This window comes from Mytilus edulis, chromosome 2, assembly GCF_963676685.1.
Source record: "Mytilus edulis chromosome 2, xbMytEdul2.2, whole genome shotgun sequence".
In the NCBI taxonomy this organism is placed as follows: domain Eukaryota; kingdom Metazoa; phylum Mollusca; class Bivalvia; order Mytilida; family Mytilidae; genus Mytilus; species Mytilus edulis.
The window spans coordinates 7309468-7431363 of record NC_092345.1 but is presented as its reverse complement, the minus strand read 5'-3'; the positions used below and the strand labels follow the sequence as shown (position 1 = coordinate 7431363).

Below are 121896 nucleotides of genomic sequence, written 5' to 3'. Positions count from 1 at the left end.
ATTTGGTTAGAAAAAATAAATAAAATAAAAAGCTGTATGGAAGTTTGGAAATCAAGAGATCTCACATTTACGGGAAAAGTCTTAATTATTAAATCCTTTGTACTGTCCGTCATTGGATACGAAATTGAAATGAGAGGTATCCCGGATATATACGAAAAACAAATAAATAATATTATATGGTCCTTTATATGGGATGGGAAAACAAACCAAGTCGCTAGAACAGTGTGCTGTTTACCGAAAGAAAAAGGGGGGATAGGAATGATAAACTTAAGGGACTTTATTAAATCAAAACAAGTGAAAAGTATGTACAGTATTGTCAACTCAAAAACACAAAAATGGAATGCAATAGGAAAATACTGGTTAACGTCACTAGACGAAAAATATGATACAGACTTTTTTATATGTTCTTGTTCGGACACTACATGTTTTAAGCAAATACAAATGTCCAAATATTATAAAGAACTTTTAATTTCCTGGACTGACTTACAGAAAATCCAAAAATCGGTCACGAAAGAGGACCTTTTAGAAGAAAATATTTTCGGCAATTGTAAATTGAAGTTCAAGGGACATGCATTATATTATGCAAATGTTGCCTCCAGTGGAATAAAAAAAATTAAAGATATATGGGACTTAAACAATAAATCCTTTAAAACATCCCTTGATATTTTTAACAGTCTTAAAGATAAAAGGAATTGGATTGCACAATATAGCCGCATTAAATCTTCGTTAACACCTCAACAAATTGACGTTTTAAAAACAGACTCTAGTATACATAGTCATTCTGATGGACCTATAAGAATAATAAATTCTTGTCAATTTATAAAAAATGGAGTTGTCGTTGATGCCAAAAAATTATGCCTTAAAGATATTAGATACTTTTATGAGAATAAAACAGCTCCAAATAGTCAGTTGAAGTGGAATTTATATTTTGGGAATGAACTACCATGGGATTACATTTGGGAAACTTTGAATAAGAATTTAGCTAACAGGAAAATTAAACAATTTCAATGGAAGTTACTACATAATATAATTTACACTGAAGAAAAGTTACAAAAAATGAATCGCTCAAACGGGAAGTGTCACTTTTGCAATGAAAAAGAATCACTATTTCATCTTTTTATTTATTGTAAACTGGTGGAAGACGTTTGGCGGGAAATTTTTGAGAAAATAAGGGAATTTTGTTCAAAATTAAATATCCAAAAATTACAAAAATCGGAAACAAGTATAATTTTTGGGGTCATTAATGCAGATGCATCTTATACCCAAATTTTAGATACGGTTCTTTTAATCACGAAATGGGTTATCTGGAAAACTAGAAATATCGCAAAATATCAAAAGAAAGGGATAAGTAAATTGGTGATTTTAAATATGATAAAACATGAAATGCAATTTCTGCTCAAATATTTTAAACCGAATACGAAAATCGAAGCCTATTCTACTATGTGTGACATTTTTTGTATATAAATATATATTTTGCATGGTCAGGTCAGTTCAATGACCTCTTTGATACTGATTGAATAATAATATGTACACTGCTCGCAACTCCCTACATGTAATTTCTGTTGTGTATATATTCATGTATATCATCTAATTGTAACAAGACATGTTGTATCAACAGGTTCATATTATAAACAAATATTTACTCACCATATCTTTGATATTAATCCTTATTGGGAATCAAAATCATTAATCCATTTTTTTTTATGAATGAACTACACATCCCTTTAACAAATCGCACGTGGTAAATGATCACTCGACCAGAAATTTAATGTAATCGAAATTAACATAACAAAAGACTTGATGTACGATAAAATTGAAACTGTTTAATAAATACAGGTAGCCTTTGTGAGAAATAAATGAAGATAAAAAACAAACTTTATTCAAATAATTATATATGGTGAGATGTATAGATATATAGATCGATATTGATTGCAGGTACATGTACATTTGTACAAGGATAGATAATATTTATAAAGGTTGATGTTAATAATTTATAGTGGGAGTTTTTTTCTCATTTGGTTTTCCCCGACAAATGAGACTGTAAAAATTGGGGCCCCCTTAGTTGCTTCCCTGGGCAACTGAGGGTTGATGTAACAGGTGATTGTTAATAAAATATGTTTAATATTAAAAAAAAAAAAAAAAAAAAAAAAAAAAAAGTTCTGTGTCATTTTGGTCTTTTTTGGATAGTTGTCTCATTATGATAGTTATTACAAGCCCTGTATTTTTTGTTACCTGTTATTTTAATAGGTAGCTTAACATTTCACTCGTATGACAGTCGCAAAGTAATATATTAAGATTTTTTATCATGTATGAATAATTGTATACCTGACATTGTCCTTGTAAACCACCACTGTTTACCAATAGTTCACAGTACTGAAATAAACGTGTGTTTAAATTATAAGGCAAGTACATGTTTAAGTATGAAAAACATCCTAACAAAAAAATACAAATTATTGTGAAAAATAATTCATTCAACATTTGCAAATACCACGATGAAAAAATAAATTTGAAAAGAAAATAATTCCGATGTTAAAGATGAAATGTATATAACAACTATAGTTCACCTCACCATGACAACTGTCATATGGTTAAGTTAATATCATTTGCCTTTAACATGGTTCGTACTTACAAGGCTGCAGTTATCCCGCATACCAACAACAACAAAGTTAAGAAATCAACTAATTAAGTCCAATGAACTTTTAATCAATAATAACTTACCATGTGAGCTGCACAATGACGTGTCCCACAAGTGGTTACTGTTGCTTGAATAAAGATCACATTTGGCAGGAAACAAGCAATGCCTATAAAACATTTCATTCACATATAGTTTGATGTGTATGCCTCTAACATACGGACAAGGTCAAATAATATGTCGAAAGTGCAAAACAAATGAACATATATTCAATTGGAAACGTCTTTCAGTGTACAGTCAAATGTTGAAATAGGAATGTTGAAGAGTACTCGAAAACTCCTGTTTTATTTTGAAGAATTAAGTATTGAATACCAAATGATGCCCAATTTGTCGGTTTTCTGTAACGACATTGTCTCTTCCTTTTCATTGTATTTGTTTTCTTTTAAATACCACTCCGAAAATAGCTATCAATAAGTAAGGTAGATCTGGTGTCTTTTGTTACTTTTGGGGTCTAAATAAAGGCTACAGTATTAAGCCGGTGTTCAAAAGTCGAATGAGAGAAACAAATTCTGACTTACAAACTCAAACCGAGACATACACATCAAATATAAACGGCAAACAACAGAACAACAGAAACACTTAAGTTCTTTATCAGCAGAACACTATCAGTCTAAATCTTTCATGAAAGTGGTAAATTTCTAGAAAAGAACTACTTCATCGCAAAACTTTTCAATTGACAAAAAGATAGTGCTTCATCATACGTTTACGTTTACGACTGTTTCCAACTACAACAAAATATGTTTTGTTGGTTGATTTTAGTTTCCAAATTTCAGATAATGTTACTTTGAAAAAGGAATGTGTTTTGAATTTACCTCTTTTTGTTAAGAAAATATCCCAATGTTTCTATCTATTTTCTGAAAGCACATTATGAGTGTTATATTCTCGTATTTTATCGTAAAATTCTATCATTGAATTTTATTTTTTTTAATATTTACTCCTTTTTGCATATTATTAAAAAAATGATCGATTTGAATTTAGACCAATTATTATACCGGCGTCAAACATCAGCATATAGCTCCGACGTACGTTGGGCGTGTTACAAATTCATGTACGCTACCAATACACTCGTATTTTGGATGCATTCAACCTGTAAATCATATCTGTAACGTGTGCACAACGAGCTTTGAGCGTGTATGGGACGTACAAAAAGCGTACCTATGTGTTTATCGGGCGTTCAAGAAACGTATGATTGTGTATGCCTGGCGTTTGTCTTACGTAGATGGAATGCATGTTACGAAGGAAAGAAGTTTCTTGAACGTATTTGAGACGCGTCCCGGTCGTATCTTGGACGTTCTATTATGGGGTGTTTGTTACAAACATACCGCATACGTTTACGTTCAAGTCGAACGATCTCGAAGCGTATACAACGTGCCCTAAACGGGTCTGAAACTTATCTGTACCGCGCTAAAGGCGCTTGTAGCATATGCATACCGTGCGTGTAGCGTATAGGTATACGTTCATTGAGCTGGATGAAAATTTGTATGCTGCTTGTAGCGTTCACAAAGCATATACCTTTGTATTTCGACGTACTTCAAACTTATGCAACGAGCGTTTAATGATTGATTAGCGTTCCTCTGGATTTCAACTAACGTATACCAACTTTGTCAATTTTCTCTGTACGATTGGTACACGCCGGTCTAACAATCCTTGAAATAGTTTAGTGTGTTCATGCTTACTTTCAAACTTCCGAACATTTCGATCGAAAATAATTACAAAGTACCAAGATTCAACCTTTTAAGTGGGGCTTGTACGACTTCAACTTTCCTGCTGACATTCGTTGACAAAACCTTATTATTGACGTATGCCACCTGTTCAATTTGTTTTATAATTTTTAATCATGGTTATGCTCAGGAAAATATATATTTTGAGCACTGAAACTCAGAAATGACTGGGTTCTTTTTATTGTAAATTTATACTATCAAAGACGGGCTTCAAAGTTATTGTGAAACTGCCTATTCTAGAGGGGGCGTGAATCAGATGTGGATACTTAAAAATTCCAAAGATCTTTTAGAGTACATACAATCTAACTCTCTTTCATCTTGTAACAGTATTAAAACATTTGACTTTTCTACTCTGTACACTAGTATTCCACATTCCAAACTAAAAGACAAATTGAAAGAGTTGGTATTGCTTTGCTTCGTAAAAAAGAATGGCCAACGTAGATACAAGTATCTTGTCTTAGGGAGGGATAAATCCTACTTTGTAAAGGATCACTCTGATTCCAACAAAAAAATCTCTGAAACTGATATTATCAAGATGCTTGATTTCTTGATTGACAACATGTTTTTCAACAGACTGTCGGCATTCCAATGGGAACAAAATGTGCCCCTCTACTTGCCGACTTGTTTCTTTATTATTATGAGGCTGACTTCATGCAGGAACTTCTTAGGAAGAAAGATAAGAAGTTAGCACTATCCTTTAACTCTACGTTTCGCTATATAGTTGATGTTCTTTCACTAAATAATTCAAAATTTGGTGACTATGTGGAACGCATCTATCCAATCGAGCTAGAGATAAAGGATACTACAGATACAGTTAAGTCGGCCTCATATCTTGACTTACATCTAAAAATTGACAATGAGGGTCGGTTGAAAACAAAACTTTACGACAAAAGAGATGATTTCAGCTTTCCAATTGTGAACTTTCCATTTCTAAGTAGCAACATTCCAGCAGCACCTGCATACGGGGTATATATCTCCCAATTGATACGATATTCCCGTGCTTGCATTTCCTATCATGATTTTCTTGAAAGAGGGTTGCTGCTCACAAGGAAGCTATTAAACCAAGAGTTCCAAATGGTGAAGTTGAAATCATCCCTTCGTAAATTTTACGGACGCCATCACGAGTTGGTTGACCGTTATGGAATAACCGTATCACAAATGATATCGGATATGTTCCTTACGTCGTAACTACAATCCCCTTCCCTTTCCTGAATGTGACCTACCGAATTAGACTATTTACCGGATTTGTTATCACATAAGCAACACGACGGGTGCCACATGTGGAGCAGGATCTGCTTACCCTTCCGGAGCACCTGAGATCACCCCTAGTTTTTGGTGGGGTTCGTGTTGTTTATTCTTTAGTTTTCTATGTTGTGTCATGTGTACTATTGTTTTTCTGTTTGTCTTTTTCATTTTTAGCCATGGCGTTGTCAGTTTGTTTTAGATTTATGAGTTTGACTGTCCCTTTGGTATCTTTCGTCCCTCTTTTATACTACATGTGTTACACTTATTTGATATTTGCTATTTTATTTATATGGTTTTTTTTAATTTTCATATGTATATAATTATACTACATTTATGTTTCATTATAAAAAGCTATTTTAATCGGCCAACAGCAATCTCTCGTCATTCTGAATTAAATATTCATTACAAAATGAAATGTAACATTCATGATGACAAGAGATTCCACAATAAAGTACGGATAAATAAAAGAAAAACTTGAAATAAATCGTGTTTTCATGATTCTAGCAAATGAATGTATTTAAAAGTACGGGTTTAACAAACTTGTTTTACATACTTATTTTGTATGTAGTGGGGTCAACGCTTTTACACCCCAATATATTTACAAAAAGGAACATTGAATTATGTATTACTACTTTTGTCTACTTTGTTATTATCTTCTGTTTTTGTAATCTTTATTGAGAATATATAAATTATACCTATATGTTGTAAACAGTTGGTAAGTAAAGAATTGAATTGAATGTATTCAAGAAGTGTGTGAATTGTATTAGGTCTATATCGATAACATTATTACCAACATTTAGTATCATTCAACTGCAAATTGCAGTTCAAACATATTTTATATTTTTCCTTTGATTAATATGTCGATAATAGTTATTCGGCCGTTGAATTTGTCTATTATCTGCATTGCGTATCTATCTAAAACCCATTTGTGGTTAACCAGCTTATATTGAAATACAAACGAGGAAAAGCAATTAAATTTCAATTACATTAAAGAGCCTGTTCAATTCTGGAACCACAACAGGACAATTATTGATGCGTATATTTTACCAAATCGGTGTTGGGCATATCTGAAAAAGGTAAACTTTGTGTCCTTACTGCTCTTCAACTTTGTACTTGTTTGGTTTAATAACTATTTTGATCTGAGTGTCACCGATGCGTCTTCACGGCCGACACTCGGCTAACCGAGAGATAGGTCGGTTAATCTATATTGAGTATGCGGCTATATCGGCGGTTGGTCTGTTAATCGGGTTGGTTATACGTCTGTTAAGAGTAAAACGCACAATTTTAATATTAAAATCTATTTAATATACAGATTTTAGGTACATTATAAGAATCAAATCAAAAAAAAGAAAAGTGTCTGACAAAATGATATATATCATAGAATATTTTCCAACTGTAAAAGCATTTCATAGTCTGCGCAGTTTTCAGTAAAACTAAAAGGCGTCGCGCAAGTATGTAGTATTTATGCTTATACGCATAGCAATTTTTGTAATGAAAGGCGAAAAAACAATTTTAGATATCATTTAAAGGACACAAAATCGTACTTTGGTTCTAAAATATAAATTGAAATTAGTAAATATTTCATAATTGTAATATAACGTGAGTAATACCAAGTTTTAGTGAACATTATGGGAATAAAATCTGTTTATTGGTTGGACAATTGAAATTGTGTCAGTTAAGAGTTATTTAGCCACGACAATAGTTGTGCTACCTTTATATTTTCCCTTTGAAAAAGTTAAGAATGAGATGCTCTTGAGTAAAAAAAAATGACAATACGCTGCAACAGTATCCTTCTAGTGAGAACATTTTTATTTTGACTTCCTTTGCATTTTATTAAGGGGTGTGTCACTTCAATATATGGATATGGATTGCCTGCTGGAATATGCATGAATCTATTATTAACGTTTTCTTCAGCCTTAATTTTTGTGTCTGTTCAAAGTAGCACGTTCTCAAATCCGTCCGAAAGTGTCTTTCTAATACAACACAGGATACATATAACGTGTTGTCGTTCTCATATGCACATGATATTTGTCACTGGACGTTATCTTTTCTTCTATTACTGAATCATCTGTTGTTTACAAATCAGTCTAAAGAAGTAAATGGAAAGGAGCGAATGCAGCAACATTTGGTTATCTTAAGTTTTAATTCATTTTATTCCGTTTAGTTCCTTTCTACATAAGTGCAGAGGAGAACTGCAGTTGTCCGCATGTAAACTTTTAGCATTTATTACCAATATGAGTACATACCAATCCGTTACTGTTTCAAAAGCCAGGGGTGTTTCATGTCTTTATTCTCAAACAGTAATTATGTTTTTCTATCTTTTTTTATTAATGCATCACTTCCTACTGTCCTTATCTATTATTCTATATATTCTGTGTTTCCATCCAGATTCTCGTGTATACAATGAGGGTCCGGATTGGGGGTGTTATTTATTTCTATATTCTTTAATTTGTCTGTTACTTTTCTCTACATTTTATTTTATCTTACTCATTATTATTTCTTTATTCTTTATATATTCTAGCATCCCAATATATTTTACTTACTGATGTTTAGTTATATTACGACGTTTATCTCTGATTTATATACTGGTTATAATTAATACCAATTTAGATACAAATTAGTGTCATTCATGACAACCTAAACTGAATCCACATGATATATATATGCGACCATTCTTGGATGAAATCAATATGTATAGATTATAACATGCCCTTTTCTATATTAGCCCTGGTATCATCCCGAGACTCCCATATCGGCCTCGAGGCTTTAGCCGAGGGCCGATATGGGTCGAGGGATGATACCAGGGCAAATATGGAAAAACATGTTATAATCTTTAAGCTATTTATCACATATTTAAGTGTTGCAGAAAAGAGGGGAAAAAAGTTCAATTATAACAATTTAATGAAACATAACAGGTAAATCTTAAAAATTTATCCGTATCCGTAACAAATATGTGATAAGATATAAATAACACATAGCTGAGAGGGTGATAGAGCAGATTGGGTCCCGAGAAAACATTGTCAACCGCGGCGAAGCCAAGGTTGACAATGTTTTTTCGAGGGATACCGATCTGCTCTATCACCCTCTCAGCCATGTGATATTTGATTTATTATAATGAATGTCCTATCATCATTTTCTTTAACAGATGAGTTTTAGTATAAAGTATTTTCTATGTAGTCATGTACTTGACAGCGTAACGGGTATTTGAAAAATCATCACAAGTGAAGTAAATACCCTGCAGGCACACTTTGTTGAATCAACGTTGAATCTTTGTTGATTTTAGGTTATACATTGATCAACAAATATTCAACATTGATTCAACGTTGACAATGCAACGTTGAAATTAGTACATTGTTTCAATGTTGAATTGACATTGTGTTGAAATACCAACACCGAATCAACGTTGGCTAAGCAATATATAAAACCCAGTAGTTGTGGATACCAGAATTGTCAAAAAAGAAGTATTTGACACATCACAATTATTTTTAAATTGAAAACGATATTCACATTAAATAAAATATTTAGTAGATTTATCAGTAATTGTTGTGGTGATTATAGAATAACACATAAAACAATCGCAGTGTATATATAAGCATTACTAATTAATCATGAACTTCGCACCCCAAATATTGAAATAATAGAAAATTCAAAAATTTCACCCCACCCCAAAACATAATAAAAGAACCAGCGTGTATACAGGAACATACAGTAAATATAAAATTAAATATTTGTGAACAACTGCTTCCCCTTAAAAGATCCCTCCACCTTTTCCCTTGACTTCTGGTGTCAAATATCTTGTTTTCATTTCTTTTTTTTCTATTCTTTTTATTAATTCCAAGAGAAGGACGTATACACCAGTACATAAACAATGGTTGACAACTTGAAATATAAACAACGGATAGATCTATTTAAATAACGATTTAAATTTTCGCGGTATTGTAACATTTCTATTTTAAGACTTCAGGTATGCGCATGCGCAGTTGTTTTTGTTGCCAAGTTTGAATATCCGCCAACGAGACCACAAGTGATTTGTGCAGAGTTTTTATCAATATCTTTCCTCTATACAGCTTTTACATTTTTATCGTAAGTATTTATATTAATTGTTGTGATTACGTTATCGTATTTTAGAAATGTGAACATATCATGTTGTTATGAAACTGTACAGTACTGAAAAGTTGAAATTTTACACGTGAAAAAGGGGGATGTTTAGGACAATCTATGGATTGACCTTAGGATCAGGATCAGGATAGCATGTTACCATTCCCAAGATATCTTGCAACGTCTCATGAATTTGTATCATTGACTATTTGAAATCATATGATTGACTCAAAAGTGAAAAGAAATTTTAATCGCATAAAAAGGGGGGCTTGTTTACAACTTTGGGATGGAAAGGTCAGAAGCTATATATGACTCACCAAGTTGAACCTTTGATTTTACTGTCAAAATTGAGGTATAGTTTGGACAAGGTAATTAAACATAAAGGGTATATGAGGGTGGTAAAAAGTTATTTGCATTTACGGCCTTTTTTTTCACGTGTTTTAGCGTTTTATTTCTCGTAATTGGTTTCAACATGGATTATTTTTGTTTCCTCTTATTTATTTTCCGTGTTTCGTCTGGGTACTCTTTGATTTCTCGTGCTAGTCCAACATTCAAGATAAAAAAAAAAGTAAACCAGGACTAAATTCGAAGTCCAGTCGGGAGATTGTTTTAAATTATGTGTTCCCAGGATATTAATTGCGATCAAGTTATCTTTTCCACGATTCGGATGCAACAAGCGTAAGTGAAAAGGTGACTGCAGGGTCTTCGTGTCCATTATCATGACTGTGTGATCTCCAATAACGACTGAGTATTAACTTCTAGTACTTTTTTCCTTAATAATATTCATGATTTAATTTTTCGTGCTTCCTTTATCCAAATTTTTATTTTCAGTGCAGTGGGTTTTTTTAATTTTTATTTCACATGTTTCCGTGTTAAGAACCCCCTTTACCATCCTCGAATATGTCAATTAGTCAGATATCCATGCCGCAGCACAAGTAATACAGAAAAAGACATAAGTGGATAAACCTTCAATTTGTTCAAATTAAAATGTAGTAGTTAGGATTTTTTTGCAGATTATACCTAAGTCCTTCTAGTCTATTTAAAAGGAAATGTAGTTGAGACTTCAAAGGACAACTGTTATTTACTTTAGTTTTCACCGGTTCTTATGCTTTTTATTTATACTTTAAAGTAATATCATTATGAAGTTAAAATAGTTAAATGTGTTGAACAGAATACAACTTTACAATGTTATAACTTTTGATTTTGTAGATGTCATCATGAAGACCTAGATGGAATCACGGAACAGCAATTCAAGTGTCTGAAAAAACAATAAACTTTCTAAAACGGGCTCCAAAAAGACAAGGTGTGAGAAAAAAGAAGTTGAAGTTTCACTATTAATAAATAAAAAGTTTCAGTATTAATAAATAAATTTATTTTAATTTTATCGTATTGAATATTTCTCTATAATCAGTGGTTGGACATTAGAATACATAGGATAGGAAGTGTCCGAACAGCAAACTTTGTTTTATATTTTGACCACTCAGATATTTCAAATAGACATTGAGCAAAATTTGTGTATTAAGGGTTGTGCGCTTTCGAAATCAATAATTCTCTTGGATGATAATTTGTGTTGTTGTAAGCATGTTGTTAAATGTTAAAAAAATCTTGGTGGTTAAATTATGGTTCGTAGGATATCCCTCAACACCCATATTTGTAATTCAGTTGATTGGTTGTTATCATCATCATTGTCAAGCCATGCTCTCATCACACGAATGTGGTCACTCAGTTTTATTGTTGAAAATTACTGATATTTTACAAGTAATTGGCAGTCAATGGCATCTACATTGTATTAAAAGTTTTGTGCACCCAAACACTTTTTATTGTTGTACCTATTGTTAACAAGACAACCATCAACCAAAGAACATTATTTATATATCTTTGCGTTACCATACAGTCTTCAACAATGAACTAAAGAACACACCATGTCAAATATAACCAGACAATGACTTTATTTAAAGATAATCAATTTTGTTTTGAGATTATTTTTCAAACTTGGGTCTAATGGAGCAGTTATTGGATTAGGTTTCCTGAGGCAGAATGTTGCTATGGCGTTTTGCATATTAAGCGCCTAGAGAAGACAATAGCTTGAACATTGCTACAGTATAAAATTATGGACTGCAAGACAAAGAAAATACAGGATGAATGAAACATATTAGTTTAGGTGGAAACACAGTTGAACACAATCACTAACCAATTTTGATTCCGTGTTGAATACTAGTATTGTATTCACCCTGAATTCAATCTGAATTCAAATTAAGCTATTGGTTGAAACAATGTTGAAGCAACTTTTATTCTATATAGATTCAATGTTGAACATCAACGTTGATTCAACATAGGATTTCAACGTTGATACAAATTTGCAAAATCTAATAATAATTCAACATTGATTCAACATAGAAAATAAACATTGATTCAATGTTAAATCAACGTTGTGTGCCTGCTGGGTAGACAATAGTAGTGCATTGACTTGACATATAAACGATACAAGGATTAGGCCCGAAACGGGGAAAAAGCTCTGCTATCAAGAAAAAAAATATTTTCAATTGTTGTTATTTTGTTATTGTTATTTATTTTATTTAAATTTTGGGTAAATACCCCTTTCAAAGGCCTCATATCTGGCTGAGAAATATACATCACAATGAACATGATGAAATGTACATCAGCTGTTGAAACCCATCGATGGTGAACGAATGCGTTTAATATCAACAATAAGCATAACCCACAATGATTTATAGGTTTTAAAGTAAAAATATGAACGATGCTTGGTCCGTTTCTGTGTGTGTTACGTTTCGGTGTTATGTCGTTGTTCTCCTCTTATATTTAATGCGTTTCCCTCGGTTTTAGTTTGTTACCCCGATTTTGTTTTTTGTCCCTGGATTGATGAGTTTTGAACAGCGATATACTACTGTTGCCTTTATTTTTCCAACAATTGTAAAATAAATAAGTTTGAGTCGTTCCACGCTTCGTTGTATAGTAAATTAGAACTTTAAGCATTGTCTATAAAATAACTTGATGTAGATTCAATTCATTGTCGTTTAAACTGCCGATTTTTGATTGGTCTAGCCGAGAGGGTGACATTCCAAAAACAAGATCGATATAGTCATATTTTTCTATTTGAATGGATGTATGTTTGTTTGCTTGTATGTTTAAATGACACATTTGGCTGCCTGTATATTGAGACCATAGCATAGAGGAAAAGTTCCGAAGAAAAAAAAACATGTATGGAGACTAAGGTCAATTGGAATACAATATATTAACAGTAAACCAAATGTATAATTAACCTATTTGTAATACATGTAATAATATACCCAATAGTCACAGAAGAAGTTACAACATACCTATAATTAACAAAGCCATGTCCATGATCGTGTCCATAGTCTGAGCTTATCTTGTCAAATGATGGTTACTTTTAGTACATGTAAAGGTTAAGTATATATAGAATGATATAATATATAAATATATAAACATTTATATCGCGAAGAAAGTCCAAAGTGTGTCACCGAATGTCGAATACCATCAGAAAGATACATATGAATATTGTTATCTGTCTTGTTAATATGCGGTACACTGACATTCGTTTTAGTCTTGAGTACAAGTTTTTGGTGTGCACAGCTTGCCTTTGTCAATATTTAGACTGTAAGACTTTATATAACACATATGCAGTTTCACCATACTACAATCTTTTGATACCTATAGTTTGGCATTGCACAAGGTCATGTTTTTTTCTGACTGTTATGACGATTTTAATCTAAATCAATTGGTTGTTGGATGTGTATTGATTGATATGTTAGTAGTTGATACATGATTTTGTAAATTCAGCGAATTTTATTCTCAAAAGCGAGACATAGCGATCCTACGTTCCGTCGTCGTCGTCGGCGGCTTCCACAAAATTTACTCTGGGGTTATAGATTTCGAAATTATAATAACTTTCTTAAACTAACTTGGATTTCTACCAAACTTAGATAGAATAAAATTGAGAAAGGAAATGGTGAATATGTCAAAGCGACAACCACCCGACCATAGAGCAAACAACAGCCGAAGGCAACCAATGGGTCTTCAATGTAGCGAGAATTCCCGCACCCGTAGGTGTCCTTCAGCTGGCCCCTAAAATATGCATAATAGTACAGTGATAATGGACGTCATACTAAACTCCGAATTATACACAAGAAACTAAAATATAAAATCATACAAGACTAACAAAGGCCAGAGGCTCCTGACTTGGGACAGGCGCAAAATTGCGGCGGGGTTAAACATGTTGATGAGATCTCAACCCTCCCCCTATACCTCTAGCCAATGTAGAAAAGTAAAAGAATAACAATACGCACATTAAAATTCAGTTCAAGAGAAGTCCGAGTCTGATGTCAAAAGATGTAACAAAAGAAAATAAATAAAATGACAATAATACATAAATAACAACAGACTACTAGCAGTTAACTGACATGCCAGCTCCAGACCTCAATTAAACTGATTGAAAGATTATGTCTTCATCATATGAATATCAGGTACAAGAAGCTTGTTTATAATCATAAAATAGCATCCAGAAGTAAATTTTGTAAAAAATACAATTCCTCTGTTTCATTTCGCAGCTTTTCATAGCCGATCATACAGTATTGAGTTTTCTCGTTGTTACGGTTGGCTATTATTGCTTACGTCCACTTCATTTAAACTTTGTTGAACAGTTGTCTCATATGCAATTATACTACAACTCTTTCTTTTTATATAGCTTAACAATACTTGTGTTCAGACTATAAGTTTCTTTTCTTAAAGTTAGCAATCATTTTGTTGAAGGCTGGAATGTGATTTTATTTATTGTGCTACTATACGACATAATGTGTATACAGCCAAAACTATAGGTAAGACGTGTCACAGTACTTGTCTATCCCAAATTCATGTATTTGGTTTTGATGTTATATTTGTTATCTTCGTGGGATTTTGTCTGATGCTTGGTCCGTTTCTGTGTGTGTTAGTTACATTGTAGTGTTGTGTCGTTGTTTTCCTCTTATATTTATGCGTTTCCGTCAGTTTTAGTTTGTTACCCCGATTTTGTTTTTTGTCCATGGATTTATGAGTTTGAACAGCGGTATACTACTGTTGCCTTTATTTAATATTGTTTGCTATTATTGTTTTTCTTTTCATGGATTGTTCAAAAAACGAATCTTTATGTTTGACCAAGTTCGGATCTGACTTATGTTATAATTGGTAAGCGCTACTGATATAGACTCTATTTAATAAGGATTAAACTAGATAATTTGTCTTTTTCTTTATTTAGAAAAATACAATTCAATAACATAAAATAATGATAATCTCTCTTCACACCATTTTTCGATTTCACGTCTTAATATCTCTTAATAATACAAGATTCACATACATATCAACTGACCTTTATGTACTCAGGCATGCAATATATTTCTGATTATGGAAAAGAATCTAAAATACTAAATAGTTACTTAATGCATTGATGTCTTTGTTGTTGTTGCCTTTTGGCGTTGACATTGCAGTTTAACACAGTTTAATGTTTTACAAAAAGTCAGTTAACAAAATTTGTCTTTTAAAGATAACATCATATCAAGTTGTCTTCTGTAGTACATAATATTTTATTCAAATATGTTTATGAAATAGTTGTTAATATTTAAATTGTCATGTTTAAATTTAATTGATGTTGAGATAAAGGTTATGTTTCATACTCAGAACCCCAATATTTAACTTACTTTTTGTATAAAAAAGCAACAAAAAGACAAAAATGATCTAGTTAGGCACAACTTCACTATTTAACATTATATTGCACATCCATAAGTTTTATTACAAACAATGTCATTTGTTTTGCTTACATCTCAAATCATTTTCCCTCACACAAAAACCCCTCCCCCAAACAAAAATTCCAATATATTTAGGAAAATATTCGGTGCTGTTGTTAGAAAACTGTGTCAAAACATGTCAACATCATTATTTCTTTTAACTGAAAAGGTTATTTCATTTCCCTTTTATTCTTCTTGGAGAAGACACTTCTGAATCAACATACAAATCTAAATTAAGACTATTCTCAGTAATGTTTGATACCATGATATATGAAAGAGGACATTCTGTCCAATTATATCAAAACCTCACTTGAAAGTAAATTGTTTAATTTAATAAAACATCTGAATTAATTTACAAAAAGTCAAACTTTAATATCAATATGCTTATCTTAAAATGGAAATAATCTGTATTCATTCTTCTTTATTACATTGTAACATTTGTAAAATATGGGACCAGCCCAATATCTTTTTGGCATTAAATGAAATCTAAGAATTTACACTTGCAAATAAAATGCCCTGATAATAATGACAAAAAAAGTATGATTCAATACACATATATAATTAGAATACAGTCATTTGTTGATCACTATTTACATTAAATCAAATGGATTTCTTGTATATATTGTATAAGTATATGGAATATTTAAAACTTAATATTTTACAAAAAAAATATTTATGTCACACGTGATATTATATACAGTAAATGAACAAATGTAAAAATATATAACAAAACTAAAAGTAAGTGAAAGCCTTGAAATCAAATTTGATAACATTCCTCAAATTATTTTTAAATACAGCATTGCTCAATTGTTGTATAAATGTTAGAAAATTCTACGTCACTGAAATGTCATACCTACTAAAATGCCAATGAAATTTAGATTGGAAATTAGGAATGTATCAAAGAGACAACAACCTGATCAGAGAGCGGAATCCACTTATATTGAGAGCATATTCTGTACATCCCAGCATTCTATTTCGCGAGAGAAAAAAAACTAAAACTAGGCAATACTAATCAATATAGCGTAGCTCATTGCATGCAGCTTTTATTGAATATTTCAACAATAATCAAGATAGAAAAAGATAAAAAGCTTGGAGAATTTTGATATTATGTAAACAAGAGGACATAATTCTTTAGAAATAATAAATATTACAAAAAGATCATTATAACAAAATCATTAAACAAAGTGTCACGTTGCATTTCCCACTTTGTCAGATATATTAGAACATAAAGAGCCTGAGATTGATAAAGATGTGAAGTAAAAGTCCTAGACAAATGAAACTGTCCGAAAATAATTCATAAATAAACATAATCAAGGTCGGGTAACTGTTGTTTGAATGACATCTGTCAAATATATGCCATGTTTTTAGTTCGTTTATTAATTTTACTTTAAGGAATGTTGTTTGTTTTCTCTTTTGAGAGGTTTCCTTTTACAACTTATCATACTATGACCCTCAATTGTTTAATAATCCGCCTTAGTCATTGGTGGATATTCGACAAATTTTTCAATCATGCCACATCTTCTTATCGTAATAAAACATAAACATAGTTACGTTTGAAAAATGTGCTTGGACGGTATATGCTATGAAATTTTAAACTTGGTCCACTAATAAATATAATACAAAACAATATTTCACATCAACGCTTTGAATGTCTCTCCTAAGAACAACGGAGAAATACTTATAATCTGTATTTGTAACAACAGAGCGATTTACAATAATTCTGAACATATTGTTTCTCTTATCTTCATAAAAAGTGTAAGTATTTTTGAATGTACATAAGTTTATAAAAAAAAAACCACTGCATAAATAGGAATGAGGCCACTTAATCAAATGAATCACACGATTGAATCAATAACTATGTTCTTTGTAATACATTTTTACACATTGTTTCCATTAAAACTCTTCGGTTTGTATTAAAAGATATCATGTATTCACCGACAGGACTGACAAGCATATGATTTCTTGCAAAAATTCTACGTTTGTGTAGTACTTTGTAATGAATGTCGCATGTAAACAATGCACCACCATGTATATATTTTAAACTGTGATTTTTTTTATTAAACAACAAACCAATAATCATATTATGCTTCGCTGTTCGTACGAACACCATTTGCTGACGATGATTTTGCAACGTCTAAATTAACATCTTTTGGATCTGCTCCTTCATATGTTGGGTTAATTTCTGTGGTAACATAGCCTTCATCACGGAGATGACTAAAATTACCATAGTCCGGCTGGTTTGCTATAGGGTTTGAAAACCCAGTTATTCCTCCTTGTTCGACTGGTACATTAGTGTCATCGAATCGTTTAAATTTTAAGTTGGTATTATTCGAAACATATTGTCCTGCAGGTGTCCTTTTCCTAAAATTAAACAAAGTATATTTTTTGGACTTAAATAACCAATTTAAAATAACTCAATTTTTATGGAACGAAACTATTGTCCATATTTGATAATAAGTCTGTCTTGTCAAAAGATTGGCTGACAAAAAAGCTTCGTCCTTAAAATACCAAAAAAAAGTTTCAAATTATATAATGTTGTAAGTGTTGCTGTATTAAGGGAAGGACAAAAAAGAGACAAAACATACTGGACATTCAGACATACAAGTTGAAAACGAACTGACAATGTCATGGCATTAAACGATAATATGTCATACATGAAACTTCTTCGTTCAGTGTATGTTTAAATGTCTTTTGATCAAGTAAAGCCAATCAAATGTGACACTCGTCTTTTTTGGACCCTTTAAAGCTTGTTGTGCGCTGTGAGCCAAGGCTCCGTGTTGAAAGCCGTATTTGTTTTTATTATCTATTATTGTTAACTTTCTGTACGTTGTGTCTTAGATGGAGAGTGGTCTCATTGGCACTCATACCACATTATCGTATTAACATCTGACGTTAAGGAAAATAATCAGACATTACGAAGAACAGGATTACAGCGTAAACTAAGTAACGGACGGTTGATGGATCAACAAACAACCAGTGATGAATAAATGCGATGGCGCCTAGCTAATATTTGGCTTTTTGGCCAGTATAATTATTTTTTTACACCCATTTGTAACTTTCCAAATAATACCATTGATAACTTTTTAAAATAAAACAACCGATTCGAGGTAGAACATTAGATATAATTCTACCGAATTTTATAAACTTATTATATAGCTTTGTATATATATTTTTTGTTATTTGAATTATATTTACTAAAATATTCATCTTTTCTGCCAATACTCACTTGAATATGAAAAAGACGATGACAAGTACTACTATCACAGTTACAACAACCGCAGCAATGACTGCACCAACAACAGCACCCGAAGAGGCACCTTCTGAAACTTGTTTCTGAGGAGATATCACATTTCCGGTTTGTTCTGAAAATAGATGTTATCGAACAGTTTATAAATATTCTTCAATTTTCATTACATAGATGTGTTGTTGTATATACTTACAGATATCAATTGGGTGTTGATACGCTGTTTTAGATAAATAGATAAGATATTTGAAGACAACCTTGTCATTGATGCTGTTAAAGAGACGAAGAGAATTAAATTGACTCTTTCACATTAACGTAATTTATTCTTTTATGTATTTATTCCCGAAAGTAAACCGCGTTTGTTTTTTTTTGTCTTCTTATACCTTGGACTGGTTTTTTTTTACATTTATTCTTGACAACCTTATTGCGGAACATGAAACTTACAAATAGTAGCCAATATCGAACCGAGACATTTGTGTTCTCTAGATGTTTATAAAGGTAATTTGTCCCCCGTCTACCTTCGGCTAGCAACCATTTTATTCAATCAGTGATACGGGGTACATTTATTGTCAAAATAGATGTACCTTGTTTCAATTTGCTACTGATAATTAAATGCAAACACACGATAAATACATTTCCCATTCTTTATCGCTATCAAAATAGAAAAAAATGTATATCAATATACATAGATTAAAAAAAAATCATAAAAAGAGGGCGGAGATATCAAGGAGCCAATAAAAAAAAACGCAAGCTTAATACTATAAATACATAAATAATCATGACAATAAAAAGTAAAATCACAAAAAAAAACAGAACTCCGTGGAAAATTTAAAACGGAGAGTCCCTAATCAAATGGCATTATCAAAAGCTCAAACGTCAAACGAATTGTTAACAACTGTCATATCCCTGACTTGGTGCAGGCATTTTTTTTTCTTATGTAGAAAATGGTAGATTGAACCTTGTTTTATAGCTAGCTAAACCTCACTCTTGTAACAGATTATGTTATATATCTCCCAATTGATACGATATTCCCGTGCTTGCATTTCCTATCCTGATTTTCTTGAAAGAGGGTTACTGCTCATAGGGAAGCTATTAAACCAAGAGTTCCAAATGGTGAAGTTGAAATCATCCCTTCGTAAATTTTACGGACGCCATCACGAGTTGGTTGACCGTTATAGAATAATCGTTTAACAAATGATATCGGATATGTTCCTTACGTCGTAACTACAATCCCCTTCCCTGTCATGAATGTGACCTACCGAATTAGACTATTTACCGGATTTGTAATCACATAAGCAACACGACGGGTGCCACATGTGGAGCTGAATCTGCTTACCCTTCCGGAGCACCTGAGATCACCCCTAGTTTTTGGTGGGGTTCGTGTTGTTTATTGTTTAGTTGTCTATGTTGTGTCATGTGTACTATTGTTTTTCTGTTTGTCTTTTTCATTTTTAGCCATGGAGTTGTCAGTTTGTTTAAGATTTATGAGTTTGACTGTCCCTTTGGTATCTTTCGTCCCTCTTTTACATGAAATTCATAATTAAGAGGGATAAAATAATGTGTTCAACGGGTGAGTATGATTTTGGTCTACTAGCGAAAACTATCGGAGTTCTCTAGTTCATACTATTTTGATGATTTTTGTTTTCCAAACTTGTATTAAGAATACCTGGTTTATATTTGTTATGCAAGCTGATATCAATGCATTTCAATAATAAAGTGTTGGTTCAACATCACCAACACTCCTGTATTATTTTTAACTCTTGTCTATTTAAATGCAATAAAGACCTCGAAATTCGGCCATTTAAATGTTTTCAAAGACAGTGTGTTTCATTTTTACCCATCCACGGATATAACAAAAAATTGTAGCGATACATGTGGTGTATGTCAATTCAACCAAACCATTCCCGATATTTGCTCTTTTTGTAACACTTTACAATGTTAGCTATGCACAACTTTCAAATTCATTGCTAAATGACTGAGGTACCGGGTAAAATAATCTTTATCGATACAAGATGTTCATATTCTAATACAGCTGTATGCATCATACCATTGGCTGACTGTAAGTTGTCTTCCTTAAAATGATTTAACCACAAAGTTGTTAATGTTCGAGGGGCAGGGTTTGATAATAGCCATAGCAATGAGATGTGCCAATCCCTATGCAAGAGTTGCATCCATGACTTCTATCAATCCTGCAGATTGTTATCACCTAAGCACAAAAAACTTTCAATACAAATAAACAGCTGTACAATATAAAAGTCTAAACAGAAAGAAAAAAAAAAGGCCCCTTAATAAAATAAAAGTTATGTTTAAATGATTCTCTATATTTTTATAATAAAGCAATCTCGTATGAATTTTACACTGAAATAGCAACACTGCATTTCAACTTTGTGTGCATTTTTACCAGAAATATCTTATTTCCCTTATCAAACTTTATTTCATTGAAGGTAAGTATACCTACCAATGCACAACGAATTTCTATCTACCGCCCATTTACCATCATTACAGATGACATGTTGGACAATTGGTTGTTGGATGTATCCATTATCACAAACAAAGCCACATTTGGAATCATGTTTTCCAGAACAAGGTTCCAGAAAGTGTCCGTGCATGAACGTTTTCTCACATGAACTCATTGCTAAAAAGGAACATGCATGAAGTAATAACTCACACTCATTACAATAGATAACATGTTAGATGCATTCAGTGAGGAGTTTGTCAGGGTAGAATTAAGAAATGTGAGAGATAAAGGAACGAGTGAATTAAAGGATATAAGAAAGTAATAAAAGTTTGTTAAACCCTATGTTATATAGGTGGGATATTATTTATCCTTTGAAACAGTTCATTTATTAGTCTTTGTTTAAGTTATAAATTTATCCAAAAGCATTCCTATAAAAATATAAGGCACACATCTTTTCTACTTCAGGTAAAGAAATATTTAGCCGTATCTTTGCAAAACTGTCTGGTATGTGTTGTTTTTTAATGCTGTTAAATTTGTATTGATTTGGACTTCTAACTGGTTTTTGTTCAAGCGCCAGTGATGGGTCATATGTACACAAAACTCAGGTATGGCCTACCAAGTTATATACTAACCATTGAAAAGAATGTCGTACATATTGCAATTGTTTTCAAAGACCAGATCATCTTTTAATTTATTCCTCAGATGGGTGAACAGAGCATCACAATTGAAATCAACCTTAAAATTGAGTCTTGAAGAATACAAAACTTCTATTTGTTTGATACACAAACTATAACGAACATCTCCAATAATGTTATAAATTAAAAGGCAGATATGCTTTTTAGGTATTCCTATGTATATCAATATTGACGCTGTTTGGTTGTTCTCTAACTTATATAGTACTGGTAATTCATAGTGATTCTTCGTTTGTACTTTATTTACTTTAAGTGACTAGCGTTTGTTTTTATAATTATAGTTCAGGTTGTGTCATTTTCGGTTATGCAGTCTGTCTCTTTAAAATCACATTTATTTTATTCAATGCGAGTAAAACTACCAAAACCGAATATTCTATTATCATAACACAGTTCTTACCTGGTTTACATAAAGAGATCAAATTGAAATTCCAACTGCCAGTATCCATACACATTACTCGATCTACTAGTGGGTTTTTGTCAAATCCAGTATCACAAACATAAGGACATGAGGTCTTTACTTTGAAGGAACATGGATTGGCAAAAGCACCATTTTGTATAGTTGATGGACATCGAACTGTTGATTCTAATAAATAAAAAAAGATATAGAAAGCTGACGTTACTTTTGCGCATCAATATTACAAAATAATAGGCTTCCAGTTATCTTCAGACTGATATATCGTGAAATGGGTTTTTATTAACAGTATTTCCATAACATCAAAATATTGTTTCAAGTTTAAATCTCGTAAATCAACGGAGAAGACGAATCAAGGTTACAGACAACAAAGGATGAATCTCATGGTCCCCATAAGGAGCAGGACCCCGCTTGATGACATGATAAATAGATCATTCAGTATGCGTATCCACACTAAGTAAATCGGGATAGGGACAAAGTCGCTTAATGTAAAGATTCGTCGACTACTTATATTTTAGAGATTGAAGATCTGAAACTGCAAATAATGGCGAAAACATGTCGCTTTTGAATGGAGCTACACACATGTCGTATTGATAAAACCAATTCGTGAGCATACATGGTTCGATGATGCGTATGAAGTTTCTTTAAAACTATTTTGAGGGATTTGTTGTGAAAGAAAGCAATACTACCCTCACAATTGCATACCATTTTCAAAAACGTAGAGGTATGTAAACTCCTTACAATAGGACTACGGTTATGCTACTGCTGAGAAATGGTTAAAAAGTAAAACAAAAGTACCGAACTCCAAGATAAAATATCACGTAGGAATAACTAGATTCAACTCTATAGGACAACCCAAATAGATGTCAAGCTGGCTATTCAGGTACAATCTGCCCGTCAACCATAATGAAGATATTTATCAAATACATACCTGGCTTACATAACTCTCCCTGAATATTCCATTGTCCACTTCCAAGACAAACTAAAGCAGTTATATCGGCATTTTTCGTGTAGCCCTGATTACATGTGAAATCACATTGACTTCCTGATGAACGTGGACACGCCGAATCAAGCAGACCATTCCTAATAATATTCGGACAATAAGTGGCGGAAGCTAAAAAATAAAATTTCAGTGTTACAAAAAAAAGTTCCTTCAAATATAAGTTGAGTATACTAAAACAGAATGAAAAACTTATTTTTTTCCGCAATTTTAACTCTGATATAAGATAGGAGTCAATAAACATTACGATTCTAAATTGCCTGCAAGCTAAAGATTGAAGTGTTGGAATCTCTCATCACATTGGATTGCGAATAATTGCAAAATGTCGCTGCAGATTTTCATTAAAATTTAACCAATATCAAAGCAGAATTCCATTTTAAATTACAGCATAAACACTGTGTCATTTTTTTTACCTTGAGTTTAAAAGGTGGTGTTACGATGTTTATGTTTCGTTTTGATGCAACAATACTACTAATGATAAATACAACCACCAATTGAAACAGTTTATCGAATTCAAATGGGAACATAAATACAATTAATCACCTGTTCTGAAATACAGATTTCGTTTAAACTAATTCAAAATATTTAAAGTTTGAAAATACATCTACTCATCCAAACACCTAATGCATGCTTAAACTGACAGAAAGAAACAAACACATGTGCTAATGGTCATGTTGTGTGTCCGTTCTTAAATTAAATTTGGAATATGACCAGTTTATGTTTGTTTAGAACCTTTTCAAACATAGTAGGTCTTCATATTAGTGTCTTTTTATCTAAATTCTTCAGGTTAAAGGAAGAAATTGAAATGAAACAAAATGCAGGTTAAAAGACAACATTAAGAATGGGAATATTAAACCAAGTTATTATAGTTCAATCAGTTTCATGAATGTGTTTCTTGAAGGTTATTTTTAATCATGTGGATATCTCAAGATTATTTGTTTTATATTACCACTCTGTAACAACAAAAATACATATCTGATATATCAGCTTGTTTGTGTCTATTTAATAAATTCAAAACAAATAGAAACAAAATTGCACATCTTGGTTCATCTTGTGTTTTCCCTTTTAATTTTAGATGATTTAATATGTTCACATCATTTAGCCAAAATTTGAGCTAGACCTAGTAAATGAATTGCTTTATCCATTTATATATGCATTCCTGTTTAAATCACATTCTATATTGTCACATTGTGACATAATATTTTTTTTAGTTGAAATAAAATGAAACTGTCAATTAGCAACATATATATGAACAACACAAATGAAACTGATAAAAACTTTAACAACAAAAAGACAAATGGGAATTGGGTTAAAACTTTCTTACCTTGTTCTGGAGAAAAAAAAGAAACTTGTGTAATTCAAATTATACTATATAAATGATAAACATTGATAGCAACGACAAAAACATAGAAAGTGACACATATAGCGAAACATAAAAAAAAACACATTTCAATGATAATATATCTATTATTTACATGTTTTGATATTTCTACGTAAAAGTATTCCAAATTCTCAAAATATTTGTACAGTTAGTAAACTCTTTACTTTATTACGTTGAAATCAGCAAACTTGAATTATAACATTTCACTTCTTTTATACAAAAGCATTGATAAGTATGGTATATAGCAAATAGATACAAAATAAATATTTTCTAAGCAAGCAACAACCAATCAATTCATCAAAAGGATAACTTACCAACACAGAGGTCCCCTAAAGGTTTATCCCATGCTCCACTTGCTGTACATAATATAGTCAGATCTTTATCTTTCGGCACATATCCTGCATTACATACATATGAGCATGTTGTTCCGATCTTCTTATTACAAGATGGAGTGACATGTCCATAAGGAATAAAAGCTCTGCATGTACCAGTTAGACCTATTAGATACACGAAATGATTAAACACCTATACGTTTATACAATCAATTAGATCGATTCAGAAATGAATGTGCATAGGCAGTTTAACAACTTGAATAGAAAACATGCACCCTTTTTAACATCAGAAGCGGACCTGTCAACAGTTTTTTAGGCAGTCATAAAAATAGAAGAAAGATCAATTTTGCTTTTAATGATTATAACCAGTCAGGGTAGAAAATAGGTCACACGATAACTTTAACCTGACATAATGTCAGATCTTAGAATACAGGTTATGACAGCACCCAACTGTAATTATAAAAAATATGTAAGGTTTACTTTGACAAGCAGTATTGATGTGATGATTCCAGTTTCCTTTTTCATCGCAATCTAATGTTTCTACAGTTTTTTCGTATCCAGCTGCACATGTGAAATTACAACTACCAGTTGCATGTCCTATACATCTATCTTCAAGGATGGCATTTGGAACTTTCAAAGTACAGGTGATATCTGTAATAATACAAAAGTTAAAGTATCACAGATGGAGATTTAAATATGTAAGTTACTCGGTTAAATATAAATAAGAAGATATTGTATCAGTGGTAATGAGACTACTCTTCATCAAAGTCACAAAAAAAAGTTAACAATTATAGTTCAAAGTAAGAACATCAACTCGATGCCTTGGCTCATATCAAACATAAAGCTATAAAAGAGGGACGAAAGATACCAAAGGGACAGTCAGACTCATAAATCTAAAACAAACTGACAACGCCATGGCTAAAAATGAAAAAGACAAACACAAAAACAATAGTACACATGACACAACATAGAAAACTAAAGAATAAACAACACGAACCCCACCAAAAACTAGGGGTGATCTCAGGTGCTCCGGAAGGGTAAGCAGATCCTGCTCCACATGTGGCACCCGTCGTGTTGCTTATGTTATTACAAATCCGGTAAATAGTCTTATTCGGTAGGTCACATTCATGAAAGGGAAGGGGATTGTAGTTACGATGCAAGGAACTCCAAAATGACTAGTTTTACCTATGATAAGAAATTGTTAATTGGTAAAGCACTCTATCAGGTGTCTATTTCTAATCCTAGGTTAGATATTCTGCGAATTAGTACTTATTTTCATGATATCGTGGGAACCACCCGCCCATTAGCCTATGTATTAGCATTGGTATTTTAAAAAGAACACATTCAAGGTAGCACAATACAAAGATTTTTCCCTCCCAATCAGACAACTTTAAACTGATGTAATTCATTTCATCCTTCTTTATATTTTATAAATGAGGTACCAAAAGAAAGAAGAAAAATTAATCTTTCAAATTGTGATAATTTCATTATGACATAATTAATTATTATGTAATTAGTTGCTATATTGTGATGTCCACACTTGAATGAATTTAGCATCTTTGTTCTTCATAGCATCCCAAAATATTTTATTGATTCTTGTACAACACAGCTTGACCTCTAAAACCGTGTCTCAGATTTCCAAAAACATCAATAGAACACATTTTATATCCAATTGAATTTAGTGGTCTCTTATGAATTGATGTTGCAAACTTCATTGAAGATTTATGAAAAAATGCAATACAATAGGAAAAATCTGAGACATGGTTTTGGAGGTCAAACTGTGTTGAGCAAGAATCTATAAAATATTTTGAAATGCTATGAATGAAAAAGAAGCTAAATTCATTCAAATATGGACGTCACAATATAGCAACTAATTACATAACAATTAATTATGTAATAATTATGTCATAATGAAATTATCACAATTTGAAAGATTAAAACTTCTTCTTTCTTTTTGTACCTCATTTATAAAATTTAAAGAAAGATGAGTGGAATTACATCAGTTTAAAGATGTCTGATTGGGGATAAAAAAAAATGTATTGTGCTACCTTAAATAAATCTTGAAATTTTGATTTCAACCTCCTTTCTACCATTTTCTTAAGATCAAGCTACAGTAAATGGCAATATGTCATTTTCTTAAGATCAAGCTACAGTAAATGGCAATATGTCATTTTCTAACATTTTACATGTAACTTTTGCTCCTTAAACTATATAGTTACAGCAAAATTTAGGAAAAATCTGTGACATAGCCCATTTACTGTTACTTGACCTGAAATGAACCAAGGTATTTGCAAAACGTAATTGTTCAAATGAAAGTTTATTATGCTATATAAAGACGAAAACGCTAATGAAATGTAAATAACGTATAAATGATTTTTTTATCTCTAACTTACGTCCTGTGCATGTTTTGCCATCTGCATTGAGTGTTTGGCCGTCTTCACAAGCACATGTTCTTCCTGTTGCTGTTGGCAGGCAAAATAAAGCACATTCACCATTCTCATTCTTACACTGAGCATTCTCTGCAAGGTAAACGATGGAATGAAAAGGTTTTTATGTACTTTTGTTATATTTATATATATAAAGAACTTAAAACAAACCGTTCATGGGGTTATGTTTTGTGTGTAAATAGATTTGATTGCTATATATAATCTTTACTTTTTATTTGATTTATATGCTCTAGTTTTCTGATGGTCTAAAATGTGTTGTTATTAGATAAAGTCATTTCAAAACAAAAACATCCATTGTTTAAATAAAACTTATCATTTGCATTCGAACAGGTCCATTTCATAACAAAATCAAAACAGCAGTGACAAAACATTAAAAAAACATGAATTTATATATTCAAACCTGTGTGCAGATTAAAAGGAGTCACCATATGTCATAGGAATAGCAACCCCAAATTTGTTGATAATGATTCGAGAATTTTATGATTGCAAACCTTACAGATAATCTGACAAGTTAATGATATGTGCCTTATTGGAGTAAAATGATTATCTATATCTATTACATTTGAATATAGTTATCAAAGGTACCAGGCTTATAATTTGATACCACAGAGGCGCGTTTCGTCTACATAAGACTCATGAGTGACTCTCAAATCAAAATAGTTAGATAGCCAAACAAATATAAAGATGAAGAGCATCGAGAACCCAAAATAAGATCGATTTCAAAATAAAAGTTACATCAACTCTCGTTAACAAACTCTTTTTTATAATATATTTTAAAACCTTAGCTCAATACATAAACCAAATGTTTGTCCTGAAAATTGATACAGCTGAAATTATTTTTAACCATCAAACAAATTTTGATATAGCAATGTTGAGTGGTATACTACTGTTGGCTTTATTTATCTGTACTGACCTGGTTGTGCTTGTTCTGGGTATACTCGGACTGATTCTATTCTTCCAAGAGCATGTATATCATTCATGAATTGGATCTTAGTGTTCAACTTCACATCAAATTTTGAAATTGACCTGCGAATGAACAATATAATCACCAGTGATACTAGACACCATATATTTTGAAGTTCAATATATCAAATTCAAATATCAAATTAACAAAACCCGCAATGGATAAGGGAACAAAAGCCAGGAAAAATAGGCCTAAAATAGAATAACCTTACACTATAATAAAAGATGCATCCGTTAGGTCAATATTGTTTTCAATTATTTATATCATATGCCTGTACCAGGTCAAAAATATGAGAGTTCTTTGTCCATTCGTTTGATGTGTTTGAGCGTTTGATTTGCCATTTGATTAGGTTCTTTCCGTTCTGAATCTTTCTTTGAGTTCAGTAGTTATGTGATTTTACTATAGATCATTATATTACATATACTATTTATTATAGGGATCATGTTTACCGGTATTTTTTGTATTCGCGGTATATAGCCCACATCTTCGTTTTTCCAATGTGATATTTCTGATTGGCTCATTTTTACCCTCAAACTTGTATCTATATATCAAATAGATTTCTCTTCACATCCTGAACAAGTAACATTTTCATTGCAAATCTATTTTCATTGTTTTGTTATTATATTTCAACTAGACAAAATTGCTTGAGAAGAAGAACAAAATGAATTACAAGACTTGTACCAAGTATCGTTTATTAGTAAATTTTTGAAACATAATCATGATATTATTTATATTATTTAACTATCAAACAATAACTTACTGTTTGTTTCGTCCAACATAATAAAGATATGGTGGAGATATATCAACTCCAACCAGCATTGCTCCGGGTTCCTCTATAACTAATTTCCTATCTGTACCATCGAGTCTACAACTTGAGATTGTACTAAGATCAGCATCTGCCCAATACACTCTATCAGCTGCAATAACAAAACTATTGTCTTAGTAATATCAAACAAATTCGTCAAATGTTAATACTACGGATATAAATTGAAGAACTTATTGTACATGTCAAAAGGGGAATACCATCTAGAGGATTGTCTTAACAATTATGCAAAACAGAAAGTGAAAAATGAAAATGAAAATGAAAATGCACCTGCAGGTTGACTGTTTTTCACAATTATACAATTTTATGCATCTGTTTAACTAATAAAGGAAACAGGTTCTTCATGTGAACAATTTTGAATAAACACGAATAACTAGTATCAGGCAATGCTAGTAATACTGTAATTAAGGTTTAATTCTGTATCAAGGCATTTCAACTGAATTCAAATTATGATATATTCATCTGTCTGTATGTGTCTAAAATTACCTGTATAATCAATAACGATTCCATTAGGCGAGTTGACATTTGTATCAACAATCTTCTTCATCCCGGTACCATCCATAAATGCAGATCCAATATATGAATTTCTTGTAGGGTCTGTTGAAATATCAGTCCAGAACAGTATTCTATAGAGAACAGTAGATATTATTTCTATTATTATTGGAAGGCAATTTGGAATTCTAATTATCATTTTTGTAGTTGTGTGTATGTTGTTTTGTTCTTTTTCATTAGCATTTAACTCTGTTACATGTTTATTTGCTGTTTAGAATTAAGAGTATTTTGAGTAATGCAATTTTGAGCAACTCAACCATTATGCAAATTGTTTGCCCTAATAGTGTTCTCTCTTTTTTTTAATAGGCTTTTCGAATATTAAGAGTCTTCCAAACTACAAGTATGTATGTTAAACACTAGGCCTTCGAATACACGAAATTTTTTCAACATTTCATTTGGAATTCTTACCCTTTCGATGGATACAAGGCAATGTTCTTTGGTAAATCTAAATTTGAAATTATCTTGTGAACTTTTCCAACATGTGGATGAATACATCCTATAAAACTGGGATCCCAGTAATACTCTGTAGTGAAATATAACAATCCCGACGAATAATCAAATGCCAAACCAACTGGTAATGTCGACCCTGTAACGAAAATACATTATGGTTATTAATTAAAATAAAATCATTATTCAACATTACAAAACAATCGAAAACAATACATTTAATTTAAGTTGAGGACTTTATCATAAATTGATTGAACTGGAACTCTCTGGTCAAACATCTTTTCTTCATAAAAAAAAATAGAAAAATAATAGCCTATAGTTGCACCATTATGCTCAAAAATATAGTTTAGTACACGTTGCGTTGCGGAAGGAAAGATATGTCAACTGTCAAATCCCGGGTATCCGTAGCTATTTTTAAATACAAAAGAAATGAACAAATAATAAACTCGTCATAATGTAGATATAAGGATTAAAATTGTGTACGCCAAACATGTCAGACATGCGTTCCGTCTACAAAAGACCATCAGTGACGCTCGAATCAAACAAGTACCAAGTTAAATAGGCAAAATACAATACCACGTTGAAGTGCATTGAGGACCAAACATTCTAAAAGGTAGAAAGTCCTTAGTAGTTATCGTTATGTTAACAGTATATTAATGATAATGACTATACCAATGATAATATGTCAACACTGAAGTGCTGACTACTTTGCTGGATATGACCTTGAGGAGTAAACCTCAACTAGCAGTGGCATCAATCAAATGGTTGTAAATAAACTCATCATGGATAACAAAATTAAAACGGTGAACTCCAGACGCACGTTACGTCTTTCAAAGTCCCAAAAGTTAACTCGATAAAAAAAAGTTAAAAAGCCCAAATACAGAACGAAGTTGAAAAGCACTGAGGCCCAAACATTGTGAAAGATCTTGCCAAATAAAGCAACGGTAATTTTAATATCTAGAAAACGTTTATGGTAGTTTCACATTCGTGTAAATGACATTAAAGTTTGCGTTTCATGTCATATGATATTCGAAAGGACATTCTAAATTCTTTAATCGGACATCATTAGCTGTTATTGAAATGTTTGATACAACTGTATACTCTAGAACTTACAGGTATCATAAAGTATTTCTGATACGGCTGCCTTGAGAGGAGAGCTTCGGATTTCTGTCTTAATAGCATTTGTCCAGTACAGTTTCTTCGTTGGTTTATCATATATAATAGATACTGGAACGTCGATGTCTGGAATATCAAGTGCTCGCAGCTCCCCATTGGACAAGGATACTTGGTATATTTTGTCATGTGTTACATCGGGTAAGAGTGCAAATGAATCTTCAAAAGGAGCTAAAAGTATACAAATAAGGTAGGTTACAGTATCAAAAACATAAAGGTTTGATAAATGATTCAATTACATTCAAAAATAAACATTGTTGATGTCAAAGATGTACTGAAAAACATACAGGAAAATGAATGCATTTTTTTCTAAACAAAATTTAAACGACATAACACCACTCTGCATTACATATTGCATCAACTTTAGTGTATGCATTATATTTTCTCTCGATCTTTTTCTGCTTTAATACTGTATTGTATTTTATCCGTATTGTCGGACACATTTAAAGAATATAAATCATGGTTTCATCCCTTTTTCATGTAAAATCTTATCTTCTAAAAATAATCGACATGCTTACTACTGGAACAGGTCTTTCCATCAGCTTGTAATTGATATCCAAAATTACAATAGCATTGCATTCCAGTTGCTGTTGGCTGACAAATATGTTGACATCCTCCGTTGTAGTTTGAGCAGTTATCTGATAATAAAAAATAATAAAACATAGACATACGCCTGATTCAAACAATTTACTTAATGATGAGGTTGGATGTGGTAAGTATAAAAAAAGCTAAATTGGATAATACTAATAAAGGGATAAAATTACATGACGGATTCAAAGATAAAAAATGATACTGGAAATTTTCTTTAAAATCTATAGACTTGTGCTTTAAACAAATTATCTTTTACTCACTATATAAAACATAACTCATCCCAAAACTGTATAAACAAGAATGTGTCCCTAGTACACAAATGGCCCATCCGCACTATCATTTTCTATATTCAGTGGACCGTGAAAATGGGATAAAAGCTCTAATTTGGCATTAAAATTAGAAAGATCATATCATAGGGAACATGTTTATTAAGTTTATAGTTGATCGGACTTCAACTCCATCAAAAACTACCTCGACCAAAAACTTTAACCAAAACTTTAACATGAAACGGGACAGACGGACGAACAGACGAACTGACGGACGGACGCACAGACAGAAAACATAATGCCCATAAATGGGGCATAAAAAGTACATTTTGAGCAAACTCCACGTCCTGAAAGCCATAAACAGATAGTTTGTTCATCACTTGCTAAAACTGATTTTAAAAGCATTGCACTCGCCACATACTTGTAACTAAATTGTTATTACATTCAGGACATCTAAGCTTTAAACTTATTGATCTGCGGCTACAGGCCTTCATCGTAAAATTAACTATTGTGTAAATAATGGCAACAGAAGCAAACTGCTGTTCAAAAGTCATATATCCTAAACTTACTGATTTCCATTGGCTGCATGTCTACATCGTAGACTCCTAATCCTTTGATCATACTTAAATCTTCAGCATAGACTGTAGTATCTGGATAATACGAATCTAAATGGGCTATTTCCAGAGTGTCGTCACCAGTGGTCCAAAGTGTGTAATCCTATTTAGATTTAAAATAACAGATATCACCACATATGGTTTGTCTTTCATTTATCAATTAAAATTTATTGCGAATCCCAGAAGAAATTTAAAGGTCCCAGTGAATAAACTACTCAGAGAACAATAGCAATTGTATTTGTTAGATGGGACAATTGAACTTACAAAAGTTTAAATCGACAGGTAAGTTGCAGATGAAACTATTGAAAACTATCATTGGATTCGCAATAACAACTGTAATTATTATCAAACTTTTTATTTGGTAATAATCGATTTTATAATCATCATGAACTGCTTCACATGTCTATAACAAACTAAATAATGCGTTTACTCAATTTTTATGCTGTATTGAAAACTATTCAAATCTTTGATATATCATTTGTACACACAATGCCAAAACTGAATGATAACTGTAGATCTAATATGTATTTTCTAGTTTCATTTGATATGTCAATGTTATAGATCACATATCTACGAACTTTAAAATATAACAAATAATATGCAAGTATGACTTGGTTGGATTTTCACTAAATATAAAACATTATGTATCTACTATCAATAAAATTATCCTACTTTACAATATATTTAGAACTTCTTTTAATCTATTAGGTCTAACATAAAATATTCATATTTACCTGATATATTGCTATATGAGTTGCATAACCTACATATGCATGATATTTAGGCTCAGATCCATCGGGTTTCATACTGACTAGGTCACCATTGTTTATCCAATATAATCTATAGAAATATGGGAAGAAGATTGAAATATAGGTTATGAGGTTAAGGATCTCTGTTGAAAGAGACTACACATTTCTTTTCTTTTAAGGCACTAGAAATATCAGTTATATTGTATAAGACAGTATTGTTTTCGAAAAAGCAGTAGGTTATGTAAAAAATATAATTGCAAAGATCTCGCAATAAGGCTATCGTTTGACATTTCTGCAGTTTGACCTTAACTTTTAAATTTTCTGAAAGGACTCATGATGTTAGACACTTTAAATATATATGAATAATGGAATACTATTGCTCATCAAATATTTAAAAGCTGGTTTGATCGATAAAACTAAAACTTATTATATTCTAGGGAATAGAAAAAGTCCATACTTTTGTGCCGCTACATCCCAAAACAATGATTCTGGATAACTTATTTCTCCTTCAGCCAGAATTGTTTTTAATCCAGAGCCATCTAAATTTCCTTCTTCGAGAGTAGCTGTATATCCATAGCCTGTGATCCAATACATTTTTCTGAAAAGCAATTATAAAGCAAAATACAAACATTAACATATGAACCATTGTTCTTAAGGCGCCGATAGCTTAATATCCTTATTCTTACAACAATTGATAAGTTATATATGCAGAAACTTCAGTGAATATAAATTATAAACCAATAAACCAAATAATTATTTTTACAGACAGTCGGGTCTTAAAATAATCAGCACCAACAAGGGTATTATCGAAACATTGCAAACAAATACAACTGGTCTGGATACAACCGTAACATAGACGAAATACTACTACTACTTCGAATTACTTATTGTATGGATAATACGATAACAAATTTGCATGAAATACAAATGAACCCAGCTATGATTATTGTCGTTATATAGAAGGTAAAACACATATGTCTGGTTTGGTATGACGTATTGTAAAGTAAAATGCCCTGTACAAGACAAAATCAGAAATAAGGTCACATGGTAATGTTGATGATACAAACAAGGAGAAACGAAAACAAACAGTACACATCCCCTAAACCATTTAATTTACTTACTTCATGTGAGGGTCTACGGTGATGTAACTTGGACTATCTAACAAAGTTACTAAATCTGCCGTTGCAGATGTCAACACGGAATGAACAATAATCTTGCCTCCTCGGTAGTCAGTCCAGAATAAATTTTTCGTTGTCCAGTCAAATGCAAGTCCTAAAACGAAAATGAAACAACATGTACTTATTCATTTCAAAATTTCAAAAATACGATTTAAAATGTTGAAAAGTATACCACTGAAAACGTAAAGAAGTTATGTTTTATAATGGATTTGCATGGTCCTTACATTACATATGCAAATGTTGTTTTGTTTTATAGTTTTCATTAGAGATATGGAAAAAGGTGTCACTAGAACGTTTAAAAATATCTACTACATGTACTCTATTCATTATATTAACAAAAAATGTTTTGTTTCGTGAATTTGTTTTTCTTGCTAACTTATTGCAACTAAGCTCACTTGATTTTATTCAAAGTGTTATATAATATTTATCATTTGTAAATAAAAGTTACATTGTATGCAAGCATATTGTATGTCCACCGAGTATTTTTAAATTATATATAACGTGTGGTATACTTGTGGATTACGTTTTGAATTTTCATCGGAACTCGGTATTTTTTTGTTATTTTACTTTTAAGATACCTGAGAATGCCGTGGATCCTGTATATATCACCTTCTCGATATTACTAATCATATCAACTTGTTTTACCGACATGGATACCTCGTCGATGTAGTAAAACTGGCGCTCATGACTGTCAACAGCAAAATACATTAAGCCTGACATATTTGTTAGAAAGCAGTCAGAGGTAGGCTTAGCATTTGTGCTGATGTGAGCATCGTACATACAAGCATCAGTGGAATTAGCCATAATGATTGCTTTTCCAAACAAAAATCCATGTTCACCTGAAGGAAAAATCAAAACATTGTAACATAGTCAAATTTACATTCTGCTATATGCTTTACTATTCTCGATGTAGAATGGGTTTATGCGAGTGAAAAGACGGTCGGAATATGGACGTTTTATCACATGCTTCATGTAGGAAAAGTTACTCGCTCTCTCTCCGTTAAAGAACATATGCAACAACTATGTCAGGGGTATGAAGTAGGCATATTGCAATGCATAATGTAAGTCCTATCTACCAAACTCTGATTTTCTAGTAGCTTACTTTATCTTAAAGATTATACCTATTGTAATAACATTTGATTTGTTCTTGTCCCGAAGCAGCATTGCAAAGTTATCACTGGACATTAAGAAATCGATCAATAGTATTAAGATTATCCAATGGTGGTTAAATAAGGCCTAGGAATCCTTAAAGCTTATTTTTCGGTGTAAAATAATTTATAGATAAAATATCCTATTTCAAATCTGCAGGTTTGGAAGTCAAGCTCACAAACTTTAATGCATTAACACTATTGTCATTAGCATACATTAACAGGTTTTTCGTGAATTTGCTAATTCAAATCATTTAACAAAACACCCCAGGTCCATTTTAAACAAAGTGAGGATCCTGAAACATCTTTTTACTGTAACTGTCATGTATATCTAATGTAAAATGGTAGATAATCAGACGATAAATGTATTGATTTTTTTTAATAAAATAAGAAATAATAAATCAAATGTATTATTTTAATAAATTTATGATACAGGTAAAGATGCAGAGGAGTTTATATTGCGCCTTAAGCCATCCAGGTGTAAAATCGAAAATATATATACATGATACTAGTATGTATAAATGGAGATATTGTAATTCACAAAATAATGTTGAATACATGATTGAGTTTTCAGATGGAATTTTGTTAATAAGAATTCGATATAACTATTTTCCCTATTGTATTGTTTTCATGTTCCTATATGCCATGACTGCCTGTTTGTCTGAAAGCTTTGAAGTGTGCAGTTGTGTTCCCTTTAATTAATAGGAAGTATGTTATGTTTTAATACAACTATATGTACATAAAGTTTATACAAGGCACATTTATGTTTTCAGAAAAACGACCAATTCGATAAGTCGAGATAATCATACTGGTGTATGTACATTGATGTTGGTGTGTTGCTGTTTTTGTATCAATATGTCAAACCTCCGGTCATGTAATATAATACATATCAAATAATCCTTAATGGTTATCAAAAGTACCAGGGTTATAATTTAACACGCCAGACGCGCGTTTCGTCTACATAAGACTCATCAGTGACGCTCAAATCAAATAGTTATAAAGCCAAATAAGTAAAAAGTTGAAAAGCATTGAGAATCCAAAATTCCAAAAAATTGTGCCAAAAACGGCTTAGATAATCTATGCCTGGGATACAAAAATCCCTAGCTTTTAAAAAAAATCAAAGTTTTGTAAACAGGAAATTTATAAAAATTACCACATAATTGATATTCATGTCAACACCGAAGTGCTGACTACTTGGCTGGTGATATCCTCGGGGAAGAAACGTCCACCAGCAGTGGCATTGACCCCGTGGTGTAAATAGTTATCAAAGGTACCAGGATTATACTTTAGTACGCCAGACGCGCGTTTCGTCTACATAAGACTCATCAGTGACACTAGGAATTTACAAAGTCTAATGTAATTACTTACTCTCACACGACAATCCGTCAGATTTCAACTTGAATCCTTCCTTGCACATACATTTGGCATTTGATTGGTCAATGTTGATACATATGTGGGCACATTTTTTGTTCTGGCATGGATCTACAATGTTATTTGTCAACACTTAAAACATCATTTTAATAGCAGCTTGACACTTGAATTAAACATGTTAAATTATCAACATTTAAATCAACTTTAGTACCGTTAAAATATATTTTTGACTCAAACAACATGATTAAAATTGCTTTAAAAAAGTTGATTATCGTGTAATTATGTCAAAATTTTTTTTTTTGCATTTGCTTAAGAATCTTTATTTAAAAGTTTATTTAAGTATAATTATATATATAAAAAGTATGTTAAATAATGCAAGATGCTACTGTTGTAAATATACATACGAGTTGCTTTGGTTTGCATATCTTTGTCATATACAGCCACTGCCCATGGTTCTTTGTAGTAATAAGTAGTGAACCACGTGTTATTTCCCGTTATTTTATCATAGCACCTAACACTGAGATCTTTATAGTTACTTCCACATATAACATCCTAAAACCAGAAAAAATAAGATATCAATATATAACAATTAAGAAAGTTTTCTCCATTTTATGTATAGCAAGTTTATGAAGTTTTCTCCATTTTGCTACTTCACACTACGTACATCAAGCAGGTGAAGGTTTCTTTGCATGCTATACAGTTTAATGTGAGTTATTAAAAACATGGTTTTATTACCTCAGGAAATTGTACACATTGTAAATGACATTTCACTGAGAATATTACTGACATTGTTTTCCCCATTCATCTACAGGTGGTAAATAAAAAGAGGGATAAAATATCATTCTACATTAGAAAATGCCTGTACCAAGTCAGGAATATGACAGTTGTTATCCATTCGTGTGATGTGCTTGGACTTTTGATTTTGCCTTTTGATTCTTGATTTTCCTTTTTGAATTTTCCTCGGAGTTCAGTATTTTTGTGTTTTTACTTTTTATATACTTATATAAGTTATCAATTGGTAAAGCATCACATTTCAGTTTTTTCAAGAAGAGCATATTTACAATTTACATTAATACTAAAACTTCTTGTACTTTTAAATATGTTTACCTTAGCTAAAGATATTGCTATGAATGCAGATCCTAAAAGTTTTGCTAGAACTTTCCTGCTGGTCTTAGTCCCATCATAGTCAATAGTTTCAATCGTCTGCCGACCAATGTCTGCCCAGTATAATGTCTGTGTTGCAGTGTCTACAGCTAGAGATGATATCCATACTGGACTGTCACTCTGTACTATCACTACTCGACTGTCTTCATCCCCGGCCAAGTTTGATCTTTCTATTTTTGATGTAACACCTATGACATCGGACCAAAATAAGTATCTGGAAAACAATTGAAACTATAAATATTCACTCTTTATAGATTATGATGATCAAAATAATTATAAATAGTAGTAGTATTCTCATTATGGTTAGCTTTTGTTTTGTTTTGTTTTGTATGTGTGATGATTTTGTGTTTTAGGTAAGATAGTTCACCTTATTTACATTTCGGTAGAAGCCTTAGTTTATCATGTTTATACATTTATGTAAACTATAAACATATAAAATCGGATACAATGTATTTGACGAGTACACCTTGAGTCAGGTCAAATGTCAAAGGGTGGTCCAGTGGAAACTCTATAATTCAAGTAATAAGGCACTTTGGAAGAACACCCCTCCTGCAATATTGGTACGGCTACCATTGTGGTATATAAGCAGGAGCGAATCCTTGCTCTTTGTCATTTGTCTGAAGTCTTCGAAGACGATGGCAGTGATGCGTACGATATGTGATTATTAGAGAATTTTTAGATCATGGTCGCATTTTCAATTGAATTCGTATCTTCAAACGATTCAACCTCTTATCCCCGTTGTTTGTTGTTTACAGATTTGCACAGACAAGAATCAACAATAAATAGTCACACTATAGACAAAACAGTCTTTCTAAAACGTATCCATTTATTTCTGATTACAGACATGTATAATAATAAATTTATTCCTGTGTAGAAATCAGCAACTAGGAAAATCGAATGACAAACACGATCTAGATAATGATTTAGTCTTTATGGTACATGTAACACATATAGAAAAAACCTTTCTTAATAATATTTGAATTAAAACAAAATCAACTATATTGTTGGATAGATAGGTAAACACTTATTTAAAAACAGTTTAGTCAACAAGTTTTAACTGAACTTTTTTCAAGACACTAGGTTCAAAAAGGATTTAAAGCAAGTAGAAATAAACATGGGAAAAAACGATTTTACATTTTTTAAAACGGAATACTAAACTCTTGAAAAAAATCCATACAACTACCGATTTGAAAAAGATGAAATCACTGAAATTTGTATTTTGTTCAAAGAAAAACTATTAAACTCGTACGTAGTGTAAATTGTTTCAGTTTAATTAGCATATATCACAAATGAATTCATGCAACGATGCCGATTTGTTAGTTAATAGACACACGAATAATAAGAACAAGCACACACCACAAGAGCAGACTGAGTACTCGCCCAGCGTAACTTCAAACTCATGGGGCCACAATGGTACATGTCTAGACCTTTCAGTCAACATCATTTAGCGCTTAAGGATATGTTTCTTGTTAGCTGTAATTAAGACAGCATCAATAGGCTACACTCCGGTTTAAACGGATGAAACTCCTATAAAAGTGAAATTCTGTGGTACAATGCGTCTATTCACTCTATTGACTGTTTACGCTAATAGACTTTCTTTGATGTGATTTTAAAAACTATTTTCTATATAGATACCCATCATACAATCTTGTGACTTACTCCGAATTGATTTATACTTATCTTAGGCAATAAAACGAAGATGGTACGGTATATCACCTCATGAATTTATGCATACATATGTTTTACTATAAAAGTAATATAAATATGTTTATCCCAAATTTTAAACTTAATTAAAATAGATGTTTGTAAACATTAGAGATAACGGTTTCTTTTGATGCAATTCAATTGAATATGTTAATATATATTCAAACCAAAGCTTCATATACCATATTCATACATGAACTAAATCACCATTTAATAAACTGACAATAACACTCACGAATTAAGAAATAATTGATGCAAGCTATACTTTATTGTAGTTTTAACATGGGTAGGCATTATATCCGTGATTTTTTTGGCCCGAGCGATAGTGAGGGCTAAAATAACACATACTGTAACAGTATGTATAATCGGTGTTTGCTAACGAAACAAAACAGTTAATGAACTAACCTAAATTGTGAGTTTGGTGTTCGCATCATTATTTGTTTTATAATGATTTCATTTTAAGATTTGCAGACAGCAATCATCTGGTGTTTTAAAGTAATGTTTTATTTCCCAATCAAACGTAACATCATAGCATGACAGTAATTGCAATAGTTGGTAACTTTATCATGCTTCTTTTATCTAGTTTTATATATAATTACATAATAGTTGAATCGGTACAATTTTGAGTAAGAAGTCGTTCTGACAAAATGTGCAACGGTCAACGCGTTACATTTCGAAAAATAAACAAACTCAAGAAAGGAGATGGAATGCTTTCGTACGTTCCGGAAGATGTCAAATTCTTTAATAATACATTTACTATAACCTTAATATTTTATTGTATAATGAGTAATTTAAGAATTACAATTACATTTTGGTTCTCTAACTAATAAGGTATTGCTATCCGTACTTATTTGATATACAATATGTATCACTAAATGTGAAGGTTATTTGTATATCGTTCTAATACTTTAACATGACACTCTTAGTATTTCCATAGAAACATCTTTAAAATATTGATGAAAATATGATATTGCCCTTGGATTCAATGATATCATATCTGAATAGATAATAGTCTTATAGCATGTAAGAGTTCAATAGCTCTTACCTCTCTGGAGTTAACCATTGATCTGAATGAGATGGCAAAGTATACCTGATTTTATCGATAAACATAACAAAGATGAAATAGAAAGTCAGACAAACACAGGCAAATACAGGATAATACAGGAAAATAGACACATATGTAAAACAAATAGACAATCGCAAGGAAATAGACAATTAGACATCTGCAAGAAAAATACAGTCTAACAAACGAAAGTAAATAAACAGTCAGACAAATGAAAGTAAATAGACAGTTAGAGAAACGCAATAAGATGAACATGATATGCAAGTAGATACACAGTCATTCAAACGCAATCAAATACAAATCTAATAGGCAGTCAGAAAATCACAAGTAGATAGGTAGTCAAACAAACGCAACTAAATAAACGACAGTCAGACAAGCCAATCTAACAGACAGTCAGACAATCACAAGTTAATAGGTAGTAGTCAGCAGACACAACCAAATAAACGACAGTAAGACAAGCCAATCTAATAGGCCGACAAAGAATCACAAGTAAATAGGTGGTAGTCAGCAGACACAATGTCATGAAAAGTTAGAGAAACGAAATTAAACAAACAGACGGACAAACACAAGTGTATATACAGTCAGGAAAACAAAACAAAAGTAATTTAAACAGTCAGACAAACGCAAAATGAAAGATAACAAGACAAACGCAATATAAAAGATAGTCAGACAAGCGCAATCTTTACTTCAGACTAACGCAATCTTATAGACAGTCAGACAAACGCAATCTAATAGACAGTCTGGCAAACGCAATCTGATAGACATTCAGACTAACGTAATCTAATAGACAGTCAGACAAACGCAATATATAGACAGTCAGACAAACGCAATCTGATAGACAGTCAGACAAATGCAATCTGATAGACAGTCTGACAAACGCAATCTTTACTTCAGACTATCGCAATCTAATAAACAGTCAGACTAACGCAATCTGATAGACAGTCAGACTAACGCAATCTAATAGACAGTCAGACAAACGCAATCTGATAGACAGTCAGACAAACGAAATCTAATAGACAGTCAGACTAACACAATATAATAGACAGTCAGAAAATCGCAATCTAATAGACAGTCAGACTAACGCAATCTGATAGACAGTCAGACTAACGCAATCTAATAGACAGTCAGACAAACGCTATCTGATAGACAGTCATACTAACGCTATCTGATAGACAGTCATACTAACGCAATCTAATAGACAGTCAGACAAACGCAATCTAATAGACAGTCAGACAAACGCAATCTAATAGACAGTCAGAAAATCGCAATCTAATAGACAGTCAATCAAACGCTATATAATAAACATACCTTTTATAAGGATCCACTGCTATACCCTCAGGTTTCGTTAAATGCTTTGTTACTAACACTTTATACAAGCTCATATCTTCTTTTTTCATGACTGGATGTGTAGCAATCCATTTATAGAATCCATCAGTCCAATATACGTTTTTACTCAACCAATCATACGCAATCTGACTGGTTGTTGCTGATATACCGGTATGCATAGCAGTAAACTGTTGACTAGTTTGGTTCATATAAAGATTAAAATTGTCAAAATTATAAAGTGTATTTGTGTTTGCATCTACAAAAAGAACGGAATCGTGTTCTGTATTAGCCGCAATTGACGTCACTTGTGCATCATAGTCGATATCATGTCTTGAAAGGCCTACAGTTTGTTCAGTGACAAACGACGAAGGGTCGCCATGGTAAACATTTAGTTGTCCATAATGCATCCAATTTGGAAACGTTGATACAATTAATCCTTTCTCGTTTGATGAAACTGAAAATAAAAAGGATTAATGTTAAAATTAATGGAAAGTATAATTGGCAAGGTTTTTTTCTGATTCGATTTCATAATATATCTCAATATCTGACTCTGCTCAAGTGCACTTTTTAGCTCACCTGGCCCAAAAATGTAGATTTTGGCTTATAACTCTGAAACCAAAGCATTTAGAGCAAATCTGACATGGCTAAAATTGTTAATAAGGTCAAGATCTATCTGCCCTGAAATTTTCAGATGAATCGGAGAACCCGTTGTTGGGTTGCTGCCCCTAAATTGGTAATTTTAAGGAAATTTTGCGGTTTTTTGTTATTATCTTGAATATTATTATAAATAGAGATAAACTGTAAACATCGATAATGTTCAGCAAAGTAAGATCTACAAATAAGTTAACATGACCAAAATGGTCAGTTGACCCCTGAAGGAGTGTTTGCCCTTTATAGTAAATTTTTAACAATTTTTTGTAAAATTTTGTAATCTTTTACAAAAATCTTCTCCTCTGAAGCTACTAAGACAAATTTAACCAAACTTGTCCACAATCATTATTAGGGTATGTAGTTTAAAAAATATGTCCGATGACCCTGCTCCTGAACCAAGATGGCCGACATGGCTAAACAATAGTACATAGGGTAAAACGCAGTTTTTGGCTCATATCTCTGAAACCAAAGCATTTAGAAAAAATCTGTTGGGGATAAAATTGTTAATTAGGTCAAGATCTATCTGCCCTGAAATTTTCAGACCAATCGGGCAACTTGTTGTTGGGCTGCTGCCCCTGAATTGGTAATTTTAAGAAAATTTAGCATTTTGGTTGTTATCTTGAATATTATTATAGATGGAGATAAACTATAAATTGCAATAATTAACAGCAAAGTAAGAGCTACAAACAAGTCATCTTGACCAAAGTGTTCAATTTCCCCTTCAATGAGTTATTGTCCTTTATAGTCATTTTTTTACAATTTTCATATATTTAGTAAATTTTTGTAAATTTTTACAAAATATTTTCCACTGTCACTTCTGGGCCAATTTCATTATAGATAAAGGTAATTGTAAGCAGCAAGATTGTTCAATAAAGTAAGATCTACAAACACATCACCAACACCAAAACACAATTTTGTCATGAATCCATCTGTGTCCTTTGTTTAATATGCACATAGACCAAGGTGAGCGACACAGGCTCTTTAGAGACTCTAGTTTATATATTGATACTGTAATATTTCAGCTGCAAGTCACAATATGTGAAGCCTTTTGATGAGCGAAACAAGCAGCCTAAAAAAGGCTTTATGTCGTGTTGAGCTGTGAACAATTGTCTTACATGAGTCAGGCAACATCATTGATATTCATTGTAGGTGTTTAAGTTGTTGGGGTTTTGTTTTTGTTGTGTGTGTATATTTATCTTAACCCTAAGTTTCATTTGTTCTAAGTCGGTTTTGCATTTTTTTTTACTCTGACTTGTTTATATGGTACTAATTAAATATGAAAAGAATGAATACAGTTGGATATCTTGGGGATTAAATCGTTAATATTATTTGACATATACTCTATATTTCTTTAATTTGTAGGCATATGGTAGTTTTGTATATTTTTTTAGTCTGAAAACACATTTGCTTGGCTCATATTCAGAAGTATTTACAGAACATTAACGCGAATCGAGTTACTCACTCGAAAGAACACAACGTGCAGAATTCAAACCTGTACTTGAATTGACTAAAAAGTTTGAAATATTTAGTGACATAATATTACTAGCCAACCTTCAGTCCAATTACATCATCATCATTACAATTTTTTATTTGTTCGCTTTTTTCACTTGACACGAAATAATTTCACAAGGTAGCTATGCATGCTCATTTTAACAGTGTCAGTTTGTTATATATTGTAACAAGAGGAGGAATACGTAATTCATATGTTATACTTTATAGAATACACTTTTCCTTGAATAATTTTATACATGTTTCAACTAACTCAGAACATTAATTAACATCTCTTTTCTTCGTACAATTCCAAAGAAGATGACGGCTATTTATAACTCGTGACTTAAGATTATAAATAATAATATTGCTAACAAATGACACGATTAGAAGACGGGGACGCCCTGTTCTAGTCCGGTCATGTTCACATAGGGCAATTTACCCATCAGAACTAAATTAGAAAATGTCGCAAACATTGACTGAAATACTATATAAAATCAAGAACAACTGATACTGCCTTCAGTATGCTCATGATTTGTGATACCTAAAACTGAGACATGGGGCGGTCCTGCTATAGTGAATATTTCAGGGAAAAGCCCAATTCTTATTCAATACAATAAGAAATCCAAGTGTCATTTTAATTCAGTTTACAATTATCCACAGTAACGTGAAAACAACAGAATCAAACATTACTAGCAATCAAGATACATGGACAATATAAAAATAAGAAGATCTGATGTAGAATGATTGAAAATGAGACAATCATCTCGCAACCCGAGTCCAAAATGACATAGAAGTGAACAACTATAGGTCTAGCATAAAAATGTGACCATTACATGGGTTAACGTATACATATAAATCCGACAACCGAATCTTATCTTGTCGAATTACAAACTATTTCACCTGCGACCTAGCTTTGGATTACCTAATATTATATATAGAACAATACATTAAAATTAATAGATAGTTTAAGTATGTCGACAAAAGAAAAAGACTTTAAAGTACTTAATGTAAATACGTGTGATTAAAAAATACTATTGGCTAATAAGAACTTTCAAATTAAAAAGTATGAGATAAATGACTATTTGATGGATAAACGAACAGTTCAGATCATTTTATAATCAGAAATACATGGAAATACATTTTCTGATATCTTATATTTTTCCAGTCGCTTTTTAAATTTTACACTGAAAAATGAAGCAGTCAAATCATCCATGGTCAACAATGTTAGAGGCTATTCCAACTCTTCGTTATCTTTAGATAGCATAATTAACACACTGGGTTCTTATAATCCTGCTACTACCACAGCATTGACTATCGTACAATATATTTCTTATTAGGAGGGGCCACGGTAGTTTTAATATTTTTCTCCCAAGTTTGCTCGGTCCTAGCTTGTGGCACAGAACAAAAGTATGATTATAAGTAGTCTATTACCTGCCATGTTTAAGGACAGAGAATTTGGACAGATTTATTATAGAATTGATAATATATATATTATATACTTTAAATTTTCAATTATACCACATCTTCCTATTCTTGTATAAATGTAAAAAAAATATATACTTGTACTTTTTGGGACTGCTATTAACATAAACAATCAAATAAATGTTTCCAACGTGTAGGGTTTTATTGTTTTTCTGTTACATACTTTGGCCCCTTTATGTGTTGAGTTTAATGTGTTTTGATGAAGTTCGAATATACAAGAACATATAATACTTTAAGTTCGAGGTATTAAACAATATAGCCAACAATTAAATACTATTATAAGGGTATGTATAGGTAGGAGATTTTGCTTTTTTTTTCTTCTTTTTAGTCGAATGATCAGCAGATGAAAACAAAACAAATTCAGACAATTTCTGCATGAGGTTTTAACCGCCACTCATAAGGTTGCATACTTCTACAATAACTAAAGTTCATAAAGAGAGAACAAATAAATGTCGATACGGCAAATAAATTACAAGGTCAAAGACACTTGCATAAGACACCTTATATAAATTTTAATACAAAGGTCAATAAACTGGTAAGATGTTATGTATTTGATCATATCTTTGATTTGAAAATAAGGAGATGTTGTATCATGGCCATTGAGACAATTATCCATAAAGGACCAAAGGACGAATGTTTACACAATTACAGGTCATTATACGGACTTTAATAATGAACAAAACCCATTTTGTATACACATAGAAAGCAAAAAGGCCCTTAGGTGACAAAGTGTGAAATCACTTTCAAAATGGATAATCAAAAATAGATATGACACACACCGTCGACCACTGGCTTAAATGTACAGTGTCCTGGCTGAAGGACAAAGCATATACAAAATGTGTGTCGGTTTAACATGTTTCCTGGTTATCTAAACTGAGACAGTCGTGTAAATAGATATAGGAAGATGTGGTGTGAGTGTCAATGAGACAATTCTCCATCCAAGTAACAATTTATAAAAGTAAACCATTATAGGTCAATGTACGACCTTCAACTCGGAGCCTTGGCTCACACCGAACAAAAAGCTATAACGGGCCCCGAAATTACTAGTGTAAACCCATTTAAACGGGAAAACCAACGGTCTAATCTATATAAAAAACGAGAAACACGTATAAATTACATAAACAAACGACAACTACTGTACATCAGATTCCTGACTTAGGACAGGTGCAAACATTTACAAAAACAATATTAACCTTGGCGAATGAAATTTGTACTACAAAAGTAAGCACAACAACCGATAACTGATTAGAAAGAGGCAACGTTCTGATTTAATTGTACTAACGGACAATCACTAACAGTTAAAGCTAAATCAAAATGCAAAATTCCAGGCAAAAAACGTGTTTATGACGAATCTTTGCATTTCACCATCATAAACGATTACTTACACAATGATATGTGCTGCTCATCATCGTCCTAGATAAATGACTGACAGATCAGTCCATATGTTAATACCTAACAGAAAATAGCAAAATATCATTGAAAGTAAAAGTTCTCCACATAATGACAAGTTTGGGGAATCACTAATTTTCTATTAGTGCTGCTAAAATGATCAGTAACTGTACATATATATATAATGTACGTCAAGTTACGCACTGTTGCAATGTGAACAGACACATATATAAAATTAAATGTGAACAACTTGTACAACATTTACACTGTTACCGGCAGGTAATCTAATAACGACATTCAGTCATTACAGGGACGGTACTACACACGTGACATTTCACATCAGATAACCATTGGCAATAGGTCACGTCCACAAGGTCCAGGTATATCATATACATAAAACTGCATCCTTAAAATTGTAATTCATATACCAACTGAACTACCAGTATCCTTGTGAAGTTTTGGAAATCGGAAAATTTAAAAAAATAACAACTATGGTTGACTGCCCCCAATAAAATCTCTCTTTAAGTCGTATTTCAACCTAATTTCTGTCTAATTGTCTAATTAAGTTACTTTCAAGACATTAACATAGTGAACATGTTATATTACCTACAGATTTAAGGCTATGAAAAAGATTGAAGATAAACTTTCAAACATAACAAGAGTTTTGACAAGAGAAACAACAAGTATATGATGTTAATGCACATTTAAGATAGTGAATAGAAATAAACTAAAATGTTACAATATCATGCAGCAAACGCGGCATGAACAACTACAATCATGGAGACAACAAGAGGCACTCAAAACTTAGTGAAATTATTATTAAAAAAAAGATACGCCAGTATGTGTTGGCTTATTCTTTCAGTCTTTAGAAATACATGTTTGCTTTCTTCGTGAAAAGATTTCGGATCTAAGAAGCATAAAAGCAGTATACTATGTATTCAACATTCAACCTGTATGTCTTCATTTATGTCTCTGAGCAAAGAAGAGTTGTAGTTATTTTACTTTGGTGTAATGATACTTTTAAATATGCGTATACGCAAAGACGAATCAAGTCTAGAAGGGTCAAGCATTAAATCTAATCTAGTCATCCTAGCAAGAGTTATAAATATACAATAAATAACCGATTAAAGTAAAACGTAACATACATGTGCATGAACTTTACATTAGAAGGCATCAACATTTATTTCAAACTCATGAAACAACATTTATCTTTTTTAATTGTAAATTCTTTCAAAATATCTCTTTTTCCTTTCATCTTTACAGAGCTTCTTTTGAAGCATCATCATTTATGAGTAAAGATAAGAACTCATAGATAGGTTAGTAATCAAATCAAGATCAACAATGGCTTGTTTATCAAAATTGAAGCAAAAAAATGGCCCTACGTAACATAAACTCATTAAATTGTAATTACTTTGATATATACCGTAATAAAATATAAACTTATGTTAGTGAAGTAGTCAAATTTAACTGCATAATTTGTAAAAACGTTTGAATATACAAAACAACTAATCTTATTTTTAATAGGTTTACACGAAAACGAAATATCTTTTACACAAATTAAGGTTAATGCGACCCAGTATGCAATCGGAAAACGTAAAACTTTTATTAAAGTACCACGCTGTCAAAATATCGTCTATATGTAAATGTCAAACATATATTATGAATCGACTTAAATCGTGCAAAACAAATCGAACATTATCATAATGAAAATATCTCAAATTAAAATAACTATCTGTCTTGGAACGTGGAAAGATCACAGAAAACATGGTTATTTATACACCAAGTTCTGGTTTATTATTTGATATTTTTTCCAATGCTGGAATGTTTTGGATAAACAAGATCAGTCAGACGCTGTAAGTTGTAACAGATTTACATGATGTGTTTGTGTGGTAGAGCTATGTTACGACTGAGCGTATTTACACATTGAATTTTAAACGACGCAATGGAAAATAAAATGTTTAAAAATATGAAATCTATGCCGATATGGAGTTTTGTAAGAAGATGAATTCATTGAACACACGTTTTACTGTTACACGCTGATGTGCGAAAAATATGGTGACGGTATACATGAAAAATAATCATTGAAATTTTATAAATATTTTATGAGTTTGTATCTACTTTGAACATCGACATCTACATTATGCAAATTTCAGTTACTAATGTATAATAATATATAAGACGTCTAATTGACTTCCCTGGGGGAGATACAGAATTCACCTCGCGAAAATGTTTGCTCTAGTTTGGTGTTTTAAGGTTTAACTTAACATTTATAATATTTAATTATTTTAATTGTATTTTCAAAATCTCCAAATATTAGAAATAAATTTGGTGTTTTTAGGAAATTCATACAAAATGAAAGCAAGTGAGGATAAGATACTTAACAAGACATGGACATTGACCTATAATGGTTTACTTTTATAAATTGTTACTTGAATGGAGAGCTCAAACACATCAATCTCGAATGGACAGCAACTGTCACAAAACCAAACCAATGTTATGGTTCACACCCAGACATCGAATGGACAGCAACTGTCACAAAACCAAACCAATGTTATGGTTCACACCCAGACATCGAATGGACAGCAACTGTCACAAAACCAAACCAATGTTATGGTTCACACCCAGACATCGAATGGACAGCAACTGTCACAAAACCAAACCAATGTTATGGTTCACACCCAGACAGTATTTGTACTATATATATGCAATCATTTGTTCTATTTCAAACTATATGAAGAGTTTAATGCAAAATTTTATAACGAGAAATGTTAAACAATTATTAGACTTTAATAAACATGGTGTATGATATATGTTGGAGCGTGTTAAAAGAATGCTTCGCATCCAAAATATAGCTTTTTGCCATGATGTAACTCTGGTTGATAAACTGTGCATCTTTACGGGATTTCTGTTTTGACTGTAGCGGAAAAATCTTAACACTGATTTGAACCTTTACTAATGCATGTAAAGACACAAGTCGAAATATGATTTTAACCAATTATAAGGAATATATAACAGTAAATTGTTATACTTGAGAAATCTGCTTGCTGGTGCAGTAAACTGATCGATGGGCGGACATTTATATGTAACATCGGGAAAAGAATTATGTAAACTAAATATATTAATAAGACAACTCTCCAGCAGAGAACAAATGACATAGAGGGGTACGCAATTATAGGTCATTGCACCGCAAAATATCAAAATCCAGACTGCAAAGTCAGATATAATAGACAGACAAATCACAAATGCAAAATATTCAAAAGGGGAAATAACGGCCAATAAACAAATAAAAAAACAAATATGTAATTCGGTATGCTTACTTTTTTTTACCAAACATACACATACAACAACAGTTGTCTTGTTTATCTAGACTGTTTTTGTTTATATTAAGACTACTTGTATAAAAATAAAAGATTTTATTATTTTGTACGCATCCAAAACTGACTTATACAAGGATAGTCACAACATTAGTTGTCTGACTGTTACAATGTTTTTTATCGGTGTGCATCTGAACGAGGGCATTCTGTTTATTAGTTTAACTATTGCTTTAGGTTGTTAGTACTGAGAAAACCATCGAAAAATTACACTTATTTTTCTAAACTTAAAAAAAGAAAGCCATTACTTTTTACTTTTTATGTATCATATATGGTATTCATCAAACATATTTGACCACAGAACAAATACTGCAGGGTTTTAATTTAATTCCGTCGGTTATAGTGTACTTTTACAGAGATTGTAACTTTTATCGCTTCTTTGGAAGCTTTAGTGAGTTCCTAGTGAAATAAACAAATTTAACTCCACAACTCCTAACAATTGTACACAAAATCGGAAAAAAATATATAGCCTATGCGATTTGCGTTTGGTAAATGGTATAAAGTCGCAATCTAAATCTCTACAAAAAAAACTTTACCCTCGTATTGTGAAGAGTTAAAACATGCTAATGTTTTACTTAAAAGTTGAATACCTATATAGATGAAAACTAACTAAAGGTAAGCATCAATTGCATAAGTAAAAACAAAAGGCTAGGTGAAGTGATACACATTTTTACATTAGACAAACCCTTAAGCTGAATAAAACTGTATTTCAATAATATAAACTTGTACTAAAGCAAGTAATATGATGTACCTATAGTCATCCTCCTATTGTTATAAGGATAGGCGAAATGTGTTTCCCAGGCTTGCTAACAACATACGATACCTATTTCTTTAATGCATTGCATATTTTCCAGGAATAACATTAAAACCAAAGAAATAGAACACGCAACTGAGCGTGGACACATGGACAATATAAAAATAAGAAGATCTGATGTAGAATGATTGAAAATGAGACAATCATCTCGCAACCCGAGTCCGAAATGACATATAAGTGAACAACTATAGGTCTAGCATAAAAATGTGACCATTACATGTGTTTCTGTATACATAAATTCGACAATCAATTCTTATCTTGTCGGACTACAAACTATTTCACCTGCGACCTCGCTTTGGGTTACCTAATATTATATATATATAACATTATACAACAACACATGAAAGTGAACATATAGTTAAGTATGTCGACAAAAGAAAAAGACAAATGGACTTTAAAGTACTTAATGTAAAAACGTCTGATTAAAAATACTATTGGCTAATAAAAACTTTCAAATTGAAAAGTATGAGATAAATGACAACTTGATGAATGAACGAAAAGTTCAGATCATTTTATAATCAGAAATACATGGAAATACACTGAAAAGTGGAGCCGTCAAATCATTCATGGTCAACAATGTTAGAGGATAATTGCAACTTTTCGTTACAAGTATCTTAAAATAGCATAATTAACACACTGGGTTCTTCTAATAATCCTGGTACATATTTCTTATTGATAATGAAAAGGGTACTTTTAAAATATGTTTCTCCCTAGCTTACTCTGTCCTAGCTTGTGACACAGAACAAAAGTAACAATGCTTATAAGTAGTCTGTTATCTGCCATGTTTAAGGACATAGAATTCGGACAGATTTATTATAGAATTGATAACATATATATACTTTAAATTTTCACTTATACCACATCTTCCTATTCTAGTATTAATGTCACAAAATATATGACGTACTTATACTTTTTGGGACCGCTATTAACATAAACAAAACTTCAAGAAAATCAAATAAATGTTTCCAACGTGTACGGTTATATTGTATTTCTGTTACATGCCTTGGCCCCTTTTTGTGTTGAGTTTAATGTGTTTTGATGAAGTTCGCATATACAAGAACATATCTTACTTTAAGTTCGAGGTATTAAACAATATAGCCAACAATTAAATACTATTATAAGGTTATGTATAGGTAGGAGATTTTGCTTTTTTTCCTCTTTCTTAGTCGAATGATCAGCAGATGAAAACAAAACAAATTCAGACAATTTCTGCATGTGGTTTTAACCGCCACTCATAAGGCTGCATACTTCTCAATAACTTAAGTTCATAAAGAGATAGAAAAATAAATGTCGATACGGCAAATAAATTACAAGGTGGAAGACACTTGCATAAGACACTTTATATAAATTTTAACACAAGGGTCAATTAACTGGTAAGATGTTATGTATTTGATCATATCTTTGATTTGAAAATAAGGAGATGTTGTATCATGGCCATTGAGACAATTATCCATAAAGGACGAAAGGATGAATGTTTACACAATTACAGGTCATTATACGGACTTTAATAATGAACAAAACCCATTTTGTATACACAGAGAAAGCAAAAAGGCCCTCAGGTGACAAAGTGTGAAATCACTTTCAAAATGGATGATCAAAAATAAATATGACACACACCGTCAACCACTGGCTTAAATGTACAGTGTCCTAGCTGAGGACAAAGCATATACAAAATGTTTGTCGGTTTAACATTTTTCTTGGTTATCTAAACTGAGACAGTCGTGTAAAAACAATATTAACCTTGGCTAATTAAATTGGTATTACAAATGTAAGGGCAACAACCGATAACTGATTAGAAAGAGGCAACGTTCTGATTCATTTGTACTAACGGAATCACTAACAGTAAAAGCTACATCAAAATGTAAAATTGCAGGCTGATCAGTCCATATTTTAATACCTAACAGTAAATAGCAAAATATCATTAAAAGTAAAAGTTCTCCCCATTATGACAAGGTTGGGAAATGACTAATTTTGTATTAGTGCTGCTAAAATGATGAGTAACTGTACATATATATACAGTGTACGTCAAGTTATGCACTGTTGCAATGTGAACACACACATATATGAGACTATAGATGTGAACAACTTGTACAACATTTACACTGTTACCGGCAGGTAATCTGATAACAGCATTCAGTCATTACAGAGACGATACTACACACGTGACATTTCACATCAGATAACCATTGGCAATAGGTCACGTCCACAAGGTCCAGGTATATCATATACATAAAACTGCATCCTTAAAATTGTAATTAATATACAAAATGAACAACCAGTATCCTTGTGAAGTTTTGGAAATCGGAAAATTTAAAAGAATAACAACTATGGTTGACTGCCCCCAATAAAATCTCTCTTTAAGTCGTATTTCAACCTAATGTCTTTCTAATTGTCTAATTAAGTTACTTTCAAGACATTAACATAGTGAAAATGTTACATTTAAGGCTATGTAAAAGATTGAAGATAAAATTTCAAACATAACAAGAGTTTTGTCAAGAAAACAACAAGTATATGATGTTAATGCACATTTAAGATAGTGAATAAAAATAAACTAAAATGTTACAATATCATGCTGTAAACGCGGCATGAAAAACTACAATCATGAAGACAACAAGAGGCACTCAAAACTTAGTGATATCCGAACTCTCTGAAACTATTATCAAACAAAAAATGATACGCCAGTATGTGTTGGCTTATTCTTTCAGTCTTTAGAAATACATGTTTGCTTTCTTCATGAAAACAGTTCAGATCTAAGAAGCATAAAAGCAGTATATGTATTCAACGTTCAACCATTTCTTCGTGTATGTCTCTGAGCTAAGAAGAGTTGTAGTTATTTTGGTTTGGTGTAATGATATATTTATATATGTGTATACGCAAAGACGAATCAAGTGTATAAGGGTCAAGCATTAAATCTAATCTAGTCATCCTAGCAAGAGTTATAAATATACAAATAAACCGATTAAAGTAAAACGTAACATACATGTGCATGAACTTTACATTAAAAGGCATCAACATTTATTTCAAACTCATGAAACAACATTTATCTTTTTTAATTGTAAATTCTTTCAAAATATCTCTTTTTCCTTTCATCTTTACAGAGCTTCTTTTGAAGCATCATCATTTATGAATAAAGATAGGAACTCATAGATAGGTTAGTAATCAAATCAAGATCAACAATGACTTGTTTATCAAAATTGAAGCCAAAAAAATGGCCCTACGTAAAATATACTCATTTAATTGTAATTACTTTGATATATACCGTAATAAAATATAAACTTATGCTAGTGAAGCAATTGAATTTAACTGCATAATTTGTTAAAACGGTTGAAAATACAAAACAACTAATCTTATTTTTAATGGGTTTACACGAAAACGAAATATCTTTTAGACAAATTATGGTTAATGCGACCCAGTATGCAATCTGAAAACGTAAAACTTTTATTAAAGTAACACGCTGTCAAAATATCGTCTATATGTAAATGGCATATGTATATTATGAATTGACTTAAATCGAGCAGAACAAATCGTACTTTATCATTATAAAAATATATCTTAAAATAAAATAAATATCTGTCTTTGAACGTGGAAAGTTCACAGAAAACGTGCTTGGTTTATTATTTGATATTTTTCAAAGCTAGAATGATTTGAAAAAACAAGCTCAGTTAGACGCTGAAGTTGTAACAGATATACATGTATTGTTTGTGAGTTAGAGCTACATTACGACTGAGTGTTCATTTGTATTCACATATAGATTTTAAAACAATGCAATGAAAAATAAAATGTTTTAAAACATAAAATATATGCCCTTGTTAGTTGACGAATTCATTGAACACACGTTTTACACGCTGACGAGTGAAATATACAGTGACGGTATACATGAACAATAATCTTGAAATTTTATAAATATTTTATGAGTTTGTATCTACTTTGAACATCGACATACACATTATGCAAATTTCAGTTACTAATGTATAATAATATATAAGACGTCTAATTGACTTCCCTGGGGGGAGATACAGAATTCACCTCGCGAAAATGTTTGCCCTAGTTTGGTGTTTAAGGTTTTACTTAACATTTATGATAGTTATTTATTTTAATTGTATTTTCAAAATCTCTAAATTATGACGATAAGATACTTAACAAGACATGGACATTGACCTATAATGGTTTACTTTTATAAATTGTTATTTGGGTGGAGAGTTGTCTCATTGGCACTCACACAACATCTTCGTATATCTATGGAAATGAACGTCATTTGCTAAATTAAAAAAAATCATTACTAACAGAGTATTATGTATAATAAAATCAACAGGTTCGATCGTATCACTGCTTTCTTTTCTTTCTTCTTTTGTGTAATTCATGTTCAGTACTGTATTTATTGGTATGGGTGAAATATTCGGACCAAAAAATGACAATATTCTTTTGAATAAAAGGTTTATGACAGTAACTCTTTCTATCTTTTATGTATATTTATCGATTTCTTAACCATATCAAGGAGGTTATATGAGACCATATGAAGAAATGACATTACATGTTGATTTCTGATAATGGATATAAGAATACAAATGTCGAACCTACTATTGTTAATACTGTATTTGATTTTAAAGTTATTATATAATATTACCTTATTATTGTACATTATCTTGAAAGATATTGTACCTTTATGTTCATTTCGAATAAAAGTTCAAACTGACTCGTTGTAATGGTTTTCAACAGTCATAAGTTTTAAGTAACTATGCAATTTCTGCAAATAGTTGTTTTAAACTTTAAAAAAATGAGTTAGCTGCTTGTCTATGTTTTTATTTTTCTACACATATTTTAAAAGTACATAAGTATAAGATCTAACCGTTCCACACTTGTTTTATGTTCATTTGCTGGAATCTTGTCAACTAATATGAAAGAATTTAGTATGATATAACAATGTATAAAATGTCATTTTTTCATCAATTACAACTAATTTTATGTTATGTTTGGGTAAATGATTGTAATGTTTGTATCTATTAAATAACTTATAAGATATTTATAGATTACAACCTTTTGATCCTTTTTTCTTATCTGATTAGTTGTTGACAAGGTTTTTTTTTTTTACAGAATATGAGCAAATATATGGAGTTTCTTGGTTTCTATTGATAAACGAAATGATTGTCAATACTAAAATAGTCATTGTCAACGATACCACCAAAATAACTTCTCAGATAAAACAAAATTAAAGACACACCCACACACACTTTGAAAATGCATGTTTTCAAATTCTAGATACAATACCACAGCAGAATGTATACCCAAAATTAAAAAGAAACTGTCTGAGGTTTGTCGAACATTTGTTTATATATCAAACCTTTTTTGGGGGATTAGTTTTAAGCTATCCAATCGAAGACATACTAATACACGTTGTTTTACTTCTCTGTGGTTGGGCATGACACACAAAGCCAACGATCTATCACCAATAATAAACTGAGGCAAATTACTACAATATTATACGTCTTCGTTTTAAAGTAAAAACCCTTTGTTATTAAAATATACGTTGCTCCAATGTTGTTGTTGATGCACAAATCCAATGATGTTTTATTGCAGAAGTTTTCAAGGAGAGAACAGTGTAAGGAAAAATGAATGTGTCATAATTGTTTTGCATCAATTTAAACATTGTTTGACTTAATCTCAATTAAAAAAAATATTGATATTTAAATTGATTGCATTCCAACGCGTTTAATTTTTGGCTATTTTTCTGCCAATGTATCATTCGATTCCTTTGCGATTATACAATCAAGAAACAGTAACTCAAATGTTACCACTTAGAATATCAGTAGTCCACATGAACTTGAACTGTATGTTTGTTATAGGTTTATTTCTTGTTTCACCACTCTTAAGGGTGAAAACTGTAAATAGTTTAAATCTAATGTAAACATATCCTTCTAAATGGTCGGAGATTTAAACAGAAATATGATACACTCACTATACAGTCTGTAAAAAAAATATGACGTACTATTTGTAATGAAACCTTATGTCACACATTTAATAAGACACAATTCAAACAATATGTTATTTTTGGCATTGCCTATACAAATTTTAAATTTAAAACCGTTGACACTTATAACAGGTCACTGAAAGTAATGCATAAACATTATACATTTATACCGAGTCGCGGGCGAGTACCGAATACGAGTGAAATTACATTTGAAAGAAACATAAGGATAACGTTCTGTATATCAAAAATTAGTGCATTTCAAAACAAATTAAAGACTCGTTTCCTGATAATATAAAAAGAAGATGTGGTATGATTGCCATTGAGACGACTCTCCACAGGAGACCAATTGAAACATAAATTAACAACTATAGGTCACCGAACGGCCTTCAACAATGAGCAAAGCCCATATACCGTATAGTCAGCTACAAAAGACCCCGAAATGTTAAAAACTTCGACGAGAAGATTAACGGCCTAATTTATATACAAAAAACAATTAACGACAAACAAATATGGTACACATCAGCCCTCCCCAACCTTGGTCAGTGTCATTGGTTATGACCGGTTATTATCCCAAGACATGACAACAAAAATGAAAACTATTGGTATCTTCAGCGGCCAGAAAAGGGTCATATTCTTTTTGGTGCTTAACTAATTATCATATGGAAGTTAGCATATATTTAAACACAGCGGCAGCGGCATGATCACTGAACTGTCAGTTTTGATGCTCAAATGTCTTATATAAAAAAATCTATGACACTGAGAATCACATGTCAGTCTTTAGTATCTCTCAAACAGTAAAAATTACAAAAATACTAAACTCAACAATGAAAGTCCTAAATCAAATTGCAAAATCAAAAGCTCAAACACATCAATCGAATGGACAACAACTGTCAGAAGTCAGAAATCCAAACCAATGTTATGGTTCACACCCAGACAGTATTTTTACTATATACATATGCAATGATCTGTTTTATTTCAAACTATATGAAGAGTTTCATGCAACATTTTACAAAAAAAAATGTTTTATAACGAGAAATGTTAAATAATTCGTAGACTTTAATAACATGGTGTATGATATATGTTGGAGTGTGTTAAAAGAATGCTTCGCATCCAAAACATAGCTTTTTGCCATGTAACTCTGGTTGATAAACTGTGCATCTTTATGGGATTTCTATTTTAACTGTAGCGGAAAAATCTTAACACTGATTTGAACCTTTTCTAATGCATGTAAATACACAAGTCGAAATATGATTTTAATCAATTATATATAGAATATACCAGTAAATTGTTATACTTAAGAAATCTGCTTTCTGATGCAGTAAACTGATCGATGGGCGGACATTTATATGTAACATCGGGAAAAGAATTATGTAAACTAAATATAAAAATAGGATTTTTAAATGAGACAACTCTCCAGCAGAGAACAACGTAGAAGGTTAAGCAAATATAGTTCATCGAACGGAAAAAACATGCAACCTCATACTGCCAAGCATGATATAATGGGTTCAGAAATGACAAAATTAATGCAAAACAAAATCATAAGGGGAAATAACGGCCAATAACAAAAAACAAATATGTAATTCGTCATGTTTACTTCTGTCCCAAATCGTACACATACATGTACAACAACAATGATTGCTAGGAAAGTTATCTATTTTGTTTAGATCCTTTTCTTGATATTAAGACTATAAAATAAAACTCTTTGTTATTTTGTACGCATCCAAAACTGACTAATACAAGGATAGTCACAACGTTAGCTGTCCGGTTGTAATGAATGTTTTTATCGGTGTTCATCTGAACGAAGGCATCCTGTTTGTTAGTTGTAACTATTGCTTTAGGCTGTTAGTACGGAGAAACTTCTAACCTCGGAAATCATCGAAAATTGCACTTGTTTTTATACTTTAAAAAAGAAGGCCATTACTTATAGACCTTTGTTTTTACTTTTTATGTATCGTATATGGTATTCATCAAACATATTTGACCACAGAACAAATACTGCAGGGTTTTAATTTAATTCCGTCGGTTATATATAGAGTACTTTTACAGAGATTGTAACGTTTAACGCTTCTTTGGAGGCTTTAGTTAGTTCCTGGTGAAATAAACAACTCCACAACTCCTAACAATTATACACAAAATCGGAAAAAAATATATAGCCTATGTGATTTGCGTTAGGTAAATGGTATATAGTCGCAATCTAAATCTCTACAAAAACAACTTGACACTCGTATTGTCAAGAATTTAAACAAGCTTATGTTTTACTTAAAAGTTAAATACCTATATAGGGGAAAACTAACTAAAAGTATGCATCAATTGCATAAGAAAAGACAAAAGCCCATTATATAAACCCTTAAGCTGAATAAAATTGTATTTCAATAATATAAACTTGTACTAAAGCAAGTAATATGATGTACCTAGGTATCCTCCTATTTCCCAGGCTTGCTTATAATATACGATAACAATTTCTTTAACGCATTGCATATTTTCCAGGATTAACATAAAACCAAAGAAATAGAACACGCAACTGAGCGTGGACACATACAAATGAGCATGGAATCACACAACTTGTGATTGAGCATGGACACACACAACTGAGCATGGACACACACAAATGAGTATGGACACACACAACTGAGCGTGGACACACACAACTGAGCGTGGATACACACAACTGAGCATGGACACACACAACTGAGCATGGACACACACAAATGAGTGTGGACACACACAAATGAGCATGGACACACACAACTGAGCATGGACACACACAAACCAGTACAGTCTATCCAAATTTCAAAAAAAATTGGTGTTCCCATTGCATGTTCTTAGAACCATTGTATATCTAGTTAAAGCGTGCGTGTCCTTACAATCAATCCATTTTCAATTTGCTAAAAATATACTAGTAAGAGGCAATGGTAAAGATTTTGAGTATGGTCCGTAAACTGGTTGATATTACAATTTACGTTATATCTTTTGGAACTTTTCGGGTCACACAATAATATCTTTGAAATGGCGTGAGTTGTTGAACTATTTTAACTGACAGCTATGTCGATATCGTTAAATATTGTGCATATACTTATGCTTTGCCATTAACCGCTGAGAAAGTTTTGGGTTTCTTGATCAATAAAATAAGAGAAGTTATATTTTCATTTCCAAAGTATCCCTTGTCATCATTTTATCTAATATGTTTATCCCATAAGTAATTTATAGTTTAATAGTACTTCTAGACCGCAAATGTTTTTCAGGGATATGAAATTATCTTTTTAAGATTCGATCAGCTTCATGGATAGTTAAACGAGGTCTTGTAATATATCATCAGTTAAAGGTAAACAGGCCAGCCGTTTCAATTTAATTATGAAATTAATAGACGATGTACATGTAGGTAAACATATATATTTTGCACTGTTTATTATAAACATCATCAAAACAGGTATGATGGAAAGCGGTTTCAAGTTACTTCTCAATATTGCGTAAATGTCACTTTCAGTTGTTTACTAAATTTTAAGTGTAACGCATACTGGCTACTGAAGATATTCGACACTTTTGAAGTATAACGGACCTTCGAGACAAACTTCTTGCACTTGAATAAAAGGGGATGCTGGGTATACTTCAATGACACAGTAGTAGACGACATCTAGAGAGTTAAATCAACAACATAAATAACCAGACGACATCTAGAGGTCAACATTAACAACACAAATAACCAGACGACATCAAAAGGGCAATACCAACAACTTAAATAACCAGACAACAATTAGACGGCAACATTAACAACCCAAATAACCAGACGACAATTAGAGGGCAACATCAACAACCCAAATAACCAGACAACAATTAGAGGGCAACATCAACAACCCAAATAACCAGACGGCAATTAGAGGGCAACATCAACAACCCAAATAACCAGACGACGTCTAGAGAGCAATACCAATAACTCAAATAACCAGACGGCAATTAGAGGGCAACATCAACAACCCAAATAACCAGACGGCAATTAGAGGGCAACATCAACAACCCAAATAACCAGACGGCAATTAGAGGGCAACATCAACAACCCAAATAACCAGACGGCAATTAGAGGGCAACATCAACAACCCAAATAACCAGACGACAATTAGAGGGCAACATCAACAACCCAAATAACCAGACGGCAATTAGAGGGCAACATCAACAACCCAAATAACCAGACGGCAATTAGAGGGCAACATCAACAACCCAAATAACCAGACGGCAATTAGAGGGCAACATCAACAACCCAAATAACCAGACGGCAATTAGAGGGCAACATCAACAACCCAAATAACCAGACGACAATTAGAGGGCAACATCAACAACCCAAATAACCAGACGGCAATTAGAGGGCAACATCAACAACCCAAATAACCCGACGGCAATTAGAGGGCAACATCAACAACCCAAATAACCAGACGACAATTAGATTGCAACATCAACAACCCAAATAACCAGACGACAATTAGAGGGCAACATCAACAACCCAAATAACCAGACAACAATTAGAGGGCAACATCAACAACCCAAATAACCAGACGGCAATTAGAGGGCAACATCAACATCCCAAATAACCAGACGACAATTAGATTGCAACATCAACAACCCAAATAACCAGACGACAATTAGAGGGCAACATCAACAACCCAAATAACCAGACGGCAATTAGAGGGCAACATCAACATTCCAAATAACCAGACGGCAATTAGAGGGCAACATCAACAACCCAAATAACCAGACGACGTCTAGAGAGCAATACCAATAACTCAAATAACCAGACGGCAATTAGAGGGCAACATCAACAACCCAAATAACCAGACGGCAATTAGAGGACAACATCAACAACCCAAATAACCAGACGACAATTAGAGGGCAACATCAACAACCCAAATAACCAGACGGCAATTAGAGGGCAACATCAACAACCCAAATAACCAGACGACAATTAGATCGCAACATCAACAACCCAAATAACCAGACGACAATTAGAGGGCAACATCAACAACCCAAATAACCAGACAACAATTAGAGGGCAACATCAACAACCCAAATAACCAGACGGCAATTAGAGGGCAACATCAACAACATAAATAACCAGACGACGTCTAGAGAGCAATACCAATAACTCAAATAACCATACGATATCTAGAAGTCAGCACCAACAACACAAATAACCAGACGACACCTAGGGGTCAACATTAACAACCCAAATAACTATATGACATCTAAAGGGCAATATCAACAACACAAATAACCAGACGACATCTAGAGTGCAACATCAAAGAAATAAATAACGAGACAACATCTCGAGGGAAACATAAACAACACAAATACCCAGACTTCATTTCGAGGAAAACCTAAACAATACAAATAACGAGACGACATCTAGAGGTCAACATTAACAACACAAATAACCAGACGACATCAAAAGGGCAATACCAACAACTTAAATAACCAGAAAACAATTAGACGGCAACATTAACAACCCAAATAACCAGACGACAATTAGAGGGCAACATCAACAACCCAAATAACCAGACAACAATTAGAGGGCAACATCAACAACCCAAATAACCAGACGGCAATTAGAGGGCAACATCAACAACCCAAATAACCAGACGACGTCTAGAGAGCAATACCAATAACTCAAATAACCAGACGGCAATTAGAGGGCAACATCAACAACCCAAATAACCAGACGGCAATTAGAGGGCAACATCAACAACCCAAATAACCAGACGGCAATTAGAGGGCAACATCAACAACCCAAATAACCAGACGACAATTAGAGGGCAACATCAACAACCCAAATAACCAGACGGCAATTAGAGGGCAACATCAACAACCCAAATAACCCGACGGTAATTAGAGGGCAACATCAACATCCCAAATAACCAGACGACAATTAGATTGCAACATCAACAACCCAAATAACCAGACGACAATTAGAGGGCAACATCAACAACCCAAATAACCAGACAACAATTAGAGGGCAACATCAACAACCCAAATAACCAGACGGCAATTAGAGGGCAACATCAACATCCCAAATAACCAGACGACAATTAGATTGCAACATCAACAACCCAAATAACCAGACGACAATTAGAGGGCAACATCAACAACCCAAATAACCAGATGGCAATTAGAGGGCAACATCAACATTCCAAATAACCAGACGGCAATTAGAGGGCAACATCAACAACCCAAATAACCAGACGACGTCTAGAGAGCAATACCAATAACTCAAATAACCAGACGGCAATTAGAGGGCAACATCAACAACCCAAATAACCAGACGGCAATTAGAGGGCAACATCAACAACCCAAATAACCAGACGACAATTAGAGGGCAACATCAACAACCCAAATAACCAGACGGCAATTAGAGGGCAACATCAACAACCCAAATAACCAGACGGCAATTAGAGGGCAACATCAACAACCCAAATAACCAGACGGCAATTAGAGGGCAACATCAACATCCCAAATAACCAGACGACAATTAGATTGCAACATCAACAACCCAAATAACCAGACGACAATTAGAGGGCAACATCAACAACCCAAATAACCAGACAACAATTAGAGGGCAACATCAACAACCCAAATAACCAGACGGCAATTAGAGGGCAACATCAACAACATAAATAACCAGACGACGTCTAGAGAGCAATACCAATAACTCAAATAACCATACGATATCTAGAAGTCAGCACCAACAACACAAATAACCAGACGACACCTAGGGGTCAACATTAACAACCCAAATAACTATATGACATCTAAAGGGCAATATCAACAACACAAATAACCAGACGACATCTAGAGTGCAACATCAACGAAATAAATAACGAGACAACATCTCGAGGGAAACATAAACAACACAAATACCCAGACTACATTTCGAGGAAAACCTAAACAATACAAATAACGAGACGACATCTAGAGGACAACATCTTCAACACAAAGAACCAGACGACATCTACTAAGAGGAAACGTCAACAAGAAACTCAGATTATAAAAATTTTCAAGTAATTCGCGAGCTAAAATCGGGGGGGGGGGGGGGGGAGGGGAAGTGATAAAACAATTGCTTAGGACTGAAATGCTTTCTTTTCATTTTAAATTTCGTTCAGACATTTTGCGACATACATTGACATTTATAGATTATTCGCCCGTTTCAAAAAAAAATGTTGTTATGATAAAAACTTAAAAAATTTCTCAATTTTGATTTTGATGTATCAATCTCCAAATTATAAAAATGCTGGTATCTAGAAGTACATTTTGTACAATACTTCTCTAGACATACATCATCCCATTCAGTAACTATGTATGAAATCAGAGATGAACTTGTCTTTTGTCCAACATATTACAGCCTTTCAGTGATATCGTTTTGCTAAATTTAAAAATAATCTACCAGGTTATTAATTTTAAAAGAATTCAAGGCCAATAACCCTAAGTAACTGTCACCAACAAGCACTGATTATTAAAACGTCGTCAACTGTCATGTGTTTTGCGCATGAGGAAACGATCTTGGTGGTATGAATTTCTAACGAATATGAAATATATAATTCATTCTACAACGAATATTGTGTACCAGTTTCCTGGCCAGGCCTAGTTTTGTGGTTTTAATCTAAACATCTATAAACAGTTGTTCAGATTTTGTTGTACTAGTTTCGTACCATTTATTGACCTTCTTGATTTTTCAAACTGACTGAACAAATTCAATGGAACTATTCATTCTTTTGTAATTGGTGTATTTTTGTAGACGTTTGAATAAATCGAAAGAACCGACAAATCAATTATTGTTATTCTTTTCAAACGTCAATTTCCGTCTTAATTTTTGATAAGCATTAAATAGAAACACGTAATCACGAAACAAAAATTGTTTTATTTCGCTTATTATAAAACGAATTTCTTACTTGAGTCTGCGTTCGACCTAAGTTAAATAACAAACCGTATCCAGATAAACATTTAAATATTGTGTTATAGATGTTTCAAACAAGAGAGTATTCAGTGTCAATGTATTTGAAGGTTTGTTGACGCTTCTATATGAAGGTCATTAAATGTAGGGTATGTATATTGATAGATATATATATATAAACAATATTATTGATGGTTAAAAAACTCAGCATTTATATTAATATCTGTTTACTTTAAAAAGCCTAACTAGACCGCAAATGTACCTTTGCTCAATTTCAAATGTACCCTACTTTTTCTCTTGACATTGAAACGTTTGAAGGCCAGATATATATTAAGATTTGAGCATTAAGAGTTTAAGATTCCATTGCACCTGAGCATTTCCGCAAAAATGACACAGAGATAACAACCATAAGTCAAATTGCGCCTTCAAAGTATTAGCTGTATAGTATGCTATAACAATGAACAAAACCCATACAGTTAGGAAGCTTCAACAATTTACAAAACCCTTACCTTATAGTAAGCTATAACAATGAGCAAAAACCATATCGAATAGTAAGCTACACAAATGAAAAAAGCCATACCAAAAAGTAAGCTACGACGATGAGCAAAACCCATACCGTATAGTAAGCTTCAACTTAATACAAAACCAATACTCTATAGTAAGCTACAACAATTTACAAAACCCTTACCGTATAGTAAGCTATAACAATGAGCAAAAACCATATCGAATAGTAAGCTACACAAATGAAAAAAGCCATACCAAAAAGTAAGCTACGACGATGAGCAAAACCCATACCGTATAGTAAGCTTCAACTTAATACAAAACCAATACTCTATAGTAAGCTACAACAATTTACAAAACCCTTACCGTATAGTAAGCTATAACAATGAGCAAAAACCATATCGAATAGTAAGCTACACAAATGAAAAAAGCCATACCGAAAAGTAAGCTACGACGATGAGCAAAACCCATACCGTATAGTAAGCTTCAACTTTATACAAAACCAATACTCTATAGTAAGCTACAACAATTTACAAAACCCTTACCGTGTAGTAAGCTATAACAATGAGCAAAACCCATATCGAATAGTAAGCTACACAAATGAAAAAAACCATACCGAAAAGTAAGCTACGACGATGAGCAAAACCCTTACCGTATAGTAAGCTATAACAATGAGCAAAAACCATATCGAATAGTAAGCTACAAAAATGAAAAAAGCCATAACGAAAAGTAAGCTACGACGATGAGCAAAACCCTTACCGTATAGTAAGCTATAACAATGAGCAAAACCCATATCGAATAGTAAGCTACACAAATGAAAAAAGCCATACCGAAAAGTAAGCTACGACGATGAGCAAAACCCATACCGTATAGTAAGCTATAACAATGAGCAAAAACCATATCGAATAGTAAGCTACAAAAATGAAAAAAGCCATAACGAAAAGTAAGCTACGACGATGAGCAAAACCCATACCGTATAGTAAGCTTCAACTTTATACAAAACCAATACTCTATAGTAAGCTACAACAATTTACAAAACCCTTACCGTATAGTAAGCTATAACAATGAGCAAAAACCATATCGAATAGTAAGCTACAAAAATGAAAAAAGCCATACCGAAAAGTAAGCTACGACGATGAGCAAAACCCATACCGTATAGTAAGCTTCAACTTAATACAAAACCAATACTCTATAGTAAGCTACAACAATTTACAAAACCCTTACCGTATAGTAAGCTATAACAATGAGCAAAACCCATATCGAATAGTAAGCTACACAAATGAAAAAAGCCATACCGAAAAGTAAGCTACGACGATGAGCAAAACCCATACCGTATAGTAAGCTTCAACTTAATACAAAACCAATACTCTATAGTAAGCTACAACAATTTACAAAACCCTTACCATGTAGTAAGCTATAACAATGAGCAAAACCCATAGCGAAAAGGACAATTTCCATAGAGACAAATTTTCCTTTATTACACTTTAACCTAAATATTTAATACAGATATCATTTTAAGATGTATTTGGACTAAATATTTTGACTAAAAATGCGTGAGTAAAGTAATGTATTAACACTTATATAAAGTCTCATACATATAAGACACTAATCCCTTTCAATTACATTACAAAATCATAGTAATAACCACATAATATGAAAGTTATTTCATAATTTATTCATGCATGCTATAGACATACATCTGGCGGTATCTATTATACACATGTAAAAAGATCGATATTCCGAAACGTGTAATTCTATTTTGTTTTTTTCTTAAGATGACATAATACATAGTACGACGGTTATAAAACAGAGTATTATATAATGCAAGCCCCATGCCGTTTTATTTCCGTTTTTTTTTTTACCTCACATGGTAAATTACAATAATAACAGTGATACGTACGTAAGAATAAGACATACAAATCATCTCTTCATGTCGAAAGTTGTCAAGAATCAGCTCATATATCGAGCACCTTATCTAACTGCACCGGTTGAACCAGTAAAGAAACAATTTTTGTTTAGGAGGAGGGTCTATTTTAAAAAATTCATGTGTAAATATAGTTTTTTATATAGATTAGACCGTTGGTTTTCTCGTTTGAGTGGTTTTACACGAGTAATTTTGGGGCCCTATATAGCTTGTTGTTCGGTGTGAGCCAAGGCTCCGTGTTGGATGCCGTACCTTGACCTATAATGGTTTACTTTTATAAATTGTTATTTGGATAGATAGTTGTCTCTTTACACTCATACCACATCTTCCTATATCTATGTAGAACGGGAATATTTGTGTTTAAATGCTTGGACGGAAACTTCCGAAGTTTGCAGATTATATCTTTGAAATAAGTTCCTTCGAACGATAAGTGAAAGTATTGTTTGAAACAGTCTAGTTTTGTTTTTCTATAGATGTAATTGTTTTGGTTTTTTTTTGGTTTTTTTTAATACTGGTATTACTGAAAAGTTATTTTACGTAATGTGTGCGTCCATTCTTCTCAAGCTTTTGACATTATATTAGAACTTGGTTTAGATGGATTATTTTTGTTTGGCTCTGTATAGGTTAAGAGCTACATATCTTTATGAATTTAAATATTGGCTTTGACCACATACTGAGTTATGGTGTTGACCTAGTATACAAAATTAAAAACTTTCAGAAATATTGAAATACGTGTCCAGATTTTTTTATCTAGATAACATATTGTGATTTCTATTTTATAAAGCGTACAATAGATGTGGTGGTTCTCATATAGATTGAACATCTCTTTTTCAGTTCGTCTATATCTAAGGGAACTTGCTGTACCTTTTACAAGATCAAAGGATACAGCGTTTATTGTCAAAACTATTGGAATGTAACACTATAATTGTACATGAATTTATGTTAAATAATGTTTAGCTCGGTCTTTCATTTCTCATTTGAATGTCTAAATCAGATATATACTATGTGCATTAGTTATAAACGACGTAGGAATCTTCAAAAACTCAACGTGTCAAGGTCACAGTATATGGTTTCCAACAGTTACCAGTCGTCCGTATCACATTGTAAATTAAAAAATAGCCAAAGGGGGCTTATTTTAATATCTAGTCTTAAATTGTTTTAAATAATGAGAATTTTATGTTTATATATATAAACGGAGAGATACATTAACCGACAAGCCAGTAAACTCTTTTTATCGAACAATTACTCAGTACTAAGAAACGAAATGAAGAAAAGAATCAGCAACCCAAATAAAACGTAAAAACATATTAAATGACTACTGTCAAATTTAGATGTGTTTTGTTTCTACTACTCGTAGATTAAGTTTGGTGATACATGTCGTAGTGAACATGCATGAAATATGTGCCACCCGACGTTAAGATACCAACAAGCAATCAATCTGTTGATAAATACTATTAAAACAAATCTCAAAGTACTTAACTTTTCTTTTAATTCTATACTATTCAATTCGATTGTTCTTTATAAATGGAAAATATTTTAAAACACAATAACGTCTTTACAAGCACATACTCGTGATGTTAATAAACTGGACTATAAAAAATTTTTTCGTCAATTCTCCAGAACTCAATAAAATTTCCTCATGTCACAAATGAATTAACACATTTGTATTAAAGGGTACATTGTGTTTTCCGAGGCAAACAATGTACTTATCAACAAACTACAAAATGTATTTAAATACTTAAGTATATAACAATCACCCTGACCAGGAGAGGATTACGTATAGGTTTAGTATTGGGGTAAATTACGATATTTTTTTATGCTATTGGTTAGCTTTTCAAATATTGAGACTGCTTTGAGTTTTAAATTTTGTCGCAAGTTATCCATTAGTTGAGTGGTTGAATCAGATTAGTTCCCCCCCCTCCAAAAAAAGGTTAACACCGCCCCTCTAGTATACTCGTGGATGTGTGGTTTTGTATACTTTTTTATCATTGTTTCGTAGCAGTATTCTTAAAATTTTGCAATTGTTGACTTTTTCAAAACAAACTATTTATACAGCATTTTTTGTATAGTTTCGTCTGTCTGGAATTTGATTGCAAATTCACAGATTATTTAAAACGAAGCGTACATCTTAAAGACTCGAATCAGCTATCACTTTATTGTATAATTGAGAGGTTCGTAGCAAGGTTTCAACTTGCAACAAACCCCTCAAGCAAGGCCTGATGTGGTAGCATAGTGTGTGCTTCAATATAGTGGCGTTCTCTTAGTTGTTTTTCGTGATGTGCAGGTATTTATATTACTTGTACGTAAGAAATATCAAGATTTATGTCATACAATACGCATAAGAGCATCTTGATTTTTTTTTTATTTATGAAAAATTAAAAGACGTGAACGTTTATACTTAATCTGCATCATGCATGGTGCAGTGTCCGTATAACCAAATTACTTTCGATCTGATCTGAAATGGTGAGACAGAGCGGAAACTAGTACAACTGTGTATTATTTTAAATACACACGAAATGCCGTCGGCAGTTGAAGTGTGGTCGATGGCTATACGAGAACAGTCGAACTTAAAGATATATATCCAATTTTGGTTGTTATCTAAGGTTATTTAGTCACTGCTCATTTCATAATTACTTACTAATGGTCTGTCCCTCACGACAACAGAAATTTCATGTTTTACATGTTTTACATGAAATCGCAAAGTAATCAAAATAATTTGGTATTTTATCTGTATATCTTTTAAAATCTTCATAGCCAGAAACTATTTGTCATAGATTGTTTTAAATGTTTTGTTAACGTCATTTGTGAAAGCGATGACACATAGCTTTTAATATTTAATATTTTATATTATAAAGAGGTTGAACTTCTCACATCCAATATCTTTAAGGAATAAAATAAAAATTATATATTATATTTATATTCAGCGCATTCGGGGGGAAAACGTATCAAAACAATGCATACAGTAATACAAAAAGTACATCCATGCATCAACATCGTATCGACCAACGTTAACTCGTCAACAAATGAGAGTAGTCTCAGTCAAAATTAAGCAGAAGTAGACAAACATACAATCAGAAAATCATATTATTGTTTATTCGTTACAAAAGTACATACATACATTGTGTAACGTCAATAAGTTAGCTTACATAATAATTACCAGATCAATACAATTAATTATAAGGTGCATGTGATTTGATTACACACTTGAAACTATTTTAATTGTTGCAAAATTTAAAGATTCTCTTCGACAATGAATGTTATGGTTTTTTTTTTTATAAATTAACTTGTGTTGAAATGTTATGATAAAGATCGAATATATCAGATGTCTTTGTCGAAAGGTGCCATTTTAGAAAAAAAAATATAAAAAAAAAATATAAGTCGAAGAATAGTAGTCTCCTTAAATAGCTAACTGTTTGACCTCTTTTTTATCCTTGTATACAGCAGTGGAAAATCTTTTGAATGTGAATTTAAATGCATATGAAACATGAGTAAATCACTATTTCATTGTTATGATCTCAGGATTAAAAGATCAATAATTTGTAATAACAATAAGCAGGTGTATATATAACATAACAGCACTTACCTTGAGAAACGTAAATAAGACAATATAGTAGGGTCCAGCAGCGTGCACCTGCCATTTTTTTTCCTTTTTAAGAAACTTATACTTTGATGTTCATATCAATACTAATTAAACTAGTGTGTATACCGGGTATATATGTTCTTTAGGCTTTTCACAATTCATTGGTGTCACGTGACCCAAGTTTACCTGTATAAGGGAGCTACCATTTGATTTTTATGGGGGGGCTAGGATGAAATTTGAAAAAAATAGGCAGGACAGGAGTTTTGAGTAAAAAAAAAAGGCAGGATGAGACACTTGCAAAAAAAAAAAGTCAGGATAACAATTTAGGTAAAAAAAAATCAGGATAAACTAAAAAAAAAAAGGCAGGACCAAACAGAGTGAAAAATAAAAAGGCAGGACAGAGATTACAGCTAAAAAAAAATGCAGGACAAAATTTTTCATCCTAGCCCCCCCATAAAAATCAAATGGTAGCTCCCTAACAGAAGTTAGCGTTCTATAATGCAATTGACCAGTGTTCTGCTTGAAGGAGTAGAGATCGGTTGATAGAATTTAGTGGAGCATATTGATGCATACTTAAAAAGATATATATGATCAGAAAACATGCAAACTGCTAATTCGCCTATATTAGACGATTGACCTTATAAGTATTTATGGAGCAGATCGGATGTAAACAGTGAAACCTTTCAAGAGAATTCAACTCACCTACTCGCGCACACTGACTTGCCATAACTATCTTTAATTTTCAATCAAAATTAATCTTTAAAATTGGATTATTTACACTAAATGAATTGCAATATGTTTGCTAGCTATGCGATATGGGTATTTCTCATTATTAGCTTAAACATATTTATTTATAGTAGTTTGGGAAACAAGTTATTGCAACTTATACTTACCCCTTTCAACTTTGCGGGTGCGGGTTCGAGTGCTGCCTTGTAGCGGCATTAGCCTGCCCTTTTTCGAAATCTACAAGCCTTAGGGTGTCTTTTACGTGCAAGAGATATGGCTCTATCTTAACACGGGTCAGCCATTTATCGTCCCCTTCCGACAGACTTTCATCGTTTCTCAAGACCATACTCGCAAATGGTGTCAAGGGAGAGCCAAATATTCAGTCGCTAAAACGTTCTCCCCGGACCAGGTACCTTTGTGTTAGTAGTTAGATACACTAACCACTGCACCACGGCTCTTCATCATATGGCATCATTTAGTCTTTGGCGGAAATTATCAAATTGGCAATTATACCACATCATTTGCTTTAAATATGTTTGCCATCACATATATAAAAAAAAAAACACGTTAGAAACCTATTTTCTTAAGCCTCTTGTATAATTAGGGAAAGAAGGTTTGTGTTTGTTTGAAAGAAAGAAATAAAAAATCCCCTGCATAAAACCAGACAAAATGAAACGTAAAGAACTCCTAGGACAATGTTGTTAAAAAGCCTGAGTTTTAATCGATACGTTTCAATCCATGACAAGTTAATGGAGACGGTTTAATTATTTATTTCTTATTTTCAAATCCTTGTAATTGGTCACTGTTGCGCTTTTTATATAAATGGTCAAATAAATCAAAATAAGCGAAACTGATTCTTGACGAGTTAACAACAGAAAAAGAGCATTGCTTTTATGTTCACCAACTCATCATCATTTTTAATAAATACAGAGAAATGATATATCTTTTTCTCATCGATGTGGTCATAATAGGGTGTGCTGAGAACTTATATTGACTCACGTGCACCTTAAGATACACTAAAGAATGTTTTCGCATGATGAATTTTCTTTTCAAAGTATTACTGGAAGTTCAGCACCTATAAATGAAGATTACGGCTTATCAGAAGCATTTATGCGTTGCAGTGAAGTCCCTAAATACGAAATTAACCGTGGTCTCGAACAATTTTTGAATTATACTTGGCTGCTGATTAAGTTATTTATTTTAAAAGGTTTTGAAAAACTTCAAGAACTTTAATCTATCTTCTTAAATTATACACACATACATCTTTAGTACTTTTCGTGTAATTTTGATTTTGACTTTTGTTCAATTTTGTCTTTGTTATCAAAAAGTTGTATCTGAAATCAGCGAAGCGTTACAGGAATGTTCACCCTTGAGTATAACTGTTTGTATTTGTCCCTAGTTAACTAGCTTTTGTATTGTCAAATAAGCCGTTTTCTCATTCAATGTTATACATTGTGTTATACAATCATGTAATTACAACCAGGTATTGATATTATTATGTAATAATATGTAATATTGAATAGAAGAATTAAAATATATTTGATATTAAATACTGTTATGTAACCAGGTATTGATAACGGGGATTAACGCTATTAAGAATAAAAACTATCATTTTGATGACAATGGCGAATAAGGTGTTAAATTCATACATAGTCTATATAAGTTATCATGTAAGCTCAAAGTAAGATATTTAATTCCAGGGTAATAATAAAAATCATATGTCTAACTCTTAAGGATGTATTCTTCTCACGTTTCAGTCTCGTTGAAATCACGTTCTGAAATCATTTCCAAAACATATGATAAAAGTGGAAAATATCAATGAATTTTTAAAATATTATAATCCAATATAAATGTGAAAGAATTGTGTATTTACAATGTATAGTTTTTTAGTAATCCAGTTTTTAAATTTTTCGACCAATCAAGTCAGTCTTTTTAGGCAAAATTTTGAGAAAAGGGGTGAGGGGTACAAACAATGGTTTTACAAGAATCATGTACATCCCATATCATTTTTGTCTTTTCAAAATTCTTAAATATGTATTTTTAATCATTTATAGCAAAAAAGTTGAAACAATATGCACTTTTTTTTCTAAAAAATGAGAAAAATCACAAATTTACAAAATTGACAGCATGGTAAATTTGACACAAAAAAGCATTAAAATATGATAAAACTGTCTTATATTAACACCTACCTATAGTTTTTTTAGTTAGATTTATTCAGATTGGTCCACTACATCTTTATTGAAAGTATGAAAAAAAGTTTAATTGTGGAACTGTGATTTTTATTAGCCCCAAAATAGGTAAAAATTGATGAAAAATGGGAAAATCATCAAAATTGGGCATTTTCAAAGGGTCGTAGCAAAAAAGGAAGTGCACTACTATATGATTTTTTTCTTCACCAATTATTTCTCTAAATGTAACTATGTAATGTGTAGTTTATGACAAATAAAATTCATTCATTCACTCACTTTTGTCCGTACAAAATGGAATTTCGAGTACAAAATCACTAGAGTCCCATTCGGCGCCCCGTACCTCAGAGGTGTACATCCTTAAGTTTATACCAAAATTTATCATAGATTTGGTCATAATTTAACTTAGTGTTAACAAAACTTTGCGATTTTTCGTAATTCCAAATAGTTACCGTTATGCACTTCCCCATGAGTAGATAAGTTGGCTTTATTTGTCAAAACTTTCGGAAGTTTAGTCCTCATCTCACTTAAACTTCGTACTTTGCTTTAACTTAGAAAACATTATTTTGATTCGAGCGTCACTAATAAGTCTTTTGCATACGATGTGTTTTGCGTTCACAATTCCGTTACTGGTACAATGTATAGATCTGCGATGAGATTATTTCCAAGATGACGCTTCCCAGAAAACGAAAGAAAAACAATGTTTTTGTCAGAGTATTCTTATGTCACGAAGAAAAACAGCGTATTTTAAAATTATTGGGTCGTCTATTAATGTGAAATGTTTAAAGAGACCATATCACAAAAGAGACTGAGATATTTACAATATCAATGTGCAGAAAACCCCAAAATCTCAAACGTTAAGGAATGAGAAGGTGCACACTAATCAAACATAGAAAATATCATTCATTGTGGTAGAATCAGAGTTCTTGCATAAGTCTTGCTTTAAATTTATCATCAATAGAATAAGCTTACTAATTTGTATAGTGGAAATACAAATGATATGGTATCCATCCATGACACAAAAGTAATACATGCACAACATAAAACACACCAAAAGCGTATACCTTGAAAATCTAGGCTGAGAAAACGGTTAAAGGTATACAATCAGTAAAACTCACCATTGTTATAAAAAAAAATATTTTATATTGATACACTTCAGCAAGATTTCAATAAAAGATATACTTAAACTTTGAAGATATTATTTTATTTAATGATTTTAACAAAATAACAAAAGAGGTATATGTTCATTTCTTCCTTTTGTGATTTTAGACAGAACATACATAATTTGAATAGTTTAAATACGTTTTGATACAGTTTAGGTATTCAATGTTCTTGAGACGATTATTTTTTAGTTAAACCATAATTTTACAACAAATATAGATTTATAAGAATACTTGTCCACAACAGTAGTCACTGTATATTCTTGGCCATGAAATGTAAAGAATGGTATTATTTATAATAAGTGATTGAAAAGTATATTTGTTTTAATAAAAGATCTGGCAATGAAATTTACTTTAAAACAATAGTTCTATGCAGTGTTGCTTATTTTGTTAGACAATTATAAAGTAATTTGCATTTTATTCTACTCTAATGTACACCTATCTCTGAGATCAACTTATTTATGTATATTTCAAACAAGATATGTCCTAGTTTACAGCATATTTCTATATACAATTGCAATAAAAATGCAACAAACTTATTTAAATGGTTTTTTTAAGTTTGTTTATTCATAAAATTCCCATTTATAACTACTTTAACGAATATATAAGAGCAAAGGATTATTGACCGTGAGGCGATGTCACAATAGTTTACTTCTTTATATTTCCACAGTTACAATGTACTATTATAAATCTCCAAGAACGTTTACACAAAATCATATGTTTTATTTATTTTTTTTGCATTAAAGATTTGAAAAACGTTTGATCGCGCGCTCCGTACACAATGTCTTCTACGCCCAATTAAATAACAAAAATAAGCCTTCAATTCTGAAATAAAAGGTACGGAAGCCAATGGCGATAATAGACAGTAGTAAAAGAAGTACTTATATTCCATATATTTTCATATGTTTTTATGCCCAACCTACGATAGTAGATGGGCATTATGTTTTCTGGTCTGTGCGTCCGTCTGTTCGTTCGTTCGTCCGTCCGTTCGTCTGTCCGTCCGTTCGTTCGTCTGTCCCGCTTCAGGTTAAAGTTTTTGGTCAAGGTAGTTTTTGATGAAGCTGAAGTCCAATCAACTTGAAACTTATAACACATGTTGCTTATGATGTGATCTTTCTAATCTTAAAGCCAAATTAGACTTTTGACCTCAATTTCACGGTCCACTAAACATGGAAAATGATAGTGCGAGTGGGGCATCCGTGTACTTTGGACACATTCTTGGTTATATAGATTTATGAACATGTGGTAACGGACATGCAACGGATATGGACGGACGTCAAACGGATAAGAACGGACGTCTAACGGACAGGAACGGATTGAAAAAAAGTTATCCGTTAAGCCTCGGTCACATCTTAACGGATGCCTAACGGATAACTTTTTTTTCAGTCCGTTCATGTCCGTTAGACGTCCGTTCTTCTCCGTTAGACGTCCGTCCATATCCGTTGCATGTCCGTTTAGCGTACGTTTTATCCGTCGACGTCCGTTGATAATAATAAAAAAATAATAATAATATAATAATAATAAATTCTTTATTTAAAGAGGGTAACTCAATTAGAAATAGTCTAATTTTCATTGAGGCCCTCAAACAAAATACATGCATACAGTTAACATTCATACATTCATACATTAAATTACAATATATATATAACTAGTATATACACAATTCAATCATTGAAATATACAAAGGGTAATAAATGTCCGGTGGAATTTTTTGAGCATGTTCAAAAGTTTGAACGGACGTCCAACGGATGAAATGTCCGTTTTGTACGGTACGTTTCGTTTACGTTTTGTACGGTACTCGTCGCGTTTCGTTTACGTTTTGTACGGTACTCGTCCGTTTCATTTACGTTTTGTATCCGTTACGTGTCCGTTATACATCCGTTGGAGGTCTGGAAGATGAAATAACCAACGGACTTCTACCGGACGTTTAACGGATACAACGGATGTTGAACGAATGAGAAACGGACTTCAATCAGACGTATAACGGATAAAACGGATGATGAACGGATCTGAAACGGATAAATGCCAATTAAAATTTCGCGTCAGAAATATCAATTATTGGTATGTCAGATTTCTAAAAGTTCGTGGATTCTTATTATTCATTATCGATCTTAGAGTAAGGACACGTTTTCTCAATCAAGCAGCTCTTATTCAGACCAGACACTGCCCTTTGGCGGCATTTTGAAGAACAAACCAAAACCAGTTACACAGAAACATTTTGAATATTTATGCGATTTACATGTATTAATATTGTCGCCATTAATTTTCCTTATATCTTGTTCATCCTTTTTATCCGGTACGCTTCCGTTAGGTGTACGTTTTATGCGGTACTCGTCCGTTGGATGTACGTTCGACATCCTTTCTGTCCGGTACGTTTCCGCTTCTTGTACGTTGCATATCCGTTGTACGTCCGTTATGCATTCGTTACGCGTCTGTTTTACTTGGTCAGTACATCAACGGACTCCCAACGGATAAAAATTTTATCAACGGACAACTTTTATTTTCATCCGTTAGTCGTCCGTTCGTGCTATCCGGTAAGGTGTGACCGAGGCTTAATAAATTGATTGAAAGCAGACCGAATTTGTGTACAAGTTTGATGAATCACAAGTTCATGATATAAAATTTCAGCTCTATTAATTGGAAGCTAAAAATTATACCGAATATTCTTATTTTTAAATCACGAATTGTAAGATCTATAACAATGGGTGCTGGTAACTTAAGCTGGTTATTTAAATGTTCTAGATATTAAACTAGTCGAGACTGTTGCTTAAAGTACATACAATGGATGTTTACTATTTCAATATTTTTAGTATTTTTAAATCGTTTTGACTGCTTGATGAACACAGAAAGGGTATTGCATTGCTAAATTTGACAAACCTATACTTTCATTGAAAGTGTGTTAACTTTGTTTGAATGGAGCCAACATACACGTGTTGACGCGAAAAGAGTTATTTGAGTGTTGCGGTTTATCAAAATACAAAGACGAAACCAATACAATATCGTGTAATATATTGAAAATTACCGATGTAAGAAGACGAAAAAAAAATACACAATTATATTGTTTAATGTACTAGTATTGAAAATTGCCAGTGTAGATTTAAGATTGTAAAATGCATTTTCATACAAATGTACCACACACATTCAGATAGAGACTTCTAAATATTTATTTGTGAAAAAAAAGTCAATTTAGAACCATTGACGGCTTAGAAAGTGGTCATTCAAGGTCATTACTGTGTTAATGTCTTTTGTACGTATACGTTAAATTATACCAGAATACAATACTAATTTGTCTTGTGGCTAGTTTGCATAATTTGTTTTAAAAAGATATCAATTATCCATTAAAAAACCACACATTTTCCCAAAAATTCTCGAAATTGGTACATAAGAAAAAAAAACACTGCATATGCCACGGTGTCTGAGATATTGCTTCTTTATATGCAATAATGTTCTAACCTAAGGTAACAGGAGCGTTAATGCCAATCACACGGATTTTTCGAAATTTCTAAATGTCACTAAAGTATATGCATGAGACATATCGAAATATGAAAAATGCTTGTAACACTCTCTATAAGAAGTAACAAATTAAGTACCCACAACATAGAAGTACCCATGCAAAGAATGCACATGCATATCGCTCCTCAGTTCAACAGATTTTTTTCGATCAGTTGTCAAACAGATTTCCTTTAATGATAGATGGTTTTTTTCCGTTTTAATAAAATAAGATTTTTTAAAAGTCATCGAAAGCGTATTATTATTTTCAACATAATAAGTTGAATCAACTGGACTGAAATAAAACAGAGTAAGTAACAACACACACCTACCCTTCAACATTCGACAAACCTCAGTTTTTTGTAAGACTGGTGTTGCCCTGTGTAAGACTGGTGTAGCCCTGTGCAAGACTGGTGTTGCACTGTGTAAGACTGGTGTTGCCCTGTGTAAGACTGGTGTTGCCCTGTTTTTAGTTTTTTATGTTGTTTTTAGACTTGTTTTTGAAAATGAGAAGATGTGGTATGATCGAAAATGAAATATAAGTTAAAGGTCACCGTACAATCTTATACAATAATCAAAACCATATACCGCAAAGTCAGCTATCAAAAGCCCCGAAATGAAAAATGTAAAATGTTCAAACGAGAAACTAACGGTCCAATTTATGTACAAAACATGAAACAAAAAACGTATATAACACAAGGGTAACAAACAACAATCACTGAATTACATGATCCTGATTTGGGGTAGGGACATACAGTATGTGACGGGGTTGAAGGAACTACATGTAGTTGGCACCAAATCCTTCACCTAACCTGGACAGGGGTGTAACAATACAACTTAAGAACAAACTACAAAAATCAGTTGAAAAGAGCTGAATTCATCAGATCAATGAAGCAGACCGGACGTGGCAGGGAATTCATATGTCCCCAAAACCAAAAAAAACTTTAAGCACATATCTAAGTGTATCAATCATTGAACACATTACAAGTATTATATACAGCAACAAACATCAATCACTGATTTGCAGGCTCCTGACTTAGGACTGACACATACAAAATGTGACGATGTTAAACATGTTGGCTGACGTCAAAGCCTCCACCTTATGCCGGCGTCACACATAGGCGTATAGAACGGCGTGCAAAAACGTACAAGGAAAATTGAAGAACGGAAAGAATGTATAGATGAAAAATTCTGTCCAACATTAATACTCTAAAGTTTAAAGCAGTTATGAATTTTTCAAAACAATCAAAACTTAAAAAGCTGTCTAAGCTCATTAGAATCATTAATACAAAAATGGATTCTCTCTGATAAAATGGAATCCTCCAAACCTATGCATTCTTTTCTTCTCTATTTGCTGTAACCTCACCATGTTTTATAGTATTATTATGTATGTCTATGTATTTCTGTATACCATTGTATCAACATAGGTTCTTCAGAATAAAATATATATATATACAAATTCGGTATACGTTCGTTGCACGCCAGAGGAACGCTAAGCAATCGTTAAACACGCGTTGCATAAGTTTGGAGTACGTCGAAATACAAAGGTATACGCTTGGTGAACGCTACAACTCTAGGAAATGTGTATGCAACGTAAAAAAAATCATCCAGCTCAAGCGTGTGTCTAGCGTATACCTGTACGCTACACGCACGTAATACATACGCTACAAGCGCGTTTAACGCACTATCGATAAGTTTGAGACACGTTTAGGGCACGTTGTATACGCTTCAAGATCGTTCGACTTTAACTAAAACGTATGCAGGTTTGGTTGTAACAAACACCCCTTAATAGAACGTCAAAGATACGACAAGGACGCGTCTCAAAAACGTTCAAGACACTTTTTCCCTTCGTAGCGTGCATTCCATTTTCGTTATACAAACGCCAGGCATACGCCAACATACGTTTCTTAAGGTATCCGACCCACAATAACGATTTCCGGAAAATTTTCCGGAGTTTACCGAGGTCTCAATTTTCTCACCTCTCTCATTTTTTAAATGATTCCTAAAATGTCAGAAAGGCTTACTTGATCTATTTATTTATTATTAGAATGTTATTTCATGTCCCAAATGAATTGATCTGAATTTAATTTATGCTGAGTGCCAATGGAAACGCAACACTTTTGTTTTTCAAAAAAATCTTATAATTTTTATTTTATTTATATTAGAACTTTGTATAGTTTGTTGAAAATGACTTTTAAGACAATTGTGAACAACTTTATGGTTGACATGGTTGAGTGAATTTTGAAACAAATGCGAAGTTAGGGTTATTTTGAACGGACATAAACCGAGTTCACCGCTTTAAGAAACTGCAATAAACATCTGAGTAAATGCAAGGACTTTCTGACAACCAGCGACATGAAGTTTTGGGCATGGTCCAATGAAGCTTTCACAGCATACAATAACGAGAAGACTAAAGTTGTAGCCTCTACAATAACCCAAATCATCCACAAATTCAACCAAAATGGATCATTTAATGATAAGCCATATCTCAGGTGTACAAAAAGCAAGAAATGCTAAGCAAGATCGATACATTTGGTCTTTAACATATCCAATATCGACTCTGATGGCTATCCAAAGGTCACACGAGTTCAATGGTGGTCACGGTAGAACCTTTGGAGCAATTTCAGTAAAACACTATTTGCGCAGAAATTGTTAAAGAGCACCACAGTCTTTCCTTAGTGACATCTAAACGGCCTTCTGGCGTAAACATCGAATTCTATAGACCAAAAATCATTCATTATGTACCAAAAACCGTCAGTGGTGGTTAGATAGATATTTGGCACCCACCTTGACCAAAAGTCACGCTTTTTGCCGGATTTTGGTCCGATCGAGAAAATTTTGCATCCGATTTGACATGGTTTAGACGATGAAAACCACCACCAATATCATAAAGTCAGCTTGAGTTTGCTTTGCGGGAAAACATTCCTCGGGATCACATTAAACGTCCGGGATGATCAATTTCACGGCGCTGTCGAGATTGCGCTGCACCACGGGGTTGTAACATTTTTTTGTTAGACTGTGAGTTGATGATTCGACATTGGATGATTCGTTTACCAATTGCGCCCGAAAGATGACAATGAAACATTTTGATTTGATATCGATCTATTGTTAAAATTATTAATTTTAAAGAACATATTATTTTGAAAGATTATCATTTCTAATATAAGTTTTATTTTTGAAAAAGCCAAGTGTTGCGTTTTCATATGCTCTCAGTATAGTTATACCTTCATAAAAGTCATATTAGTGAAATTTTAATGATGTAATATCATTTGGGTTTAAAAAAAATAGTTTTCCATGCATATTTGAATTACTAGTCGTATATATAATCTGCCCAAATGAGTACCGTATCTAATACCTTGTGAAGAGATGTCCTGATCAGGTCCTAGGATTAGTTTTTACAATAAATATTTCAAACAAATCCACTCCTGGTTTCATGTTAGGAGTCTAGTGAAGTTACGTAAATTGAACATTACATAACTTGTTTTTAAATCGAGTTTCTTATTCCAGTTTATTGTATTACTAAAATGACTTATAACAGAAACCTTGTGTAACGGGAAGTAACTCTGATATAACCAAAAGTGAAAAGTGTGTATTTTTAAAACTTATTTTGTCTTGCCTTGACGCGACCAAAAAGCGAATTTAAGGTATGCTGTTTCCAGCAGCTGCGTCAACAATTTGTTGAAGTTTGTGATAAGGTTGGTTTAATTAAAAGAAACCAGTTATTGTTATTGGCCTTAAACTAGCTGTCAGTAACTGCGAGTACTATCAAATCTATACTTAGTGTTTTTTGTTGTTGGGATGTACAAGTACACGGTTACGTCCACTCTGTGTTTTGATTATATGTATTTCTATGTGTATCCATCTGATGAGTTAAGCCTTTTTTTAACTGATTTTTATAGTTCATTCTTTAGTTATACTGTTACACCACTATCCCAGGTTAGGAGTAGGGTTGGGATCCCGTTAACATGTTTAACCACGCCATATTCTGTACATATGTGCTTGTCCAAATAAAGTAGAATCACAAAAATACTGAACTCCGAGGAAAATTCAATTGAAAAGTCCCTAATCACATGGAAAAATCAAATGACAAAACACATCAAACTAATGGACAACAACTGTCATATTCCAAGTGCTCCACGAAACCTTTTTCTAAATTATTAACATCTATTTTATCAGCAATCAAAGACGGGCTTCAAAGTTATTGTGAAACTGCATATTCTAGAGGGGGCGTAAATCAGATGTGGATACTTAAAAATTCCAAAGATCTTTTAGAGTACATACAATCTAACTCTCTTTCATCTTGTAACAGTATTAAAACATTTGACTTTTCTACTCTTCACACTAGTATTCCACATTCCAAACTAAGAGACAAATTGAAAGAGTTGATATTGCTTTGCTTCATAAAAAAGAATGGCCAAGGTAGATACAAGTATCTTGTTTTAGGAAGGAATAAATCCTACTGTGTAAAGGATCACTCTGATTCAAACAAAAAAATCTTTGAAACTGATATTATTAAGTTGCTTGATTTCTTGATTGACAACATATTTGTTACGTTCGGAGGACGTGTTTTTCAACAGACTGTCGGAATTCCAATGGGAACAAACTGTGCCCCTCTACTTGCCGACTTGTTTCTTTATTATTATGAGGCTAGCTTAATGCAGGAACTTATTAGGAAGAAAGATAAGAAGTTAGCAATATCTTTTAACTCTACTTTCCGCTATATAGATGATGTTCTTTCACTACAAATTTAAAATTTGGTGACTATGTGGAACGCATCTATCCCATCGAGCTAGCGATAAAGGATACTACAGATACAGTTAAGTCGGCCTCATATCTTGACTTACATCTAGAAATTGACAATTAGGGTCGGTTGTAAACAAAACTTTACGACAAAAGAGATGATTTCAGCTTTCCAATTGTGAACTTTCAATTTTTCAGTGGCAACATTCCAGCAGCACCTGCATACGGGATATATATCTCCCAATTGATACGATATTCCCGTGCTTGCATTTCCTATCATGATTTTCTTGATAGAGGGTTGCTGCTCACAAGAAAGCTATTAAACCAAGAGTTCCAAATGGTGAAGTTGAAATCATCCCTTCATAAATTTTACGGACGCCATCACGAGTTGGTTGATTGTTATGGAATAACCGTTTCACAAATGATATCGGATATATTCCTTACGTCGTAACTACAATCCCCTTCCCTTCTATGAATGTGACCTACCGAATTAGACGATTTACCGGATTTGTTATCACATAAGCAACACGACGGGTGCCACATGTGGAGCAGGATCTGCTTACCCTTCCGGAGCACCTGAGTTCACCCCTAGTTTTTTTGCTGGGGTTCGTGTTGTTTATTCTTTAGTTTTCTATGTTGTGTCATGTGTGCTGTTGTTTGTTTGTCTTTTTTTTTTTTCATTTTTAGCCATGGCGTTGTCAGTTTGTTTTAGATTTATGAGTTTGACTGTCCCTTTGGTATCTTTCGTCCCTCTTTTGGTACATGCATTTTCTAATGTCTAATCTAAGTCAGGGGCCTGTAATTCAGTGGTTGTCGTTCGTTGCTGTGTTACATCTTAAAATCTTGTCGATCGGCAAAATCAAACAAAAAAGAAACGTTAAACTTATGTTATCAAAATGAAGTTTGTCTACAAAAATGAATTTTGTCTACAAAAATGAATTTTGTCTACAAAAATGAATTTTGTCTAAAAAAAAGGAATTTTGTCTACAAAATTGAATTTTGTTTTGTAGACAAAATTTTTGTAAACACAAAATTGAAATTTGTCGTGACAAAATGAATTTTGTGTCTATTTTTGTGTAGACAAAATTGAGTTCTGTTAAACAGAAGTCAAAATTTAACACAAAAGTAAATTTTGTGTCACTAAAAGTCATTTTTGTCACAATAGTCAATTTTATCTACACTAAAATAAACACAAAATTGAATTTTGTGACAAAATCACAGTTTTTTAGTCAAATTAGTTCACAGAATACAAACTAAACTAATTTGAATACAAAATTGACTTTTGTCGCCCAATTTTCAAATTAGGTAACAAAAGTAAAGTCTGTGTTACAACAAGAATGTGTCCAAAGTACACAGATGCCCCACTCGCACTATCCTTTTCCATGTTCCATGGACCGTGAAATTGGGTAATTATCTAATTTAGCATTAAAATTAGAAAGATCTTATCATAAGCAACAAGTGTATTAAGTTTAAAGTTGATTGGACTTCAGCTTCATCAAAAACTACCTTGACCAAAAACTTTAACCTGAAACTCCCACTTTCATTTTCTATGTTAAGTGGACCGTGAAATTGGGGTCAGAAGTCTAATTTGGCTTAAAAATTAGAAAGATCATCTCATAAGCAACACGTGTACTAAGTTTCAAGTTGATTGGACTTCAAGCTCACCAAAAACCACCTTGACCAAAAACTTTAACCTGGACGGACGAACGGAACCACAGACGGACGGACAGACGGACGGAAAAACGAGCCACAGACCAGAAAACATAATGCCCCTCTACTATCGTAGGTGGGGCATAAAAATGAATTTTGCCATGACAAAAGTAACTTTTGTCCCTAACTGAAATATAATTTTGTATGACAAAATTTAAATTTGTAGTATGTTACAATTTTTGTTAAACTGAACTCATTTTTTTTAACAAAACTCACTTTTGTCCGTACAAAATTGAATTTCGAGTACAAAACCACAAGAGTCCCATTTGGCGCCCCGTAGAAAAATAAGAAAATCAAACAATATCAACGGGTGAACACGAGATTTAACTTGTTTGTGGTACTGTAATAGACCTGATATGACTAACCTTTTTTGGCGAATTCACTAGTTTGATTTAGAGAACTTATAGAAAATAGAGGCATAGGATGTTTTATTTAAAACACTCTGGATGTTGTTTATATGATTTTTCTTTATCACATTATTCTATTTAACACTCATTCAGACTGACTTCACATGCACAAGACAAACCATATTGTTATATTAAACATTAATTTCAATAAACTGGTCTTCATCGAGACACTAAAGAGCAATTTGACAGTTTTGTCTTTCAATTGGTTTAGAATTAACGTCATATTTTGAATATTTTAATGTATGTACTTAGAAGCATACACGACCAGCGGGGTATTCAATTTCAATCAATTATCATCTTAGATCACAATGGTCGGAATTTCCACAAAAACTTTGAACATAAAAATGGGGTATAAGATAAGATAAGATATTTTTTTATTCCAATTAAAGGGCCCATGAAGAGCAACACAATTTATTATTACAATGCTTTTTATAATTGTTACAATAATGACACAATCATCATAAACATGAATTTAACTATTTCTTAGATCTTAATTTACAACCAGATCAGATCCATATACATAAAAAGGCATAACAATATATTTATTATTAACAGGCAAATATTCTAAAAATCTTTAATAAAACAATACCTATACTATATTGATAGTTTTCTCAGTTCAAAACATTTATTAATATAAATAGCAATCATATATTTTTCAATACCTCTAGGTTTTCTTGAATAAAAAGCCAATTGAATTTGGCACTTGTGCTTAAGTTTTCAAAATTTTTACAACCTATTGAAATATTATCATAAAATTCTTTTCTTAAAGAGTTATAAAGGGGACACTGACATATAAAATGTTCTTCGTCTTCAATTTTAATCTCTCTAGTCTCTACTTTTAGGGGATGTGCACTTATTCTGATCTTGCACAGTGCTTGTCTATCTTTAAATTCTTTTAATTGCAGATATTTTTCTGTACCAAAAAAAAATGTTTAATTGAAAATAGGACAAGAGTTTACCTCTACCTGATTTAACAGTATTTTCTCTAAATTCTTTCCAATGAATATGAAAACTTGTACATAATTTATTCAAAAACGGCCAACACTTACATTTAATATTGGTAAGTCTAGTTCTTTCATTAAATAGTCAATACTAAAAACATGAGAAAACCATGTAGTGATATTGTTGGTATATGTCAAACCCAAATTGTACGCCATTATCATATGTGCAATACAAGGAAAATTATAAATTATACCATGACAAAGCAACGAAATGATAACGAATGGTTTATCAAAATTGTAATTATTGTTAAATGCATGTTGAATGTGTTCTTAAAATGTTAAATGGCTCATTTTTAGGGGTTTAGTTAAGACAAAATATGATATAAATTAATTTCAGATAAAAATTTACATTAAAAAATAAAACATTAATTTAACAGTGCCGATCTTCATTCTTTTTATAAATAACAACATGTGACAATATGAACTATTTTGTACCGGAAGTAATGTCATACTTTCGCTTTTGGTTGGAAGAATAAACAATATAAATGATATATTATTGTTAAAGTTTTTCGCTTAAAAATTAAGCATGCGTCTTCTTGAAATGTGCTAAACAGTTTTCAATCTTTTAAAACTCTATGGAGGGCTTCTTTGAGTATATGAAACTGAATTATTTTGTAGACTATGAGCTTCAAGAAATCAAGGATATGACAGAGGCTATTCTGGATTGTTTGGAAGATTTCAAGACAGAGTTTAATAAAAATGAAGAATGTGGTGTAAAAATAGAAAAGATCTTTCTTTGTGGAAGTATGTCAGAACAGACGTCCATTTGGTTGGGAAAACACAACTTCCAGATCTGGAAAGATGATAAGGATTCACTATGTCAGCTTATTACTACATCTTTAACAGATTTCAGTTGCCTAGAATTTGACATCCTCGCAATTCTCAGGCCGTTAACTAATGACATGGAAACTGTTTCAACTTGTTCAGGTCATGCAAAAATCGAAAGTAGGATGTATTTAAATGAACTAACCATGAGCGATTTACGAACTAAAGCATCACAATCGTACGAACCAGATGATTTCGAAGCTGCAGTGAATGTTTTTGAAAGGCCTTGGAAAGTAGTTAATTATGAATTTCACAATGGGATGCTTTCAACAGTGAAAAAGCGATTAGACGAAAATGGATGCTTCAAAAAGGAGACTGACACTGGTATCTGTACTTTGGAGTTCCTTGACTCACACACCGAAGCTAATCCATTATTCATATGGATCAATAAAAACAATCAGAAAAATATTGTCGGCAAAATAGACTTTTTGCCTGCCTTTGAGACAACTCACATGCCCGAGTCAACTTTTATTGTTGCGAAGCCATGCACTCATCGTATTTCTGTATTGGAATGTAGCACAAGTTCATATTGTGAAAGCAACTGTAAAGAGCAATGTTGGAGAGTTTCCCAAAGTATTGAAGAAATGGCCTGTATTCGAAACTCTACTCGACATCACCGGGACCTCTACAGAACAGTTAAAATATTTTGTGACAAAGCTACTAGGCATATCTGAGTAAAAGACTATTTGACAAAACTGTTTCGTCTTCATTGTTGGTTCCGACATCTTATCATATAAAAACGGTATTCTTACACCACATTAAAGACTGCAATTCAAATGACATTACCTATTGCTTTTGTGAAATACTAATAAAACTGAAGCAGCTCACAGATCGAGGAAGTATATGTAACTGGAATTGCACATACGAACTTTTAGTAGACTGGTACGAAATATATTTCTTTTATATTCTTTGGAAGATATTTTATCATGTCCAACACAAATCATCATTGGAATTGGAACTTAAAAATTGTCCATACAAACTTTCGACAGTTATCGAAGAAAAGATTTCGGTTCTTATCTCGTGTTTTTTAGAAGGGAAAACATGTAATGTCGATTTCGAAAAAGATTTAGAAAGCATCTTAGCTTTTCCATTATTGGACTATGCCATGGGAATTATTCACTTAGATAGAGAAATGGTGGCAAGTGATCGATGCGATTTTGAGCTAGAAAAACGAGCTAAAGTATATGAGTGTAAAGGAGTTGGTGTAGACAGAGATCAATGCAATCCGGAAACTAAGCTTAGTAGAAGTCACAGTGAAAATGACCTTAATGTACTAACTAATTATTTTGATGACAAAAACTTTGACAAACATTGGGAGGATATCTTTTGGCGTTTAAAGACGAATGGTTTTCCGACGGAATCTCTAACTCGGCATATAAAAATATCAAGAAATGAAACTGACATCTTTACTTATCCAGAAGAGGACATTTTACCATATAATAGTACTGAAAAAGAATGGATTGTTGCTATAATACGTGAAGATGTTGATTACTGGTACGATCGATTGCAAGAAACTTTTGTTTTATTTAGTAACACTGTGGATCCGGGAATTTTCATCAGGGGGCCCACTGACTGCCTTGTCATGCTACAGTGATTCCCTGTATATTTAACCAAATTTTTCCACAAAAGGGGGGCCGGGGCTCCCTGGAAAACACTCTGAATCCGCCCCTGGATGTTTATAGAGTATCAATATAGTTTTTCTAGGACTTCATTTATCCAATTGAAGACACATCATATTATTTGTAATTGTTCACATTAAATTAAACAATTCAAAACTTTATCAAACATGTGAGTTTTGTATTTGATACCACAAGTTTTCAATTTACCTATTTCACAAGCATGCGATGTAAATCAACTAAGAGTTTTTAAATATTTATCTTAAATATATTTGATACCGTCGTGTAATTACTTGAAGGTATCATAAAAATTTAGAATTTAACATCAGAGTTAAATTGAAGAGGTATTACAAATAAGGAATAACAGCCTCAAACAATACGAATAATACATATATTATAGACGTTTATTAAAGTCCAATCCTGAAAATGATAAACAATTCCAAACATACAATCGTCTTGGTTTACAATAAACAAATATGACAGACATCATTCAACGATACCCAATGTACTACAGTCACCTGATGTGTTACGGGCAGATACAGAATATAGGATGCATTATGTGTTAGTGACCTAATACGGTATATATTGGGTCAGAAAATTAAATAGTGTATATCAGAAAATAATTATTAAGAACGTGAAAAAGCTTATACTTCTTTTCCGGAGAATTAAATCGTCATAGATACCAGTATTAATTGTGTATGCCACACGAACATTTGACTTCAAAAGTCTCATCAAAATCAAATATGTTAAAAACCCAAATAAATTATAAGGCTGAAGAGCATTGATGACCGAACATTCCGAAAGGTTTTGCCAAGTACAGCTACAACGGTAATCTATCCACAGGGTAGGCTCATGACAATATAAATTGTCATTTCTTACGCTTTGGACTGTCAAAGAAATGTATTCGGTATGAAAGGAATATAACAAAAAACGATATTTATATGCACAATAACTAATTTGATACATATTTCTAAGTGAGCAAAAAGTAAAACAAATGTAAAATAAGTAAAAAACTCCGAGGGAAATTCCGAAATGGAAAAGTTTTATACAATGGCAAAATAAAAAACATAAACACATCTAACAAAAAGACAACTACTGTCATATGCCTGACTTGTCACAGTATTTCCTGATGTCGAAAATGTTTTTTAAACGTGTTTTCTTTAGCTAACTAAACTTCTCACTTATAGGTCAGTCGCATAAAGTTCAATTATTTTGACAACAATGTATGAGAAAAACAAGAATGTGTCCAAAGTACACGAATGCCCCACTCGCACTATCATTTTCCATGTTCAATGGACCGTAAAATTGGAAAATAATCTAATTTAGCATTAAAATAAGAAAGATCATACCATAGGGAACATGTGTACTAAGTTTCATGTTGATTGGACTTCAACTTCATTAAAAACTACCTTGACCAAAAACTTTAACCTGAAACTCACACTTTCATTTTCTATGTTCAGTGGACCGTGAAATTGGGGTCAAAAGTCTAATTTGACTTTAAAATAAGAAAGATGATCATAATGAACATGTGTACTAAGTTTCAAGTTGATTGGACTTCAGCTTAATCAAAAACTACCTTGACCAAAAACTTTAACCTGAAGCGAGACAGACGGACGGACGAACGAATAGACGGACGGACGAACGAATAGACGGACGGACGAACGAACAGACGCACAGACCAGAAAACATAATGCCCCTCTACTATCGTAGGTGGGGCATAAAAAAGAGACATAATAGGTAAAATGTATAAAAAAAAAATGGGTTCAGCAGTCAACATTGAAAATAAGCTCATCATAGATACAATAATTGAAATTTTATATTCACGCCAGACGCGCGTTTTATGTAAACAAAAGAGTTAAGCAGCCTAAATATAGTAATAAGTTGAAGAGCTTTCAGGACCAAACTTTTCTAAACGTTTTGCAGTCTATTCCTGGGGTAGAAAGCCTTAGTATTTAAAAAATTCAAAGAATTGTAAACAGTTTGTTTATAATTATGACCATATCAATGATAATTCATGTCAACATAGAAGAGCTAACTAATGGGCTTGTGATACCCTCGGGGGAAAAAAAACCTTCATCAACATATTAATCTTAATCATTATATAAATAAAACGTTTTTTAACAAAGAAACACCTTCTTATTACTATACTATTATAGCTTGAATTAATACAAGCCAACAACAACATAAACAAATCTATTAAAAAAAGCGAACCCCAAGGAAAAAAATAAAACAAAGAACTGAAAAAGCTGGAATAAATGCAAAACAATAAAAGGTTATCTGGAACTGGAACCTCATAAAAGGGTCTCAAGTCTTCATATATTTTTTTGAGAGGTTGTTATCTAAGGATTAGAGATGTCAAGAGTTTATATACACACGGTGGCCGGTAACAAGAAGCTCTCTTAGCTTTTCAGATCATCGTAAGACTGTCTTAGTGACTAAAAGAGTAACACATAGCAATCTTAAATCAATCTTCTAATGATTGACAGATCTTAAGACATTTCAATTTCTTACGGATTTAAGGGAACTCTTTGCATCCCCTTATTACAATCTTATTAATTTGTTTAACTCGAAAACATCTTAATGTTTTTGTCCTTGAGTAAGAACTCTTTGTCTAAACTTTAGCACTTACGTGCGTAACACGATTTTTATTTAACACGTTTTGATATTAGTGTGGTTCCACCTACCCTTAAATTACTCTTTGAATGAAAATGGCACTTCTTTTACATTTGATTAATGATTAACAGGCGAAGGAATCAGCTCACTTTACAAGATGTTTATTTCATGTAGCTAAAATGCTCTTGATTTTGTGACGGATTGCCAAGCATATATTATTTATGACTATATCCTCTAACAGCTTATAATAATACCAAGCCCCATTTCCCCCTGATACTCCACAAAAGACACCTTTTTAGACACTAAAATATACAAGAAACTATTGTTATAACGCATATTTATAACAACTGTCTGATATAAACTGATCCGTATTTTTCTCCTAAAACTATGAAAATAGATTCTCAAATACTGATCCTCAAATGTTCCCCTAAACTATGAAATGTTATCTTATATATACTGAATCTCAAATGTACACCAAAATCTTATACAATTAATAACTATTGATCTATTTAACTCACCTTACATATCTTCTTAATGCCGGTCGGCATTTAAGACCCTGATACATTTTTATTCCATTTCACACGGTCTGTAGCTGCTGGTCATGCTGTATCCCAGCTGTTTTATCCAAGTGATATTGGTTTTGTCTCTACAGTCCATCTGTAGGTGTATTTTTGACGTCATACTTTCCTTTTTTCTTCTGGTTTCCATGCCAGTGCAACTGAACATAATTATCCTGTTGGTATCATTCTTATTACATGGCCAATCCATCACCAACTTCGTTCTATTATGTCATCACTTAGCATCTTTGTTTTTCAGGTCTTCTGGTGGTTTTCGTTTGATATTGTATTTGACCATCTTATTTTCAGTATCTGTCTCCGACATCTATTTTTGAAGGTGTTTAATTCCTATTTTTCTTGTTCATTTTCATAGTTCAGTGCTCAGTGTTACGTTTTTGTGTTTTGGTCTGTTTTTCTTAAACTATAAGCAATATGTCAACTACATTTGTTGTATGAAAGAAATGTTAGCTGTTACAGTACATGCCTGCCTGCCATGGTTCATCTGACCTTGACCTCATTGTCAAAGTTCGTTGGTCAATGTTTAGTTTTCTTTGTTTATGTTAAGTTGATTTGACAGAGGTAATAAAGCTTTATATTAAGGACTATCAACATAATATTAATGATTAGTAAAGAAGGCGAGACATTTCAGCGTGTGTACTTTTGTTATTACTTTCTATTAAAAAAAAATAATCTGGGAATGGAAGTGTTTATTTACATAATATAAATAAATGAAGATTTCAATTGAACAATTTGTTAAACTTTAAAAATCATCAGAAATAATTAAGTAAATTTGATAACTTTCAAGCTGGAAACGCTACAAGTTTTAAGAAAATCCATAATGTAGGGTAACAAAAATTCTGATGATTTGTGATCATAACAATCACCGTAACAATCTTATTTTATGAATCCCTACAATACAAAATTCTTAAGGATTCCACGGAACCCATTGTCTTGTCTTATTTTGTTGTTGTCTATGTCGCTATGTCTCCCTTTTGCCACAAAAGTCACAAGCGAAACAAAAACAGGAAAAACATTATTTAAAATTTTCCTCTAGATAGTATCTTCTGATTGTAAGAAGCCGCTCTGTCCAAATTTGGAAAAAAATCCAGGATGGTTTATGAATCTTATAAATGTTTAAAACAAACTTCAATTGCAGACTGTATGTAATGTTAACTGGAAGAAAAACTATGTCTGTTTACAAGCAATAGATGGAAAAACCGAAAATACATTTTATACAAAATTTCCGTCTATAGATACTAGCTTTGATCATAAACAAGGTTCTGTCCAAGTTTGGCACACATCAATGACAGTTTGAGAAAGTTATAAACATTTTTAAACCTTTAAACACAGAATGAATAATATATAATGGAGGCCGCCGTCGCCAACTACGGCAGACTGTAGGATGGCTATGTCTCGCAGGATTGACTAAAAGGGAGGAATATTAAAAATAAGAAAAATATCTGAACAAACTGAAAAAATAAAACATAGTACTAATCTAACATAAGTTACAAAGTTTCAAAAAATTCCATCAAGTAATATGGGAGAATATTACAGCACACACAACTATATAAATATTGAAGAAAAAAACTTCAAAGTCCAAAGAGATTTGTGCAAACTGGATTTCAAGACAATATGTACATGCTGACTTTGTGATTTAAATCTTTCAAAGTTTCATATTAAGATAATCAATATTTATTCAAGTACACATGTAGTAACAGCAACACATGATTTTCAAATACTTGACAAACATGAACTTGTTTTAGCTACCTGTATTTACCTATCTGTTTAATTAGTTTGATAGTTTTGATAAGAATGCATTTTTGTTGTGATAACTTCTTGCACCTATTCCTTGAAGGCAGCACTCCTTTTGCGCCAATTACTGTTTTTCAGGGGTATCATTTGCGCCAAAAAAAAAATTCCAAATGTATCAATTGCGCCAATATTCGGAACTCATTTGCGCCAATTTACCTGTACGCATATCTATCATAAATAATAATGATTTATATATATTTATTCTTATTTTTGGCTTAAAAAGTATCATAAATTATGTTCGGAGATATTACACCATGAAGATGAGCATCTGGAGAGAAATGACTTGCAACGCATTAGACAGTCAATGTACAGAGAGAGAATAAAACGTATTGCATTGCTGAGTATTTAATAAAGATATGCCAATAGAGAAGAAAATAGAAACTTTTGCTGATTATGTTTTAGTCACATATATTGATGATACAGTGATTTGTTGCCACCATGCATATGAGCTTTATTATAATTAGGAATTATTATGAACTGTTTTATGCATTTCATCCTTCAATTTTTGTGTTTTTTGACAATTATGTGACGTTACAAACTACTACATACATTAATTATCTACTTTTTACATGCAGCAGCAGTAAGAAGAAGATATGTTTCAGAAAAGGAAACATTTGCCGTGTAAATGGCCGGTACCTAGTTCGAATACAGGATTAGGGAAGTAATTTTTCTTCTAATTGGCGCAATCGTATGTTTTACTTTTGGCGCAAATGATACCATGTAATTTTAAAACATGTGGCGCAAACGTAGCATTTGAAAAAAAATGTTGTGGCGCAAAAGGACGCATTTTTGGCGCAAACGGATCTCTCCCTCCTTGAACGCCAACATTATTTTACAGGTTGATTGTCGGTAGATCAAAGGATGAATTGGCATTCAAGGAATAAACTGATCCAGCGCCCTCGTGGGGAAAATCGTTGACTACTATTTAGACGTTTTATATATATATATATAAACGCCTAAAAAAGTGTACACAACAACTCCAAATACAAAAAAAAAAGGTAACTATAAATGTAATTATTTATAAATATTTCGGATAACAGATATCCTTCATCGGTATATATGATTGTGATGTTGAATGAATCAAATATCAGTATACTTAGATTAAGCTGTTAAAATCTTGAAATTTATACAATGAAAAAGTCAAACCGAACATCAGGTAATACGCTGGCACAATTCTAAAAATTTGTTAAACACGACATAGGTTATATGACTAATTACGTCAGAGAGTTCAAATGTATTCTTTAAAGAAAAATAATAATGTGCGATATGAACTAGCACAAATCTAAAGCTTTAACGGTGTCGACAATTATGACGTTAGGGTTAAAGAACATTAGTTGTTCGACCTGTTAGTCAGATGCGTTTTGTTTAAATATACTTCTTCACTTTTTTGGTCTTTTGGAAAATGTTGTTTGTGCTGTATTTAGACCCTTCTACAACGAAATTTGTTTTACATGCACACGTATAAAAATTGAGGTTTTTATCCAACGCAATCATAGGTTTGAACGTAGTTTTCAATTTAGACTCGTTTATATTTTTTCGTTTGAGCTTGTATCATATTTTCCCTCCGGTTCATATGATCCGTTCATCCTATATTGACTCTTAAAATACAAGAGTCTATCTAAAATGAGGGTACATTTTATACGGCCCTCCTAATACCGTTTCGATCCCTAACATCACTGAAGAAACATTTATTGTCGAAATCCGGATCGGGTGTACAAAAAATATTAACACTTATGTTTGTGGCATAACATCGTGGCCACAAGTTAATTGTTTTCTGTTTAGTATTAAATTTATATTAAGATCCATTTTGTTACATCTTGAGATAAATTTTATTTGGCAATCGCCAATGGCAGTCAACAGGGTTAAAGAACATTAGTTGTTCGACCTGTTAGTCAATTGCGTTTTGTTTAAATATACTTTTTCACTTTTTTTGTCTTTTGGAAAATGTTGTTTGTGCTGTATTTAGACCCTTCTACAACGAAATTTGTTTTACATGCACACGTATAAAAATTGCGGTTTTTATCCAACGCAATCATAGGTTTGAACGTAGTTTTCAATTTAGACTCGTTTGTATATATATACTAGATACGATAGTATAGGGCATGGGTTTCCTTAAAGAAGGTTGCTACTTGCAAAGACGCTGTATTACAAAGGGTTACAAATGGTAACGTTTGATGTATTCCTATGAAGGTATTAAGGACCCTTTCCTTGTTTCAAAGAGTTCGCATTCCTAACAAACTTTATAACATAGCTTTCAGTATAATATTAAAGTGCATTCTTTGTTGGATTTCGTAAGAACGGGGAAGCATGGTAGATTAATGTAGGATTTTGAGTTTTGAATTATGAATTGTGTATTTTGAATTTTGAATTATCCTTCTCGGCTTTCGTAGGTTCATGTCTATTCAAGACTTCTAGAAATGTTTTTCGTCATGGTTAGATTGCCAGACATTTTTTTGATGACTTGAGGTGGTTTCTGCTTTTCATTTCAAATTGTTCTTGTAACTTCATATACTGTTTTCATCATACCATTGCCTGCTGCTTTTTTTTTTTTTTTGCTTCTTCATTTACTTTTGTCATTTCTTATACTTCTTGATATATCAGTACATTTTATTCCGTTTATGAAAAAGCCGACGAACTGCATTTAAACGGAATAAACGGTGCTACAACATTCAAATATTTCTTATTTAGATAAAATACTGTCGATCCTCAAATTTCCCCAAACACTCATTGGCTATCATACCAAATCTGTTACTTTTTCAATGTTACTCAAATGTCCACCAAAATTACAGCTCTGGTTTACAAAAATGAATTGTTTTGAATCCGGTTTTCGTGGTCTATTGCACTGAGCGATTACATTTTTCAAGTCTTTCTATTAAATATTTCCACTTATGATAACTTTAAGAGATTTGTCTTGTTACTGGCCCCGATGAGTTATGGTGTTAAAGTTTAACTTTATTAGGCTACTTATATTTGGTTGTATTCTTAAATTCGTCTTGTATAGAGGGTAGCAGTGTAAAAAAGACAACCTCTCACAGTCAAGTCTAGCGCAACGTTCATTGTGACTCCAAGGATTCAATATTCCTACCGTTCCAATACTTTGAACTGAGGCCCTTAAATTTATAGCTTGATGTTCGGTGTGAGCCGAGGTTCCGTGTTGAAGACCGTACTTTGACCTATAATGGTCTACTTAAATAACAAATTATGACTTGGATGGAGAGTTGTCTTATTGGCACTCATACCACATCTTATTATGTACATGTACACTATATTATCGTCATGCAATCGCTATATTAAAATGAAAACAAAACGTTAAAAATTGCATGCGTCCGAAGCGCTTTTCTAGAACTATCTTCATTAGCTATAGTAACGCTCCAAGGTGATCATGAAAAGGCCAACAATTTATAAAGAAATACTTGATTAAAGCTTAAAGATGATCGTTCAAAATGTACATTCAATGATTTCATCTGCCGGTATGATTGCAGATAGTAATAAGTCGTAAAGCAAAACAAATAAAGGGCTGTGCTTTAGCGCATGATACGCCCGTTGCTCCTTTAACTTGTCTTTTATGCTTTAAATGAATTTATATGATCAACTAGAAATATATATACAAATCAAAAGGGATGTTACATTAATATATTCACCAAAGTTTCATAAAATCCCCCTTTTTTAAGTATAAAAATTCATTACTTAAGAAAACGTAAAATCTAAAATTTATAAAAATCGAAAGGGAGCTTATGTCAATAGATATAAACAATTCACCAAAGTTTCATGGACATTGGTGAAAGCCTTTTTGAGTTATTGTCCGAAGTGTTGAAAATCCCCCTTTCTTTTTATGAATAAAGCCCCATAAATCCAAAACATAAAATCTGAAATTTATAAAAATTGAAAGGGAGCTTACATCAATAGATATAATCAATTCACCAAAGTTTCATGGACATTGGTGAAAGCCTTTTTGAGTTATTGTCCGAAGTGTTGAAAATCCCCCTTTTTTTATGAATAAAGCCCCATAAATCCAAAACTTAAAATCTGAAATTTATAAAAATTGAAAGGGAGCTAACATCAATAGATATTAACAATTCACCAAAGTTTCATGGACATTGGTGAAAGCCTTTTTGAGTTATTGTCCGAAGTGTTGAAAATCCCCCCTTTTTTATGAATAAAGCCCCATAAATCCAAAACATCTGAAATTAAAAAAAAACGAAAGGGAGCTTACGTCAATAGATATAAACAATTCACTTAAGTTTCATGATCGCAAGAACCACAACTATTATACCTCCTTAGAGAAGACAATTATTTTTCGCGTTTATCTACATGTAAACTACGATTATACTACTTTAATATATAGAGACTGTCTGTATTCTGTCAGGGACTTTATATGTTAGTATGTTAGTATGTTAGTATAGAAAGTCGGCCCTGATTCTGTCTACTGTTTTCTTTGAAATTTTTACTATTTAAGGGGTCATACCACTTGCATATATATTGAAATAAGTAAAACATGCTCAACTTCATCTAAAACTACCTCAACCAAAAACTTTAACCTGAAGCCGGACAGACACGGACGAACGAACGAACGAACGAACGGATGTACAGACTAGAAAACATAATACCCATAAATGGGGCACACCAATTTATTGTTGAAAGGGAAAATAGTGATTTGGCAAAAATGAAAGTAAGGTAGAGATTAGAAGTAGGAAGAACCTTTTTCGGGGCGTCGGGATCGGGTGTTTTTAAGCTCGGGATTTGGGGATTGATCCTTACGGGATCCGGGAATATATTTTTCGATTTCGGGATTTCGGGATATGCATTTCTTTAAATTCTGCATCGCGGGATTTCATGGTTTTAAGCCCGGGATTTCGGAATCAGGACCCATCCGACCACCCCTCAAATTAGCCTTAGTCATTTATACATGATTCATATCCTACCATTGGCATGTTAATAAGGCTCTCAAAAGAAAAAGAAAACACTGATGGATTATCCTAGAAGCATATTTTATTAGACTAATAATGGTCTATATATATAAGCAGTTACATTTATTTCATGTTTGAAACGGTGCAAATTGTTAATTTGATTTGACTTTTACCAAAAGAAGCATTGTAGCAAAGGAGAAGAATAATTGTGGTCTGAGGCCAGACACACGAAAATAATTGAATTTAACAGAAAGGAAACAAATATCGGACTTTGGAAAAAGGGAGAGGGCTTTTGATACCTTTTATGAAATTCTCCATACATAATATCTTTTACAAAAAATCATCCTACAGCAGTCTTCAAGCTGCATATGCCCGCGATTTCGCTGGTGTGTTCTAGTAAAATGTAATTTAGAATTTTGAAATTTTAACTATTTGACGATTTATAAATAGATTGTGAAATCCGATTTCTATTTAAAACTTTCATTGATTAATGGTTTCCTAAAAAGAAAAAAAAGATATTAAATTAACTAAATGGCATTAATAAAGTAGCGAACATTGATTTTTTAAAAATATATATTGGTACCTAGTTAGTCTAATTAAAGTATTGTTTTTGTTTTCAACTTATTTTGCTTTCGGTTTAAAAGAAATTCCATCAGTCGTCTACGTCACAAGTTTATACTTTTGAACGGTAAGTAGCCATTTTATCAGTCAATTTTAAATATTTAATTTTCATTTTATTATGTACATTGACACGTTACCGTTACATATTGTGATAAAACATTTATACTTTTACACATTTATACACTACACGCGTACACAAGTTAATATAACTTTGGTCGTACATGTCGTAGTTGAAGTGATCGAACGTGTTTTAACCTCGTTTTAACCAGAGACATGTGTACATGGTGAATATTAATCTCTGTTTTAGCGAACAGGTAATATAAAAGCTTTATTTAAAGATTGCTAGCAACTTTCTATTAAAAGATCTTAAAACCGGTAAGGATACGCATGAAAGCATTAAAAATTGTAGGACTGATTACTGTCATTATAAATTAGAGGATGTGGTATGATTGCTAAAATTAATGAGACAATTCTCAATAAGAACCAAATCATTTTATGACACAGAAGTTATCAGCTACAGGTCACCAAATATGGGCCCCAGGAGGGTATGTAGCCTATAAAAAATATCATAAACAATCACTTATATGTAGTCTAGACCTCGGTCTAGACAATATATTTAAAAAGTGTAATAAATCTCCCTTATTTAGCTTACACGACCCAAAGCACCAAGTGAGCTTTTCTCATCACTTGACGTCGGTCGTCCGTCGTCGTCGTTAACTTCTTCTCCTCTAAAACTACTGGGCTAAATTTAATGAAACTTGGCTACAATCATCATTTGTGTATCTAGTTTAAAAAATGTGTCCGATGACCCGGCCAACAAACCAAGATGGCCACCATTGCTAAAAATAGACAATAGGGGTCAAATGTAGATTTTGGCTTATATCTCTGAAATCGAAGCATTTAGAGCAAATATATCTGAAATATTGTGAAATTGTTCATGAAGTCAATATCTATCTGTCCTGAAATTTTCATACGAATCGTACAACCCGTTGTTGGGTGACTCTGAATTAGTAATTTTAAAGAAATTTTGCAGTTTTTGGTTATTATCTTGAATATTATTATCTATAGATAGAGATAAACTGTGAACGACAATAATGTTCAGCAAAGTCAAATCTACAAATAAGTCAATATGACCAAAATGATCAATTGACCCCATAAGGAGTTATTGCCCTTTAAAGTCATATGAAACCTCAAATTAAAAAAAGTATGCATATGTTTTTTAAAACTAAATGGATAGTTTTCATTATACTTGTATAGTTTATTTCAAACCAAAAGCAATACAGTTTATAGGTATATCATAAATATGTACATGTATATCATAACAGAACATTTTAAATACAATCGGAGGCAAGACTACATAGTATAAATCATTCAGAAGATTGTCATGAAAATTTTATATCTGTGGCGTATTTCAGATATTTTCCTAAATTAGATAATTCCGAAACATTCTTTGTTGACAATAATTGAACTTATTTAAAAACAGATGCATTTGTATAATAATACCTTTTAAAATACATTTTTCTAATATTGTCATATTATACAACTTATGTACATATATACTTTTTCTGAGGAAAATTCTTTAATTTGTCCACATTTAGAAGAAGTTTACTTATTTTTAATTGCTTGCTGCCAGGAAGCAATTCGCCGACATATTTTCCGTATAGTATGCATAGTGACCTAAGCGTGACCCTCCTCGTAAAAATCCGTTGATAGCAATACGCATGAATCTGTCATTAAAATAAACAATTACCCGATTGTATATGTTAAACACGTGCTAAATACCCATGCTTTTTGTTGATTATTTACTGTAAGGTGACAATCGGAAAACGTCGGCTTCAAAACACGGCATTTAATGAGTAGCCATATTTGTTTAATCATAACAGACAGAGAGGGGAAAAAATTGACGATTATACGATATATTTGCGTAAAAAATGAAAAAAAATCGTGCACAGAGGACTAAGTTTATGATATAAACATGCATTGGTTCAAGAATTGATTCAACATTACTTCTCACCAGTCACTCGTTTCTTATGACTTTAAAGTCAAATTTAACAATTTTTCGCCTAAATATTTGTAATCTTTTACAAGAGTCTGTTTCTCAAACAACTGAGACAAATTCAAACAAACTTGGCCACAAAAAAAGATTAGGGTATTTAGTTTTTTAAAATGTGTTCGATGATCCTTCTTGTCAACCAGCATGGCAGATATGCCTAAAAATAGAACATAGGGGGGAAATGCAGTTTTTGACTAGTATCTTTGAAACTAGAGCAAAAGTATAACGGTTGCATTATTTAATGCATCATTTGCAAATAAAAATATCACGTGAGAGACTCAGGCTCCTTAATTGGAGCCTCTAGTTTTTTTATGAAATTATCTTACTCATAGACAGCCATTCCGCCTGAAAATTTTAAGCGATTGCTCTGTGTCATTATAAGTTCTTTTATTTTTAGATAGATTATCTAGTATGGAGGAAAGACAATGGTACATTCAGCTGCTAGCATTTTCCTATGGTCCTGCTATTGAAATTCTTCATTTGTTTTTTGAAAACAAACTTTTGCAAAACTCGAGTTTCATACAATTTTTGGACGATACGAGAAATAAACACATTCTTTTTCATGAGTTTAAACCAACAGTTCAATGTTGTGAGTGTATAAATCTATCTTTGGCTGCAGCTCATAAGCGAGGACATTTGTTCAAGAGTCAATTTGATTTACTTTACATAGATACGTGTTCTTCTCCTCCAAATCATGTTCAGTGGCGTGGTAAACTCATAACTCAACATTGCTTATGTAAATATTCTGCTAAAACATCCGTTTCAATTGAAGATGTAGACATATCTTTATTGTATGCAATTGTAAACCACTGTTGTTCACTACCATCACAACTGTTATCATGGGTAAAAGATCTCAAGGAAGTACGCAATATATTAGTCCATCTTGGCAATGGTCATATAGCAGAAACAAATTATAAGATACAGTGGAACACATTGCAGATAGCATGTTTAGGCTTAGCTGGTATTATAGGAAACTCGTTTGTGCGGGTGTTTCGACGAGAAATAGAAAGACTCACTGATTGTTCTATTGATGCTCTAAAGGACATTGTTAAGAAATCAAAGGAAAACCTTTCAGAGGTAAATAAGTGATATAGATACAATGGATAAGCGTTGATTCTTGAAAAAGAAACCATGAGCCCGCAGGGCGAATGGTTTGTTTTTCATGAATCAACGCTTATCCATTGTATCTATAACTTAAACTATTGTGATAATATCTATTCAAAATTAAAGCCTATTCTTAATTAGAAGGTATTGTAAGTGAGTTTAAATAACCATGTTATCGTGACAAACGATGCATTACAATAAATTATATATTACAATTAAATGGTTAAAACAATACAAATACATGTTGAACACACCAAGTCTGCCCTTAAAGATTTTCATTTATCAGCCATCTGAACATTGATGTCAAAATGATACATATTCTATCTTATTTCTCAAAAGATTGAGAATGAAAATGGGGAATATATGTCAAAGCCGGGGACAACAACAAAAACATATATATAGCATATATTTAAAGCATGTGTCCGAAATTTCTTACAAAAAGTCTGATTCTAGGCATATCACAATTTTCTAGCATAGGAATTTGCGAATAAACAGATGAAATCATACTATATTGATTTATAAAACAAAAATGAACACCTATAATGTAAACATTTTTATTTCAAACATGTGGAATAGCTAACAATGATCCGATTAAAAACGGAGACACTCGCTTTTATTAAACAAAATATCCACAATAACTTAAAAACAAGAAACAAAACAGGAAAACTAGAGAATAGAGGCAACAAAAAAAATATACAAGGATTCGAACCGAAACCGCCAAGTTCTAACTCATTAAGCATACATTTTTGTAACCATGAAACCTCGCGGCTACCAACTGATACACTACGATTGCCTATTATTGTATATATAAATGTACAATCCATGTGTGTCCGTTGTACCGATGTATATCAATTATTCATTTATATATATAAGTTAGACAATAAAATCGTAACCAATTGGTAGCCGAGAGGTTTCGTCGATATGATGATGTTAGTGACACTTAGTAGAATTCATGGACGGGTTCGATTCCCAGTGCAGGCATATAGAAATTACAAAAATGAAATGTAAGTTTTTAAAATAATTCCATTAGTGAACAGAAATCAGTAAATTGGCCAATTCAAACTTAATGAAATTAGACACACAAAGAACACAATTAAATATAATTTGGTGAGTCCATTTCAGCGACGGATTTAGGAAGCGTTGATTCTAGAAAAAGAATCCATGGTAAATGAATAGGTTGACGTCACCACAATGGTTTAAGTGATATAGATACAATGGATAAGCGTTGATTCTTGAAAAAGAAACCATGAGCCCGCAGGGCGAATGGTTTGTTTTTCATGAATCAACGCTTATCCATTGTATCTATAACTTAAACTATTGTGATAATATCTATTCAAAATTAAAGCCTATTCTTAATTAGAAGGTATTGTAAGTGAGTTTAAATAACCATGTTATCGTGACAAACGATGCATTACAATAAATTATATATTACAATTAAATGGTTAAAACAATACAAATACATGTTGAACACACCAAGTCTGCCCTTAAAGATTTTCATTTATCAGCCATCTGAACATTGATGTCAAAATGATACATATTCTATCTTATTTCTCAAAAGATTGAGAATGAAAATGGGGAATATATGTCAAAGCCGGGGACAACAACAAAAACATATATATAGCATATATTTAAAGCATGTGTCCGAAATTTCTTACAAAAAGTCTGATTCTAGGCATATCACAATTTTCTAGCATAGGAATTTGCGAATAAACAGATGAAATCATACTATATTGATTTATAAAACAAAAATGAACACCTATAATGTAAACATTTTTATTTCAAACATGTGGAATAGCTAACAATGATCCGATTAAAAACGGAGACACTCGCTTTTATTAAACAAAATATCCACAATAACTTAAAAACAAGAAACAAAACAGGAAAACTAGAGAATAGAGGCAACAAAAAAAATATACAAGGATTCGAACCGAAACCGCCAAGTTCTAACTCATTAAGCATACATTTTTGTAACCATGAAACCTCGCGGCTACAAACTGATACACTACGATTGCCTATTATTGTATATATAAATGTACAATCCATGTGTGTCCGTTGTACCGATGTATATCAATTATTCATTTATATATATAAGTTAGACAATAAAATCGTAACCAATTGGTAGCCGAGAGGTTTCGTCGATATGATGATGTTAGTGACACTTAGTAGAATTCATGGACGGGTTCGATTCCCAGTGCAGGCATATAGAAATTACAAAAATGAAATGTAAGTTTTTAAAATAATTCCATTAGTGAACAGAAATCAGTAAATTGGCCAATTCAAACTTAATGAAATTAGACACACAAAGAACACAATTAAATATAATTTGGTGAGTCCATTTCAGCGACGGATTTAGGAAGCGTTGATTCTAGAAAAAGAATCCATGGTAAATGAATAGGTTGACGTCACCACAATGGTTTAATATTTGATCATCCGTAATATAAGTCATATGAGTAGATAGAATTTCTGGCATTATTTTCTTCGTCACAAGTATGTCTAAAATAAAAGTGCATACGAAAATAGGCCCAAAAAAGTTCTTTGAATTTGATAGTTTTAGGTAATTAATGCTACATTACATTGCAGTGTAACATTTATGGGTCATAAAAGTATATTGTAGGTATTTCAAATCACAATTATTTTTTCATTTGGGGTTTCTATAGAATATTGTCGAAACTTAAATGTGATCGAAATACAAAGTCTAATTGAGTACTTCGCGCGTCCGGCGTAAATAAAAAATTTCAATCCTTGTATGTATGATGATATATTTACAACCACTGGGTCGATACCACTTTAAATCGCATTTTCCCAAAAGTTCGTCCTGATTTTTAACATGTGACGAAAATATTAGTCAACGACAAATAATTGCAAAGTCGAAATTAAAAAAAAAAACGACTTGATAAAGGAAATATTTTCTATCAGTCCTGTCAATAATGGTCGTTCTCATTCTTTCAAATGTTGCCATATAATTCTAAGACATATAATGAATTGCTGACATAAAAACTAGTTTACCTCTTGATATAAAGCTAGAATACAATTTACCTAAATGATGAAAATACTGAACTCAGAGGAAAATCAAATCGGAAAGTCCCTAATCAAATGACAAAACACATCAAAAACGAATGGACAACAACTGTCATATTCCTGAGCACATCCTAAAGAGCATATCCTTAAAGTAATGTATTTCATTTGTTTTCAAGTTGCATCACGTTCTAAATGGTGTAAAACCCCTGCAAACTGTCATTGCCGAGTCGACGGAAGTTATGAAAGAAGTATCAGTACAGCAGAAGGAACATACTGACACATTGAGAGCACAAGGAGACGATATGAAAGACATCAAGTCAAAATTAGGTACTATGGCTAAAATGAATATTATGTATTCGTTGATGTAAAACAAAATGTAGGTACATGCCTGAACGTTTAAGTAAAGTTTAAAAAAATTACCATTGATTATTATTTCAACATTTGACTACTATTAGTCACCATTTAGGTTTGTTAAGAACGTTTAAAAAAATCAACTTAATTTATATACATCCACAAAAAGGCCATTGTGTGCTGCTATAATTTACCCATTTTAAAAGGCGTGACTTTTTTATTTTTTATATTATACTTAGTTGAAAGTACATGATCTTAATAGGCCCATACTATAAGATTTCGTCGGTGCATATCGTCCTCCGTTGATGTTTTTATATATATATATTTGTTTTGCTGTCAACATTCATAGTAACGAAAATATCCAACAAAAAAGTTGAAAGCAAACGATGTGGACATACGAAGGCTGCTTATTTTTAAGGACTCATACTATTTATATATCATGTTTTATGTTTTTTGTTTTTAATTCTAATTCAGATTTCCTTTTATATGCTCAATTTGGAGAACTGAAGACTGTTTCTGAAGTAAAGCGACAAGATGGTGACTCTATAGAGAGGACAGGTATAGCAGGTAGAATTACATCAAGTTATGTTTTTAGGAAAACACATTAAATCCTTTTAACAAGAATAAAGTATACATGGATAACCAAATGGCAATAAACTTTATTACGCGAATTTGTCAATTATAATCACGAACTAGTACAGCACCAACAGAAATATTCCTATAAACCCCCGTCAATTGCCTTCGAACAAGTTTGCATATGACTGCTTTATTTGATTTCATACGCATTGACTGTTTTCTCCACAGATTGGCTCCCGTGACTACTAAATGGAAGGTTGATGTAAACAATTTTTTCGTTTTGTCCTACAAGGGAGCACTTGAATATAAGTTATATTTGCGTGCAGTAGAATTAGTAAGGCATTGAATGATGTATAATGTATCTACTTAAAATGAGTTTATCACTTTATCAGAAATTTACTACCTTGGCCGGAAATGTCATCTTTTTTATGCCCCTCGACGGAGAGGTTTTGATTCATCACCTTCTCCATTTAATGCACTACCATACGACATCAGAGAAGTAACATTACACTATTTATTTCACATTACAAAAAATATATGTTTCACCTGCTCAACGAATTAAAGGGGACATAACCATACCGGATATCCGCCCAGCCGTCCGTTCGTGCGTTCTTGTTAGTGCCCTTTCGTGAGCATTTCTTGCAAGATTGTTTTGAAACTTATATCATAGGTTTTATTAAGCAGTGTATTGGACGAGTTCGAATACCAGTGCCGATCAATTATTTTTTAAGAGAGTTATGCCCATTGGATACATTAATTATATCGAAAACTGCATCGTTCGCGCTCTCATTTGTTCGATTCTTGTTTTTTTTTTTATGAAACTTGTATCATAGGTTTATATTGGTAATGTCTTTGAAGAGTTCAAAACCCAGTGCTGATCCATGATTTTTAAAAGAGTGATGTCCCTTGGAAATATTGATTATTGGTAAACTGCATTTTAGCGTTCTCATATTTTTAATTCTTGACAGCATTTTATGAAACTTATATCATAGGTTTCTATCAGCAGCGTCACTGACACTTTCGAAAATAAGTTATGATCAAATATTGTAAACAAGTTATGCCCCTAGGAAATGTTAGTTTTAAATGAAATAACACGTTGCATTTAATCTGAAGAATTGATTTCTTTAAGATATGAATACAAAATTTAAAAAAAACTTATATCAAAATTCCTTTAAGTTATTGCCCTGGTATCTGGGATGAAAATAAACTCATCATAGATACCAGGATTGAAATTTTATATTTACACCAGACGCGTGTTTCGTCTACAAAAGACTCATCAGTGACGCTCGAATAAAAAAAATTGTGTTAAAAAGGCCAAAACGTACGAAGTTAAAGAGCATTTAGGACCAAAAATTCCGAAAAGTTTTACCGAATACAGCTAAGGTAATCTATTCCTGAGGTAGAAACGTCTTAGTATTTCAAAAAGTCAAAGTTTTGTTAACAGTTGATTTATAATTATGAACATATCAATGATAACTCAAGTCAACACAGAAGTACTGACTACTGAGCTGGTAATACCCTCGGGGAAATATATCTCCACCAGATGTGGCATCAACCCAGTGGAATACAACATAAGCAATGAGGGGGACATTAGAACTGGGTTTTTTTTTACCAGAAATGATGGCTTCTGCTGTTTTCTGCCCATTGGAAGGGTTGTTGTCTATTTGACGCATTTCGCATTTCCATTTTCCATTTTATCAAAATTTGATAAGTATACTAAAATTAAGGTGTGAAGTGTTTATATTTACTCTGCATATATCCTTTCGATACCACAGTTTTTGGTGGGGTTCGTGTTGCTTAGTCTTTAGTTTCTCTGTACTATTATTTTGTCTGTTTGTCTTTTTATTTTTAGCCATAGCGTTGTCAGTTTATTTTCAATCTATGAGTTTGACTGTCCCTCTGGTATCTTTCGTCCCTCTTTTATTCATATACTAATTTATTGGTCGATGCCACTGCTGGTGGACGTTTCGTTCCAGAGGGTATCACCAGCCCAGAAGTCAGCACTTCGGTGTTGACATGAATATTAATATGTGGTCATTTCCTGTTATATATTTCCTGTTTACAAAACTTATCCCAGGTATATAGATTACCTTAGCCGTATTTGGCACAATTTTTTTGGAATTTTGGATCCTAAATGCTGTTCAACTTTGTACTTGTTTGGCTATATAACTATTTTGATATGTGCGTCACTGATGAGTCTTATGTAGACGAAACGCGCGTATGGCGTACCAAATTATAATCCTGGTACATTTGATAACTACATGACCATTTTATTTATTGAAAAGGTGAGAACACTTCTTCAGAGCATGATATTTTAATTAGACTCGAAACACCATCGTCCTGGAATAAAGAAAAAATAGAACAGAAGCTGAACGAGAGACTCAACAAAGATGCAAATTGTTCGGAAGATGAGTTACATTTAGTAAAGTTTAAATTCAAATGTTTGATATTAACGACAAGAGCATCAACGACTCTAATTAATGATAAACCTGCTTTAGTTGAAGCAATAGGGAAATTTCTGAAGGATATATTCGAGGATTGTGAAATCGACACCCGTATACCAGAAACATTGTATATTACAATAGATGTGTACTGTCCAATTATATCAGGTATGTTTAGGTAAACAGAATTTTTTCACTTAAAAAAACTACTTTATATTTTTATTTGTCTTTTTTTTTTTAAATTAATCATAATAACCAGATATAATAGATCAAATTAATGGTTAAATAGAAAAATGTGTTTTTATATATCAAACACACTTAAGCTTTTTAAAGAACGCATTTTAAGACATATTTACAATGAGATAATATACAACCGAGTTAAATTGAAATACAGTCATAAACTTCAATGTTTTAAAGGATAATACTTCATACTTATATAATTATGAAATCAAATAACATCGAACGGTTTGTTATACTTCTCCCCGTAACAGCCTGTCTACAAACAAAACAACGGGGTAAAAAACCACACAATAGCAGAAACAGACACACACACACACACACATATAAAAAGAAGATGGGGTATGATAACCAATAAGACGACTCTTTCCAAGAGACCAAATGACACATACATTAACAACTATAGATCACCATACTGCCCCCAACAATGGGCAATGCCCATACCGCATAGTCAGCTAAATAAACCCGCAAAGACAAATGTAAAACCATTCAAACTATAATAATAACGGCATAATTTAAATCGTGACAAAATAATGAGCGAAAAACAAATATGTAACACAGCAACAAACGACAACCATTGCATTACAGGCTCATGGCTTGGGACATACACGTACAGGGTGGGATGGGTTAAACATTTACAGATCTAATAGTACTCGCACTTACTGATTAACACGAAATAATAAAAATTCATGCATCTACTTCTAAAATATCAAGCAGTACACATCAAACATCCAATGGGTTTAGTTTGCATTTAATGTACTGATAGTTAGAAAACCAATATTAAAAACAACATTCAAAGAAATATTAAGTGTCGATTGGTAACCTTTTAGAATAAGTGGATTTAAAGAGTCGTTTATCGTTTCTAAATTTTTGGGCACAGTAATCAACATTTCCGTAAAAATGAGGATGTACAGCCTAAACAAGACACACAGTTTAATATCATTTACTGTCATCAACATTGGTAATTAATTTTTAATAATAATATATCATCGTATAAAAAACAAATCAGTATGTTATGTTTTTGTTTAAACCAAATCTTCATCTAGAAAATATATAATGATTCCTTTTCAAATTAGAATATAAAATATGTTTATTCTTAAAATGTCGTGTACAAAGTCAGGAATATGGCAGTCGTTATCTAATAGTTTGTTTTTATATATGTTACACTTCTGTGTTCTGCTGTTTAGTTAATTACCTATTATAGTTATATGTTTTCGTCGGTTTTAGTTTAAACCCCGATTCGTTTTCTCTCAATCGATTTATGACTTTTGAATAGCGGTATATAAACTCGTCATAGATACCTGGATTGAAATTTTATATTGCGCCAGACGCACATTTCGTCTACATTGACGCTTAAATAAAAAAAAATTAAAAAGGCAAAATAAAGTACAAAGTTGAATAGTATGCGGACCAACAATTCCTTAAAGTGTTGCCAAATACAGCCAAGGTCATTTCTAAAAATTCCTAGGGTAGAAAATTAACTTATCTAAAATATCACTGTTATTTTGACTGTAGAAATTGAAGCATGCATCATTTCTACTATTTGAATTTAAAACTAAAACTCTGCTTAATGGATTCTTGGCGTCTAATAATTACTTTCAACCGTTGTATATCGCTGTTCAATAGCCATACATCGATTTAACTGATTCAAATCTAGGTCACAAACCGAAACCAAAGGAAACAAATCAACTATAAGAGGAAAACAACGGAACAACAGAAACACTATTCTAAGCTGCTAAAAAAACAAACGCCAACATATATACTAAGAAACGGACTGTTTGATAACAAATAAAGCTCTTTCTAGATTAAGCAAAACTAGAACGGCTAAAACGCAAATGGTATAAACTTACCGCAGCGCTGACGAGCTTTATCACCAAAAACGAACCTAAACTAAAATAAAATCTACCGAAGTTCATTGTTCTTATTGTAATTTTGCTTTATGATTAATGCAAGTTTAGACTGAATACAGCATATGTATGGTTAACCTTTACTAAACTTATTTATGATTTAATGGTATGCCTTTAGGAATAAAAACAGAAAACAATGAAACAGATTTAACAATTCGTCCTGCAAAATCAGCAATGAAGCAAGAAGAAAAAGATGATGTAGTTCTGCCTGACATTGTCACAAAACAACATATTGATAAAATGGATATTATCGACTCGAGAGAGAGTAAGTTAATTGATTATTTATTGAGTTATTATTCTAAATAAAAGAAAATGCGTCAAAGAGTAATAGTATATAACAGCTGCTTACGATATCACCCTATGAGACTTCTTATCGAACTTTATTAGTCATGAGCATCAAGGAGTGCGTATAATGGAACAGGACTTCTTATGAGTTCATCTTGGTGTTTTGTGTGATTCGTGGACCTTTTTGTATTTAACTCGAGAACTGTATTACTCTCTCTCTGTCTTGTTTTCAAATTTCTACCACATACTGAATACCTTCAGCAATTTGCTGTCAAATCTTGATTGGTATTGTGCATTTCTTTTAATATTGTTTTTATTATAAGAAAAGGATTTCGATGTCTATAAATCAAAACATTGAATTAATAAGGGTATTATTTGTTGAGGTTTCTTGTCACAAATGTCATGTTGTAAAAATGCATGAAATTTTGAAATTTTGCATTTGATTCTTTTTAAGTCATGTTTGGTAATTTATTTGACACGTTTAGAATTTCCTTATTATTTGACGTGAATAGAAAATCCTAGTTTGTCGTAATTTGAATTGTCGATTATACATGTGGTTGTTTTGTTGGTGTGTTTCGTTTTTGTTAACTCTATAGTCCGTCGGAAATGATTAACAGTATTTTACAATCCAAACAATTTAGGCCCATTTTACTGGGATGATAGAGGTTCCGTACTGGAAAGTTATTGTAAATCAATACACGAGACTGGATACATGAACGTTCACATACTTTATTTTTCCATCTAACATATATACAAGCACAGTTCATAAAGCATATTTACAAAACAGTAAGCATGGCAACATATATTAACCCGCCGCTGCTCGTAGATCGAGAGCGGGGCGAACCGGTGCGTCACATGGTTCTCTCTATATTTTCTCTTTTTTTTTTTTCGTTCTCAACGTAACCTTTATAAAACATGATCATAGAAACGTTTTGTCCAATGAAAATAGAAAAAGGTACTTATAAACAAATAGTTTCCAAACAATGAAACATTTTAAAAGCAGATTAAATTAAGACTTAGTGTTAATTGACATTATTCACTCTATATACAGTTTGGGTGTTGACAAATAAATTACATTGATGACCATTGTTGTCAAAAAGTATTCTCACGACCTAATATTAATCTTAATCCATAAATATTTCCTAGTAACGCTAAAACGACTAATACATGTCTTTTATAAAATTATTTGAAAAATAGTTCAAAATCTTGTTTTCCGAATAAAATGCACTTCTGGCGTAATAAAAATATTGAAACTAAATTACTCATAAGAAATAATGACTTTTGATACCAAACATGACTTAAAAAGAATCAAATGCAAAATTTCAAAATTTCATGCATTTTTACAACATGACAACTCTTCCAACATCCCTCTAGCTTCGGACCCCGAAGCTGTATAAATTTTGACATCAACATTTACATATATATGACATGAACCTCTCTAAATTTTCAGAATTTTGCGTATTAATTTTGAAAAAAATATATATATCATTCGGACGAACCTCTACTTCGTAAACGTAAGTGAGAACCATTTACACGAAAATAAAAACCAAGTAATATACAACAATAAAACATCGTCTATTTAATGCTAGTTTCTGGTCCGTTGAGGTTCGAAATTCATCTAAGGCAGGCCCCTTATAACCTCCTTAAAATTTCAACCCGGACAGAATACCGGTTGCACTTTCAATAGAACAATATCTTGGTCAAAGTTATCAGAATGCCCTCCATAGCTTTGGATAACCTGTCAAGTGCCCTAATTAGCTTTGTGACAAATACCAACGATATCCAGTTCTCTGTTTTCGTAAATTACAAGGTGCGTGATCATGGGTTTTAAATCGCTCGTCTTCATGAATTTAAAAAAATCAAAAAAAATATAAGTTGCTTTCACAATTCTGTTGATTTTGACTGAGCTTTCAAAATTCTTGTAGTTGTCCAGACTACGTTTAGCACTATAAACATCAAGAAAAAGAAACAATAGACCGGCTATTGGACTTAAACTAGATACGAAATTGGTCAATCAAAAGCAATAAAATATGTAAATATTGAAACATGAAAATAATAAAGCAAATGTTATATAAATTCAAACTGAAGTTGAATACAAGAGTTAGTAATTGCAAAATAGTATCTCATTTCACAATTGGCATCGAGCCGTCTTCTCTGCATACATAACATCAAATCCATGGTAGAAATCCACCATACTGCGAATACAAGTGGTCACATCCACTTTAGCATAAAAAATTATAATCATAAGAGACAAATCTTAAGTCAATGTTCATGGTCGTTGTCGAGGAATGTCATGTCGTTTCGGTATTCTTCATGGGTCGCTGTTCGTTGTTCATGGTCATTAAATCAAGAGGTATGGGTATGTCCATATGTTCACAATAATGATTTCGGAAACAAGCTTCGAATAACTGGAATAAAGTTCTTCAATGGGGACACTCAGCTTGGCAGCGAAAGGTAAACACAGGATCGGCACTCGTCCTCCGCCATTTGACACATTTAGGATTTCCTTATTATTTGACGTGAATAGAAAATCCTAGTTTGTCGTAATTTGAATTGTCGATTATACATGTGGTTGTTTTGTTGGTGTGTTTCGTTTTTGTTAACTCTATAGTCCGTCGGAAATGATTAACAGTATTTTACAATCCAAACAATTTAGGCCCATTTTACTGGGATGATAGAGGTTCCGTACTGGAAAGTTATTGTAAATCAATACACGAGACTGGATACATGAACGTTCACATACTTTATTTTTCCATCTAACATATATACAAGCACAGTTCATAAAGCATATTTACAAAACAGTAAGCATGGCAACATATATTAACCCGCCGCTGCTCGTAGATCGAGAGCGGGGCGAACCGGTGCGTCACATGGTTCTCTCTATATTTTCTCTTTTTTTTTTTTCGTTCTCAACGTAACCTTTATAAAACATGATCATAGAAACGTTTTGTCCAATGAAAATAGAAAAAGGTACTTATAAACAAATAGTTTCCAAACAATGAAACATTTTAAAAGCAGATTAAATTAAGACTTAGTGTTAATTGACATTATTCACTCTATATACAGTTTGGGTGTTGACAAATAAATTACATTGATGACCATTGTTGTCAAAAAGTATTCTCACGACCTAATATTAATCTTAATCCATAAATATTTCCTAGTAACGCTAAAACGACTAATACATGTCTTTTATAAAATTATTTGAAAAATAGTTCAAAATCTTGTTTTCCGAATAAAATACACTTCTGGCGTAATAAAAATATTGAAACTAAATTACTCATAAGAAATAATGACTTTTGATACCAAACATGACTTAAAAAGAATCAAATGCAAAATTTCAAAATGTCATGCATTTTTACAACATGACACAAATACAAACTGAAAAAAAAACCAGACACTTCTCAATAACGATATTGTTGAAATAATTGTGTTGTTGGTGTTTACTTTTAAATTATTTATACAAATCTATTACAGGACATAACCCCCCCCCCCCCCCTCCCAAAAAAAAAATATTCCTGTGATTTCCAAAAAAAAATCTAAGATATGAATGACAGTTAGTTGAAAAAATAGATATTCAAACACAAACTCACTTACTAATCTTTGTCATTTGCATTGACAAGGGTTCATTTAGCGGCTGTTACTCTTCAGGAGCTTCTTTATTTCTTATATCGAAATGATCAATTTATTAAATACAATACTTGTGCCTATACATGTAGTCTCCAGTTTTATCTACTAAAATCATTCCAGATACACAAGGGAAGGACAAGTTACGTGGTACTATGAAAATGGCTGCACATAATGATTATTTTGTGACTTGCAAATATTGTTCACAAACATTTGTATGCGACAAATGCATGACGACCGGAGTAAGAACTGTTTCATTGGAAGCGAAGCTAAAAAAAATATTCGGCATTATTAAAGGTTAGTAGATGTATCTACAATTTATATTAATATATTAGCAACATGCACATTAAAACCTGTAATTGTTCCATGCAAATATAACTGCTTTTAATTATTCAGTTTGTACATCGATGTACAATAAAGAGTGGATTCAAAGGCGACAGTTTGAGTAACACAATTAACAATTCTATAGACTTTTTTTCGGCGATTTTTAGTGCTATTAACAATAATTATTTCTTTACTTTAAAAACGACACAAGTGCACCCACAGATTATTATGATGTGAGATAGTGGCATTTGATCTCGTAGTAGCCATATCAAAACTATTAAAAATGGACCAAGATTCAAATGGTCGGATTCAACAATGTTCTTTAACAATGAAGAATTACCTAGAAAATACATTTAGATACTAGTATTTGGGAACATACCATATAAGAATGAATCATTCTTTAAATAACTCTATAATGGAAATTTCTTATTAGACAATTTCAGCAATGCAGTAACCAAAGCATATTTGAATGTATTCTCATCTCAGCAGAAAAGTGATGAAGGAGTCTTATTGTCAGGTTATATATCTTTAGCAGATCTGTGGAAATATGAAACTATGGTACGTATCAAATTATTTTGTAGAAGGATGGATCTTCATTGAGGGGAATGAATAGACGATAATGCTAGTCATTCGTATTTTTTCAGCTCACATTTCAGGACGATTGCATTCGACATTCTACACGAACAAATATAACTATTTTCGTTAAATTTGCATAAGTGTATGCGATTGTCGTAGGCAATTGTGCTCATTATGGTTTTATGTTAGGAGGTTCAAATAAAAGAGGCACGCTTTAATTGTTAAATTGTAAAACTAGAAAGAAGATTACTAACGTTTGAACCATAGCATGCACACAGTTACCGTTTAAAAGGTCTTTATCACAAAGCATTGCAATATTAGGTCAATATTGTAATGACAGGGACAGGGACAGAGACGAAAAAATCAGACGCAGAAGATACCATAGAATGGCAGAATACGACGAAAGAAAAGGATAATAATCATGATAATCAAAACGCATAAAACAAAAGACTGAGCAGCACACACCTCGGGTGCTTCGGAAGGGTATGCAGGTTCTGCTCAACATGTGGCACCTGCCGTGTTACTCGTTTGGTTATACGTCTAATTCAACATTTGAAGAAAAGGGGACGGGTTTGTGGTGGTCATCTTTTAAAAACATATGTTTCATACGTCCAATCAACTCTTGATGCAATATGCTCCCATAAAAATGTGCGATGACTATCAAAATTTGCAATGTTGACTGTTGTTTTCCAATTGTTTGTGGGTTGATCAGGCTCGATTTTGTCAGTTTTTATATATATTTTGGAGTTTTGTATTCTTGTTATACGTTTTAGTGTGATATAGCTGAAAACAAAATATAGTTGAAAGATTCAGCAGTAGTTCTTTCGGTCATACGATCCATCAATCTGTCACCAGAACTTAAAAATTAAAAACACACTGCTCAAGATGTGTATGTAGGAACTATTCAGTAGTTTCTATTGTGACTATTATAACATGACACTGCCATCATTTAAATAACAAAATGGGCTGACATTCCTTGTACACTTGCCAGTGTTTTGAAACGAGATGATAAGCAGGTTTACATTGCCTATGTAACACAGAGAAGTATTGTTACAAGTAGAAAGAGAATGATATTTATGTGTTTACAAGAATAATAATGTTCCTGATCATCTATGGTTCGAACAATTTATGTCTATGTAGGACGGCAAAGCATTCATTTTTTTTTTAATTTTCAGAGGAGGGAAGAACTATGGAAGCAAGTAATAGATAATATGACTAATGCCATAGTTAAGGTCGTAGATTTTGCAAAGCAGATTCCAGGGTTGTGTGACCTTAGTGACTCTGATCAAATTATCCTTCTTAAAAATGGTAATTATAAAAATATTAGAAATTATTATTAAGCTTGACTGGTTTGTTCAAACTCCTTTGTGCATGTAGATACTAAGATAAAAAGAAGTTCTGAGGACATCGGATGATGTCGAAACATGTCATAACCGGTTGCGATGACAGGAAATGGATTCATTTGATGCATTGTTTGCCATGCGAGTATTAGATCTAATGACAAACAATGCAATCGGTATACGTAAGACCCTTATTCTGTTATTTTTGGTATCTGATTTGTGAGATGAAAATTGAATTGATTACTCCCCGACACTTAGGTGTCTTATACTCAAAAGTGATTGCATTGATAGTCATGGTAAAACATTAATTCAACTTTGTGTATTTGTACAAAGATATCTTTTGGAATTTTAGGATGAAGCCTTTTATAATTATTCACCATGATGATGACTAAAAAAAACTATTTTGCGTATACAGGCGAAAATCATACTAAAAAATCTTTGTTCAGCTTATTTATCAAAGTAAACATTTACAAAGAAATATTAAATAAAAAAATTCGTATCGTTCATGTTATATTTACAAAGAATCGTTTCCCCTCCCAAAATTGAAAACCCTGGCCTGGATGAAAATTGCCATGATTATAACTAAATATTAGAAGACGTGTCGTGAACAATTGAATATCAGACATTGACAGACTCTGTAAATATACTTTATATATCTGACGTTTAATTGATTCGATATTTTAAGATCAATCTTATCAAAGTATTCATATTTTTACAACTTGGAAGTTCTTGATTGAGAACGTACATTTAAAACAAGTGTGCTGCTTTTAATGGTAAATGTCTAGATAATATCTAAGAGTAATACTAGTATCATCAATTGATAGGCATATAAATCTTTATCCGTTTTTATGATATTGTTAACTTAGACTTGTGTTAAACGTGTGTAGTGCTGAAATGAACAGTTCAAAATTATCATTACAATATATATTTCAGGAGTTTTTGAAGCGCTACTAATTCTCTGTTCGAAAGTATATGACCCTGCAGGCAAGAAAGTAGTTTTTGGTGGAAAATTACTGTCTCTGCGTGCATTCACATCTATCAGTAAGTCTTAATAATATATGTACAATGTGTACCAACATATAGGTAGGAAAACGAAAATAATAACGTCCGGGTATTGTTTCCGTCATTGGACGGACTTTTAAAATCATGGACAAGCTTCCGTTTATGACTTTTTTTAAATTTTCTAACTACTTTGGGACAAGACAATTATTTTCACTTTGTATCATTTGGTCATACTTATACTATGACGAAAGTGTATCTGCTATTTACAATCAATTCCAAGTTTATACACGGCGGTCAACGGTATATTATCAGTGACTGCTGTTGATAGTAAGTTAACTTGAAATTGGTAGTAAACAGCAAATACACTTTAGTTTTAGTATATGTATGTTCATAGTTTATAGAAAAACAGAAAACAAAAAAAAGGGAAAAAAGGGGAGGTCTAAAAGACAATTGTCCTGTCACCACGGTGCATACAGGATAAGACTGTCGAAACCTTGCCTAAATTTCCTTCAGTCATAAAATCTTTTTGTAAAATTCATTCTACAACAATTTGTGTACTTCATCACGCACTAAATGCCCGCGATTTCGGGGGGGGGAGGGGGTGTTCTAGTACATCTGAAATTGCTGAATGAATAGATATAAAACTTTATCAGACTTCGTTGGTAACACAGTCTGGAATAAAGCATTGGTAACTGGTGATTATCTCAAGAACCTCAAAGATCTTGGTTAAAAAGAAGGAAGTGAATTACTAAAAATTGGTACTGTAATTGAAAAATTATTTGAAAATTACCCTTTTACCTAAAGTACTAGCATATACCTATTTTTCATACTGGCCAATCGCCTGATGTCATCTTACTATAAGCTGGTTTTGCACTATCTGCATACTGAACAGTATATTGCTAAAACCTATCAAGTAAAGTTTGTGTATTTCAGTCCGAGCAATTTGATATGTTATTGACGTTTCAATACGACACGAAGATGTTATAACTCCAACTTCACATCTATCATGAGTTTAAGAAAATATAACTAGAAGCTCTCCAGAGCCTGTATCGCTCACCTGACTCTACTTTGGTTTTTGAAATCATATAAAAAAAAAGATGAAATTGGATACAAAGTTAGAACACTTGGTCAGCACCTCAAAAGGAACATTCATGCTATGTTGGGTTTCATTCCATTCAGGTATAATCCTGGTACCTTTGATAACTATTCTCTAAAAGAAGACTTGTGTATGCATTTCCCATACGGTCATATGTTAAACTAAACCCCGGGCTGGCGGCAATCTTGGATGATGTATCGGCTACTAAGTAACAACACTTGGTCAACACCTCATAGGGAACATTCATACCATGTTTGGTTTCATTCCATTCAGTTGTTCTCTAAAAGAAGTCATTTGTATTCATTTCCCATAGGGTCCTATGTTAAACTAAGTACCCCGCTGGCGGCCATCTAGGATGATGGATCGGCTACAAAGTAACAACACCTAGTCGGCACCTTATAAGAAACATTCATGCCATGTTTGGTTTCATTCCATTCAGTGGTTCTCTAGAAGAAGTTCAAAATGTAAAATGTTAACGACGACGGACGACGACGACGGACGACGGACACCAAGTGAGGAGAAACCCTCACTTGGGCCTTCGGTCCAGGTGAGCTAAAAAGGTTTAAATGCTGACCAGCTACACAATCAGCAAAGATATATAAGCTTGACATTTAGTACGATAGACACGGGTTTCAAAAATGGGAATTCACTTTTATTGGTTAGGTCATGTCTTAAAAACTCTGGTATTCTTACAACAAATATACTTAAGATGGTATCATCATCCATCACTCAATCTCACACATTTGAAGATTGCGTTCATCTTATGCATCATATGGAATTTCAGATTAATGATATTACCAAAGCAGGTCTTTTTTATGTTTTTATCAGATTTCTGGATACTGACATAGATGGGTGATTTCAAGTTAGAATCAATGATACACGCGCTGATTTCATCATTCCAATTGTCAGACTCTTCGTTTTTTCAGCAGACACATACTCTTTATTCAATGTTTTCTACATATCTCATTAAATGCGTTATGTTTGTTCATATTCGCATAATTTGGATTTAATAAACAAAGCCTTGTTTCTTACACACAAAAATACCTGTATAACAGAGTTATGTGGAAGAATGACTTCAATAGACACTCCATGTGTTGTACGGTCACTATCTCAAATTGGTTGACCGTCAATGACCGATACAATGTGTCGGTGTCTCATATCACATCTTTTCGCAGACTTGTCTAATCTGCATTTTTAGCGATTGTGATATTTTGACTGAGTGTGTAAACGTATGACGGATGGTGCTTGCTCAGCAGGAGATACTTCAAATTTCCTTATCGACGCACTCATTTTCGATCCTTTTGAAAGTTGTGAGTTGATGAGAGCCGTTGTGTAGTGGTTAGTGCATAGGACTACTAACACAAAGGTTCATGGTTCGATTCCCGTTCCGGGATGAAAATTTCAGAGACTGAATTTTTGGCTCCCCCTTGACACCATTTGCGAGTATAGTCTTGAGGAAACGATGAAAGTCTGTCGGAAGTGGACGATAAATGGCTGACCCTTGTTAATAGAGAGCCATATGTTTTGCACGATAAAGACAGCCTTGTAGATTTCGAAAAAAGAGCAAAATAATGCCGTTACAATGCAGCACTCGCATCCGCAAAGTGGAAAGGGATCAATATAAGTTGCAAAAATTGTTTCCCAACCCACTATAAATAAACATGTTTAAACTAAAAGTCAAGTGATTTCCTCAGCTTTTGATTGATGTCTAAAGTTTCTCTTCTCGGTGAATTCGCACAGATTTGTTAAACTACTGTCTCTTGTATTCCATGTAAGTGTTGGTGTAGATCATTGACCGTTAACACTGTGTTAAACATGGATATCGTCATTGCTTTTTTCCCTTG

General features: G+C 32.4%; 2 protein-coding genes and 2 long non-coding RNA genes across 5 annotated transcripts in view; 2 read left to right on the top strand and 2 right to left on the bottom strand.

Moving 5' to 3' along the window:
• Positions 1-2260: 2260 nt before the first annotated feature.
• LOC139510466 (uncharacterized) lies at positions 2261-13165 on the bottom strand. The gene is made up of 3 exons (XR_011661885.1): positions 13095-13165; positions 2719-2801; positions 2261-2373 (listed from the first exon to the last, which is right to left on the bottom strand). It is a non-coding gene; the product is annotated as an uncharacterized lncRNA (long non-coding RNA).
• On the top strand, positions 9608-11140 carry LOC139511324 (uncharacterized). Its single transcript, XR_011661998.1, has 2 exons — positions 9608-9741; positions 10966-11140. It is a non-coding gene; the product is annotated as an uncharacterized lncRNA (long non-coding RNA).
• Positions 13166-15001: 1836 nt separating the features above from the next.
• Positions 15002-71927, bottom strand: LOC139511355 (low-density lipoprotein receptor-related protein 4-like). Of its 2 annotated transcripts, XM_071298006.1 has the most exons (24): positions 71752-71927; positions 42633-43104; positions 38501-38771; positions 37798-37945; positions 37391-37504; positions 35453-35713; positions 34818-34968; positions 34154-34294; positions 33682-33787; positions 32903-33050; positions 31995-32114; positions 31417-31647; positions 30265-30442; positions 29791-29930; positions 29242-29398; positions 28431-28543; positions 27464-27589; positions 25551-25721; positions 25053-25235; positions 23289-23471; positions 22343-22528; positions 21254-21430; positions 18778-18913; positions 15002-17912 (listed from the first exon to the last, which is right to left on the bottom strand). In XM_071298006.1, exons 1-24 carry the CDS (start codon positions 71804-71806, stop codon positions 17633-17635), a joined length of 4248 nt encoding a protein of 1415 aa, XP_071154107.1. In that variant the 5' UTR covers positions 71807-71927; the 3' UTR covers positions 15002-17632. The 2 variants fall into 2 exon arrangements, with proteins under 2 accessions (XP_071154107.1, XP_071154108.1); XM_071298007.1 differs by lacking the exon at positions 21254-21430 and having other exon boundaries at positions 71752-71909.
• A 30646-nt stretch (positions 71928-102573) lies between these two features.
• The window catches only part of LOC139511323 (uncharacterized), a 20220-nt gene continuing 897 nt past the window's right edge, over positions 102574-121896 (top strand). The window contains exons 1-9 of the mRNA XM_071297965.1: positions 102574-103248; positions 106470-106620; positions 107119-107211; positions 109506-109829; positions 111924-112070; positions 115838-116011; positions 116472-116596; positions 117790-117922; positions 118888-118995. Coding sequence (XP_071154066.1) covers positions 102583-103248; positions 106470-106620; positions 107119-107211; positions 109506-109829; positions 111924-112070; positions 115838-116011; positions 116472-116596; positions 117790-117922; positions 118888-118995 — 1921 coding nt within the window. The 5' untranslated portion in view covers positions 102574-102582. The remainder of the gene's footprint in view (positions 103249-106469; positions 106621-107118; positions 107212-109505; positions 109830-111923; positions 112071-115837; positions 116012-116471; positions 116597-117789; positions 117923-118887; positions 118996-121896) is intronic.

What these genes read in the sequence shown, in the direction of transcription:
- LOC139511355 (XM_071298006.1), bottom strand. Translation starts at nt 71,806, where the DNA reads ATGGCAGGTGCACGCTGCTGGACCCTACTATATTGTCTTATTTACGTT. An exon ending in TCTTATTTACGTTTCTCAAG is followed by an intron (nt 43,105 to 71,751) that starts GTAAGTGCTGTT and finishes TTTTATTTTCAG; the next exon opens with TTTCATCAAACGAGAAAGGA. An exon ending in TGGGATGTAGCGGCACAAAA is followed by an intron (nt 33,788 to 34,153) that starts GTATGGACTTTT and finishes ATATTTCTATAG; the next exon opens with ATTATATTGGATAAACAATG.